Consider the following 144,179-nt stretch of genomic DNA (forward strand, 5'->3'; position numbering starts at 1 on the left):
ATGGTCACGGTGCTGCCTGCTCTGTGACCAAGAGCATGGCCATGTTCAGAAGGCCCCAATACCTTGGGGGGACCTGCAGTGTTGGCTCCAAAATGTAGCTGCTATGGACATGCCTGCTTCCTCTTTCTCCTTTCTGTAGATGTTTCGTCTGGTCTGAGAGATCACTAACAGGATACAAATAAGGGACTGGGAGCTCAGGTTGAATAATGGAAAAATTAATAACAAGCGTTAAGTTCCTAAACTTGCATTATTCACAGCCACACTGGACACAGCACTGGAAGATACAGCTGAAGAATGGATGGAGGCAAACTCTAATTTCTGATACTGAGCTGACAATGCCTTTATTGTGTATGATAAAATGTTTTTGGCTCTGAACTTGTGAAATAAGATAAAATGCGCTTATTTCCTCATCATATGCAAACCTATTAAAATATCCAAAGTATGGCTGTAGAGAATGGCAAACCCCTGCTCTGTGTATACTATCTGCTATAAACCCCTTTTCGTCTTTGGTGTATTTGAGCAAATCTCCCTGCTGGGTTTTCAGTGGGCAGATGCTCTGCAACACCTAAAAACAATATGCGAGGTGTAGGCTCACATGGTTATATTAACACCTGATTCTTCAGACCCTGTCCTTGATGCACTCTGATGTTGAGCTCGAACATGCATTTTCTCCAGTCTGACTTCTGTTATTTCCAGATCTTTGTCTCCTATCAGATGACGCCTTAAGGTCACGTTATCTCCCCCGTGGGCTGGGTCTAGAGTATGAGTCAGGAATGCAAACTGAGGTTTTATCAGTAGCAATTAAAGTAAAAGAATGGAAGAGCAGCGGCTGGACTTGAAATAACTTGGGAAACATTAGTCTCATCATTTTGCATAGCTTGAGCGTAGTTCACACTGTGACTGTGCTCATTAGGCTATCTATCTCGTGAACCATCTCCCCAAGAGCGCTGTGAAGTGATACCATGGGGCTTTTTGGCCCTGAACCCTAAAGACAGGAAATCTTTAAGTTTCTGTCAAGCTGGAGCCTAAAGGCTAAACAAGGTAGCAAACAAACAGGCAGCCTGAGATATAATCCCTCAGTTTTAATGAGTTGCCTTTTGAGGACCCGTAAAACCTGAGCTGGTGACAAGGCTGGGATTCTTCAATCATGGCTCATGATGGTGCCAGTTCATCTCACCTGTGGGTTTGTATGGGCCCAGAAGGGAGGGTTGAACTTTTCTTAATATATAGCACATTCCTACTCAAAAGACACCCCTCACTTAAAAAAACCCAACCAAGTAACTCTGTGTCTGTGCATGATATAATGCAATATATTACATAGCTTAATTCTATTTAGCAAGGAAGGAAGGAGAAAAAAGCATTCATATTTAGAAGCAATGACAGTACAAAAAAGGTAGGAGGATGAAATGGTGAAAGGAATGACTAATCCTCTGGCAATCAATTAATGTCTGTATTCTGTGGTATCTACTACAACATTATCTGTACTAATTAAGAGTTTCTACTAAAACAACTCAGTGAAAGGTGGTTGTACTGAGTTGTGGTTAAGACGCTATCTCAAGAGAGGAGAACCTGGGGTCAGTTTCTGGTTCAGCCAAAGACTTTTTGGACGCTACCCAGTATGTTTAAATTCAAGGTCTCAAACCTCTCATTTGTTGAAGAGCAAGTGCGTAGGTTATATTTCCCGAGTCCAGGACTATGGTGAGGATGATCCTAATTATGTTTGAGATCTCCAGTGGTGATATGGCCAATGGTAAAGGTTAGGGCAAAGACCAATTAAAGAGGGGTGAGGACAGGGGATGCCAGGTGCTTTGACAGATCAGCAATACTGGACAAAGAGAGCTGTAACAGATTTTGTAAGTAAAAATAAATTATTTGCAGGAGCACTCTGATGCCAACAGGAGCATTACACAGCTTACCTTCAGTAACACTCTCCTGTTGTAGAAAAGTCTAAGTCTCTGTACCTAGATTTAATTTAAAAATTAATTTGTCCTTTTAAAGGAAGGGCTAAGACTTGAAAATACATTTGCTGCAAGTAGGTCCACTAATAACAACAAAGACCAAACACAGATTTTTTTTTTGTATTTTTTTATTATTATCTTTTAGTATTTCTCTGACTAACATTCTTTGCTTTCTTTGGAGTCCTGCTGAAATGTTTCTGATTGCATACAAGTAGGAGATCAGTTGTAACAAGGTGGGTCATTGTTTCTCACCCCGGTTTATAGCTTTCAGTTGTTGCCAGGGCTGATCGTTTTCTTCGTAACTTCTGAACACCGCTTTGATTTTAAAGGGATACGTTCAACAGAAACAACCCAAAAAGTTTGCACCGCATTCTTAAGGACATCTTACTGGGAGTTAGATATAAGAAGTAGGGAATTTGAAAATGCTCAGCTTTGTTGGTGTTTTGTTTATTTTAAACAGCATGTGAGTTTCACAGAACTAAACCAATACTTGAGTATTTCTAAAAGCCCCCTTCCTGATCTTTAGACTGCAGTTCTTCATTCCTGTGCTACACTCTATTTAGGTTTACTCTTTGTATATTAATCTGGCCTACAACTACTTTTTGGGCAGTAAAAGTAGACTTGTCCAGATTTCCTGGTGTTTATTCACTCAAGGCACATGCAGTGCTACTTGGGTTAACAAGTTAGAAGAAAAAGCTAAATTTTAATTGTCTGTTTTCTATCATATTTTCAAAAAATTATAGAAACAATTTCCTCAACATGCGGCACTGTTATGTTCCCTTCCCCTGTGTTGTTTTTGGACCTGGAGTATTTTGAAAACAACCTCTTAACAAAACAATAGTATTTTTAAAACCTCTTACCGGAATGCATTTGATTTGAGTTATTCAAAGCAAATGTGGAGGACTAAAAGACCTCTGAAAATGATCTGTGATGGGAAAGCAGGGTTGTTTGCTTACCTCCCCAGGAGACGTTCCGTTCTGCGTGCACGTGAGGGACCTCCTGGGAACCCCACAAGAACTATGTGCACCTACCAGCAGAATTTAGCTCCCCAATACCCAGAAATATGTTTGGACACAGTGCAATGCCACAATCTGCTGGTTGTAAGTTTCTGATAGGAGCTATATCTTTAGCCAGGGGTGCTGGAATGAAGAGTCCTGACGATCTGCTCTGTGAGGTCCCTACTCGAAGGATTATGCATCCCTTTCTGGATAAGAAGAGCTGTAATAGCTCCTGTGCCAGCAGTTCAGCGTGGGGGTACAGGATGGGCTCCATTCATGCGGGAAGGCTTGACAATACATATGCCAAAGTCTTGGTTGCCATAAATGCAGCTTGGCTCCCCTGCTTTCAGAAGAGTAATGCCAGATCACGTCAGCTGATAATCCAATCCAGAGTTTTATATATTTATATATTGCTTTAATGGGCAATTTAACTACTGGTTTGTTGAGATAAATCTAGCTTACTAAAGGTATCAGACGGGGTTTTTTAGTGCTTCTTTTCCCTCCCTGAGGATCATAAAATGGGAACAGCCTTCCGCTGCTTAGGAATTTTTCTCCTCCTGTTACCTATTCCCACACGCACAGACACAGTCCGTCAGTTATCACATTGCATGCAGTTGCTGCAGGGAGGATGATGATTTCAAGTAAGAGAATATGAAGCAGGATCAGATGAATTCCTTAAGCAGCACAGAGCCTTATCTCTTGTGTGTGTGCATCCATTTCTTCAAAAATAAAAAGGCAAGCCTCTACTCGCTTTACTATATAGAGATTAACAACAGAATTGTTTTGAAAATGCAGTTTTCTTAAAATAATCACTGAATCACCAGCAACTAGTTCAGCCCAAAGTGTCTGAAACATATTGGTTCTAGTGAAAACCCTTTTCCTGGACACAGTTATAAATTCCAACAGCCATGTGAGGGAGGATGAGAGGACCAAGGCATGATGAGACTTACGTAAAATCAGTTTTGTTGCTGTTGCTCATGAAATCTCAAAGGAAAGAAGCTTAAGAACCAGTGAGCACATGAATACAAGCAATACAAAAATAATCATTTTAACTTCATTAGTGCTTTTATAATGCAGGTAGCGAACAGCTTTTTGTGTTTACTCACAGAGTCTGGAGATTCTTATTTAACGTGCAAGAAGAAACAAAAAGGTGAAAAATTACTGTGTCCTGAGCAGTGCACTTGCTGCTTACCCACTGTAGAAAACTATCCGTATAAAACAGTCTGAAAAGAACTTGCTGTCAATCAGCATTTCAAACCTCTCTGTATAAATGCCTGTTAGACAAAAGGCAGTCATCTGAAGCTCTGACTGGGGTAAACCTGGATGAAGCTTCACTTCAGATATCCTGAAGAATCCATCTTTGGTTATTCTTATATTGATATATACAGTGACAACAAGGTGATTAGGATTAAAAAACTCAAAACAGCTACCCTCTGGTCACTCAAGTCTTATATAAAATCAGCCTCTTTTTTTCTGAGATACTTCCTGGTTCGTGATGGCAGCACCAACCATGTGAAGATAGTTACGTTAACTGACAAAAGATCTCATTTGTCTTCAGTGGTGTTACGATCTGATTCATTCTTTTAGTGAATTATAGGCTTTTGTGGTCCGGGTGTTGATGAAATCAGCCTTCTTAAAGTCAGCCTTTGGAATGAAAGAAACAGAATAATTCGTTATTTTCAGCCTCCATTCTGCAAGGGAAGGATGGGTTCAGCTGTCTAAAAGCTAGGTATGGAGCCATGGTGGTACGGGTACCGGGAGAGTCCTCTACAGTAAACAGAGACAGAAGAGGCATCTCCCAGGAGTGACTCCATTCAGTCGAAGGTAGGGGAGGTGAATCATTGGAGTTGCTCAACTCTCTCCACCGACTGTACGGGGAGCCTTTTCTTCCAGCTCAGCTCCGCAGAATCCTAACCCTTAGGTGACTAACGTCAGCTGAGATCAACCCTATCTGAAGAAAGAGTACAGGGCACTGGCAAAATGACTCAGGATTTTATCAGTCTCCTTTGATCAAGTGATTTCTGTTGCTTATTAAACTGACTTTTCAAAAATGGGTAGGCATTAGGTAGCCTGCAGTTTTCAGTGCTGCACCCGGTATCTCTAGGGGACACGATTTGCACAGGAACAGCAAGTAATCAGCATTTTTTGAAACTCAGATCCAAGAAATGTATCTTATAGGCATACCCAAAGTACCAGTGATTTCAGAAAATTCACGCCATCAAGGATATTGCTGTACAATAAAGTCAGGAATGTAGTTGCAAAAAACCTAGAGTTTATATGGGTACAGCTCCCTTATTCTTGAAAGCAGATTTCTGGTTTGTGGGGCAGGATACTGCTGAGCGTGATGCAAGACTGTCAAAGGACACTATAGTAAGTAACTTTTTTTGAGTAAATTTCAAGAAAACCTCTACAAGAAGAAACAAGCTGACTAACAAATGCTAAAGGCTACAGCTTGAAAAAATGGCATAGTTTTAGGTTATAGGGAATTTTAGGTGACAGAAATTCTGAAAAACAAGACAACAAGGAATGAAGAGAGTTTGAAATGCAGGTCGAAGGTAGGTAGGTGTAAGTCAACCCAGCTGTATGTTGAAAAAGCAATCATAGAGCTTCAAAAGGAAAGAAACAAACTGGTTTGTTGGCTGATTCATGCTGGTCATTTTTTTTGTTTGATTTTGACTGTGTCGGTAAATGTTTGCCAACACCTTTCCCAGGTCCTACCTTTTTGCCTGAATATAACTAACACCTGGGCTTGCAGACCATACAAACAACACGGAGACCAAAACTGCTCTGGTTTTAAAGCAGGGAGCTGCCTCGCCCTGCCTTTGCTTTTGCTGGCACCTTATGGCCTCTGTGTCAGGTGGGTTCCAGTCAGTGGTGGACGGACACCTACTGTGCATCACCAGCAACATTTTTCATAAACTTTGCCGGCGCATATAAAAACCACAGAGGGAGAGAATCTGAACACAGATGAGCAAAAATTAAGAGTATGCCTTACGTTTGCAGGGTTTTGCGTAATAGGAACACCACATTCAGAGACAACTTGAAATCCTATCGTAGGATAGGATTCTGTTTCTTAACAGTGAAACGTCACTGTTTCTTAACAGCGCAGAAGTGCTAAGGGCCCCAGAGGACAAATGAGAGGGTTCTAGATCTGAAATGACAGATTAAATGGCATTGCTCTAACCCAGATCTTACCTTTTTGTAAGCGCTGTGGAGATCGGTATGTGACCACAAGGAGTAGAGGAGGACTGAGGCAGCCCTACTAGCTTTGCTGAACATGTTACTGCAATTTTGCAAAAAGAGTGATAGAACATGTTTAAATTCTCACTTCATAATCACAGTGCACGTGCAGACTTCAGCAAATGTAAACTTGTGGCATTGTTTCTGTCTCTCCCTCCTCCTAAATGCTGCTTTACCGCTCTTTAGGTATTCTAGCACATTTCAAGCTGTCCTGACCACTGAAACAAATGCAACATCCCTCCCTGCTTCACTCATTCTTCCAAATTAGAGAGAAATGAAGTACTCTATAGCCTTCATCTTAGAGCAGCTATCATACGATTCATATTCAGTTGAGGAAAACACACCTCAGCATAGCAAGCATTTGAAAGGATCTTTCCAGCAGGTAAAATCGCTGGTTAGGTAGATAGGATTTAAACTATTTGGAGCCTCACGAGGCCTCCTTTACTGAGATGAATTTCCTCTTTCATTTTGTAAAAAGAGCGGAAGGCAAACAGAATAATTATTCGTATTCACAGAGCATTAATTATTCTCTTTTGAGTAAACATTGGTTGCAGTGATTACATATCAAATAATGATTAAAGGAAATTCAACTTCTATTATCTAAAATGCCCCTTGATAAATAATTTTTAAGTACAGTTCTATCAGCTCTATTCTGCTAAAGCTTATCAGGGCTGTGTTATAAAGAACAGGAAATACAGAAAATTTTGGGGGACACATAAGGTCTGATGGTCAGCCACTATATATATTAGAATATAGATAATATTGTGCCGTCATCTTCTGAGGAACTATTTAAAATGCTGGAACTTGGCAAATTTAGCTGTGGATGGAACAGTTGTTGTAAGAGATTTTTCTGTGTTTCCCAATAAGTGCAATTCCATTTACATCCCAGTCACTTGTTTAAGCTGTCCTGTACCTTAGGGTGCAGTGTTTTTTCCCCTCAAGTGGTTGGCTTCTCCCCCATCTTACCTGTCATTCATGCTGATGGTAATAATCTTCGGTAGGCCATCAGCACTCAGGAGAAGCCGAGCATGGTGAGAACTGCTCTGTGTCAGATTGAACAAGGTGTAGCAGATGGACGCTGTGGTTTCACAGACAATATCAGACTCCGGGACAGACTCGGGAAGTATCGAGACCAAATCAGGCAAAACTTCTCTAGCTACAAGTTGGAAGAGAGACAAGCAACTCCATTACTAACAGGTGCAGATTTAACTAGGGGTCCTACAAGACCTTGGTGCTCCCTTTATCAGCTATCCAGGTGCTGTGTGCTCCCACAACAGTCATGCTTTCAAACCTGCATTACATCCCCTCGATTTAGGTTAAGCTGCATCTGTGCTCAATTGGACAGTATGCATTTTGCCTCTTATACACAATACATTAATACCTCGTGTACTGTAGTGAGGTCCCTAGGCATGTTCTAGCAGCAGGCTGCCACTTCCCGAGAAACCCTGTGTGTCCCACAGGTAACGATAGGTATACAGATACAAAGCAACCTGAGAAAGGGTGACTGCACCGCTATTTTTACTGCTGAACTTCTCAATGGTTGGCTACAAGGGGATGCACACACTCAACCTTCTGAGATGGTGTGTAAGCTATCTATTTAAGTAGAATGTCCTATTCTGAACTCTGTTCCTACTCAAGAAACACCACATCACTTTGACCACACTGGATGCGACCCTACCAGCCAACCAAGCAGCAAACGATAGCTCTGGACAGCAGCTGAGTCCTACGATATACTGTGAGATCTGTGCCATGTGGACCGGAGCTGATGGACAAAATTTAAGCAATAGGATGTAGCCAGCTGCTCCCACTATAAGAAGGACCACTGGGCAATAGTTTGGGGCATTTTGGGCCATTCTTCCCTCCGTAACCAGAGTTTCACTTGGACAGAGCACTTTGCTCTCCATAAGTTCTGTTCATTCCTCCTGGTGGGTGTGTGACAAGGTTCATATATATTTAGATCAAATTACATCCAATTTAGAAAAGGACCTTTAAAACTGGATGAACCACCTGCTATGCTAAGTATCAGTCAAAGCAATTATGTCAGACATGATAGCAGATTTTTTCTTCCATTGGTAAATCAAGGAAAGCAATTTTTAGAAAGTGTACATTTGTCAGTGTCTTGAAAACATCTGTTCAGAACAAATGTTATTTTTTCAAGTAAAATAGGAGATTTTATGACGTTTTTCAACCGTTTAACTTTTAGGGATTATTCTCGATTTCATATCAAAGGTTCATTTTGCTTGATAAATATAGACACTTTATTTAGGAAACAGTATGCCTTTCCAAATGTTTTCCTTTGGCCAAAATTATTTGGAGAATTTGACCTGAATTCACACGTGTTTTTAGTCAACCACAAAGAACGCCTTTTCACAGACAACACGTTCACCTGAAATCCCCCCAGTTCTTCCTACAACGGGTAAAGCAAAAGAATGACTGTGAACAGGCAAGATGCAGCACCTTTCACCAAAGCTTCATGCGATTCTGTCTTTCCCGCATTCTTTCATAAATTGTTTTTCCTGATGAAATCCCAACTTCTCAGGTTAATTCCTACTCCTTCCGGGGGATTCACCACTTGTCATTTTTAACACCGTATGGATTATCCCTTTGTAATCAGACCAACAACATATTATAATATTTTCATTAACAGGGAATGTTTTCTAAGGATTAAACAGTGCCCAGGAGACTGTTCTGCAGAATTCTGGAGGTTAATCTGCCCCACGAGGCAGCTGTGTGCCTGTAATTTTCCCTTCCCCTTTTGAGGGAACACAGAAAAGAACAACAAATCTGCAAATTCATTTTATCCCATCAGTAGGAAAAAATTTCAAATATACATTAAACTGAAATGAGAATGCTCACAATAGAAATAGCTTCTGATGTAAAAATAATGGTAACATTTTAGAAATAAGGTCCTCCAAAAAGACTCAACTATTTTCTCTATAGTATCTTCTAGTTTCCATTCTCAAAAAAACTTATGCAGGAAAACTGTGTGAGCTGCAAGTTTACAAAGCTTTGTGTCTAAAAGAAGAAAATACAATTTTCACCTGAAGAATTAGAGATGTTCGATGACTTGTCCCAAAGGATTACATAGCTGTGGCAGCACAGAACTCGGCACTCACCTTCCTTTACCATATTTTAAGCAGAAGAAAAACTCCCTCTCCAAATCTGTGTAGATTTTACTTCCATTATGTATTTTTTTGAAAGTAACATCAATGGAAGTATCTAATGAGGAATACACAATCTAAAGAAAACTTGAGGTTAGATTCTTTCTTAGGCAAAACTCTTAATTTCAGCCCTGTATAAAGACTGCAAGTATCTGGCCCAAAAAATCTACTAAACCCACATCAGTTTTTTGACTGTTTTTTTTTTTTAATTTAAAGAAGGACAGCTTAACACAAAGAGAACAGAGAAGGAAAGCCCAAGGGACAATGTTAGTCTTTGCTCACCTATATCACTTTGCAGAGAGGTGTTGCGAGACAAGTTCCTGAGCAGTGAGACTGCTGTCTTCTTTACTGTTGGGTGGCTTACATGCAGCATAGTTCGAATACTTGGAAGGCCATTTGCCTTCAGAACAACAGTCCGGGCCACCGCAAACGGCATCTGTTATAAGGCATGTGGCAATAGTGTGTCACTACCATGAATGTACAGCCTCATAAACAACCACAGCAGCTTCTCTGTATCAATTTAAGCACCTTTAAAATGGTTTAAATCCAGAGCTACATATGAGCTGCATCAGAAGAGGAAGGTGATAGAAAAGAAGTTTTGAGCCCTCTTTCTCCCGCGTGCTCTTGGCCCAGTTCCTCAGCCGAAACATGATGAAGGTCATTAGTTGATTCACCATGAAAGTGATCCGTGGTTGTGTCAGAGCCTTCCTCTCCCCACGGGACTGGTTCCACAAAACCACTTTTTTTTGTGTGCTTTTAACATCTATTTATCCCTCATTGTGCCCTCATTGGGCAAAATTCCACTTGTGGAGATGTACAGAGTGAGAAGAAGCAGTCCCCATATTTGCCAACCAAGAAATAGCCGCACCGCTAGTTATGATCTTCCCTTCAATGTTCTTCAATTTCCCTGATCAGGTCTGTGAGACAGTGAACCTGCCAGTGGTTACCTGGTCTCAGTGCTGTGGCTGTGTTGCTCTCCAGCCCTAAAACTCTACGCATTTACATTAAGAACTAAATGACAAGGAAAAGAAAAAAGCTTGACTCACTGGTCCAGTGCCAGCTGTGAGGTTCTGAAGAGCTCCCAGGGATGCCTCCTGGGTATAGTTTCTGGTACTCTTTGCTATTAAGGAGAGATATATCCTAATCAGTGTGGAATGCCAAAGCGATTCAACACCTCTGGGATTGCTCTTTTCCTCTGGTAGCGGGGTGTCCTGCTGCTTCTAAACATGTAAACAGATCAAGCCTTTAGAAACAGTGACCTTGTATGACGTACTGCATCACAAGCTAAACTAGCTATTTTGTAACTTTCTACGACCAGATTATTTTCAGATTATCCAGTTGTGAACTCAAATGGCAACGTGTAAAATTTCAATATTTAATTATACTGGTCATCAATCCTTTTCCTTTCCTTTCCCCCTCCCCTGATACCTGTTTTCTCTCCAACAGTTCCCGGTTGCCAGAATATTTATGGTCTGTACCATATGGCATCAAAAGAAGAGATCTTGAGATAGACCAAGACCCAGCAAGACACGGAAGTAGCAAGTCATCTTTTGCTCGTTTCAGTGGTGAAACCATCACAACGCCCACGCATTGGCAGGCGACTTGCACAATTGCTGTACATGGTACAGATACCACTTCGATCCATCAGAGGGAATGGAACTGAGGGGCGGTATTCCTCAATCAATGAAACACTGAATTGCTATGTCATTTTCACCATCAGCAGCTGGACAAGATAATGGGTGTTAGGAGAGACTATCAATAAATCTGCATTTTTGGGGCAAGTGTCACACTACCAGATATATCAATAACAGATTGTTAAGTAGATTACAGCCTTATTCTCCAAAAGTTGCTACAACCGATTAACAAAACAAGATGTAACTAAACATGTCCTTTACCTCTTTTACTTTTCTGCTCCGTGTCCCAAAACAGCCCGGTGTTTTATCATTGCTAGAAATATTTCTTCTTTGCATATATATGCTCTGGGCATAGCTCTCAGGGAGCTCTATCTCTAGCTGGTAGGAAAGATTGTGAAGAATGCACACACAGTTTTCTGTGGCCTAAAATAACAAAAGAATAGAAATCTTGAAAGATTTGGCATGTGTTGAAGGGACATGTATAGACTTGGGAAGACCTTTCATTTTTGGATCTTCAACAACTAACTGCAGAGCTTCTAATGGCTTACAGAAGAGCTAGTCTTCGTGCCGGTGATCCACAAGACTGCATTTACACTGATAAATTAAACATGCCCTGGGATGTTCCTGAACACTGAGGCCAACTGGCACACAGGGCTTGCATTCGCAGCGGGGTACAAGCCTGTTGGAAATGGTCCTGGGACATCATAATTCCTGAATTGTGCCTGGGGATTGTTAGGACGAGTGCTATTTGGCCTAAACCGTAAGTGTGCCAAGGAGTGTTTAAGAGCTTAAGAGTAAAGATGATCACGTACACATCTCGCTGTAGTGTCAGCAAAAGGAGAGCTTTGTATCTTTCCTAAGGAATCTTTCCTAAGGAGGAAGTACTTTTCTGTGGTAGAATGCTTTTTTAAATTAGATGTGCCTTTCTGAGCATGGCTAAGGTCAGGTCTACAACTTCTAAGTGATGAGTCTAGTGGCAAATAGCTTTATTACCAGTTCCTGCTTTTTTGACAGTAAAAAAGCAACCAGTGATTTTAAGACAAAATGCAGCAGGCAGCTATTGGCACAAGTGTAATGCGTTCCCTGAAGCTAATGGCACCGAATACAAGGAGATGGAGAAGCTCAAGTAACTAATCCTAGAATCGAGCTGTAAATGTGCAGTAATTACCACTACACAGCACAAGTTATAGCAGGCACAGTAGAAGTGCCTCACAGGCTACGGCTAAACTTCTCATAAATGACAGCTGGTCTCACTCAACTTCATCCAGCTAAAAGTCTAGTCTAAGCAATGTTCAGGATTTGTCTGCAGACAATGGTGGGAGGAAAAGAACGAGAGGAACTGGCTTCTGGAGGTGTCCATGTCCTTATAGTTACTAGCTTAGGCAGAATGTACAGCTTCTAAAAGCTTAGGAAAATCAATCTCATTCTAAAAGATGTAAGCTCTTTAATTACACCGCCACTCAAAGAGATTTAGGTTCTTCGTTTCCTAAGGGGTATATAGCACTAAATATCATAGAACCATAGAATCATAGGGTTGGAAGGGACCTCTGGAGATCATCTAGTCCAACCCCCCTGCCGGAGCAGGGTCACCTAGAGCAGGTTGCACAGGAATGCGTCCAGGTGGGTTTGGAATGTCTCCAGAGTTGGAGGCTCCACCACCTCTCTGGGCAGCCTGTTCCAGTGCTCTGCCACCCTCAGGGTAAAGAAGTTCCTCCTCATGTTTAGGTGGAACTTCCTATGCTCAAGTTTGTGCCCGTTACCTCTTGTCCTGTCCCTGGGCACCACTGAAAAGAGCCTGGCCCCATCCTCCTGACACTCACCCTTTAAGAATTTATAAGCATTGATAAGATCCCCCCTCAGCCGTCTTTTTTCCAGACTGAAGAGACCCAAATCCCTCAGTCTTTCTTCATAAAAAAGGTGTTCCAGTCCCCTAAACATCTTGGTAGCCCTTTGCTGCACCCTCTCCAGCAGTTCCCTGTCCTTCTTGAACCGGGGAGCCCAGAACTGGACACAGTACTCCAGGTGCAGCCTCACCAGGGCAGAGTAGAGGGGGAGGATGACCTCCCTCGACCTGCTGGCCACACTCTTCTTGATGCACCCCAGGATGACATTGGCCCTTTTGGCCACAAGGGCACATTGCTGGCTCATGGTCATCCTGTTGTCCACCGGGACTCCCCAGTCTCTTTCAGCTGAGCTGCTCTCCAGCAGGTCAGCCCCCAACCTGTACTGGTGCAGGGGGTTATTCCTCCCCAGGTGCAGCACCCTACACTTGTCCTTGTTGAATTTCACAAGGTTCCTCTCTGCCCAGCTCTCCAGCCTGTCCAGGTCTCTCTGTCTGGCGGCACAGCCTTCTGCTGTGTCGGCCACCCCCCCCCAGCTTTGTGTCATCAGCAAACTTGCTGAGGGTGCACTCTGTCCCTTCATCCAGGTCATTGATGAATATATTGAAGAGGACTGGACCCAGTACTGACCCCTGGGGAACACCACTCATCACTGACCTCCAACTAGACTCTGTGCCCCTAATCACTACCCTCTGAGCTCTGTCTTTCAACCAGTTATCTATCCATTCATCAAGCCCACTCTTACTAAGCTTCCCTATGAGGATGCTGTGGGAGACCGTGTCAAACGCCTTGCTTAAGGCAAGGTAGACCACGTCTACCGCCCTCCCCTCATCTATCCATCCAATCATGCCATCACAGAAGGCTATCAGATTAGTCAGACATGATTTCCCCTTGGTGAATCCATGTTGAGTACTTCTGATAGCTTTCTTTTCCTCCACATGCCTTGAGATGATGCCCAGAACGAGCTGTTCCATCATCTTTCCAGGGATGGAGGTGAGGCTGACAGGAAAGTAACCAGATTAATTTTTTAAGCTTCTAGCTAGCTCCCTGAGACAACGAAAAAGGTAATATCTGACTCTTTAAGTGTTTCAGTATCTCTGAAAGCTGTGACTTTCTCTCACATTTTTAAAAAAAAGACAGAAGTTTCTAGCTCTTTCTGGTAATTCTGAAAATGTTTTCCCAAAGCTAAGGTATGTTACTCTTTTAGATTGCAGGATAAAAAAAACACTTCAGAAAGCTTCTTACTGGACTTTCATCTTTGGTGACAGTTCTAAAAGCCCTGGAAATAAGTATAAGTTTGGCAGTTACATCACAACTGTTTCTGAACATTTGTTTCTAAACATAAAAAAAAAATTTCTCCTAGCAATTTCCCCTAGGAAAAGACCTTTCATCTCAAAGAATACCTTGTCATTAGGCTCGTGGTCTGCAATAGCTCCTTGAATATAATACACCAGAGAATCAATCAAGCCGTCGCATTCTCTCATCTTTTTCCTTCCTTCTGGGCCAGCAGAGCTCATGTTTCTGTGCAGGAAGGAATACGTTGGTGAGAAGAGATTTAGTTAAAGGTATTTCCTTGTGCTCCTCTGGCAAACTTTCCCAGCTAAATCTTAAAAGTACTGAAGTTAAGGTTGACTGCTTCCGTTCTGCAGAGCTGTAAGATAATCTGAGCCTCTGCTAAGCAAAACTTTTACTTCAGTGTACTCCCAGACAAACTCCAATACTCCAGAAAAACAAACTGTTGTGTTTGGATGCGTAAGGTAAGACCTGACTCAAATCTTCATCTCAAAGTTTAATTAATCCTTTTTAAACAGTCAAATAAACTAGACCTTTTTTCCCCATTATTCCATTTGTACTCATATTTCTACAATTTGGCCCAGTAGCTATGTCAAATATCAGAGGAAAGCTGCCTGTAAAAATTTCCATGCACACAAAGGTCCTTTAGCATTTACCTACGCCAAACCAGTTCTTGATCCAAGACGACCCATCAACAGACACACTTCTGAGAGTTTTAGCAACATTTGTACATTAACACGTAAATATAACTGATGTCATTTATGGGGCCAAATTCAGGTGTCAGTTCATGTGCTCATGGAAATGCTCTGAGGGGTGCTAGTGGGCAGGAGGGGACGTGAATGCAGCTGAGCCGGCAGGTCGGAGCGGCAGCCCGGCCCCAGAGCTGGGCAAGAGGCTGAGGGCATGAATCGCGACGTGGCTGCCACTGCCATCGCTGCCAGAGCAGCAGCGTGAGAATTATGAAATGTGCGGGGACAAGGAAGCGGAAAAAATACACCGTGCTCAGCTGATTCCCAGCTTCCCAGAGAAACTGCTGGCATCTAAGCAGAAGAAAGCTGAAGCCACCAGAAGCTGCTCAGTCAGAGAGGGGAATGCCAGATGCTTTCTGCTCTTCTACCACAGTGGCTCGGACACTGCTCCGCAGGCTTTCTGCTTCCTCCAGATGCGAAGGAAGCCACTGTTTGCCCGGCTTTCAAGTAACATTTTCTGGGCTTTGTGGTAACCCAAGTACAACTTGAAAATGAATTATGAAAGTGATTTAAAAACTCTTGAAAAGCCCAACACACACTTGCTGCTTGAAGTTTGGCTCTAAATAAGCTACTGATTTCCAGGGAAGTAACAGCTCTTACAATTTTAGGGTATAATTATTTTTACAACTGAACAAACTCTGAATTATGGAATGCTGGAATTATAAACCTAGGCCTCATTATTTTGGACTCCTGCAGCTCTGCTGGACAAAAGGCTACACACACTATCACATTCCAGCTTCTTTGTTTGAAATAACATTACACATAACCCAATCTTAGCATCCATCACAGAGAGGGACATATTCCTTTAGATAGTTTCAGGGTGTTTATTTTGCATGCTTACTTTACCCACTGGAAATTACAATGGTTTAAAATTTTATTATCAACAAAGCCAGTAAAGTACAGCTTTAAACTTTGCTGCGGCTTATGACTGTAAAACGAACATAGCGTTTTATATACTGTCAATGCGGCTCTTCTGTTTTTTTTTCCCCTGGGAAGTACATATTCAGATTAAATACTAATGCATTGTAATTATAGTTTTACTTTAGGTCATGCTGTTAATAATATCCCTATTTATGAGCTCATTTATTCTCTCATGGAATTATATATCACAGAGTCAATATTCAGATTCCTCAATATGGCCTACTATAGACATCACTTTGGAATTTAATTTTACCTATACATGTCACATTCGAGGCATGTCACCCTTTCATATGTTTATGGTTATGCTGACAGAAACGCACGTTACAGCCCTTCTAGTGCATAGCAAAAATAGTTTCTGAGGCACACAGACTAAAAATACTATTAAAAGATAAGCGTGGAATTTCCCTCGCCAAAGACACTTCATCAGATACAGTACTTTGTTTTGTCACAGTGCGTTATTCTACAAATCCCTGAACTTTTGACAACTACGATCATGCTGAATGGCTGTGCAAGGAGAGGCCATCACCCAGCCTTGCTGTCTAGCATGAGTATGGGGGCGCACGTGGCTTTATAGCTCAGGAGGCAGAGAAGAGTCTGAACCACAGGCACCGTCCTGTTCTGCAAAGGAAACGAATCACTCAACTCTGTTTCATTAAGAAGCTGATGCTCAACTGTTCATCCAGTCAGAGATACCAGTGTGTGTCTGTGTGTGTGTCCGTACACATATGGCCACTCCATTTTCCACCTTTCCCTGTTTCCTTATCACCTCAATGCGGACTGGGAAGGGAAGAGCTCCTGCTCTCCCGCTTGCCCAATCACAGTTGTAACCACCTTGCTCTGCATGGGGTCACAGTTGGTTTGAAGGCAGAGAAGAGTATTTCAGGCAAAACCTCAGTTGAAGATTTTTTGCTAATTAAAGCTTGAGAAAGCCCAGGAAATAAAAATATTATTAGATCGGAAAAACATAAATGTTTCTGAGAAGTGTCACAGAAACGTAAATTTAAAAAAAACAAAAACCAATTTTGAAACAATGGCAACATTTTGCCTAGAAAATTGCAAAACTGACTTTATCTTGGCTTCCCAAGATTTGAGGTTCCTGACAACTGGAATGCTTCTCTCTGAGCTCAGGAGTCGGACTCTCCTCTAGTGGAGCTCCTGGAGGCCTTGAAATACTCAGTGCTTGGGCGATTGCCATGGTTGGGCTGGCCCAGTATTGTGGCTTGTGGCAGCTCCCCTGGTGAGGCTTCAGGGTTATCTAGAAATCGTCAAATCTGCTGTGCACGTTTGTTTTACTAGCATTTCATCAGAAGTACACTGAGACAAACACATCCCTGGAAAAAAGGATCAGCTGGAGTCAAGATCAAGAGTCTTCTCATAGAAAAACTATTCTGCTACCCAATTCCTGATATCTCTACCCTACATCTGTATTGAAGGGTTGGGAGAATGCAGCATGGGGAGAATGCAGCCTTAGGGCAATTGCTGCTCGTAGGGATGCTCTCCTTTGAATGACTCAGAACTTATGTTTTGGGATCATCTAACTGTTAAAAATCTCTGACTCCTGGCATGCTTAAATATGTTAATCCCGGTGACATGCCCAAACTAAACCGCATGCTAATGTGGAGGCATTGTATCTATCTACGTGCCTCATTTATCTCATCCCGTATTTGCTGCTTCTGTTCTCTCTTGCACGCAGGCACGGTGTAACTACATCTGTAACCGAAATAGCCCTTTCCACGTGTTCCTGTGGCGTTTGTGGAGGATCAGCTAATTTCCTGTTGGGATATATTGTTTTGATTCAGAGATGTGAGGTAAATACAAAGAAATGTGACGTAGAAAAATCAAGTGTGATTTTGAAAGAAACAGAATGATAATATACGTTCAGTTAGATTGCAAATGGCACCAAATGAAAGAGATGCTCCCTTCAAGCCAGCAGTGAGTCACACACTGGCAGAGTATGTTGGAAAAGGTTTTTGCACTGCTGTGAATGATCTACACGACTGATAAGAAGAAAGCTTTTGCTCCTGGGACTCATTCTGCTAAAACTGGTAATTTGAATTTAACTCAATTACGTGATAACAGTTTCCTGAAGTAGTTTGGGAAATTCTATTCCCTTCATGACATACACAGTTCAAAAATGCCACAGGGAGGGAAAGGTATCCGGGGATCTACTTAGTAGCTACAGGCGCCAGGCTGCAAGCTGCTTGCTGGAAATAACAAAATTCCTTTCAGGAACGGGAGAGCAGATAAACTGAAGAGGAGGCAAGAGAAGATAAGAATGGATGGATATAAACTTAAAGGAATGGCAATGCTATGCAAGAGGCCTTGGTTCAAAGACTTGTTATCATCAGTCATTTGTTTTACGTTCTCTCTTAGAAGCTTCCACTATGAAATTGAGCTGCCATTATGCTTTTCAACACACAGTGAGAGCTTTGGCTTCACTTCTTTCCAGAGCAAATGGAAGTAGGTGCTTATGCAGCCTCCTGGTCTGAAGTGCAATTGATACTGCTTCCTCTGACTACAGCTTTCCACCATCCCTGTGGGTCACTGTGTAATTCATAAAGGGCTTAAAAGAGAGCTGGGACAGACAGAGGGTGAAAAATAATAATGAAAAAAGAAGCATTAATTCTATTTTACTACTAGGGAACCAGGAACAGAGAGGTTAGCCGACTTTTATGGAGACAGCTGCCAAGAAAGTTTTGAAGAATTAGAACACATAGGGCCACAGGATGCTCCAGTTAGAGAGCAATTAAAAAGGAGGACTCTGTAACGCAACGCAGTAGTTGCGATCACTTACTCCAACACTTAAATGAAATATTTTGCAGGAGGAAATGTGACCACTAAACATAAATTTTGGAAAGTTCAGCATTGCAGAACTTTTGGGAACAGGTATTTCAAGGTAAAAATGGAACAAGATCATTATCAGCTTTCAAGGTATAATACAGACAGCTTTCTACTAAGCCTTCCTTTTAATCAGAGGAAGAATCATGCCAGAAAATCACTTACGTATATAAATAATATTCAAGCCCATATATTCTGCATGCTGTTGGCACCTTACCCTTTCAGACTCAGAGGAGTATGGAAGAGGAGGCTAAGTATCTTGAAGATTTCTACCCATTTGTATAGGAACTGGAGACAAAACTATTACGTGTAGGACTTTCAGGCCAAAAAAAAGTGACTTTCTCTTTAAAATCCAACGAGACTTGTCTGCAAAAGTCTGCAATATTCCTCTAGATAGTTTAATACACCAGTTTCACTTGTTCAGCTTGTTGTCAGGCAACCAGCAAAGTCTTTTGATTTGGCTTATTCTGCCTGTTCAGGGCACAGTCCTTTTTATCGTATTTCAGGACTGAATAATACCATTATTTATTCTAACTGCTAATGCAGAATTGTGTGGTGCACACCTCTTCTTTTTATTATATTAAGTTTCATGATGCGTGAGTTCTTTAAAACTGTGTCAGAAGCAAAGCTTTAAGACAAATTACAGACCTAGAGAATGGGATTTAAGAAATCCTTTTAGCATCAGACTTCCTTATCAGTGACTGCAAAACACTGACACAGGCAGACGAAATTCAGGATTCCACAATACTTCTGGCAATAGCTGGCTAACAGAACAGGGAGGGTTCTAGTCTTTCACTCATTCCAGTGTTCGTATCTGCAATGCTATATATAGATGTGGTTTCACTTCTCCTCCTACAATTCTGTCAAAGAAGATGAAGGAAGCTTTAATTTATTAGTTGGTAACTGTGTGGCACAGTGCAGACACCCGTGCCAGATGAGAGTGTTAGATTTGGACTGTGGGTGTCCCTGTCAGTCAATAGGTGTATGTAAAGTTTTGAAAAGAAGTTTTGGCATTCTCCTATAACTAACTATGGTACTATGCATAATGCACTGCACTTCAAAGTACTATTTTTACCCTGTAATAGAAGCTGCAGGCTATAGACTTTATCAACATGCACAACAAACATGTTAGTATTACAAATGGGAAGACTAATTACAGATTTATATTCTGGCAAATATATATACTCTTTAAACATCTTCATTAGTAACATCATTTCCTCAGTGCACAGTTTTTCATTTTGTGGTGTGCTCTTTTAGTTTTCAGCAATTCTTTGTGCAGATGTTTTTTTTTTAAAATAATATATAAGGAAGGAAAACTTCTAGTGACCTAACTGGGGAGGTGCGTTAATTTCCAATAAAGAGAAGCAAGCTGATTCATCTTAAAAATGTTGGATATTTGGTCTGTACAAATACAGTAAGCCTTGTTAAAAACTATTCTCTGATAGAAAGTATGTCGGCAATCCTGCAGATCAACTTTACCTGTGAATTTTCAAGCCCTTTTTGTTCTCCTCTCAGTTATAATTTTTAGTGCTCAAGCTCTAAAAAGTGAGAAGTACTAGAATACGGACCTCATATTTTTAAAACAGGTATTTAATGTACAATGTATCCTTGGACATCTTGATAAGAGCAGTTTGAGAGACTTCCACTGACATTTTGTACAGAGTAAGGTATGTTCAGAATCTACTTTTATTTAATTTAAAACAACTCAGCTACTGTTACTCCTTATTTGTCTCATATCAAGTTGTGGCCAAGTTACCGCAACAAGCTCAGAAATAGTAATACCATGTTAAAACATGCTGGCCATCGGCTGGCACATAGGGAAGAGGTGGTTCCAGAGTCCAAACGCAGGAGAGGAGCAGGTCATGCCACCACAGAGTGGCACAACTAACAGCCAAACTGCTTTCTGTACACATGCAGCTTGGGCTAATTAATATGAAAAAAGACAACCTGCTTCATTTCATAGACACCACCACTAGCGTTAGCTGGAGAGATTTTAGTATGGGTAGTTAATGTTTCTCTCTATTTGCTTTTGAGCCATCAGAGTAAAGAGAAGTTAATTATTACTTAGAGATGAAGTTAATTAGTAGTTAGTGGGCTGGCAGGAGTTCCTGCAGAAAAAGGTGCTTTATTGTTGAGTATTTTGTATAGCGAACAATTCATTTATCTTCTGAAACCACCCACGAGTCAGAGCTGTTTACACAGTAAAAATTCATGCAATACAGACACAACTGCTCTGCTATAGGATGTGTTAGCAAAACAGATATGTGTCAGGCAAAACTGGGCAGCTCCCCAGCCTCTAAATTTCAAACTTAATTCCTTGTACTTTATTAAGAAGCCTTTAAAACTCAGGACATGCCTTTGCACTCATACGTTACTCATTAATTATTTCAAATTATGTCCTTTCCTGCATTTTTGCGTGTGCAAACAACAGACATGTATCTCTCATACTCATATTTGTATTTATTTAACATGCAATGACTTCAAACTCACAAAGGGCCACAGTTTTATGGACTGTTATTTTTAAAGGTGTTTTCATTAAAGGTGTGATTTTCATACTTCAGTCATTTAGAGGTGTGTTTACTGAGGCCTTTTGTGTTTCTCTGTAGTAGCTGCTACTGTGTTCATAAGGCTATTAGCTGATCGCAGTAGTAAATAGACAACTGTAAATCTATTCATCCACCCCATGGCTGCAGTCTGGCCTCAATTTAATTAAACTTGTGCAAAAAGTTGGACAGGGCTTACTTTGGTTTAAAAAATGGCTTCTTCCTAATTTAGGCTGAAGTCATTTTCTAATCAGTTTAGCTATAGGTACATCAAAGTAAGCATCTTTGGCAGCGTCTGAAAACTGAACGCTTCTCTGTGCTTGTATATACCATGCCCCCTTTCCAAGTCATCTATTTAGATGCAAAGTGATTATGGCTCAGGATTAGCTCTATGTATTTGTCCAAAGGGTCCTTGGAGATGCTACTGAACATAACTATTCGTTGTGGTTTATATGCCAAGTAGAAAGAAAGAGTGACTTGGCCCCAGCTAAGCTTATTGTGCTTACTACCCAAAGGACTGCTCCCTTGCCTGGTAATGCTGGTAGGACTCAGCAGGTATTACAGCATCTGAGCAGAACTTAACCAACGCAACAGCAGAAAACATTGTTGTCCCATTAATACCTAATGTTGCTGCAGATGAAGATGACTTGCTCAACCTTTGGAAAGAAAATTCCAAGTACGCGAACGCTTCAGGTGTCCCAGTGTCCCACCAATGACACCACAACTAATCCTTCACATGTGTTAGTGTTCTGGTAGCCCAAATGGCACTTACGGGGCTATAGAGCACTAAAGCGCAAAGAAAGGAAATTGTGAGAGAAAGCTGCCAACTTTGTTGTTCTTATGGGAAATGCAAACACTCCTGGGTGGCTGAACCAGAGACTGTGCTCAAAGGAACTGCCCCAAATGAGTTATCCACTGTAAACAGCATTACCAGGGCTTGAATAAAACATACATGACAGCAAATTTCTGTTGAGGCTACCCTGAAACAGTGATGTGTGAATATAGTGAGTTTTCTTTACTCTTCCTAGAAGGCTAGCTTCTTGTTTACATAGAATCAAACTCTCTAAATGGAGGCATGTGATGATAAAAATACTATTACTGCCTATAGCTGTGTTTTGCTCTAGCACAACTAAGAAACTGTGTTTCAGAGAAATACTGCTTTACCTGCTAAAGCCTAGGACTATTCACAATGTTTTACACGGTTACTTTTCAAGAAATGCAATCATAAATCTGTTCTGCCAGTCAGAAGTACAGACACATACTCAAGCTATCTATAAGAGTCTTAATCATTTTGAGTTTGTAGAGTAGGCATATTTTTATGTGACTCCAGAGGATAATCACTTCTTATGCTTCATAAATTTCAGAAATTAAAATGAAGCAGGAATTGTTTATGAAAAAGTTATTAACAAAGTTAGTAAATTACACGTACATGGATCAAAGAACTTCACATACTATGAATGTGTTGCTCTTGTATTTGTATCAGCAGATCATACAACTTTAGACCTAGGCTTTAAAGGTCAGCATGCTATACATCCACTAGAGCACTGGCCTCCCCAAGGGGTGCACAAGACAGTCCACTGGGGTGTGGGAAAGAAATATTTTTGTACCATTCATAAAAAAAAAAAGTGTTTATTTCATCTTTATATCATCCTTTTTAATTTCTGATTTTATGTATGTTTTATAATGTACATAATATATTAGTACAGTAGTACACGTATATAATTTATAAATAAATAAATATACATATACTGAGGGAGTGCTCTCAAAAGGTTTTTACTGATAGGGGTATATGATCAAAAACGTTTGGAGACCACTGCGTGGGAGTCTTAAAAGAACTTTAAAAAGCTCACACAGGTTTAAAGTTTCTTTTAAGTTACTGTTAGCTTTTCTCCAGTGCTAATTTGTAACACCACTCCTACAACCATTTAAAAAAGCTTTGGTTTTACTACTGTCATCATCAGCCAGGGGCTAATAGTAAACATCAGGCCAACAACTGTTATTCAGTGAAGAATCTCTCTGACTTCAATGCAACGATGCACTGCAACCAGGCCTCTGATTACTATTTCCTGTAATGCATATATTTACTCTGCGGGGTACCCATCAAATGAATATACAGGAGTTTATAAAGAAAGTTCTTTTCATTGTATCGAGCAGTAATTCTTCTGGTCTGATACACATGAGGCATTTCAAAATATGATCTGTATGCAAACTCTTCTTTTGGAGCCATCAAAATTCAAAACAAGAAAGAAAATAAGTGTGCAGGCTGTTGTTTTGGGTACCTCTAGGCTGATTGCTCACCTCAAGCATCCTGTGGCATTGTAGAAGATATCAGGATCAGGTAAAACACTTGACTTTGGGTAATCTCTATCTGGCCAGCCGGAGTAAGGAATGAGAACAGCTTCGGTCAGTGTCTGCAGGGCTTCTCTGATCAACAGGTGCTTCAGCTGGTCATTGGAGGACAAATTCCACAACAAACCTGCAATATCCAAAATAAAATTAGAGTGGCAGAAAGACTCTCCCACAGTTTGAAAGACCTAATCTCAAACTCCTTGAAGTTGAGTGAAGGAGCCTGCCTGGCACTTGATATCCTGAAGAGGAGCAGAAGGGGATGATAAGAGTTATCTGAGGACACGGAAATGGAGCAAAAAGAGGGGCAAAATTATCAATGTAATTAAAGTCAGATCCCTATATATATAGTCAGTCTAATGCCCAATTGAGAAGCGCAGTTTTCCATGGCTCTGCAAGTGCATTGCCCATCTGCAGCAATCATCTTTCCATTACCAAAGTAACACAAGTTAAACGGAGCTAACGCCACCAGAGAGGAATTCGTCCCTTCTGGAGGCCTGGCAGGACTAGTTGCACTTTTGTTGCAATTACCAAGTAAAGACCATTGAGCGGGAGAATAAACTTTCATGCAAAGAGGTACAGATGGTGAGTTTACAGCTCTTTGGAAATCTGCTGGAAGACAGAGCAAATTTGTCTAACGTTTGATGGCAAAATTCCTCATAGGAGGGAAAACTGTTAAATACCAGTTGGCTGTTACTGTCCAGACATTTGTCACTAAGGAAATCATTAAGTAATGCTATACACCTTGTCTGCTCACTGTCTCCAAACACCAAAACAAATCTCAAATACAGTCTTGTATAATTGATTAGCTTTGCTTATGTCCTATTCTAACAGATGACAATTCTTTTTAAAGTACTATTCCCCTGGAAAAAGACACGTATTTCTGGTTTTCACCACAAAGGCATTCATTGTTTCCCCAGCTTTCCACTCTAAGCTTCACAGTCCTCCTCCTCCAAACGCTGGCAGAATATTAGTGAATGTTCCTTTCATCAGTTCACAACAAAAAAAATGTTTCTTTTGTATCTCCTTACACTTTGAATTCAATTACAGCTATTGTGAGCAATAGTAAAATCAAAACAAAAGCCAGACAGAAGCAGCCCATTCCTTCTTCTGCGATCAGCTCTTCAACCTCTGAATTAGGGGATGAAAGGAAGAAGGTACTTTCCTGAAGGATAACTAAAGCTTATGGGAAATCAGACATGCCGTCCAAAGAGCACTGGTAAGGGAAGCAGGTTAAGACAGAATGGCACAAATGCAAGGGCACAAAACCAGAATATCATATTAAAAGGAACAAGTGCATTTTGAATTACAGACAGGTCTGAGATGTTGCTCACACTGTAAATTTTCCAAGAAAAATCCTATCTTTACCCACAGGCACTGTCTCACTGGGATTCAGAAGTGTTCTCTCAGTGGCATTCTGGGTGTGGAATAATTTGTTTACTTTAAAAAAATATCTTTAGGAGTGGGCTCTTTCCTTGCAGCTATGCTATAATGTATTCATAGGGGCATAGTTTTCCCTTAGGTGGTTATTTGGGAAAATGGGTGGGGTCTCCTTTTAAATTTATATTTCTTTTAATGACAGTTCTGTTTGTGCTGTAATCTTCCCTGCAGGAAAAAAAATTCTTTCATTTCTTAGATTTATGCTGCATGATAACAAGATCAAGAGGTTAGATATCACCTGGAGGCTCATCTGGCTTACCTTCAGAAGCTAATCTGTTTTGGTTTTTTCATGCCACAGCCATTTTTCTTTCTGTTCCTCAGTATGCTCTCCAAATACTACAAAATGCCATTTCTATCTTGGCTCCTGCATTGTCTCCAAGTGACATCCTCTCCTACTACGCAGGAGTAACCCCATTCCTTTCCTAAGAGATTTGCAAGCAGTTGTTTGTATGTCAAACGAAGGACAGAGCCTGTGGTTCCCTTTCTGTACTCCTATCAGTGATTGTATGAAGCTCGCAAATCCAGTCAATGTGACCTTGGGGAAGTTTCATTCCCCCTAAGAAGAGGTCATATAAGCACAGAAATTGCACAGAGAAACCAGGCAGCTATTTTCTGTGCATGGGCATTAGGTAAACTGGTCCACGGCAGCTTTCAAACCACTGTCATAAGCACAAAACCACTTTGGTGGGGGTACTGGTTTGGTGCTTTTAGTGCGTTCTCCTGGGATGCGCAGACTGAGAGGCAGGACACAGCACTTGCTATAACCCGTATTTATCTCCATACACTTTCACTGCTTTCAGTCTTTTCATTGGCTGATACAAGGCACACAGCGTGACCACGCTCCGACTTTATTCCTCAGCCTAGGACTTGGTCTGCATCTGCATTTCTCATGTGCCTGTGGAAGCATATAGAAAGGGATGAGCAGCCGCAGGTTCTTATGTGTGGGGAAATCAATACAAGGGAGTGACATTTTTGACGCTGGGAGATCTTTTCCTTACTTTCCTATTATTGGCTTTTTAGTTCCTCTCTGCACAGTGAGAGAGAAAGAAAGAGGAGGGAAGGCCAGTGCAACAGGTCAGAAGAAAATACAGGCCATCAAAATATTCTTTAAGAATATATGTTATGATATGACTTAATACAAGGCAAGCATTTGTTTGTATTAACACTGCTAGTACTAATAAGCCAATGACTTTAAAGATAAGCTTCTAAGGCTGAGATGTACTTATCTCATGTGCACAAGTATTAGATCGTATTTCTGACAGGTAATGAAGTGTGGTATGAGAAAAACGCTGTGCCTTGGAGTTTTAACTTCCTTCTGTCCAACACTTTCCTTATTTTTGTGTATTTTTTTGTCAGGTGAAGTGCTTTGGTACCATGCTTCCTACACAGCAGTAGCAATAAAAAGCTTTCCTCTGCTGAGCTTAGGCATCTTTATTAATGAGTATCACATGCTTTCGATCCTTGGCCAGGAGTCTTTCACCAGCATTCAGTGTGGTATTTTCAGGTACCAAGATTATTTTACTAATCTCTTACGGGTGAAGACATTCAGCTCATTATCATATCATGCATTTGGATGTCTCTAATTTACAGTCAAAGTAGGCAAGTAATAAGTATGCTGTGGAAAGACGGACGGGCTTCTCATGCTGATGAGGTGGACCCCAAAAGTTGTGCATTAACCTTTTCCTGGAGGTGTTACTACACTGCAGTGCGATTGCATGCATAGCTATGACATTCCACTAGTCCTGTAGGAAGTCAAAGGCAAAGCAAGAGGAGAAACAAAACTTGTAGGCGAGCCATCAATCAGACAGGGAAGCTGTTGCTCCGCAGGGTTTAAGCATTTTGGTAGAAAGGCTCTCAGAGGTTTGCGTTGTGCTTGGAAAAGCCTAATGTTGCAGCCCTTCTCGGGCTACAGAGTCAATCTGTACAGAACAGCAATTCCAGTGTTTCCTAGATATCGCTGTACGTGTCAAGATCATGTGGAAGCACTGACTTTAGTAAGCATACGCTTAACAGTGACCGTCTACCTCTTGTCTGCAGCCCACTCCTTGCCTGCCTTTAAGTTTGGTCTGGGAAAGAAAGTGGCTGGAAGCAAAGTTAATATTCTCATAGAAATTCATTCAAGCAGGCTGCCCTTTGCACTGTAGGCTCCTTGCAGCTTGCGAGGAAGCTGGAAGGATTGCTCAAATGATGGCAATGTGTATGCCCTAGTGCCATTTTCACCAAGGGACCCAGCGTACTTCCTCCTGACTGCACATTTGGTCTTGGACAAAGTGAGAAATACTTCTCTTTCGCTGTATTTTTAAAGCCATCCCTTACAACTGATAGGCTTGAAAGTATATCAGAATATTTTGCTTTATGTGAACTATAACATCCTGCTGCATATTGCTTAAATATTTTGTTCGTGCCTTGTATGTTTTGTAAGTAAATACTTACGTTCAACGACAGCAGTAATGGCAGAAAGAAGGTGCCCCTTCACCCATTTTCACACTGGTGAAGTGGAAGACAGTAATATTCACAGTATCTATACGAGTTATTGTGCACAGTCAAAGCTCTTGTCAGAAATTATGAAATTGCTAGCAAGTAAACTTTCTGAACACTGTGCCACCATTTTCACTGCTCCCCTCACCAGTGTGCAATAGCACTGTGCAATAGCACTGAGAGACAACACGCTACGCAATAAGTTACTAAGTGACCCAATTCTGCATCTGATGAATGTGAAAAACTTTAAAACATTTTAATGTTGCGGAGCTGTAGAACTGAGCCAAAAGAGCCAACAATACAAAGCTTTGTTCTCCAGCTTAGGGAGCACAGTATTTCAAATACTTAAAAGAATGCAGAATTATAGAAGGTCTCAACATGCCTTTGCTTCAAGGCAGGGCTGCTTGACACCTTCTGTATCTTTTCAAACACTGTTATTTTAATAGCTTGTGCTCCTGGTATCTTTAAAGATCACTTGAAATAAATGCCCATTCATTTATTCATAATGTTTTCTTCCATTTATAAAATATAAGCCTGGTCTTCCTTTGGCATCCTAACAAGAATGAACGTGGGCCACAAGCGGTTTGACTTCCTAGAGACACAATATGGTCAAACGTGAGTGCAGGGTTGAAGTGGTGGGCATTTCTTAGCTGGCTGCGGCAGAGCCAACAGGGCAGTACCCACAGGTTTCTTTAGAAGTTATGGCGGACATTTCCTTCTGTTACATTGATGTACAACAAGAGGTGTAATATGGGGTTTCTGACCCAATGGGCTCTTCCTTCAAAATTGCAATGGGCCTTACTCGTTTTTAACAGTTCTTCCTCAAGGACATTGGAAATAAAAGGATAAGAACATAAGCCTGGCAAAGACTGAATCCAGAATGCAAGTCACTCCACTGATGGTGCTGTATGATCTTTACAGTCAAATGGATGTCTTGCGGGGATTCTCTTCCCTGCACACGGAAAAGAAGCACGGTGTACCTGTGGCAGTGTTTTCTGCTTGTCACAGGTATGAGAAGACAGACTCTGGGGCGTAAAGAGCTAGGAGTGAGAGAGCTCAGAGCAGAAATTTGGGGCAGTAGGTTTTGTGGGGAGTATGACACCCACTTTCTATCCCCAGTGCCTGACAGTTCAGGGGACAGTCTTCAACAAGACTGCCAGTATGCGCTGGCAGCATAGTGTCGAAAAGCGAGGGCTGAGCTGCTTAGTAAGGAGTGGGCATTACTTACATTCCCACACACCTGTGAGACTGCTCCAATCACTGCTCACCAAGATGGTTCTAAAGAGATTGCTATTTGGAGACTCACTTTCTTTTCTGGTGTATCAAGGACTTTAAGCTTCCTGCAAACAGACTCATGTCATTTCTGAAGAAACTTTAGGAGGGGACGTTGCAGTTCCTAGTGTCCTCTTACTTTCTTAAGGACCGGTCTTGAGTAAGGACCTTGGAATTTCACCCTAAGGGAAGAGCTTAGAATAGGTGACATTTTTTGTCACCTATATATAGGTGACAAGGACAATAGGTGACAATACAAGACAAGGAGCTCTTGTATTTAGTCACTAAACGTTGGCCTAAGTAAACAATCAGGTACCTCACATGGAAAGCTTGTGCGCTACTTAAAGCACTCCATGCTTGACTGCACAGAAAACACTACCTGTTATTTGCTTTTTAGTCTCTACATCCCTGGTCTGTCGGAGTACTCGGAGCAAGAGTGGGATCCCTTTCTGCTCTGACACTTCCAGTTTGTTGTCGTTGTCCTCAAACACCAGGTTTCTCAGAGCACCACATGCTGCCCGCTGAATGTCCTCATTCTGAAGGTCAAGAAGCTGTAAAAGTTTGGGGATACCACCAAGGGAGAAAACCTGTGAGGAAAACAAGACATAGTTAGATACCGTAAATGACAAACTGTCCCCGCCTCAGCAAGCCTTTAAATAGTCATAGGGACTTTTTTCGTTTGCTCCTATTTGAAAGACTTTAAGCACAGCTCATTAATCATTTGGACATGACTCTTAATTTCTGGGGTTTCATATGAGTCATAGTTAAAATCCACAACTAAGAGAGGCATCATATTTTAATAATTAATGTAAGAGAATGAAACTAAATCTCTTCCAGCTTTGCTGCAGGTTTGTACTCTCTGACAGGACATTTAATTGCTCTGTATTTTAGCTTCCATGTTGGTGAAATGGATATTTGAGATTTAATTCTGGAACATTTATAAACTGCTTTGAGATTTCTGGATGTAAAATGTTCCTCATGTGGCAAGTTCGCTTTTTTCCCTCAGCAGTCGGCCTGATGGAAAGACAATATTTTTCTCTGTTAATTTCTGTGCATGTATTGAAAGTGTATTGAATAAGAATACATTTCACTTAGTACTTTTCGTCTGTGTCATACTGAGGAAAAAAACAGTAAACTAGTAAACTCCAAAATGTAGACCATTAAACACTGTAAGCTAGTTAACTACTGAACCACCCACATTTAACAAAGGCTAATCTTCAGTGTCTAATTCTTTAGAAAATGAGGTTTTGGCCCCAAATGAATGAAGAATTAAGAAGATGTTACTTTACAGCAGCTGTATGGAAACAAAGAGTTTCCAAGTTCTACATGTTGTGGCAAATGATGAATCCCATATGAGCTGTGATGTGGCACAAGCAAGCCTTGGCTCATTTAGGAATGAGTTTGCTATGGAAAATACCTTACATTCATCTACAATTCAGGACGGTTTCCTCCAGCATCTCAAAATGCCATATGGTTTTGTGGACAAACTCATCCTTGTGTAGAACCAACAGCATGTGAAAGACTTAGAAATCTGATACGACTGTTTTGAGTAGTCCAGAGTTTGATGACAAAAAGAACTCAATATGGCCGACAGGTGTTGGGCACACGAAGAAATGAAATGTAACAAAGCCTTTTGCCTGTCATGCCCTGGCACCCCTCACTGCCTGCCTGCCTTTCCTCTGATTCTGTTGTACAAAAGGCACAGTTTCTTGCTGCTGCGCTGCTGACCTGATTCCCCTGATTCAACAGTCAACTAGATGCTAACAGAATGAAACACGCAAATATATACATTGAGGTAAATGGAGCATAGAACATGCTGAAGGCGCATGGACCTATTTTATTACAGTGGATAAGCCCTTTTGACACCGATACCATAACTGGTTGGTTTCATGCAGACTTTCTGTTGGTAATTCTAAGTGATTTATAACTCTTGTAAAGGAAATGATGCTATTTTGACCTAATATGCAGAGGAGAATTTACAAAAACTATTGATTGGTCTGTCTAAATTTTCATTGGTAGACAAAATTCACCAAAATACTGTAAGACTACGAGTTCACAAGAAAAAGAAAAGTCACTAGACTTGCAGACTACCAGGTATTGGGGAACAAAGCATTGGGAGACAAAGAAAAGGAGTGTAGGTTGAAAGACTGAAAAGGGGAAACAAGAAGACAATGCCAACATGAACAAGTCTGATGGGTACCAAACAGAAAACATCCACTAGGATATGTGGGATAGACAGGAAAAGAGAAGGCGGCTTCAGGCTGACTGCTCCACTTTGAACTCTTTTACTCATCCACTTGTTTTTCAGGGAAGCTGCCTGAGAGAGGTTTGAATAATAAACCACCTCCAAACATTCAGTGCTAATTGTGCTGGTGTTTTTTTCCAAAACAGACTTTGATCTACTGCGAAGCAAGTTAAAACTACCAAAGGACTGAGTGATGTTTGGCTGTCACTGAACCGGACTGCATATACATGAGTATGGAGTTAAGGCTGAGATTACGTATGAATAATACCAAGCAAATTATGAAACAAAGCAGGTGTAAGTAATTTTTTTTAAAAGGCTGAAACAAAAAAAACAACCTTACGCATCAATGTACAGAACCGTTCAGCAAGAGAGCCATAATTGTGTTTGATAGTGAAACTTAAAGAGAAGGGGAAGAAAATGTTTTTAATATTCAAAAAACTTTCAAAAGACTTAACAAGTCTCTTGGAGGAGACTTACAAAATTTGGTTAATCCAAACAATGTATTAATGCATTTGTGCAGACCCAATAAGCCCTTACCAGTTTGGCTAATTCATACACTCTATTAGCGTTTCGTGCAGTCCTAGCAAACCCTGAAGCTTGGATAACTGTACTCCTAGAGTTTTCTTTTCTGGGATATTTCTGTACTATCAGTGTAAAAATGCCAGTCAAAAAAGAGAGACAGAGGCAATTACGTAGACAAAAAGTTCAGGCCCTATGACTTACTCATAAAGTATGAAAGAACTATGTTCGTTTAGCCTGGAAAAGAGTAGATTAAGTGGGTATACACTTAGCAGCCTTAAGACATAAGAAAAATCATTAAAGAGGGACAGAAAAAAAGATACCTTTCTCCATATCCATGAATCAACTCAGTTTGCAAAAGGGAGATTTAAGTTTTAGGAATAACTGGTAAGGCCAGTAAAGCACTTTGCCTGCCTGCAGGAGCTTGTGGGATCCTAATCAATGGGATTTTTTAAAAGTTGGTCATAAATATCTGTAATTACAGATGGTCTGGATGGATTCTTACCCTGTATTTCTATGTCTCCTATCACAAAATGCTAAAGACCAGATTTTTGCTTGCATAGACCAGTGCCATTCCATGGATTTAAAAGAATCTGCAGCAAAAAGCACCAGCATATTTCAGGGAAAATATTCAACAACAGCATCCTACAAGGTTTCTTGGAGTGTCTTTTTTTTTTTTTTTCATGTTGGCATACAGTATAGAAAGTAATTTGCCCTACCTGATTGTAACTGGCATAAAAATAATTACTTACTTTTCTTCTGGCATCTGCTTTCTGGAAGCACTCATGCTGTATGAAAGTCACTGCAGCGAGAATCCTAGGTGTGGACTGGGTATTTTCACTCCTCAGTATGCTCACTGCACGCTCCAGAGTCATCTCCCCTTCTGGGCTCCTTAAAAATATAGACAGAGGAAATATAGTGAAGCAAGACTGCAGAAAAATCATCGTTTAGCCTGTGAAATTTCTTTTAATATCAGGATTTGTGTACTTTTCAAGTAACTTTAGCTTTTATTAGAAAATTATTCCCTTTCCACTAACAGAAAATATTATAAAAGCTTTATACTTTTATATTAGATACCAATATTCTAGGCAAAGAGAAAATCATAAATGGAAGTGTTGCAACAATGAGAGGTTCTGGACAAAGCAAGCCACGCTTCAAGTTATCAAAACAAAATGAAAAGATAAGTGGATGAAAGATTAAGATCCAAAGAAGGCCATAACCAAATTAGAGTGTCTTTTACTTATCATGAAGATACCTTGATGTTTTTCTCAGTAATGTGATGATTGGTTTTTTATAATTGTTTTCATGCCTTTCTTTGGTTTCTCAGTCCCCAGACTACACACATGTAGGGGTCAGGACCTGCTTTTTTTCAAGCTTATAGAAGTTGATCTAGTTTGAAATAGATGGGTAAAGCCTTTTTTTCAGGTGGGACAAAATAAAAACACCACTCAGTAAACCAATTATGTCCATTGCCTGTGGTAGGACTAAAACTATGCGTGGCCATTTTGGTCCCAACTTCCAGGATGGTTGCTTGAATGATAATTGTGTGAGACAGCCATTTAAAAAATTGGAAAGAGAGGTCACTAGACCCATTTTTTCCTCAGTAAATGGAACATAAAACAATTCATAGCACAATCGGGTGCATTATCTCTGGGACAGGTAGTTATATTCCCCAGCCTTTTAATTCACTTTTTGTTTCAAATACTTTCCACCCAGGAAAAAAAAAGGATAAAACAAAACAGCAACAAAAAAGTGGACAAAATAATAAGAACTCTATGTTTTTTTAAAAACCAAATAATTTTGTAGAACCAGATTCCAGGTTGGCTAGACAGGGATAAGAGAGGAGTTCTGTGAACCACCGTGAAACAAGTAGTCATTGGCAATAAATCCTTGCCTCAGAGCTACCGGCATCAGAATGGCTTACTTGATAATCATCTCAGTATGTGCATCTAAAATCAAAAATTTTGACAGCTCTGAGACTGTCTCAATAATGGACTGGCAGGAGTGAAGAAGCCTGGAAGTCCACGTTTGCCCAGAACGGGCTGCAGAGGCAGACAAACCAGGCAGAAATCAGGCAGATTTCTCAAAGTTTTCCAATGTATTGAAATCGGACTCTTTTCCCCAAAATACTTATGATGAACTCATGAGTTCCGAGAAAAAAGTGGTTTTTGTTGGAATTTGTCCCGTCAGCTACACTGTAAATCAACATTTGCTGCTTGCTTTTGCTATGGCGAAAGACAATTAGTATGGCTGCAAGGACAGCAAAAAAATGAAGAACAATTTTGATGCACCTGTTGCAAATGAAATTATACTCCCGTACCCTGGGGTTTCCACCTGCCTTTATATTTCCCTTTGGTATAAATCATGTTATTTCTTGCCTTCTCCCCTCCTCTGAATTAGTGTTTTGAGCAAATATGCTGCATGTATAGATGCTGAGGCATGCTTGTGCAAGACAAAGATGAAATGACAGGGATGGCGTGTTGAGGATGTCAATGGAGAAGTTAAATCAAAGTGAAATTAGAACTATGGTTGATATCTCTAGCGCCCTGCGTTCTGTTCTGGCAATGCTTACAGCTCCCAGACTTTCAGAGTTTACTTCAGCCCAAATTTAAACAAAGTAGCTACTAAGTTACCCTAAGTTGCAAGTCTAAAGTACTGATCAGAAAACTATTTAAAGGTCTTGAACAATGAGTAATGGAAAAAAGACAGATCATATTTCTTCTTACTTTCTTCTAAGTCGAACAGCAAAACAGGCTTTTCAAGCTTGGGTTTTTGTCAGGTTTCTTAAATCAACAAGGATTTTTTGACCATGTTATGCATGTGTCCATGTGAGCATGCCTTGCTTGTTAGTCACTGCAATAACTTTGCAGCCCTTTAACCGAATTCACTCGCCTTCTATAAAGTGGTGGACATCTCCAATCTATGAAATTGGGAGTCATTTCAGTGACCAACAGCAGAGAAGGACTCTGTCCGTGCACTTTCCAAGGTCAAGATTGCTGCGTGAGCTGATCCCTCATGGGACACCAGAGAACCTACGTGGGAACCCAGCCTCAGGATGCTGAAGATGTCCCAGAGCAGTAAAGGTCCATCAGCAGCCGCTGCCAGGCTGAGATAAACGCATGTACCACCACAGGCCAAATTTCTAAATGCTGGGTGTGTAGATCCGCACTGAGACTGAGAGCAGCCTGCCATTCACCGGATTTGATGCAATGATTCCATCCTACCCTCAAAACATTTACAGGCAAACTTAATAGCCAGGTGGCTGATTAGCCTGTGTAATGACAACAAACAAACGGACATTCAGGCAATGGTGTTTAAGCAGAACAATGCTTTGACAGGTTCTGACTTCCCCTTAATTGCCAGAATATAACATTTTTGAGATATATACAGTATGTTGTCTAATCATTTTGTGACAGCTCTCAGCACATTTAGAGGTCAGATGCTGCAAGCAGCTGTTTCTCAGACAGCTTCAGGTTGAATCTCTTTCTCTCCTAAGCCCTTAATATAAGGATGATTTTAACTGCTTCACTTTACCAGAAGATACAGAGATAGCATCTCATACTCTGATTTTTCACCTTTGATTTCATAGCATGGGCTAATTCTTCTACAGGAAGTCTGAAAATGCTTTTATATACCTTTCAAATACCATACACAGTTAGTCCACTACTTCTCTTTAACATTACACAACTATTTTACACCCTCTTAATCAATCTTGGAAAGACCAAAATTATGATTTATATACAAAGGGACAGATGTCTGGAAAAACCAAATTACTCAGAAAACAGGTGTGTCTTTTCCCTTTGCAACAGGTAAGGGAGCAATGTATCAGATAATGCAAGCTTAAAAACAAAGAAAATGGGAAATAGCAAGAAATGTGGAAGTCTCTACTAACTTCTTAAACTGAGAAGTTTTGACAGAAGAAATTATTGAACAACTAGGGGAATGATCTGAAACATCTCTGATTTGACAGCAGTGTATAACCCAAAGCAAAATGCCATCTGTTACATTTCAAACACTACAGTAAATTGCAGTAGTGAGATATGGATGAACCAGAATGTAATACAACCGAAGCAGGACTTCTGCACCAAGCCCTTCCAGCGACAAGAATTACAAGGGGAGTTATTAAATCTGTATTTTAGATGTCTGAAAACAGTAATAATGTATATGGATATCATACACATCGTAGTACATAACCATATGTAACAAATAACTGACTTCAGTCTGCTAAAATGGCTATTGTTTCTTCCTCGTCATTTAAGACTCTAGTGGCGCACATCTCTTGTTGAATTGTATCTTACATGCTGCTTTTCACCACGCTCTTCACTAACATATTTTACAGAGACTTTTTTAAACTTTGGGTAGAACAGAGAGACCCTCACTCCTCTAAAAACCTAGCTATGAAACTAAAGTAGAACCTCGGATATTTGAAAATCCAAACAAGATATATACAAGTAAATTAAATAGCCAGAAGTACTGAGAAAAACAAAATCTGTACACATCTGCAAAAGGAACTTTAGAAGCTTTCACAGCACTTCCAATTGTTTTCCTCTGTAATTTCCAGCAAAAACTGAGCTTAAAAACTGGCATTTAAGGAATTAAGCTGTCAAAAAGATTTCCATTAGGTCACAAATCTTCCACCTGGAGTTCAGCATGGTCTCAAGCAAACCACTTGCACAATGACTGAACATAGATGTTTACATCTGCAGCTTTGAAAAACACTTTGGTTGATGTTTGTGCAGGCAGACAACCAGACTCTAGTGTCTGCACCTGCGAAAGAAGAACCAAAATTGCTCCTACACAAAATTAAATATCAAAATTGCTGGTTGTGGCTCAGAAACACACACAAGAATGTGCTTAAAGTAAATTATTAAGTCAATGGGACATATGCCTGTTTGGAAATTGTATTACTGGGAAACAAAGTCCTCCCAGGTACCTATTTTTAACACCACTATTCCAAATTCTTTAGCTTTTTGTGAGCTCTCAGATGTTTTTTTCTGGACTCACTTGCTGTAAAGACTGAATACTTAAGAGTCACATCATTCATACCAGATCTCTTAACCCCTGCATCACCCAGAGGTGAAAATTTCAATCCAGATCGGATGTGGGCACAAGACCGTATGTCTGTGTAAATCTAGTCCTACCGCAAAACATGTAGTTGACAACAGAAAATGCCTGACCTGTACGTAGCAGTGACATCAGATGATGCCTCATCTCACACAGCAGCAAATTTAGAAAAAGAAAGGTGGCCTTCAGAAAAATGAAATTAACGGCTACCCAGTTATGAAAAAGGAGACATTTCTTAATAACACTGTTATAAATTACACCATGATTAACTTACATAAGAAACCTCGGGATCCTATTTGGATTACGAAACAACACCACAAACCACAGTAAACAGTGCAAGTAACCATCTCCTGTTTACCAAGTGGTTTGTTCTGGAGCTCTGGAAACAATCAGAATTTTCTAAAATGAAAAAAATATTCACTCCTGAGGGGGATTTTAATACTGATAAATTTTCTCTTTTGAAAATGGGACCGATTTTAGACATTCTGAAATCTTCTCTGGAAGGGAATTTCAGGGGAAAAAGAAGCAATTTTGAAAAAAGAGCCCAAATGCTTCTAAGATGTTAAACAATTTTCCTGAAGTCTAGGGGTAGCTTTGGGAATTTCTGCCATGGAGCTAACAGGGCTTCAGATTAAGATAGCGTCCTCAGAGCATGTAGGATCTCACGGCAGTGAGAAGCACTGGGGTCCTGAGATTCAGAGCAGTTCATATTTGTTCTAGGGATGGATGGTGCTACAGAGCTAAGAGAAATTTCTGCCTGTGTTTTAACTGAAGTTTATAAAAGCTTTTTTCGTTTATAAAAACTAAAAACCACGAAGGATTTTTAACTGGAAACTGTCAATCTGCCAAAAGCTGCTTCACTGGTAGATTTCTGATCTATTCTTGTGAGAACTGGTGCTGAAATCATGCGGCCTCTTCTGAGCACAAAATTTGGCAACACATTACTGTGTATTGTGAATTAGGTTGTAAATTACTCAGTGACTAGTTCATGTCTCCTTATAGAATTCCTTAACTCCTGGCAAAAGGGTGTCCCAAGCCTGAGCAGGAGGTGTGGACCCTGCAGTGTGTACATTCATGTACATTTCTTCTCCCTTTTCTCTGTTGCTTTTTAAAAGCAAACCTACTTTCGGCATCCTCTGCACTGACACTTCATACACTGTGTTGGCTGCCGAACCATAAGCTGTTAGTTTAGTTTCTCTTTTTAAACAAAGAGGTTCCTTTCAGCTGTGACACCCCAGAACCAAAGCAGGTCCTGCATTGTCCTTACCCTAGCTGAGATCCATTGATGGTGACTTGTTCGCTCTGCAGGAAACAATTTCTCCCTGCTGCTGCCATAGCAGCTGTCAATGGCATCCTCTTCCCATCTGTTTCTGCAGCGACACTGGTTACTGAAGCTGGCTGGGAAGCTTCCCTCCTGGTCTGCGTGCTTCTGAAAGTAGTTTGGTACCAGTTGGACCTTAAAGATTGCCTGTTTTGAGACCCCAAACGAGAAGCAACTGGTGATCTCACTTGTCCCATCGCACTGCCCGAGGCCAGGTAGTTCTCTTTTTCCAAAAGGTTGGTCATACTGCGACTGTTGCCTGCTTGATGGTACAGAGGTACAGTTGGGCTGGGGTAGGCACCATCAAGGAGGGCATCATTAACAGTCTCCATGTGGGATTGTCTTTTAAAAGAGCGTCCCCTGTTCACTGAATCACGAAGAGTGTAACCAACAATCTCAGACCGAGCATATCTTGGTGGGACAGTCCCGCTGGGTCTCCTGCTATCTCCATGCCTCATGGAGAATCCAGTTGAAATCCCTCTGTCATAGTGAAAATCATTGGACACATACGCCAATCTTTCAGGACCTCGTTGGGGTGAAACCTCTAGTCTCTTCAGAGGTTGTCTTTGACCTCTCTCTTCTACTGTCTTGTAAGTAATCCTCGTCCCCCAGCCATTTGTATAAGAGGATGGTGAGGCGACCTGTTCCAGGTGCATGAAAGAACAGGAGTCACAGTAAGATCACAGCATTTAGGATTAATAGCAAAGAAACCAAACCAAAAAAGTAAAGATAAAAATTCTAAGGTCTGCTATCAGAATCAGAAAACAAAATGTGAACATCACCAAAATTGTGTATTAAATGGGATTCTGCAACATTTCTTTGTATCTGCCTAACGAAGGCAGGAAGAAATATGGTCTAAACGTTAGGAAACAAAGTCTAAGCCTCTAGTCTTCTGTCATAAACTCAAAATAGGTGCGTAAGTCAATTACGCCTGGTACTGAACAGTCTGCTTATTGACGGAGATTTTCGTTTCAGTTTGAAAATCCTTCGATATTAACACTCACATCTGCTACTAAAATTAAATTCAAGGCTGACCAATAGATAGAAGAAAATTAATATCAGACATAAAAATAATATACTAAAGTGTCTGCATATTAACCTTATTAATATAAGGTTATTTAGCCCTCCTGTTCATTTTGTGGTAGTGGTAAAAAGAGGGCTTTTTACTTTATCTAGTAAAAAGAGATAGCACCTTCCCTGTTTGCCTAACCTCTTAAAAATGAAGGAGATTACATGCCATTCCAAGGAAACTAAAATGACCATCTCACCATCTCAATGGTTTCCCTAATTCTACAGTTGCAATTTAAGATGACTTTTCTTTTCCTGTCCCTAACAGGCACAGAGAGTAATGGATCATCATCTCGTTTTATAATTTTCTCTTTTCTAAACTCAAACCCACTTCCTTCAACCTTTCTTTGTGTCTTCAAGATTCTTACTGTTTAGGTGCTATCTGGGGCCTCTCCAATTTTTCTACCTTTTTCTTAAGCTCTAAATTGCACATCATACTCTATTCAAGACCTTCCAGAACTAAATCAACCTGGGAAACTATCTGGCCTTGAAATAAAGGAGTCATGGCCCAATTTTTTTTTAAATCCGTAAATATAGTGGAATCCAGCCATAAATGAAAGCCCCTTATATTCTACTTCCATGTTGTATTAAAGTTTTGTAATATTAACGGCATTTTTTAAGGTAAACTGAGAATCTTATACAAGTTATTAACTGAAGGCACAGTGCTTAGCAGTGCCTTAGGCACTTAGGCACAGTGGACAGACTGAAATCCCTTAATTTCACTGTTGAGGAGTTACTGAGGGTGATAATCAACTCACAAACGGAGTAAAGGTCGCTGAATCTAGCAGGCTGAGGCAAAGATCATTGGATATAACTCTTTATTCTACAGAAGCTTTGCAAGGATATCTTTATCTTTTGTTTGGGCATAAGGAAATTCATGCTTTTGTGAAATACTAGATCTTGTGGCTTTTTCTGTCTTTCACACAGGACAAATAGTCTCTCTTGCCTTTTTTGTTTTTTTTTTTTTTTTTTTTTAAATAATATTTTTTTTTCTCCTGCCTGGAAAACTGCAGTATTTTCTTGTGGTTCCTATATCACCTCCAGTTTTCCTCTTGTTGCTCTCTTCTAGAAAGAGGAGATTCACATCAAATATTAAGGACTGGATAATAGGCGAGAACAGAGGACAGGAGGACAGAGAAGGAAACGTATTTAAGTAAATGGTTCTAACTCTACCCATACAGAGCCAGAGCTGCTTCATTAACTGGCCAGCAGCTGGGCTATTTCCTTTAATGAGAATAAGCCATTCTTGAGTAATCTAAAATTAAGAAAGATTTGTCCCCTACTTATACAGCTATCTATTAAATAAATATTTGTGTTCCCAAGCTGAATCAGCTTCACCTGGACTTCCTCTAGCAAACTCCAACTGTTCAGCTGGGTGAGTGTGGCATCTGACCACTTTGGGCTACCAATGTGCTGATGGACCAGCTGCCTGGTGGGATGGATAAAGATCTGACCTGTCACAGCCTTTGCCTTAGTGGAGTGTTAATACCGTTTTTCATTTTCTACCCTGATGGTAGAAAATGGTAGAAAACTGGTATTCAAAATCAACAGGATTGCAGAAAGCCTGTCTGTACAACTCGGTTTAATTTAGCCATTGGGCTCAGAAGACACCAGAAGAGGGAAAAACATTAACAAATCTCAGTTGTGAAAACCTCCTTTTCTAGAAATCAGGCTTTAAAAAGCAAACAAGGGAGTAAGCAAACTTTGAAACACCATCTATGTGCTACTATTTGTGTTAACAAAACGGATAAACTATGCATGTGATATAACATTGATTTTTATGCATTGTCGTCTTTTCCTCACCTGGTTTGACTGATAATAAGAGAAACCATAGGGGGTTCTTGGTACAAAATCATTTTCAGTAATTCCCATGTTATAGACACGCTCTGGAACGCTGGATGCACGGTGCAAACTCCCTGTAACGAAAGACTAATATTAGTAAGATTTTAACAAAACATGATATTGTTATAAAGGTTGATTTACAATACTAGGGAAATGCCACTAATATATATAAGCTGAAAATCAGATCGGTAAATGATGGAGAGAGGTTTGCATGCAGTGTATCACATTCAAAACATGGCGAAGCAAAGCTTTCTGAGGACAAAAGCCATTTTTTCAGTTTCCTATTTATTTTACTTAAGACATATTTTTAACTTTTAGGAGTCTTGTTGTTCATGTAGCTATTTAATGAAAAATGTTTTAAGATAGCAACCTGATATTTTAAGTATTCCAGATAATGACAGACTATTAAGTACTGAGAAAAGGTATCACCGAACAGCTGCTAACACTTATTTTCTACTGTAACCACTTTGAATATATATGTATGGTTTACATTAGAGGCTGACTATAACATGCACAGTATACAATAAATTAAAATATTGCAGCTGTAGATTGTAGATGAGAAACATGGGTTGATGCATATACCTCTGTTACTGTGCACCCTACAGATGGAATTTTCACAATGTAGCACCGTAAATAAATAGCCTACACTGAGTATAAACTGTTTATTTCATAGTTGCCTGCCTCAACTGCTGATGTTTCTTCTCCCTTAGGTGCTAGTTTAATGATAATATATTGGAGCAAGTAATGCTTCACTAACCTCAGTGCTTCACCCAAAGAGCATGAAAAGTCCACAAACAAATTCCACGGCTTATGGAGGCACGTGGCATATGATGCTGTAAAGTAGGGTTTTTTAATGACACTTCAAATCTGCGCCTGAAAGGTTCACTGATCTTACAAATAACGTAGATCTACACTGTATCTGCTCTGATTCTTTTTTTTCCATGACCCAGCTTTGAAAATAAAACAGTGCATTGTGATTTATTCTTTCATTATAACGGTATTCTTCTTTTAGTTAAAAACAAACCAACCAAAAACTTTAGTCTGTTTCTTTTTCACTGATACAATGCATTTTCAAAGACAAAGTGCTTCTATGAATAATTTTTTTTAAAGCAACAGTTACTGCTGAAATAATTATTCATGAGATTCCCATGTTGCTATCAGAATATGCATATAGGAATATAAATAACACAGGTTATAACACAGACAGGTTTAAGGAGGTGAAACAGAAGTTGAAAGCAAGATACATCTCAAATCAGTCATAAATGGGGCCAGTGCGTGCTGCAGAAGTTTAGGCTGAACAGATAACAGTGGTCACTAAAGAAGCTAACTGGCCGTGAATTTTCAAAATAGCAGGTATTACCTGAGATACTACATACAGAAAAGAAGTCTAAAGAACCAATCATTAACTTGGTCAAACTGACGAAGTCTCGATTTGTAAAAATCATAGGAGTCATATGCCCATGGGAATTCAGGTGCCCAAACCATCCAGGCAAGAGCCCGCTGGGATTTTTGAAGCAGCTGGTGTATGGGTGCTAAGCAGCTGAGGTTTTCAGTTGGTGCAGTTGGGGTCCAGGCTTCATTAGGGGCACGTGGGTACCTCTAGGAACTTCAGGACTCCTGTATCCTTGATCCTTAGTGTCTGTAGTTAGTAAAGGGCTTGGCAACAACGAAAATAAACAAGAGACTCATGTAACAAGAGAAAATTATGAATGATTCTCACTAGCACGTAGCTACCTGGATAAGTCCAAACTTGTGTATAGCACAATACAATACAATAGCAGACTGCAATAACTTGAGGCCCAGTTCAATCATACTTTGCAGATATTTTGCTTATTTAATCATACTTTCCAATTCTTTCATTTTGGCCACGCGAGACAGATTTAAACACATATCAGGTGATTTGTTAAGACACATTCACGGTAACATTGCATCATGAGAGCGGAATGATGCAGCTTGGTCAAACTCATGATTTGGATTGTAATAATTCCTTCGTGACATTACAAGGTTACCATAGCCCAAGGGTTAGCCAAGTACATGAGGATGCAGTAAAGGGAAACTGTTGTTTTATACTGCAAAAAAACCCTGCCAATGTACACCGACATCCAAAATCTACAAATCCATATAAATGTCTCGTTTGTGTGATATAATTCCCATATCAATGTACAATGTCAGGTGCCCAATAAGACTCCATCTTAGCCTATTGCCTGTGCCTGCTTTTTAAAGATTCACTTTATTCACTGCTGCTTATTAAAGTACTTTCATATAGTGGGGCTTTAAATATACATACATACACATTTCTGTTTCTCTATAGTTAGCATTTTTTGTACAGTTTACTTAGTGAGAAATTACTCTCAGTTATTTATCTACGTAGGGCATAAAGGTCCTTTGAGCAAGTAATATGTGCATGTTTTAGGTAACTCCCTGTCTTTACGAAAAAAAAAGAGGATAAATTAAAATAACAAGGCTGTCCATTAACTAGTTGGAGATAAACTACACATCTAACAGTTCTCTCTTTGCAAAAGCAAAATATAGTCAACCAGAAATTGCAACACTCAGTTATCTTCAAGTAGTCCTCTTTTTTTTAACCTTCAGTCTCCCTGTGAAACTATCCATCAGTAATTATTTTTCTCTTTCAGAGATAAACACAGTATATGTTAGGTTATGGAATTTCACTTTGCACTTACAGTATCTCTTGCTTGCTCTTACCACATAAGTAAATTATTTTGCTAGCATTTTACCTGTAGATCTATTAGGTTGACATAAAATTTATATTTATTTACTGTGTCCTGTTCATTTGTGCCAAAAAGCCAGTGTGCCAAAGGAAAAAGTGGTAACTAAAATGCTGTCTTTCCATCAGTTATGAGATGCAGAATAGGTGATCTGACCAAAACTCGCCTCTCTCAGTGAGGCTCCATTCAGTTTATTTTTATCTTACTACAAAAATCTACATGTTTTTCACACCTTTCAGATTTGCCCAGTATTACATTAAACAAAAATCATTATGCAGTTCTTACACACTCAGTGCACTGGTAAAAAAAAAAAAAGAAAAGAAGAAAGAAAGAAAGAAAGAAAGAAAGAAAGAAAGAAAGAAAGAAAGAAAGAAAGAAAGAAAGAAAGAAAGAAAGAAAGAAAGAAAGAAAGAAAGAAAGAAAGAAAGAAAGAAAGAAAGAAAGAAAGAAAGAAAGAAAGAAAGAAAGAAAGAAAGAAAGAAAGGAAGAAAGAAAGGAAGAAAGAAAGGAAGAAAGAAAGGAAGAAAGAAAGGAAGAAAGAAAGGAAGAAAGAAAGGAAGAAAGAAAGGAAGAAAGAAAGGAAGAAAGAAAGGAAGAAAGAAAGGAAGAAAGAAAGGAAGAAAGAAAGGAAGAAAGAAAGGAAGAAAGAAAGGAAGAAAGAAAGGAAGAAAGAAAGGAAGAAAGAAAGGAAGAAAGAAAGGAAGAAAGAAAGGAAGAAAGAAAGGAAGAAAGAAAGAAAGAAAGAAAGAAAGAAAGAAAGAAAGAAAGAAAGAAAGAAAGAAAGAAAGAAAGAAAGAAAGAAAGAAAGAAAGAAAGAAAGAAAGAAAGAAAGAAAGAAGAAAGAAAGAAAGAAAGAAAGAAAGAAAGAAAGAAAGAAAGAAAAGCCATTTTTTAAATTTTATTTTATTTTATATTATGGGTTCATTAACATTAGGATTAATATCTTCTAACTGTGAGACTTGGTGTTTTACGTCTCACAAAAACACTCTCTGCAGAAAATATGCACACGATTCAGTTACTCATCCACAGGGGACAAACGCTATTTGAGAGGCCACAGGATACCACACTTGATTTCCAGCAGCCAGTCAAGAAAAGGATGGGTTTCCTGCAGGCCCTGCATCATGTCTGTCAACCCATGAGGGTATTTTGGAAAACTCAGGCATCTCAGACAGCGGCAGACACCCATGTGTGGGCAATTGAGTGGAACCATTTATCACAGTCTCCCCTCTCCCCTGTCAGTACAAACTGAAGCAGCTCAGAAACGCTTTGGATGCCATCAGTGGAGGAGGAAAACTAAATCCCTTCGCTCTTCTCCATGCCTAAAATAAAAGCTGTACAAAAATCACCTCATATCGCAACAATCATGACAAAATTTTGAGATCTGACAAAATAATTACACTGTCAGGAGGGAGACGGTACAGATAACGGGAAAAAATCCCATCTGTCTTCATAGATGCTCCTCTTGAGCTGCCTTTGCTCCCCTGGACGTGACAGGTCCAACATCTCCAAAGGCCAGCAATCACTGCCCATGGCTGCAGAGAGATCAATCTCCTGTTTGCTTGGCTTTCAAAAATAATAATGACAAGAGGCATCTCTAAGACATATGATATATGAGAAAGACAATTACCCTCCATTAAGGAGTTAGGTGTATGGAATTCCCCTTAAACCACGTACAGTGTTAACTCTCAGTTGTGTCTTTGTCAACGCTTTTGTATTTGGTTGCCACCAAAGCCAAATTTTGGTTTAAACCCCCCACTGCAGGCATCAACGTAGCTGTTCTCTGTACGCAGAAGTCTATTAAGGACTGTGATATTTTCATGCACCCTGAGTGCCCACCTACTAAGTATTCATTGTCCACTCTTGCTCAGGGCAGGTGGGTGATTATATCCACAACAGAGACTCCTAAGTGTTCCTGGACTGTCATCTTTTAATCCTTTTTTATACTCCACCACTCCACCAGTCCACGATGGACTGAGATGCTGACATTTAAGAATGGCATATCAAAACCTTCACTGAATCACTTCATCTAGAGATCAAAGAGCCTTCTTTTTGATCATGCGCCTTCATCACTCTGCCAGTACATGCCTGGTCCCAAAGGAGTTTTTCTAATGTTTTTTACTTTGTACTGGTCAGTACATTTACCCAAGCGCTCAAATTTAAGAAAGTTTCTTCTGGCTCAGGAAGCAGAGGTGAAGAATTTAATGAAACCAAGAAAAAGTGGAACTCACTAACAAGGAATTTTTTTCTACTTCCCTTTCCCACCATGACATAAACAGAAAATCACTACGAAGCAGTTAAAATGGTTAGAATTCTGCAAAATAGAAGGCGGAGGATAGAAAACCCCCGCAAACCCCTAAAAGCAAGTTTAACAAAAAATACTACTAAGAATTTTGGAAATAAATAAATGTGAAGAATAAATAAGGCTCTGACTGTAACCGCCTTGTATCTGATGCTGTTGATTTGGAAATCACATAAGTTTTAATTCTGCTTTTTATGAACACATTGTGTTTATAAAACCCTGTGTTAGAGACACAGACAGAAGTTCATCAGGCCGTTCGCTTTTTTATGATATATTACTCAGTTCTGCCCTCTTTTTTTACAGGGGAACTGATAAGGATGTACAGGATGTAGTAGACTCTAGCCCAGGGATTATACTAAAGAAACAGAAAAACCACAAATGAATTTAAAAAGCCAATCAAAATCCAAACGGAACAAGATCAGAGGCAAGTGGACTCATAAACAGTATAAAGTTTAATAGACTCCTCATGTGTACATAAAATAATAAATACTGTTGCATCATATGCACGCTGAAAAACACCAGTCATTAAGGTATACGGTTCTGAATGCCGTTTTTCTTTGATAAGGGTGAACTATCTGCCATTTCATTTCCACCTTTAAATAGCATTCAGAAACCTGATATGGCTGCTTTATTTGTTCAAAATTTTTCAGGGCAGCGTAATCTTTAATTTATAAAGGTTCAGCAAAGGATGAACTGGAAAAGTTGCAGCTGTTGTTAAACTACTGCTTGAAAAACTGTTAAGAATGTTTGACAAACTCTTGAAAGGAGCTGGGGCAGTACATGACTTCAGTGATCCGGCAGCTGCTGTAATCCTCAAATCTGAGGATGGCCTGAATTTCTATTGTTAAAAAGAAGAAGAAATACACCCTCAAAAAAGAGGGGGGCAGGGGAAGGGAAGGGCATAAACCAACAAACAATATGGGGGTAGAAGGCAAAAATATGTTTTTCCATTTAAAGGTAATGTGGAAGGCTAAGCAACCACCTTTAATTTGAAACCTTAAGGAGAAATTTTGCTGCCTGCCAGAGTACTCCTTGCAGCTTCATAGCTTCCAGTTCCAGTGGAAAAACGGGCACGCACAGATGATACTGGGTAAGACCTTTGCTACCACTGATTTTTCATACCCGGTGGTTATGTGCTTGGCTAATTTTAGGCCTGTATGTGAATACTCTGGTTAGGTATGTGCTAAGTACCTTGCTGAACAGGGTCTGAAATAATCCTACAGATAGGACAATTATATCACAGGGGCGTGCTCCTGCTCCTTCTAAATCTTTGTATCATCTTCCCCGCAACAGCAACGATATGGGACCCTTGGTGAATGTACCTACAAAACTGTTATAATTCAGAGAAAGTGAGGTTTTTGCATGTAAAACAGTGCAATTTTTTTAAAAAGCACCCTACATAGAAGAATTCAAATGTTTCTCAAAGCATAGTCAAATTTTGAGCCAGTCTATGACGAAAGCACATTGGGATACACACGTATATATACATATATTTTGCCTGAAAGTCAACATGTTAAATACCTGATAGACATTTGATTCACATTATAGATATTTGAGAGCTAGATAGGCTGTCATGTGCAAATATTATACATGCATATATGACATATATATAAACACATGTATAAATATATGGAACACATTCCAGTTCCATTTATTTTTTTCTGAGTTTTGTAGTGGGACTAAAAAGTATAGGGTGAGTTAGGCACAAAAATACATTTGAAAGAAGAAAAGTTCATTTTATGCATGAACAATGCATGTAACAGACATGACATTTGCCACTCCTGACCCTGAAATTTTAAAGTTTTGGTGTCTCGGAAATCAAAAGGGCTCAAATACCTGACCTTTAGAAAAACAAAGCAAACCAAGACAACTGTCCCCAAATCCATCAGGTCTGTTTAATATATTCCAGAGAAGCTAAGATGAGTTAGAAGGACGGGAGCTTTGTCTTCACAGTGTTTTATGCATGGCATGAGAGACAAGATCTCAGGTTCATGACACCATCTCATTTATTAACTACTGCTTAAAAAGCTTTTCCCAGGCTCTCTACTGAGAGAAAAAGAAATCAAGTTGCTCAAAAAGTGTTTAGAAACATTATTAAAATGAGAGCTGCCAAGCTAAGGACTTGCATGTGTAGCTGCACAGCTGCGTATACCTGTTTATGCGATGTGTGTACTTAACTTTTTTGAGCAGAGTATGTCTGTGTCTGCATTGTATGCATTTTTGCCACGAGGTGTTTTTTAGATGGAAGCCAGATGAAATACAAGAAAACATTCCTCTGCCTGACAAGATAGACGAGTGCAGTACAATTATAACTTTGAAGACCTTTGGCTCACAGTTTTTTTGCAAACAAAAGGTGACAGCTTCTTTAAGGGCAGCCGAGCGACAGGGTATATACCCTGTAAGGCAGTCATATCTTCCTATTTAAAAACAGGATTGAAGTTTTCATGGTAAGGGTTGCTTTTTTTTTTAATTTACTTATTTACGAAACCCCTGGAGCAGCTTGCCTTTAGCCCTCAGCACCTCACAAAGTCACCCTTGTGGGTGCCTGCGGCTGCAGTCGGACCCACGTTGGGGCAAAAGGCACAACTGTGTGGACCTTCCTGATGGATCCGGCCTTCCGGCTGTACGGTCTCGGAAGCAAGGATTGACGGAGGTCAGTATGTACCACGCACGGCAAAGAACAGGGCAGAACGAACGGACAGCGGCCCCCACCACTCACCCAAGTTACGGCGCTTAGGAAGGAGAAACTTCTGATCCACTTGGGTGGGGAAAAGAGCACGGGAAGAGGCGACAGAGATACGATTTTCCGTCAAACCCGCTAAAAGCCAGTGACCCGAGCGGCCCCGCACCTCCCAGGGCCGGGGAAGCCGCGGCAGGCGGCTGCGGCCGCCCGGGGCCAGCTCGGGACTCACGCCGGGTGTCACCCCGGGGCCGCCGCCGCCCCGGGAGTCCCTTCCCGTGTTTCCGCCGCCGCCGAAACCGCCACCGTCAGCCGGGGATCGTGGCCGGGACACTCACCGTTGTGCAGCGAGCCCCGGCTCTTCCTGGCCAGCGTCTGCTGGACCTGCCGATGGATCCGCAGCGCCTTCTCCTCCCCGGCCCGGTCTCCCGAGAGCTTGAGCCTGGCCTCGGAGGGCAGCGCCAGGCTGGAGCTGTCCAGCTCCCCCAGGATCTGCTGGCCCAGCACGGTGCGGATGTAGCCCTGCTCGCCGGCGGGGCCGCGGCCGGCCATGGGCGCAGCCGAGCGCCGCTCCGCTCCGCGCACGGGAACCTGTTGCGCCGCCGCCGCCGCCGCCTCCCCCTCCCCAGCGCCGCGGCTCAGCCGCTGAGGGACGGCCCGGGACGGGCCGCGCCCAGCGCCGCCCGGGGCTCTGCCCCGCCCGCCGCGCAGGTGCCAGGCACGGCCCGCGCCCCCGCCCCGCTCCGCCCGCCCCGGCCTCCCGGGGCCGGGCGGGGCCGGGCCGGGCCGGGCCGACCCCTCCCCTCCCCGCTCTTCCCGTCCCCTCCTCTTCCTTCCCTTCCCGCCAGGATGAAGGGCCCGGCGCAGCAGCCCGGCCCGGCCCGGCCCGGCCCTTGCTAGTGGGGAGCGGCCGCCGCCTCAGGCAGCCGCCGCCCGACCCCGTCCTCCCCGGCGGCCCGCCGGGGCCTCCCGGGGCAGCAGGGGCTGGGCGGCCGGTGCGGGACCCCCGGAGGGGAGCTGTGCCGCTTTGTCCCGCAGCCGGCGGGAGAGCGGGTTCCTGTGGCACACGTACCCCCCCCGCGGGAACGAACACACGCACAGGCGTGTGAAACATGGCGGAGCACCTCTGGTGTGAGGGCAGGCGGAGAGAGTTGGGGTTGTTCAGCCTGGAGAAGAGAAGGCTCCAGGGAGAACTTACAGCAGCCTTCAAAAACCTAAAGGGGGCCCACAGGCAGGATGGGGAGGGACACTTTATCAGGGAGTGTCGCGACAGGACGAAGAGTAATGGTTTTAAACTGAAAGAGGGGAGATTTTTCACTCAGGGTGGTGGGACGCTGGCACAGGTTGCCCGGAGAAGTTGTGGATGCCCCATCCCCGGACGTGTTCAAGGCCAGGCTGGATGGGGCTGTGAGCAGCCTGGTCTAGTGGGAGGTGTCCCTGCCCATGGCAGGGGGGTTGGAACTAGGTGATCTTTATGGTCCTTTCCAACTGTAACCGTTCTGTGATTGTCCCTTATAGATCCTTTGCATTATGTTATAGATGTAAGATACTTCGTTATTTTACACGTGGCTGCATTTTGTGCACATGTAAGTAAGTCTCAACTAAAAAGATAAGATGTGAAACCACTTTAAATGTAGCCTTCCCCGCCTGTGAACATCAAATTTTCAGGTGGGATTGTGTTAGGGGGCTGTAGGGCTGCTGGTCTGGGAGGTTTTCCTGCTCTCTGGGATTTTTTCAGGCTGTCCTGAGGATTTGCAGAGGGATGAATTGAAGCCGCCTTCCCTCCCTTTGGTTGTGAAGAGCAAATTGCGCAACTAAAGGCTGGAAAAAAAATATCCCCGTCTGGCTCTGCCCCTGCAAAGGAAGGTCTGTGCCTGCCTGCGTGATCGTAAGTGGATTCTTAGACACTGAAGGACGGCTCAGGGCATGTGAGCTGGAGAAAGGCTGAAGTTCTCACGCTATCTCAGGACACAGCTTGGAGTTATTGTTTAAATAAACACTCTACTCACGGTGGGTTGAAAGAAGGAGGAAAAAAGGAACATGCAATGTCTTGGGGAGAGAAAGGTGCGGGCATTAGAAAAAGTAGACGTTCCAGGGTTCCATGATTTAAAAAAAAAAAAAAATCCACAGCAAATTAATTGTAAGTATTTTAATGGAAAAGCTAATGTTTTTTTAGAAGCAAATGAAAATTAATGTAGCTTTTAACTTCATGTGTTGCTATTTTAGAGGCAGTCTGGGACTCAAAATGAGCAATCTAACTTCTTTTTTACCAGAACTTCAGACAGCGGTGGGTGTACAGGGTGGCTGGAGAGAAACTGGCATTATTCTTGTTTTAGGGTATACCGCAACATAAGAAACTGGGGCACCTTCTTTATTCCCAGAAAACTCAGGGTGAGGGAACTGGCTCCACGCTGAGGAGTCCGGAATCCTTTTGCCCCTGCTTTACTCTTTGTCTCTTCCATTTCTTTCTTTAAGGGGGGAGGGAGCTCTGGCCTTTCTTGTCACTTGGTCTGGCTAATGTCATCCCCCTTTTGTTCTAACGTGGCATATCACAGGAGAGGCCACGTTAATGAGAATAGTTTCACTAGAGCGCCACACTCCTTCCTTATAAAGGAGGAAAGGTTATGTACGGGAGCAGAAAGGTTGGAGATAAGCTGTGGGGTACCGGCTGGGAAAGAGGAGCGGGAATCTGTGGAGAGGAGGAAGTTGGAGGTATGTGGCAGAACTACAATGGGCAGGGGGAAAATGTAACAGAAGAGTGGAGGGATAAAAAAAATGAAAGAATGGGCAGGATAAGGCAGGAAAAACAATGGGGGAGACACATCACCACTAGTAAGGAATGTAAACTCTGTTAGAAACTGTTAGACCCTTTTGCTGACATACAGACACAAAAGCGTTTTCAGTGAACAATAGATACTACATTCTCAGCACATATGAGTGAGGGCTACTGAGGAGATTAGAAAATAGTCTAAAAAATTTGAAACATTTCCTCCCCTCCTCCTTTTCCCTGCCCTCTTCTCTGTTCCCTAATTCCAGCACAAACATGAATTCCGGATAGTTTTTATAGTTGAAACCAATTTGGTTTCCTGCACAAAACACACCTGAAATGGATTCAGGATTTAGAAAATACTCTTACAGAGGGTGCCCTCAGATGTCACTGACATCACATATAGGTTTACAAGCTCTTGGCGCATTGGCATTGCCTCTGTTGAAAGAACTATTGAATTGTTATTAACTTTATTTTGCAAGTATGTACGTTTATTTGTGCTTGTGAGATCAGTGTGACAAAAGAAATGGCAGTTTGTTCTGGACTTGAAAATCTTTAATGAGCTTTCTGAGATAGACTTCTCTCCTTGTAACTAGGAATGCTGACTGGAAAGTTTGGGGGATAGGGTGGGTGAAGGGAGGGGACAGAGAAAGAATTTTGCCTGCACAGCAGTTCAGGCAATGCTTAGCCAAGATCTGAAATAGAAATGAATTTAGGCTTTTTCTTATCTGAAGAAAATAATAATAAAAAAAAAATCATGTAACTGTTTGCCCCGTTAATAGCAATTCCTTGAAGTTGACTTATGTTGGATTAACACCTCTTCTCAACTGACTTGCACAAAAAGAAACCCCGAGTCTTTTGAGAGGGAAAGACTTTACCAGTGCCATTTGCAGATGCAAAGCAACGTAGCTGGGATTACCCCTGAAAGGATCGCAACTTGTGACGGATGATTGCTCATTAGATTTTTGAAAAAGAGATTTAATGATGACGCATATAGTGACTAAGGGATGAGGAATCACATACGAAAACATTTGCTTTCTGTCCGGTGTCTCATGGAGTCAAGCAGGTCAGAAAACCAGATATTTCTTTATAAGACTTATTTCTTATTCTGACCAGATGTGCTTGGCCTAAACCATGCAGCCTTTCTCCATCAGAAGTTCCCCACAAATAATATTTATGTTAAAGTTTTGGTAGTTGGTCCTTTCACTCTTCTTTCCCTTCCCCCCACCACTCTCTCTGCGTTAGGATTTAGGGAACGAGCTGGGTTTGTACCCTGGAAACAGATTATTTTCGGCTGCAGGAGCCTTAGAGGAAACGGGTGCAAGTGTGAACATTGAGGTGTACAGTTTAAATGAGAAACAACTCGACAACAAGGGCTTCATCTTAAATACATGCAACATTATTCCTGGGTGCATCTCGAGGACCACGTGGAAAATGAAGTGCCGTTAGTTCAGTGGTGGTTTTTGTTTTTTTTTGTTTTTTTTTTTTTTTTAAATTTTCGATCCCATGGTTGAAGGTGTTATATCCAAGTGCCGGCTAGTCAGGAACAGCCGGACTGTTTGTACATCTGTCCTCTTCCTTCTGGTGTCGTTTGAGTCCCCCCGCCGGGGGAAAGGGAGCCGGTTCTCCCCCTGCCAGGAGCGAGGGGACACACTGCCACCGCGTGTTCCCTGCCTGGAACGGCACGACTCAGCCCGCTCCCCGCCGCTGCTCCTAAAAAGGTAAAACTTTTGGAAAACAGACTTGGAGACGACTCAGGCAGGAGTTAACTCCATGTTTAAAAAGCTGAGACCGGTGCTTTACTGCAATTTTATTTGTTGCAGGACATGGAACTGAAGTTCAATCTGTCTTTTGCACCAGGCACTTGTATCCTGTACTGTTTTACAGTAACATATCCGTATCTTTCATCCCGGCATCACTTTTGGAAGCAGAGAAACAGAAGATCATCTATTTTATTCTGTAGGATAATTTTAAGTAAAGATTATTTTCAGAGCCACCTAGGGGAAAAGTGCTACTTTTGCATTGGTAAAATGAGTGTGATAGCAGTTTTCTGCCTGAGAGGGATGTGGCAATAAAAGCAGTAGAAGCCACGATTGGGACTCTCTACCTGACCTAGACAGAGTTCAAGGGAGCGGCAGATTGTGTGTAGTTTCTTCCCTCAGGCAGACACACACACACACACACAATGGCAATAATCCTCATTGGAACATCACAAGCCTTCATTCACTTTGATGAGGTGAGCGAGCACTGCTGGTTTTGGAAATCCAGGCCATAGCCTAGAGCTGACTAAACGTCCTGACTTGAGAAATGTCATATCAAAACTGCCATATGGCTGTGAGCTTTCCTTTACATCTCAAGACAGCCAAAGGCTGTGGGAATTCAGGATGGTCCTGAAGCTGCAGACAACAGTGGCTCCTCAGGCATATAGATAGCTGTTTTGTTGTGTAGTAGGACAGGAATAACTTGCATCCTGACCTGGGTGATAAAGCAGTCTTCATCGGTCTTGCCTCAGTTTGTTTCTTTCTGCAGCTGGAGGTGTTGGTTATCTAGCCCACCTATAACAGGGTGGCAACTGATGTTGGCCAATGTTGTAGCCCTCACGTAAAATCTGCACAGACTGTTGAACAGTTTTACATGCTGTCACTGCCACACGGGGCTTGATCTGATGGGAGCGGGATGCTACTGCTAGAGACCTGTAGAAATCTACATTGGGATGCATTCAACCAGGGGATATTTTCGGATGCTATCACCAGCACAAGTTGTGGGGTTAGATCAAACTCTGGTACATGACGTAGATAGAGCAGTCTCCAAGAGAAATTGTCTGTGTGTGCGCCTGTCCTTGTGTACAATGGCATCGGTCCTGCTTTGTGATGCTGTTAAAAGGTTTTGACGCAGTGGAGGAGACAGCAGGAACAGAGAGAACTGAGATAAGGTTTTTAACAGGCCTGACTATGAATCACCTCCATGGAGATTCCCCAGTGGGGTCCAGGCCTGTTTTGCTTGTCAGTGGCCTCCTCTTTGCACTGCTAGTAGGGGAGAGCCTGGCTGCACGGCTCCATTGGGAAGGTATTTTTCAGGCCTTTACCACCTCCCTGCAGATCTTTTGTGTTTTTCAGGACCGGTGCCCACTGCGAACTGGTGGCAGGGGTCCAACAAATTCTGGGGGGAGGTGGTAAAAGCCCCTCTGTCCTAGCCAGTCAATATCTTGTGGATAACATTCCCTTGACTGCTCTCTTACACAGTTTATCACAGCTGGCTCAAGGCTTGCTAGCAAAGCAGGCAAAACCAAGCAGCAGGGAAGCACGGGCAAAGTTAGTAAAGCTGCATTTAAGCATTGATAAAGTAACAGCATGGCCTGTCCCTGTGTGGGACTGTTTGCTGCCCGAGTACCTGCTGCCCTGGGCAATTGCCTGTGCCTAAGGTTTGCTCTCTTATCCTCATTTATTTCCATTCCAGGTCCCTGTGCTCTGTTTTATCCTACCACTCCTAGTCTCTCTCTTTAGTAGTAAACTGTAATGTTTTAAAAGTGTGATTTCCCCCCCCCCCCCCCCCCTTTTTCTTCTTTTTAGGCTCAGAGATGCACATAACCAGTTTTTGGAACAAAGGTGGTGCTCAGCCTCTGTCAGCTCTTGAGTCATCTGGGCGCTGGGGAGACAGCCAGGAAAGATGTAGGAAGACATATTCGAACGGTCTTATCAGATGCTATGCTAAAAAGAGCAACGATGTAATGTGACTTGTTTGCAAGGCTTGGAATGAAAGGAATGAAGCCGAGCTAATTTCAGTAAGCTGCAATCAATGCTTTGAGTAGCACGCTTATTCAGTTGTCTCAGGCGGTGGTTGTTTTTCCATGCATTAGCATTTTGGTCACTGTAGTAAAAGAACATGTTGTATACATAGGTGGATGTGTGAATACTCTTAAACGCTTGACACAGGAGCAGAATGCCAGTTTTTATTGGGGTTGTCATTGCATGCAATATCATCTAGAGTGTCTGAATTTTATCAGGGCCCTCTTGTTAGGCACTGCACGTGAGAGATTTTTGTCTTCATCTTGTGGTACAAGCAAAGAATACATCCAAATGACTGATGCCTCATCTTCACATACAAGTCAGGGATGGAGGAATTAAATGCTGTTCCTGAAGAAATGTGGTAACCCAGAAATTGAAAACCATTTTTTATTTATTGGCATCTAATTTCAAGGTGTAGGAGATGTGGTTATTTAGGACATAGTAGAGCAATGTCTTAAAGCAATCTTTCTTCTAGTGTTAGTAGAAAGGCTTTTACTAGTTGTATTTCCTCCATCAAAGCATCTTTTGAGATAAAACTAAAATTTAGTGGATTTTTTTTTTTTAAAACAGAGCTATCAACACCTCTCCCCCCAGCAAAAATAAACTTATTATTATTTTTGTCAAATTATTTTTTTTCATATTTTATTTCGTGAAGTTGTAGAAAACAGATATGAAGGGACTTGAGGACATCTATTCCTTTTCTGCTGTAAAATAGGATTAACCATATCTAAAATATCACAGATATCTATCTAATTGACTTTTAAGATATTATTTAATGCACAATGGGAGGCTATTGCTATATGATACTGTCTTTCCACAACCTGAGGATGCACACATGAAAGATCAGTTATAATAGACTCTCATCCGCATAATGCCAGATCAATGCATCCAAACCAGTCACCACAAGAAAATGACAGAATACACTAAAACGTACAGGAGATTAAGTTGGAAGGAAACCAAAGTGTGTATGCGTATTCATTTTGGGTTGGATGCTTAACTCTTCTTTCGCAGCTTTGTGCACAAAGCAGTCACGAAGCTGGCTGGCCTTTTTTCTTGGGAAAGGAAAATCTCAGATAGGCTCCAGCTGCCAGAACAGTTTATAAGCAATCTGTGTGTGAGACCAGCAGGTCCAGCTGGATAGCAAGAACTGCTGTCAAGAGCTGCTCTATAAACACAATGATTTCCCAATGGCCTCTTTTTCACTGTTGTTCCCCCCCCGCCCCTTTTTTTGGTGTGTGTGGGGGTAAGTCAGACTGATTAACTTTTTATGGGTGCATTTTTGGTAGTAATTTGACATGGGTGAGCCAAGTAAGGTAAAGTACAGTCCAACCTGATCATGGCTCAAAATAAATGCAACCAGTTCTGCACTATAAACAGCTGCCTTGTTTCCTATACTTTTTGATTTTTATAACTCTCTCTTTTTTGGGGGTTTTGTTGTTAGCATAGACAATGCTAACATATTCTAGGCATTTCCAGCACAGGTTAGGGAGTGACATCAGAACAGAAAAATGTCTGTCCCGGGTCAGACCAACAATCTAGGTAGCTTACCAGTCTGTCATGGTGGCCAACAGTGGATACCTAGTATAAAAAAAGGTGTAATAGTACTCCCTTAACTACACTTCTGCAGCTTACAGCAATGTGCGGCTCAGGGGTATCTTTAGTCAGAGGCAGTACCTTTGTGTTTAATTGTCTTTAATGATTTTCCCCCATGAATTTGAATAATGTCTTTTTGCATCACTATTGCCCTTTTGTAATGGGTAATACAGCTAAATTATAGGGTATGAGAAGATATATTCCCTTTTGTGTTTTTTGAGTGTGCCAAATGATAATTTCACTTGATGTAATCTATTTTTGATATTATGAAAAAAAGGAATAGAAGTTTCCTCTCTGTGCTACTGATTATACAGTTCGCTATTATGTTCCTCTGCAATTGGTTTTCCAGGCTGAAAAGTCCTAACCTTTTAATCACTCTTTGCATGCAAATTGTTTCAGACTGTAGATCATCTTTATCGGCCTTCACTTTTCTAGCTCAGCTCTACCATTTTTCAGATGGGACACCAGAATCGCACACAGGATTTGGGGTGCTGAGACACCTTGGAATTATACAGTAATATATTCATTATTTCCCATTTTCTTCCTTATTCTGCACCTCATAATTCCTTTATGTTCAGTTAGCTTTTTTGACTGCTTCTAAGCTGATGTTTTGAAGTCAAACACTAGTGCAAAGGATTCTTTGTTTGGCCTTCACATTTCCTGCAAGGATATTGAACATAAAAAATTTTAGTTACTATTACAGAGTTAGTCCTTGATAAGAACATTGTGACACAAGCCAAAAATACCACTGGGACGAGAGTCAAAACTGGACTCTCCCCTTTGAGTTGCCTGACTGGCTTATCCATGAAACATTCATGTACAGTGTCTAAAAATACCCCAGTGTGACATTTAAATCTACATAAAAGTAATTAAATTCTCTTATTATTATGGTATTTCCAGTCCTGGCAGACTCTCTGAGCCTCATTTTTCCCTAGCTTGTCATTGTTAACTGTCCTTATCTTGACCTGATTGCTGGTGATGTATATACTTTGCCTTGAGAGCTGCTTTTAAATATTTTGCCTGACACTTTGGTATGAAAGCTGAGATTAGCAATTGGACATCCAACCACCGCTGTAGTTTTGATGGTCTCACAGGGTGTCCGTGGTGCTGTGGAATACACATTGGCTTTAACGAGGAAGGTTAAGTGTATAAACACACACACAAACTTGTAGTTTTAATTTGTGAAAAAGAGACACAGGTCAAAAGGAACTAAAACAAAATATTGAAGAGAAACATAGTCCTTACCTGTAGAGAGTAAACGATGGAAGAAATTCAAAGCTGAATTACTTGCTTTGTTCCAAAGACTGCAAAATGTTTTACAAGTATTCATGAACTAAACTCGACAACATCACCAAAACAGAATAATTGGCAACTAGTTCCCTACCTACAGCCATCTGCCAAATTAAATGAAACTTTGGGGATTTTTCTGCAAGCATGCTCTAGCTGTGGCTTGATCAATATACTCCAGCACTTTTATGTCCTCCCTATTCTTTGCTCCTTTGTTGCATAATAAATTCATGTATATTTATCAGTACCACAGCATCTGCCATCTGTTAATCCAGGTGCTAGATCTAAGCAGTAGACGTTTTCTGTGCCAGTGGACTGTTCCTTGCTACATCTCTGAAATTAAGTACCATTTTAATATTAACAGGAGATTTGGATGTTGTTCCTTCCTTTGCCAGTTTGTGGAATCTTTTAGATAAATTATAGAAATGTATGCAGTCCCGTTTTGGCCTCCGTAGTATCCTGTTTCATTTTTAGCTTAATGAAAATTGTAACTATAGGAATTTCCTTCTCTTGTACACTTTAGATTACTCATATACTGTGCCAGCAACCACTGGATTTCACTCCTCCTCGTCAGCTCCAGACAATAACTTCGAATGGAATATGGGAGCTTTGTAAAGCACTTCCTGAAAATCTGAAGTAATCCAGCCAAAAATCTCCCTGATGCGAAGCCACTGGCAGTAATGGAGACACAGCAAGAAGGAATATTGCCTTGGCGTCCACTAAATCTCTTTCATTTGGTTTTGGCAAGACACTTATGAATTATTTTTTTTAAAGGAATCAGTCAGTCTCTCCATAATCTGAATCCAAGTTGTCTATTCTTATTCAAACGGTACTTTTTCTGGCACTGATGACACTTAGTTGATCTTTAGACATGCTGTTGATAACTTATTTCTTGATGCTGCAAAAAGCCCATATCTCAATAGGCAATTCAAACTGGAATATTCAACTGAAGTCTAAGTAGACAAGAACATTTTTTGTCTAGGTCTTAGCTGGAAGAAGGGACGGCATAAAGTTAAGCAGAGCCTGCCAGTTTCTAGGAATGCAGTGGCCAGTAATTTAACCGGAAAGATCACTGTGAGCATCATCTGTTACTGACAGGCCTCCTTCCAGCCTCTCTAAAAACCCCACTTAAAATTTTCCTTACTAGACCTGGAATCACGTGCAGCCAAGGATTGGAATTTCTTCCCCCAACTCTTTTTTAACGTGAAAAGGCCATCAAAGGCTTCCAGTTATTAAATCACTGTTTTGTTTAGAATATAAAACAATAAGCCAGGGCATGGCATTTATTTAAGACATATTTATAGTTAAAAGAGATGAAATATAATAAGTCTCCCTTCTGCCCACTCTGATCCTTGCAGGTCTGGTTGTTTCCCCTTATGCAGCAGGTGTCATCGAACAAACGCATACAGCCTCTTCTGGGTTGCTAAGGAAGGGTCTGGCTCAGGGTACTGTTTCATGCCACCTCTCACATGGGTTGCCACTGAAATGGTAGTTCCCACTTCTTCCCTCGCACTTTCAATTAAAAGCTTCTGCTTTTTCCTTTGTGTGGGACGTAGCAGTAGTTTGGCCAGAGGGCAAGAAGGCTTACCTTGCTGCTGCTGAAAAACTAGCAATTCCTTTTTGGTTAGGGTAGTTTTCTGTGAGACTGGCAGATGAAAGAGCAGGATCAGATCTTCTGGCAGTAGCAGGCAGGTAACTTGAAACTGCGTGACTGTGGGTCTGCTCCCTCTTGCAGGCTGCCCCTCACCTGGGAGTCTCTCAGCTCCCGTTGCCACTTCATGCCTTTTTCTCCTTCCTCCGTCTCTCCAAAAAGTTCAGTGTAATTCAGGGTGCAGCAGCCCACATGCGACAGACCTTGCTCTCTTGCAAGATGCCAGACATAAGAGAATGCACGGTATTGAAAGCAAATTAAGTAATTTCATCAAAAATAGATACTTTTCTTTTTTTTTTTCACTTACATATATGTAAAATGCATACATGTAACTGCAGACAATTAGAAAACGTGCATGAGTTACTTTCCATTAGCTTTCCCTCTCACTACTGGGATCCATCACCAACAGCTTGTTTATTCCCTCCCACCCTGAGTAATTTATCTCACCTTTTCTCCATCATGGGGAGATATTTGAAAACAAACAAAACCCCGAAAGCTCTGTCTTCACAGGATATATGCTATATTCCGCAGCTCTGAAACAAGGTCTTTGCAATATTTCAGATCAAGGAAGTTGAATACTGTTTATATAGATCTCTGGTGCTGTATCAGCTTTCTAGGATTGTTTTTTTCCTCTGCTTCCTCTCCTACCCTATTGTGTGAGCTGCTCTGAGCTTTTTGAACTACTGTTCAGTGCTGGGCTGTGTTCTGCTGTGAGGTATGGCACTATGTTAGTAAGGGGTGATGTGACTCTTCTTTTCTGTGTATGAGCACACAGAGGTATGCACAGACAAGCACAGACTAATGCTCTCATTCTTCCATCCAGAGGAGCTTACTGGAGAGGAAGAAACTGGATTTCTTGTCTACTCGTAGCTACGGACTGCAAATAGTTTTCCAGAGACGTCAAGCTTTTAATCAGTTGCAATTCCACATGGACAAAAGACCAAAGAACAAATAATTTATGAGGCGAAGAGCATAGATTTATGCATTCATTGGTTTTATGTGAGACCAAGGAATGCATGTTTTATCCAAACCAGCATAGAAGTTTAACCCTTTTTTATTAATGTATTCCCCCAAACCATATATACCGTTATTATTAACATTTATTAACATATTCCCAAAACCCTTATATCTTTGCATGGATTGCCATTTGCACTGGGGGTGGGGGACAAAAATGTCTTGGGCTGCTGCCTGGTGTCCTGATCATTTGATAGGGAATTTGTCCATAGAATAACATGGCTGCACAGTATAACGTTTAGCTCTTTGTAGCCACACATCCTTCCTCTGAAAGCCAAGGTATGAGGAGGGGGTGTGTGAAAAGGTAGGGCTACTGTGTGTTGCATCCTTGTACGAGCTGGGGTTTGTCCAGAGCACAGTCTGTGTCCACCTCAGAAACACTCTGCAGTCCATCAGTTCAGAAACGGCCGCAATAAGTCAGTCCAGCAGACAGGGCAGTGAAAAGCTCTATGACAACTCTGAGCTTGCCAGTTAGAAGACAGAGAGAACAGAAATCTCTAGGAGATCTCCTACTTCACTTGGCCTAAAGACACATAGGTTTTGAATCCTGAGCTCCAGTCCAGGACTTCAACCCTTCTGACAGCAGTTAATTTGTTCTAATTATGAATTTCCGTGATTCTTTGAGCCATTTCTGTTGTATTTATCACATCAAATGGCTCCTTATCTTGTAGCAATAATGCTGTTCTATCCCTATTTTTAGCTCTTCCAGAAGGAGAAGTACCGGAGAAGATAAATAGTATCTTCTGTTTTGTAAAGGGTAACTGTATATATTATTACAGGCTTCAGTGTGAAATAAATGTGCTTAACAAAACCGAAAGAATCTATGCATCAAACACTGAGTATTTTGCTTAAACACAACTACAGTTGTCAAACAGAAGGTCTTGCCTGTGTTCTTTTTCAAAAAATGGTTTATAATTGCTGACATTATTTCTTGGTGATTACTGTACATGGAAGAAAAGTGTGACTGCACTTGTCAGCCACTTTTCCTACACAGTGATATTTCTTTTCAGAAATTATACAACCTTGTCGCCTACTGAGAAGTAAATTAAAAGGCACTGAGATTTATTCCCTGAATTGAATCTCCAATTAAAGTTACAATTGCTCAAAGTGTTGTTTATTTTCCTTTTACAAACTTAGAAAAAGACTACTTAGAATATGGCTAATGACATTTTTGATGGAGTTACAAGAAAATGTGCTTATATAATACTCGACTTCAAAATCACATGGAAACATTGCAGTTAAGTTCTGTGAGGCTCACTATACTCTTTAGTTCATTATATTTCTTTATATGCAGATTAGAGACCTTATTCTCCTTCCCCACTTATATGTAATTCCACTCAGGCATTTGGAGCTGCACTGCTGTAATACTGTTGTCAAAAGAAACAGCAGCAAAATGCGAGTGGAGACTGAATACCTGGTGAAATTTCTGCTGACGACAAAGCAGAATTCTGGAGGAACACCAGCAGAAACAATCATCAGACATGGCAGACGTGGCAGAAAGAGAAGAACTGACTCATGGTCAGCACTACATATTCTTTATATCAGCAGCAGCTGTCATGCTCTTGATGAGACAAAAGAGGACCAGACTGAGAAGAGCATAGTTGGGGGTTAAACGTCATCACCAAAAGATCAGTCATAGGAATTTATTGCTTTGTTGTGAGGAGTACGTTTCGTGATATCTGAAGTCCAGCTAAAGTAAATGTGTTATAGCGCTAGCAGAATAAAAGTAAGAGCCAAGATAAGCACAAAAGATAGCTTTCAAATTACTGGGTGGAATCCACACGGAAATAGCTGATTAGAACACAGAAAGGTTCTGTATATTTAGGGATATCTTAGGGGATGCCTACTGAGGATTAAAGACAAGAGCTTCACAGAAAGGAGGAAGAAAAATGTTAGCATCATTGGTGGTGGTGATCAGACTTCAGTCGATTTTGCAGTTCCATATTTCTGGAAGGGGACAGTTTTACTTTGATGTCCTCTTTTTAGCTGAGAAGAATGTTAGCTTCTTGACTTCAAACAGGTAGTGTTTGTTAGGCAGGACCAAAGACCAGGAGGTAAGGAGAAGAGGAGCTATGGTTTACCTTGAGCAAGGTGGAATCTGCTTCCAAAATACAGACAGGGAAAGGGTGACGTTTTCTGTTCTCATCAAGAGGAAAGAAGCTAGGAAAGAAAGAAGAAAGAATAACAAAAAGAGATGGAAGAGGAGTTAGCTTTTATCCACGATGAAAATAGAGCCTTCATATACTGTGTAACAATAGCAAGAAAATATTTGAACTTGGGCTTTGGTCAATCTGCTCCAAACTTAAATGAACTTTGAATTGTGCCTCTGTATTGTTTGTGCCTCTTTAATGGAAAAAAATAAAAGATTGGAAATAAAGGCGAGTTACATGTTACAATAAATGCATAGTAATGAGATTATAAATATACTAAATGGTTGTAATAAACATAAATCTGAAAATGTAAAATAAGTTTATGAAAGCAGAAATGTGTTGGGTTATCATAAAATGTCTCATTAAAAATTTGGATACTTTATTTTCAGATTTCCACTTCTATACTTTTTTAATGAGACAAATAATATAGAAAAACGACAATTTCTGGTTGGTCACACAGGCCAATAAAAGTTTTAAGGAAGTTATTTTATGTAAGAAAGAATGAAGGGTGGGTTAAAGCTATCACACTGTAAATTGAAATGGAGATTCATAAAGTACCAATGAATTTTAATGTTTCATATCCACTGCATTATATTCTTCAGAAACAGAAGGTTACATTGCGGGGTCCTCTCTCCTGCTGAGACCAAATTGATACAGACAAAATTTCCATAAGGAAGTGCATGTTCACCTGTTGATATGTGCTGTGGAGTTGAGGCCTGAAGAACATACAGATTGCAGTATCCTTTCAATATGACACGGAAGTAAAAAAAAAGACAATTATGCTCAGAGATATTATAAGCCATCCAAACACTTACAGCTCTAGAAAGGGATTTTTGCATAAACACAATACTTCAGGAGAAACAAGGATAAAATATGATGGCTATTAAGTAATGACTGGGTAGTGCGACCTTGAGGCCACTGAAGGTGGAAAGATTGCCACCTCATTTATTTTGAGCAGTAATGCCATCTTTTTTTTTTTTTTTTTTTTAACGCTGAAGTAGCAATGATAAGTCGTGGCTGAAATAAAGACATTTCTTGCATGTCAAACAAAATGATGGATTGAAAGACGTGAGCTTTAACCGTGACCATCAGGAGAGCTTTTAGCTTTAAATTTAGCCTCCATGAGATGCATCTGAGATGAGGTAATCATGGATGGTTTAAAAATCTCTCACAAAGGTAGATGGCTTCTACAGAGAAAAATGAAAGGGTCACTTTGGTCATCTATCAGAATGTTTCAGTTCACAGAAATAATCTGTACTGTGTCAGAGGCAAGCTAAATTGAGCTAAGTCAAGACTGAAAGGTACCATCTCGCTTGAAATATTGATGGGAAATATGGAAAACCCCAATTCAAATAATTTAATAAATCCTTAAAAATGATCCTCAAGTAGGCTTCTATTTGATGCAAGCACTAGATAGTAAAGAATATATAAAAATATTTAGAAATTAGCAATATTATCATTACCAATTAACTGCTTGTGTTACAGTGCTGGAAGGAAGCTGAAGCGATAGCAAGGTAGAGAGTGGGGGCCAGCCTTCATTCTTTTTTTAAATCAGCTTAGGTTAGGAGTCACTGAAGTAAAAATGAAACTATAGCCCTTGAAATGAGAGGAACCTCATTGTCAAGCACATTTAAGGAGAATCAGGCTAAACCGTTGCGTAGAGATTTCAAATCCTTGCTGGTAGTGTTACACACACAGTTCTTCCTCAGGACCACCTGGTCTGTTGCTCTTTGTTCTTCCTGTGCTGCCACACAGTACCTATGTGATTTTCCCCGCTCTATTGGATCTTTATGAAACGTGGGGTTTCTTCTCTGGGAGTTGTTGACTAGCTAGCTTTTATCAGGTTCTACCCCCCTCCAGTCTGTACAAAGTCTACAGCAGGATGGCATTCCCCTGAACTTCCCAGAAAGGTGACGCGGGAAAGCAAGTTCTTGCAGGCTGTTGAGCATTTCATGCTTGGCTTTGTGTGTACAATGCGGGTCACAAGACTATCGCATAGTTTGCATGTGACTCTCCCGTCTCTGCAGGTCTGTACTAAACCACAAGGCTAGGATGCAGTGATTTTGGTGGTTTTATTTTGTAAGATCCGGCAGGGATGAGAAGCTCCAAAGGGAGCAGCAGAGCGACTGAGGCTGTGAGGAACGGCTGGTTGGGCACATGTGTTAGTGTTTATTAGCCGTGCATATGCCATCTGCCGAAGGAGAAGAAGCAACAGGGGCCCAGTCACGCTGAGTGGAAAAGATGTGAGAGCAGCGCTACGGCTGGCCTCGATGGCTCAGCTGAAAGAGGGAGAGAGACAATCAGAGTGGAAGTGCAGAGGGAGAGGAGGAGGAGGAGGTGACCCAGCTCTGTTAACACAAAAATACTTGTCAGCTTCTGGTGTTTGTTTTTTTTTCTGACTTTGTTACTGAGGGCTAATTGCTGGAATAAAGCAAGAGTGCACACGCTATTAGGACTGGAAACAGTAGTCACTGGATTTTGCTTCTTCCCTTTCTTGATACTGCCAGAGGAAAGAGGTCCTGAAATCACTACATCTAATCACAGGAGACCGTTAACATCATTGAAAGGTCCTTTGCCTTGGGAATTAATACCTGGCATAAAAATTCTCAAATCAGTGACAGGCGATGTAAATTAGAGCTTGCAGCTTAAATTAAAAGGACTACAGGGAAAGAACACCAAGGTTATGAATACAAGGATTTTGAGTTAAGGAAATGTCAGAACTGAGACACACATAGAATGTGTACAGTGCTAGCCTGTCCAACACAAATCTGGTAATAAATAACTTAAAGGAAAATTTGCAACGGGAAGGGTGAGAGTAAACAATCAAGGGCAGAGGTGCTTTTCAGCTGTAAGAGGCAAGACAGCAAACAACGGCGGGAGGAACAGCACAGGCCAATGAATGGCTATTTCCAAAATATTGCAAAATGACTCATCAGTTGCTTAAATGCCTGTTGATATGATAAGAACTTAAGTACATACAGCTGAAGGAATCTTATATGAACCTGGCTGCATCAAACTGAATTTTCAAAATTACTCAAATGAAGGATTGTCCAATCTCAGCAGTAAGCTCCAGCTTCTTTAGGAAGTAAGACTTTAATGCTGTGACATTACTCTTGCAAGTATATTTTTATTCCCCAAATTAAACTGGAGAGAAGGAAAAGAAACTGCAATATGAAGGAACCGGAACTGAAGAATTAAAATGGCTTTGCCAAAAAATATTGAGTATGAATGGTCTGTGTGTATTTTCCATGTACCTGCAAGTAACTGAGTGCCCAAGGGGCTGTTCTCAATATCTGCCTTGGTCATCAACTGGAAAAGTATAAATCACAAAACTGATTTTATTCCTATGGATAATAATTGACCTGTAGTATTTCTCCGTAATCTCGCAATAATTTTTTGGAATGAAATATAAAATGGAGACACAATTCTGTATTCTTGCATGTGTGAAATCTTAAAGAATCTATTTCAAAACAGTATGCATAAAAATCTCAATATTGTATGTAGCATTTACTAGGAGCAGTGCTAAAAGGGGGTAATTTTACTACTTTCTTTCTGTCCCAACCTGTGCTAGCAGCATTCTTAAAACAACTCTTTCATTTTGCTGTTCTACATAGTTCTGCTTTGGCTGGATAGTAATATTAGCTGAAATAACACTTATCTCCATCCATCTTCTGTTGTCAGCTGTGCTTTTATGTTCTGATTTATAGTGCTTTAGACTGTCTTCTGCCTGATGCCCGTTTTAGCTGATTTTTCAGTAGTGTAACCCACAGTAATGTCAGGAGTGTTTGAACGAGCCTTAATACTTTTTGCAAATAAAGAGGGAGGGCAAGGTACGTTAATTACTTGGCGATAAAGAAGCCATCAGCATATTTAATTTCTAAAGATTCATAGGGCTTGAAACATTGATTACTTAGGACTTTCTTTTGACATCAAACGAATGATTGCTTGCTTGCTTTTCAAACAAGATGCCTTATCATTTTCAATAACTGTTGGATCCTATAGTTTTTTGAAGACAGCAAGAGAAATATGTTATCTCTTTCCAATTAATTTTGCTCGTAAAGGCATAAAAAGATGGCTCTTCATAGGGAATGAACTAAAAAATTAAGAGTCTGCCGCAGCCCACTTCTTTCTTTTCTTTTTTTTTTCTTTTTTTTTTAAACAGCTACTTTGAATGTGAACAGTGATGAATACTCTGTCAAGGCTTTTATGCTCATAAAATAGGGAAAGTTTTTTGTCCCAGTGCTGAGTCACATACCTAAGTGATAAGCATAAAGAAACTTGAGAAGGCAGAACAACAGATATCTCATAAAGTTAGGCTCTTCCTACCATATACTTTTTTTTTTTTTTTGTGGAATTAACTCTAAAACTCATTTCATAGGTTAAATTAGGTCTTTCTGAAGCCACCTTCGTATCACTTTTTGTTTTAGTTTCTTGTTCTAGGTGTTTCAAACCTACACAGGAAAATTTCTGTTGTGAAAACTAAATTGTGTTGTATTAAAAAACAAACCAAAACATGAGGCTTATTTAAACACCAATTTATTCTCATGCTCAGAGATTATTAAACTATCTTCTGACAATCACAGATATGCTAATTGCCGTGCAGTTGACAAATAAAAAGGCATTTTACAACTATCATGTGGGATGTACAAGCTAATATCAATTCATATGTTGCCTAGTTATAATTTTTAATTGTGTTCAGAATTATTTAATTAACTTCCTAATTGTCAAGTAAAAAGAAGTGAATTAACTTCCTAATTGTCAAGTAAAAGAAGTGAAGCATACAATCCAAAATCACACCAATGAAAAATCTCAATTGGCTGTGACAGAATTTGGCTCACACATGTACTGCTATGGTTGTCAACAAAACTGTGGTTTTAACAGTAGTTAAAAAAAAAAAAAAGATTAAAATTGGAAGCATCTCAAAGGAGGATCCTGGAGGAGCCTTTGGGGAGGGGGAGATGGTGTTAAGATTGCCAGGTGGGTAGCTGATGTCACTAAACTTGCAAATGCTTATGTCAAAAATATAATTCAACGTGTCATACAGAAGAAAAACCAATGTACTCAAAAGCAAAGGAAAACAGCTTTTCAGGTGAATGCTGGTCACGATCCCTCTGTACAGCCCTTTTTAGTCTTCTCTTTTTACGTTAAAGGTTTGGAATCAGTTAAATATTGCCATGTGCTATCCAAGGGTACTGGTGAAAAAAGATAAAACACAGTTAGGAAAGGTGACATAGGCATTGTTGAGGTTCAAAAATCAGTCACAGCTCTTCTACCACAGGCTTCCAGAGAAGAATACTACAGAAGTAGCATCTTATATCTGGGGCAAAACAAGGAGATGGCCAAGGCTGAAGAAATGCCTTTCACTTTTATTGTTACAGATGCTGACCCAGGAGTTAGAGATCTGTTCATTCATGTGTCCTCCAAGCTGTGGTGACTTTCATGAGGCAAGAGAAGGGGGAAAACAAAACTATCTAGGACTAACAATTTAAGGCATTTATAATGCCAGTTCAAATCCCAGTGCTGGCCTCTCAGGGACTGGAATTTATTGCTCTGTTGCACTAGGCTGTTTGTGTGAGATAAGATGAGGCCATGAGGCCAATTTTTAATTGACCAGGATAATTTTCACAAATCATTGTAAGTAACCTTTATTCTCAGCCTCAGCAGAGAAAAAAATGCAATGGACCATCACAGCTTTATTTACTGTCTTTTCTTTGGAACCAAAATCCTCTAAACCTTGGTTAAGGCAGATGATAAAATTTTAATGTTGGACTATCTTATGCTTCAGTTCCGTCTGCCACACCATTTCTGTGATAAAACAAGGGTTTTGATCTTAAAACCACCTAATTGTACCACTGTCATGAGCAATTAGAAAAATTGAAAATATAAAATTTCAAGGATGAAATAAATCCAGCTTTGTGTTGCCTCAGAGTATTAGCTAATACCAGGAGTGATGCATTTTCTCAAATGCACTTATCCTCGCCCGAGTAAGAAAAACAGAGCTGAACAAATCTCCCTGGAGTTCAAAAGTACAACTTGCAAACTGGCCTAGCACTCATTTGTAAGCAAATGAAGTATAGTCCAGACAGACATCTTCTCTTTCATTTTATCAAGCCTTCCTTTGCTGTGTGCCAAGCCAGTATGAATATGGTCTCTGGGATTATTCCTGAACTACTTCTGTTCTTCATTCACTATGGATTTTATGGTCCAAGAGTGACCTACTGTTAGAGCACAAGTAACCGTCTGCTCCATCGACAAGGTGCAGACTAATATAAAGCAAGGGAAAAAGTATCCCTGGGTTCGTCACCCTCACCCCACACTCCTCCAGTGGGGAGTATTGAGAGTGGGGCATCCTCACCCTGCACGCTTGGAAGTGCTGGTTTGAGATGTCCATGTGGCAGCAGAAATACCTGCTTCACTCCTTGACAGAAGGAAAATCCCTCAGCTGAGCGCATTGTAGTATTGGAAAGCGCTTCACAGGGGAATATGGCTTGCATGGGTGTGTTTATGTGACCGCCATGCTTCCACGTGTGGCCAGAGCTGAGGAGACTTTACAGTGACACCAGAGCTCAGGTTAGACAGCAACGTAGCAAAGGCATGTAGGTGTTGCACATTTCACCAAAACAGGAATGGGGCATGGGGGCCAGAATAGCTTTGCACAATGAAGGTTGCCATATACAGCTGGGAGGGACTTCACTTTGGTGTCCTTTCTCAACTGGGCAGCAAGGAGTGGGAAATGTCTGTGTGGCACACACCCTGCCTTGAGCACAGCTGAGGGTCTGGAAGCCAAGATGCACGGGCAAAGAGCAACTCCGCTGCTCCAGCCCCAAATGCAGTGAAGTCCTCCCCACCCACTCTGGATGAGTGGGGAAAAGGTGGCCTCACAGATCCTGTTGGCTTTCATTGAGCCTGTACCAAGAGTCTCTGATACAGGCTGTGATGCTGCTACTTTTATCACTCAGTGGTATCTCAGTGGTATCCAGTGAAAGAATATTGTGAGGGTGATCGTTCACTGGAACAGGTTGCCCGGAGATGTTGTGGGGCTCCCATCCTTGGACATGTGTAACACCTGTGTCAATACGGCCCTGAGCAACCTGCTCTGGTTGACCTTGCTCTGAGCGGTGGGTTGGACTAGGTGATCTCCTGAGGTCCCTTCCAACCTCAACTATTTTGTGAGTCTGTGATTCTGACAGTCCAGGTATCTGCGTGCCCAAATCGAATTCCAAAATGTAATTGAAATAATATTGGCTAATCTCAAGATATAATTTGCCTGCAATTTAATTTCTGACCCACCTGTTCAAGGCATGGGGAAATGCACATAGTAATTTTAATGGAAAAAATTTATGTCTATGTCATAAACGTTCTTATTCTTGCAGAAAGTCGATTAAATACACACACATATTTTAAGAGACAATAGATGAATGTAAATACCTAATAGCAGAAAAGAAAGTGTAATCAGGTGATTTTGATGCAATGGCATTCTTGATTAAGTTTATTAAGATTTGTTTACTAAACTGGTCTACGTATTTTCATCTCACCTAATTAAAATTAATTACAAGAGGAGTAATTATGCTTGCAGTCAGACCTGCTACACTGAGCAGATTATTTACTTGAGCTCTAATTTTACAGCTGCATCTGATTTTGCAGTATTGGATTTTAATATGTGGATGCTCATCTTCCTTCTTGTATAGTTTCTAAAATGAAATTACTTATGTTGTATGTAATTACTGAGACTTTTGAGAGCCATTTTGATCAAGATAGAGATAATTTGCCACTTTACCATGGGAAGATGGAATTTAAGCTGAGGAGCTAGCTGTGTTGTGAATACACATTTAGCTTATGCCACTGTCCTTTCTTTGAATAGTATTAGGATAATCATTTTATAAACACATATATGTACCACTGCCTTATGCTGTGCACATCAGAAATATTTGTTCAGTTGAGAAATTTATCATTTGAACAGGGTTTGAGCATATTGAAATCAACGGGCATAGGTTCAGTATCTTTCATGTAAGGAAGCTGTTCTCTCATACTAATAGAACTGTTTGTTTATACCTATTTATAAATGCATATTATATATTTAATTAAAAATGCAAACTTTTTAAAAAATGTGGTTTGGTTTGCCTAAATGGAACAGGTTCAGCACTTTATCTGGAAAATAAAAATAAGTGTTTCTATCTCAGTAAAATATAGGGTTTTTTTTCATCTTACAATCAGAGGTGACATATAGAAATTAAAAGCTTCAAAGAATTATAAAAAAATCTGCTAATACACCCATCATCCTCAACCTGCAATAAGAGACTGACATCAAAGTTGATGTCTAAGTGGATGGAGCTGTGTTTTTAAAAATTGTTCTGGGGAGAAGGAAAAGAACAATGTAAGTGTTGGATCAGCTGATCCGGGACTAGCAGCACAGCAATGCTCAGGGGAAGAACAGAGCTGAGGCGACCCTTCTCTCCACATACGTTTCTCATTCATTCTAGTTAAGAGACAAAACGTACACTATGATTACTTTATTAAGAAGTAATACAATAATTTAAAGAACAAATTGGCCAGTGTCTACTATGCACCAGTGATGAAATTAATGGAACATAGCCACTGAGAACAGAAACCGAACTTTATCTTTATTATCCAGGGGAGTGTTGGCTCTGTAAACCAATAACCTCTGAATAGGACTAACCCATTCAGAAACATCAATTGGCCTGACAATGAAAGCAAATAATCAACTTTCAAAAGTGAGATCCTGCATAATATATTTATTTCAAGTTGCTAAACCAATTCTTTACAGGAGTTCTGTAACTGAAATGCCTATTGTCTATAATTATTTATAAATTATATTCCTGCAAGCCTAATAGATATCCATGCTAAAATTAAAGAAGTGTTTTGCTTATCCTCATTGTGGTAGCTCCTATATATCTTGGATAAAATGCACAGGAATTTGCTCATGTAAGCTGAAATAGGTTGTTAAAAATTTAAACAGTATAATGGATGTAACATATTGGTTTTTTGTATATTTTAATATCTAGGTAATGTTGCTATGCAACACAAAAAAATCTAATGAGACTAATCAAAAACTCAGACAAATATTTCTCCTTGATTGAATTTTCTGATTATCTTATACAACCAGAACACACTAGGCTCTTTAAAAATGTGATGCACGGCAAGAAATGGAGCATTGGAAATGTAGCAATGATATTGCATACATACCATTCATTAAAAAGGACCCAAAAGCAAAATGTAATTAAAAATGCAGCATAGTTTTAACATTTCTTTAATGGTATTAAATCAACACTATTTTATTTCCTTCAATGAATGTCCTACTGCCCTACGAATGCGTCAAGCATTTTTAAAGCCTGTGAGGATAAAAGGAAAAAATTAATCCTGAGATGATGTTGAATATGCATTTTGATCTATAGAATTTTGATAACAAGGTAAAAAGTATTTAATATCATCTTTTAGATATATACCTAAGAACTACTACTTATTTGATATTTAAGCAAGAGGCTTGTATTCCTTTCCCTGAGAAGAAATGGGAAAATATTAACTAAAGTGAACATCATTCATTTTTGTTTAATGATAAGAAACATTTTTTGCAGATCTCCAAATACACAAAGTCTAGTTGCATTTTTTTTAAACAGGAAAGATGAACAAAGAGAGGAAGCCATCAGGGGAGCTTTCTGATTTATTCTTGAGCTATTTGGCTTCATAATTGTTGAATGGTGTCCTTCTTAAATGGGAAATATTCTGAACTGGGAATTCTCGCATCACTCTCTTTTTCATGAGTTTCTTCAAATATGCTTGACATTCTCTTAGAAAATTTGAAAGCAGCATCCTTTAGTAAGGTTTCTTGACCAGTCTTTTCAAATAAAGGGAGAAATTTAAGCTCCATGGAACAAAATTCAGCAAGGGATTCTGTTGAAATTTCACTGAAAGTATAATGCCCAGATTTTTAATCTCAAGGATTTTGATAATAGCTTTTTGTCTGGCTATCCTACTTTCTTGATTGCCTCAAAAATGTAACTAATTTATAACTAAATAAAGCATGGCTTACTTTCATAGGGAATTTTTAATGTGTAAGTGAAAAGTCATGGAAACCTCACATTCCACAGGAGGGAGCCTTTCTCCCACTGAGCTTGAAGCAGGATTTTAGATTAGGATCTTTTTCTCTTTTGAAATCTGTATAAAAAGACAGTGCCCTGTACAGAAAGTTCAGACATGTCGGAGTAACTTCTACCAAAAAAGGGAGGGAAAACTCCCCTTTTTAGTTATAAATCAAACTTTGTGATAAAGAAAACATGCCAGTGAAATATTTGAGATATTTATAACAAAACACTGAAGTAATTTTCAATGAAGTAATTTTCAAAGATACCATCAAAATTTTGATCTTCTTGTCAATTTTGCACTGAAAACTTTTTTTTAAAAATAATAAACTAATAGTTTTGATAACAAAGTTGAAATTAGTTTAAAATATACATTTTCAGAGACAAGAAGCTGTTCTGGAATTGCGCAAAATGGAAGGGACTTAGAAATTCTTCATGTGTGGCTTTTATAGAATAATTTTAAAATTCATTAACCAGCCTTGCTGAAAAGAGTAGATTTTTAGCTGTATACATTAAAGTAGTGCTATCCAAGTTAAGCATCATACAAGCAAACGGGATGTGTTTATTTTACTGGTGGAGATTGTGGCAGCCCTGGAAAGCTCACATGCATTTGGAAGGATGAACCTAAATGGACTTCTTGTCCTGCAGGCTGCTCTGAAGCAGGAAATTAAACTTACAAAGGAGGGAGCTTAACCAGCTAGGGCACTCAGGAAACAGGGAGAAGATTAAATTAAAACTTAATAAAGACGGGTGGCATCAGCCTCCCCGCCAAACTCCAAGCTGTGCTCAGTTCTTCCCACAGGAGAGGACACTAGGCTTCAGCTGGCTCATTCTGGCAACCCCGACTCAGGCACATTTCCAGTGCAGGGGCATTGATTTGAACATTCTGCAATGCTTTGCATTTCCTTCACCAACAAAACTCTAGAGAGGTTTGAATGCAGGAAACATGGTTTGGATTACCCCTTGGGGGTGCTTCAGAACTCTGACAGACCTGTGGGTTTTTAGGAGCAAATTGAACTGCTGTTGTCCCCAGTTGTTTTCCCCTTCCCTTTTACATATTGCAGCTCCTGGGACCTGCTATCTGGTTGCAGGTGATCTCAGCACAGCCACCCGTGCAGCGTGGTAAATAGGATTCATATGCCCACCTGGTACCCACCTGAATGAGTCCTTGGCTGTGTAAGAAGGTATGTGTGAAAGAAAGAGCAATATCCCATTGTGCAAGTTTTTGCTGATCACAAATGCAAGTTCATGAACACCCATCACTGACCACAGTGGCCAAATGGATGATGCCCACATCTTCTGCAATGCTAGACAGTTTAAACACAGCCAACAAACATTTTTCCTCCAGCTGACAGGAACATAAGTGTCATCAACCTAATCCAAATAATGGGGGATGCTATATATTCCCTGCTGTCCCAAATCACATATTTTATCAGAGTAATTATGGATTACTAGGTGACCTAGCTGGATACTCTGTTTCTGGCAGGCAGTGGTGGCACAATGTGATGTTGAGCTAACGGCAAAATGTTCTCCCTTAAGGGATTGACTCGATATCAGTATTTCAAATGCAGTCTGGATAATCACAGCTTGCTGAAACTTCCTTGAAATTCCAAGGACCCATCAGGGAGCTGATCCACCTTGACCAGGTGTAACAGTATGGAGATCAACAAGGCCATGCTTTTGTAACCTGAGACAGACACAGACCATGGGCTCGGCTCAAGTGAAGAAAGAGTGGTCTGGAAGGCACCTGCTTCTGTAAAACATGAGGGCTGTGTCTGTTCTATCAATACACCTAAATACTTGTGCCGGTATGGCCACAAACATCTTAATGTCATAAAGTACTGCCTTGCCTGACACATTTCTTAGTATTCTGGTCTGCTCCTCTGTCTTCTGGGACTTTAACTGATAGCACCACCAAAACAGACTGAGACCGATGCCAAAACCATTCCCAAAGGAGTCCTTTTCTAGCTGCTTTTCACATAGTTATGGCCAGTATCTCTGTGGCATGGCTTGTCTTAACCTGAGATCCTATTCTTGCCAGAACTATCTTCCTCAAGAAATTCTTCCCAGTCCCTGGTGCAATGCTGCGCAACTCTGTTCCCACCAGGAGCACTGGAGGACTCTATGTCTCCTGAGGCGTTCCTACAGAAAGAAAAGGGAAACTTTTTCAGGGCTTCTTGGCACATGCAGAAGCTATGCAATGCAAAAGAATTCTGTGTGACTAAAGAAAGACATCTGCATCTCAAGGTCTCAAGCTGCTTTGATTTCAATGCCTTGTCATCTAGAATTTTTGTACATATACTGTATGTGCAATCTTCCAGAAGGGTAATGAAATCTGCTCACTTTTTGCATTATCTGGGTATGTACTAAGTGAGTCCTCACAGTAGCAGAAGTGTTAGCCAAAATGCAAAGGGTTGCTTTTTTCAAATGATGGGGCAACAAAAAACATGTGGGAGGGTAAGTCCTTGTTATTGCTATTGTTACTACGACAACAACGACGACGACGACAACGACTACTACTACTACTACTATTAATATTAATAATATTATCATTACAGCAACAATTATTATTGTAATAAAAACCATAACAAAAACAATAATAAGACTTTGGAAAATATTTGTTTCTTATTTCCTTTGAAAGGATATTTCCCAGGAAAAGAATGAATTGAAAAGGAAATGTCTCTCAGAATCTATGAACAGGCAGAAAATTACTTTTTGTGATGATAAACCCGTCATAAATTTAACTCTTGCAGACTCAAAACACTTACTCTTTTATATTATGCACACAAATACCATCTATAGAGGTATAATACTTAGGAAATTTTACACACTTACAGACATCTGTGGACTTTAGTGGGGTCACCTTTCCTGTTGAAATGCACTAACACAAAATAATCCTTAAAGGGATTACTTAAAATACCTCACCAGAGCAGGAAGCCCTAAGGGAGAAAATCTAATACCTGATAAAGGATAAGAGAAATGTCACATTATTTTATGGTCATTTTTAAAGAATTCTGTTTAAATTCCAGTAAGCTTTGGGATACATAATCCATTTAGGGCAAACCAGTAAACAAGCACCAGATCCAAAATGATCTAAATTGTTCCAAATGTTTTGTCTGGATGGTGTGGTGGACTGTGGAGAGCCTGTTCTGTGTGGCAGTACACAACACCTCAAAACGGAAGCTGTGGGACAGAGACAAGGGTGGAGCCATCGCAGGGCAAAACCTGGAGAATCTGAAGATGCTTATGAGTTATCTTTAGAAAGGTCCCAGTTAATACATAAATACAGACCTATGTCCACTGCTGTACTAATGAAGGCAACACAAGCACTCCAAGAGCTAGCTTGGACATCCTCATCTCTAAGCATGAAAGAAACAGGAGCACCACAGCTTGCCTCTGCCTCACTCTGACATGGTTATCTCATTTTTATGGAATTCTGTGCTGTGGGTTTGAGCCAAAATATCTGTCATGTAAAAGCCTGTGAGTTGCTGTGGAGTTCCCAGCTACTTCACTGCATTCCCTACAGACTAAGGAGTGGATGGCTTTGGTCCCCAGAGCACTCAGATTTCCCCAAGAATGAAGCACATCTCCACCTTAAGAAGGAACAATCTGGTAAACACTCTGTCTGAGAACCTTTCTTCTCTGGATTTTATGGTATTTTATCTCTGCATCAGGGATGGGGAGAAAGTAGTTCAAAGAAGTTAAGTGCCCTGGCAGAGATTATAAGGCAGATCGGTGCTGGAATGTGGCTGATCACGCACATTCCTGTAAGCTGTTTCAGCCGAAGTCGCTATCTCACAAATCTTTTAAAGATTTAATAAGGTCTTTCAGAAGCCGTCTAAATATTGAAAGTGAAAGAGATGCTGCTGCATATTTTATGAGATATTTTTCAAGTACAGCGATAAAATTTTAAATGCTACTTCATCTTTTTTTTTTTTTCTCTAGAACCACTGCCATAATAATTGTTTTACAACAATCTTAGACTCAGGATCCATTTAATAACATGGGAAAGAGAATATAACATACAAGGGAGGCAGCAACCGAATAGTTTGTTTCTTGCTGGAAATTTCCCAGAAGAGCCATGTGTAGAGGAAAGGGTTTGACCCTTTTTATTTTTGCATGTTAACTACAGTCAGAAATTCAATGGTATATGCTTAAAACATATATATTAGACAATAATATCTGACCGCACACTAAACCTGTTATTTTTACCATTCCATTGTTTCCTGTTCATTCTATAAAGATTGGATCAAACCAAAATATTTTAGCAAAGTGCTCCTACCTTCCTCGGTTGAAAGTAATGGTGAGAGATACACCAAAATAGCAGTTCTTTTTTTTTCAGGGGAAAACCTAATGGAAAGAGTTTTGGAGAATACAAATACCTCTGATTAAGTAATCTCTTTTTCTAACTCCTTTTAATATCAATTATTCCTGCTCTCTTCTTACTTCTTCAGTTTCATTCTGCAAAATAACCTCCCACACTTCCTTAATAGTAAAGACTGAACAAATTGTTTCCATATCCCTTTGTTCTTACTTAGTTTATAACAAACTAAGGATTTGAATGAGACTGTTTGACAGTCTTACATTTGCTATCAACAGGCCTGTGCCATATATTATCCCTTTATTTGTTTTCTAACATTTTCCATAACATAGGAGAGATCCTAAAATGAGTTAATAAGTCAGGGGACCAATCAGCAGTGCTCCTAAAAGGGACAGATTTATTGCAAACAGCAACCGGGTCTGCTTGAAATAGAAATACTTAAGGGCTCAATTTATATTTCAAAACCAAACAATTTCCATTTTATTTTTTACAGATCATTAGGAAAACAGATGTTATGCTTTTAAAAATGAAAGAGAGTGACTGCTATTGAAACAGAAATCATTATGTCCTGGTTTCAACTGAAATAAATTATTTTATTAACAGATTCATGGGCTGGTTGCATTCATCAGTCAGATGAATTGACAACATGAGCTTCTTCTATAATATATAGGTAGTTTTGAAAGTGTGAATGGCCAATGTGAGAAAAAAACACATGGTTAGAGATCTGAAACAAATTTTATTAGTAACTGTGTAAAGAACAACACAGTGAAGTCAGCTAACATAAACTCTTCTTTCTGTTTCCTTGTCAATTTGATTTTTTTAACACAGAAATGTGTTCATAACTGTATAGATCATCTAAATTAGTCTAATTGCAACATAATGGGTTCCAAAATAATAACAGAACCAAAGCAAAAGCACTTCCCTCACACTTCACATTTTATTTAATGGAATCATATTTTGCTTACTGATTAGCCTGATAATATTACTAGTCTTAGTTTTGAACTAAATGTGTTCGCTTGCCAAGGTGTTCATAAAGCAGAGGCTTAGGCACACACAGGTTCTGATTTTGCATCCTATTTTATAACAACAACCGTAACTGAAATTTCAGTTTTTCTGCATGTACTATATAGCCAACCGTAAGCAAAATTCAGTCCCTATATTGTCATCAAATCTGTCTCTCAACAGCTGGATGCACATGGAATGGTTAAAATAAACTCAAAATCTAACACAAATCAGGAGTTATCAAAGGGACCTAAACTTGCTGCTCTGAAGTGCAAACCTATCTCTGCTTAACAACATTTTAGTTATTGCTGAGCAGCGCTTACGCAGCATCAAGGCCTTTTCTGCTCCTCACGCTGCCCCGCCAGTGAGTAGGCACAAGAACTGAGTGATACTGAGCTGTCTACTGGGATTAAACCATGACAGAGAGCACTGATTTAACTACATTGAAATACAGGGGATGTTCTAGAGGTTTTTGAAGCTGATGCCAAAATCTAAAAGCAGTAAAGGGGATAAGTGGCTCATTATAGTCAATTTGATATAGTGTCATTGAAAAGTAATGGAACCGTCTCATAACAAATTTAAGCAAAAGTAGTGCAATTAAGGTCAATTGATATGAATTTATGAACAACTGATCTCATGTGACTCAATTAACTTTGTATCTTTTGTGATGACTAATTTTATAGAAATAATTGTGTCCTATACTTGAGTTTCTGCAGGGTTGTTTGACCTGATTAAATCAAGGAATACGAATAATACAAAACCAGTATAGCACATGTCAAGGGATTGCCCAAGTCAGAGATACCAACCTGTAATAGTAAAAGGAGAATTTTCTCTCATGGTCAGCTCCAGTGAGTCCTTGGAATTATAAGTTTTTGAAGGAAATCTGAAAATATTGTTGCTTTATTCTTTGGCAATTAAAAATTCCAGGGAGTCTTTTAATAATAAAGCAGGCAAGTCTCCAATACAAAGCAATTTCAGCCACTTCGTAATTTGCGTCCATTCAAACAACAGTCATACGTAAAGCCACGTGTACTGATATTAAGACAATAAGTGACATTTACAGAAGAAATATTAAAGGCTAAAATACTATCTAGATGCCCAATTCCTTTGGCCAGGACCCCTTTTATAGAGGAACACTGCTGATCTGTTCAATCCAAAAAAATTTGGTTTTCTTCCTAGTTTGGCTATGATGAGTACCGTCAGTGACGAGGTACTTTGCAGTGCTACCTGGGGACCCAGACCTTTCTAGTGTCATGTTATGAGCACTATGTGAACAGAACGGAGATTTGTGCTCTAATAACAATTTCCAAAAACAGACTTCTTGGCTCTGTCCCATTATTTATCTGTCAGTGGGAGAAAGCATTTTGGGATCTCAGATTCTTATTTCAGCTTAAATAGAAATAAAATACATGTGGGTGGATGTGAAGAATCCGTGATGTGTGAACTGCTTACTAGGAATACACTGATTTATGAGGAAGGGAATACTTTAGTAGCTGTGATTTATTTCCCATTTTAGGTATTTATATGTCTGGTGCAGAAGTTAACTGGATGTACTCATTAAAACCTTTGTTTCAAAAGGGCAGCAGCCTAGGGCTGTGTACCTAGTATTTATGGATCCAGTGACTGCACACACAAATCATGTATCTCTGCTGAATCTAGATTTAATCTGTTTAACATTTTTGTAACTTGCTTGCTCACTCGGATTCAATCCATGCAAAGGACTCTATGCAGAATGTACTGAAGCCTTCTGGATTCATGGTTGCAGAAACTTGTTCACCTATAGCCAAATGTAGGGATGTGTACTATGTGGCAACATCCATGGTAAAACGGTGGGGTTTCTGGATAGTTCAAGGTACCTAAGCCTCCTAAAAGGTTTGGGTATCTTCTGAACTTGGACATTTGTGGGTGCCTGCATTTCTGTTTATGTCTCTCCTGATATGCCAGCTTCTTTGGCCAGACCGGTCATGATGGGAATCTTAGTATCTACCATATGAACTCATCCCCAAAACTGACTTTATGATCACCGGAAAGAAATAGAAACTTCCACTCATTCTCAGGTGCATGTCTAAAATCAAGCACTTGGGTCATTGTTTAGACATTCCCGTTTCTCTCTGCTAACTCTAAGGGACATCGATAAAAATGAAGAGATAAGCCTTGTAGATGGCTGAAGTTAGCAAGGCGAAACCTACACTGGGTGATGATTTCCTAGCAAAGCACAGCCAGCATCCAGATACACTGGAGAGCCACACTCAAAACCCCTGAAGACCCAGGCTGCCTGGTATGTTAAAATATTGGCCTCTTACAGAATGTGATTGTAGCTGCTGAGAAAACAGTAACAGCAAGAAAAGCGTAACTACGGCGTCTGTGACAGCTAAGGAGGACCTGCTGCACTGAAAGAGCTCATGGCGTGCTCAGTTTTAAACAGATGAATAATTAGATTCTTCTTCAGCAATGCACCGAACCACACATTTAGCAGTAACATCTGCATTGGCCAATACACTTTAAGACGATTTGCATGAAGTTAGGTAAGTGGCTTAAGTACTTTGCTTAATCGCGGACACAGGGCAAAGAGACAATTCCCACTTTACATACTGTGCTCCTAATAGCTTTTCTGGTCTCTCTAATGGAGTTCTAATGGCACAAAAGAATTAAATTAAAAAAAAATAATAATAACAAAGCACTTAGGGCTGTAGTATTATATCTTCCCATGATGGAATTCCTGTAAAAGGGCAGCTAATCAGTTTATCTACTTCCAGGAAAAAAAGATCTTTTCAGAACAAAAACAAAACTCAACCCCACAAAAAAAGCAGATGACAATTTTGTCTGGTCACTATGCAGAAGTACGCAAGTAGCTTGCAATTGGACAAAGTAAAGCACTGCCACACCCACTTTTTAAATGGTGGTATGGTGATAGAAGAGATTTTATTAAAAGGCAAGTGAAGCATAAGGAGCTAGTTAAATAGATGACCCTCCTTTGTCTCTTGTCCCGTTACCACTAGGTTAACAATTCGTCATAAGGTGAAGAAGATACATTGACCTTGATGAAGCCCATGGGCAGATTGCCATTGATTGCAACAGTAACTCAGCATAAAGTTGTATCTCATAAATATTTCTAAGCAAAAAATGACAAGAGGATTAATGACAAACTCTATTAGAGACTGAGTAGATTTCTCTCTATCTTACTTATTCCACCTAAATACTAATTTCTGCGATGTATTATTTGTTAGAAAAGAAGGATAACTTTTAACTAACTGAAAAGGTATATTACTATGTTGATTTTATTATAAAGCTGTTATTTTTAACCCTCTTAATATTACCATTGGTATTGACATTGAAGGGGTACCATAAATATTAATTTGTAAGTGAGGTCATAAAAGGTGTGCATGAGCTAAACTGGGTTTTCTCTCAGTGTAAGGAACAGTGAACACTATTAAAACAAGGCAATGACAACACAAATAAAACAAAAACATTGCTCTATATGTGGTACACTCCAACAAGCGTGTGTAAAATAATTTAAAACAAGCCTGAGGACGTTTGTTGAAGTGTAAAGGTGGCTGTGTTCTTCCCGGTTCTTGCCTTAAACATCCAGTTTCAAATTACTTTCAGTGCTGGATCAGTTTTTTCCAGTGACACAGTAAAGCTGGGCAGCAGCCTCCGTACCTCCAGCAGCTCGTCCTCCCGGGCAGCCAGGTCAGCTGCCGGTCAGTGAAGCTTTTCTTATCTTTCCTTTTCCTGCAGTCCCCTGTGCCTGGGCCTGCTGCAGATACTGAGCAGAACTTTGGCCTCATGCCACTACCAGTGAAAGGAAAATACACACGGTATGCTAGTGAGAGGTTAAATAACGGCCAAAGCAAAATCCAGACCCAGGCATTTATTTTTCAAGGCTTTTCATTAGGGCTTATTTTCATGTTCACCATCCAGAAAATAAATCTTTGGAATAACCAAACCACTGTTTCGCTGCTGTAACCCGCCCAGATGTGAGAAGATGTGCGTTTGTTCTTCATTTCTCTTTGATCCAACTTGCTCTTCCCTTTAAAAGCCCACCTTAAGTAACATTAAGTAACTTAAGTAAATTACGTTAAGTAACATGAATGGTTTGTTAACCCTTTTGTGATTGGGCCTCTCATTTGTCACTGCTGCTAGTATTGTATGACGGTGTCCCGTTACAGTTTAACTAGCCTGTATATGGATAGTTTCATTATCAGTGAGGAATATAAAATCGGTGATCCCAGAAGCTGGTTATATTATTGCGCCATGTGTTCACTACCTAATGTATGTTTTTCAGCAAAGCTTTTTTTTTTACCAGTACTATCAATCATCTTCATGGCAAAGACATCTTTGTTGTTGGTCCCCCTGTTATAGTTGCACAGGCACCATAGAGTGTGAAATAGGTTTTTGAGGTGTTTGGGAGCTCCCCGAAGGAGCTATTCTTTCTGTAGTCACTTTATGTCACATCTTAAAACTGTTCAAACTAGAAGCTCCAGTGCTCTGTGTCTCAATGTGAAGCTAACTCATCCCCTTTTATAGTAGCGTAAAGATCTTTCCAGCCTTAAAGAATCTGGTTTGGGTACACAAGAACTAAACGATACTCAGTCCCATGCCTCAAACGAACATTTGTTTTAGAAAGTTTATCTGGAGGTTAGGGGTTGTTTTGAGGCAGTTTCTAAAAGCTGTTCAGGGGTTTCAGTGCTAGAAATAGTCCAGGTGAAGCTGGATTAATGGGCTGAGTGCAGGTGAGACATTCAAAGTGTCAGTGTACCAAAAATCATCATCAGAGCTTTGGTTGTGCATAGAGCAATATGTCTGTACAGGTAATCTGGCTTTCAAGTCTTTTAGATTTAATCTTCAATTCTGGTTTATATTTAAAACATTAACTGAATTTTACTGGTATGCTGGAGGCATTTAATCTTACTCTTTTATCACTGAGAACACATTGCTGGTGATTTAGGGCTTCATTAGCTCCCAAGAATTGCCTTATGTTGATGATGATTATTGGCCATATTCAGACAGCCTAAATTCCACCTTAGCCTCTAAGTCTAGTGTTTCTGACAGCTCCTAATTCAATGCCTTTCATGCCGTGAATTGCTTTGTCAGCCTATGTAGGTGCAATGTAGGCCTTCAAAATATCCCTTTCTTCTTTCAAACCAGAAAGAGAGAGAGAAAAACGTGGTCTGTATAAATACCTGTTTCTCATAATCTGTGCATCCACCGTCAATAATTGTGGCCCTGTAGTGGTACAAAGGATTCACTTGTAGATCTTCAAAGAAGTTTCTCCAAGGGGACCGAGAGGGCTAAGATAGATGAAAGCAGAAGTGAAAAAAAAGGCTTTCTGTTCCAGACCTACAGATTTTACCAAGAAAAAGTGATCAGTTAAATTCTCAGAATCTGTTATGGGGTGGAATGAGTTTCTGCTAATACAGCTCTCCTAAAGCAAAGTTTCTAGGGAATTGTGGCCCATCGTAGCTGAGCAGCAATGTAGAATTGGTTTAGAAGTTGCTACTCAGGGAAGTTTGTGTGCATGATGGGGACAAAGGCAGTATCAGCTACACTGGATGGCTTTTAGTGTGGTGTGGCTCACAGAGATGTTGTCCGTTCCTGGAAACAGAAACAGAATTTCACAGTGATACCAAGATAGGTGGAAATTAAAAGATTTCAATTATGTTAGGCAGCATGATACAGGCAGGATTTCAGTTTCCCGGATCATTTGAATAGCACTATGTAAAGTAAATTCAGTTGCAAACAAAATTTATTAGCAGTACTGAAAATCACAGGGCAGCCCCTTATTCATAATTTTCTAAGATTTTTTTAGATGAGCTTGTGTTAGTAGTGAGTGAGTTAGTGAGTGAGTGAGTGAGTTAGTTAGTTAGTTAGTGGGTTTTTGTTTGGTGGGTGTTTTTTTTAAAGAAAATTTCATCTTGCCCAGATAAGTTTGGAAAAAACCACAAGGAGGCAGGCTGCTAGATGTCAAATGAAGAGAAGCAGAAGGTATCTGAGTCATCTACCAGAGTTTGTCCTTAGATAACCTCCAAAATGCCTCTAGTTTGCTAAGGAAAGGACCAAGAAGATGTGATTGCTCAGGCAGCAGAAGGTATTTTAAATCCCAAACAAAATATTCGTAACTTCTATGAAAAAGTCTGAAAAATGAAAATAGGATATTTTAATTGAAAAATGGCTTTGTTCATTTATGATCTGGTTGTAAAATTAGATATACACTGTCAAAACTTCACTCAAGGGAAGAACATCACCAGCTTCATTACAAGAGCTCTTCCACCACTCTTTTTTCCCTTAATTTCTTAGTAGGAAATAAAACCCCTAGAAATATATGAACTGTCACATCAAGTTGCAGTATGGGGTAGGGGCAGCAAGTTGTGCTGTGTAGGAGACTCATGTTCAGAAATGACACTGAAAGCTTCAGAACTTTGCTTTGAAGGACATAGCATGGCATATGCAGTGGACCATAGACTTGGACCTTCCCTGGGTGTGTGCTTGACCATCCTTCCACCTTCTTCCCATGACCTGGTTTAATTGCCAAGGGAAACCAGGTGGAACTGGAGCTACATAACTTCTTGGGGCTTCCTTCTTTCTCAAGCCAGCTAGGGTACACTGTAGGAAGAAGGGCAGCAAATTATGTTCCTCTTACTTCATGGGAAATAGTCTAGGTGAATTTGTGCTAGAAGGAACGCTTCCGGCTAATCTCTTGTAGACTATGGAAGATGATAGAAAAGACAGGATTTTGACTCAAGAACATGCCAGATCACCGAGAAAATACAATTTAGCAGGTACCTGGAAAGAAATAAGGATTTTATGGTAAATGTTTCTTGTTTCTGCTTCTTTTTTGTGGCCAGATTACAGAACTTCGTTTTCTGCTAACTACATTCAGTATAAGTGCCTAATTGAAGACCTGGCACTGTAACAAATCTGAGAAATTGAGAAGAATGCACATTTCTTTCTTTTACATCTAGTGAAGGAAGAAACAAAAAGGCAAAGACGAAAGTGTAAAAAATGTGGGGGAACATAAAACAAGTTTTAAATAAAAGTAGATTCTGACTTCTAAATCTATGAAGGGAGAAGAATTTCATTCAACAGGTACCTCTGTATGTCCAACTTTATTATACCAGCATGTTTTAAACCAAAACTAATTGATCCAGAAATGAAAGTTTCCAGAGTAAAATATCACTTTTAAAAGGATTTTAATTTGTCCAGTAAGCAGAAGTAATGACTAGTTTAGAGCCTGGGAGCCATGTCCGTTGCCAAAGCACTGTGGATAGGACTTGCATGTAAAAGGTATTTTTCATAGGTACTATTTCCACTGTCGGCAAACTCCTTTCTCTTTGAATTCCCCTGTTTGACACTGATCAAACAAAGTGTAATTCAGAAGTCAACGTGTACAGTAAAAAGGGATCTAATTAATGAAGAGATGGCAAAAGGAACTACTGGGGCTGTACATGCTTAAATAAGTAACTTCTAGTGTACACTTAATGCTGAGTGTGTACCAAAGGATTCTTAATGCCTGCTTCTGTCCAAGTATGAGTAATTTCAACCACAGTATGTCAAGGGCCCACTCTTTTCCTGTGAATTACAGGGTGTAATATAGCATGCTATTCCCTCTTGCTGTCTGCTTGCAATTACCTTTAATTGTTTGGGATCACTGAAGTAATAAATTTAATGTGAATCACAGTTGCTCATTTGTTATACTGCAGTGGGATAAACTAGCCCAAATGAAGACCTCTTTTTTTCTGGACAGGCAAGGAAAGCACAGACTTAAAATCCACTGAGGTTGGAGGGAGGCTGTCCATTGATTCCAGCATGTGCTGAATTAAAAAAACCTGTGGAAGTTATGCACTCAACTTGGGAGCTTTTGCAAATCTCACTAGGCATCTGCCTGCACCTTTAAATGTCAGGTACTGTTCTAAATGTGGTCGTCAGTGAACTCCCCAAGATAACATCAGGAAGAAAGACATAGGGTACCAAATCTCAGCTCCCTTGTATTGCAGGCTAGCGCTTTAACAACCTCTTCTCCTTTAATACATACAGATTTGCAGTACGTGTGTAGTGACATGGCCATGAATTTAAGATATTTTTAAAAAAACCTGATTTAAGCAGTCCTCACTGTTGCTGGACGTGAGGTATGTTAGAGTTTTTTGGTGATCAAAGAGTCATGATATCATGTAATTTTTCAGACACAGAAGGTTTGCATTGCCTTGGTAACAGGTAGCTCTAGATAGCTTTCAGCCAATTAAATGAATTCTTAATTTACAGTTGGTTTCCATTGTTAGGTTGCTGCCAATAGCATGATTTAAAATCTGCTTTGTGACTACACAGCTGAATTTGAAAATAGTTGATATCACTTAAAATAAGTCTGCAAAAGGACACCCTATGTATGCCTCTGATTAAATAATTTGAGATGATTTTCCCTTTGGTTTTAATCAGCACAGTACGAAATCTTTTGCTGGGTGGTGAGAAGGAAAGAGATGCTGCTGAATATTCCATAGAAAAGCTATATGTGCTATGCCTGGAATGCAAGTTTCTTTGGGGATATATTAGGAGGGATCTTGCTAATGTTTTCTTTTTGAATTTCAGCAGTAAAAGAAAATGCCATACCTGCTAGATCTGCATAACTCCGTAGGAAAGAAGAAATAGCCAGCAGCTAACATGCAACAAAAGAGCAAACACGAGGCTGGCTAGTTTGTCCCCAGTCGGCTTTGCGCTGTCGAAATGATCCTGAGCATCCAGGCAACACACATACCCAGAAGCCTTCGGTAATAGATAAGGGAACAAACAAGCTGTGCGCTCAGCTCTGGAGATTAATGAACTGATATAGTGGCTGCTCTGCTGTGAACAGGAGATGTTTGCTCCATGTACAGGTGCGGGGCTGTGGAAGTTGAGCTGTTGTAAACCAACCTTGGCTAGCTAATTTAGTTAAATTAGTTTCCCTACTGTCATACTCTTATCAGTGGGGTGCTGTATGTCAATCCCATTGAGCACCTTTCTACCCAAAATGATCTGCTGCGGGGAGCCCTGGAAGTGTTCGAGGCCAGGCTGGATGGGGCTTTGAGCAGCCTGGTCTCATGGGAAGTGTCCCTGCCCATGGCAGGGGGTTTGGAACTAGATGATCTTTAAGGTCCCTTCCAACCCAAACCATTCTGTGATTCTAAATGTGCGCAGCCCCTCGTGGTAAGATGTCGTGGGTAACCAGGGGTGCTAGGAAAGCAGTGGGTGTACAAACCATGCATAGGAATGCAATGCTCCACACTGCCTGTTCTGGGAGGATGGTTGCCCCAAAGTTGGTAATGCTGAGAAGAAAGCAACAACGATGAAGTTTGCCTAAAATGACCATTTGCAGGATTAAACAGGACACCTGGGACATTTTTGAGAAAAGGAGGCAGGCTGCATTGCGACAGAAACATGAACATTTGTAACAAGGGGGTCAGACCTCGCTGTGAGAGGCGGTACCAAATCACCAGTCAAATCGAAATCAGGTTTGGCATTGCCATAAGTCACCCCAGCAGCACCGTGACTTGTGTCTGCACCTGATGGAGCACTCCCCGTGTCAGAGGCTGTGAGTGTCCTGCACCCAGCTACCGGACTGATGGTTTGGGGTGCAGCAGGTAGAGACCCGCACTTAGAGTATGCATATGTGGCCTTGTGGGATGTTTTCTTGATTGAGTGAGGATAAGTGGGTTGCAGGGAGCAACTTGGGCACGTATAATGCTTGAGCACCCATGCTCACAGAAAAGGGCATGGGTACCCATAACCACGTCTTGTGAGGGATGGTGGGGACTGCCAAGGGTGCTTAACTCTGTGCATACATGTGAGGGGGGGACATGAGGTTTTATAAGTTTCTGAGATTAATTCTAGGAGGTTGTTTAGAAAATTTAAGGTGTTTACTGACATTATTGAAGCGTTCAGTGTTGTGGTTTATCTGTTGTACTGCTGATACTGATCTTGAATGTATAGATTACTCACTGCTGATTATTTTTGTGTTATCAATAAGTAAAAATTGTTTCATCAAATCATGTGAGTGGAACAGGTTTTTCCCTATGACAACTCACCTTCTAAATATGAGGATTCACAAATAAAATATAAATAAAAATAGAAAATAGAAATTGGTAAGATACATACAAGCTGAATTCCATGGAAAACACCACTAACACCATGCAGTTAACAAAATTGCACAAGAACAAGGGAAAAAAACCAAGGAGGAAACCAGGGCATTCTGTAAAACAATGATAGAAAATCACAATCTTATTTCATATTTATGACAAACATAAATGGGTAATACATTAAAGTCCAGTCCTAAACTTGGAACACAGATCTCTCTCCCATGCTCACAAAAATATCTGAACTATTAACTAGTGAAAAAAGATAAACCAGAACGGATTCCTAGCTTTAAATGAGTAATTTCTGTGTGAATAAGACTATAGACCCCATACTATAAACGTTGTACAATCTGGTTTGCACAACTTTACAACTTATGTGTATCTTCAAAATATTTTCTTGGCATTCAAAGAACTTTCTCAGATTTGTTTTAAAAATAATTCTGGTTCCTCTCTGATAAAGTAATTAGGGAAAACTTAAATTTTGTTAGATCTACCTCAGATTAAATTATCACAGCTCCTTACTAAATTAATTATTTATGTACTGTACCTTGTAAATGTATTAAATTAGAAGGCAGTGTATGAGAGAACCTATTACATTTTTTTCTGAAATGTGATTTTGGATATGCTGTAACTATTTTATTGTGTTAATTACAATAAAATATACATTGTTTTCTTTAAAAAATGCTTTGTGAGCTGAAGCACTTGAAATGGTCATAAAACACGAAGGATTAAGAGCAGTTCTACCTTTGTTCATGTGAGATCTTATTTCCTAGCACAGAGATACACCTTATATCACCCATATTGCTTAAATATTGGCCTTAGGAAGCTCTATTGCTCTTTATGATTTAGAATTAATTGCCTTAGATCCAGGGGCCAGACTTTGAGAGATATTTAGGTACTAGAGTTGGTTTCACATCCAGTGGGGTTCATAAAGTGCTTAATTGTTTTATTTTCCTAAGTTTTCTGTGTATTCTTTAAAAGTCCTAATGGATACTTCTCTGCAGCCTTAATGATGTAGGTATTAATAAGTATATTAGAAAGTTTAAGTACTTTTTCTGCAATGTATATCCACGGTTTAACTTCATTTGGCCCTATTCAACTATGTATGCTATAGACTTCTACAAAACAATAAAGGAAGAAATATTTTGGATAACTGAAGTCCTAGAATAGGAAGGAATAAGTAACTACTTATGTTATCTTAAAATAGACAAATCCATAACATGACAATCACATTTTTGTTTTTTAATTTATACACTTCTGCGCACAACTCAGAAATATGTACATGCTGCTGTCCCAATTTGGCAAAGCACTTCAGCACATGTTTAACCTTCAGGGCGCTCTTTGAGAGCTAAGTGCATGCATTAATAATTGGATTAGAGGATAATGCCTTTAGAAGTAAACTTAAAGCATAATCAGCTGAATCAGGAATTAAAGCCAGACCAACTTTTAATGATTAGATAGCAGCTCTACTCTCCTAAATCTTTCCCAAGGGCTGCCCCTGTAAAGTTGCTCAGGACAAAAGCACTTAATCAACATCTCTGTGGTGGGCCACTGAAATGCTTCCAAGGGACTTTGAGCATATCTACATCAAAGTTGGGATGGCACATCCTTGGCTTTGTCATTTACCTCTTATGACATACCTGTCAAAGTGCTTATAGCTTGTGTCTTCCCTTCAACTTGTCGTCAGTACTCAGACAAATGACCCAGCCTGGGACACTGCCTGAGATACACTATGTTTAGACTGATAAGAAAGGCTTGAGCGAAGGAAAGATAAGGCTAGGGGACCTCGGTGTTCCCTAGAGGCTGTTTTATCATCAAATCTGGCAAGCCACAGGCACTATCTACTTCTTTGGAGTGTATGACAGAGGAAGAGTCTCCTTACTCCTCAAGGAGACTGCCAGACCTGGGCTTACTGGCAATTCCTGCCATCATCTCCCTGCTGAGCAACCTCTTTCTTAGAGGACTTACAAGTAGGTCAGGCCTGGAATAAATACTGCTCAAAAGCGCTCAGTACCAGCTGGCTAGAAATGAGTTCCTTGGGGCTTTTGTGTCCTTTTGTGTCCTTTTGTGTTTGAAGAGGAGTAAAGCGATGGACCTCACAAGGACTTTCCCCAAGGCACTGAAAGAGGGGACAAGGCAAGTGCCACACATATTACCCATATCATTTGGCCAGCTGCGTGGGAATAAGGTGCCAAGCGAGAGAGCAAGGGCAAAGCCAATGGATCCCAAGGGAGATCAAGCTTGTGAGTGAGGCACCGGGGCTGAATCAGATGCTTTTCTAGCACACTGGGCTTGCTCCTGAGGCAGGACAGAAAGCGAGAGGTGACTTGAGGGCATTGCTGGAGAAGCCGTGAGAGCCTAGACCACTTACAGCCATCCTGCATTTCATCTCATCTAATTTTCCATGTGTGTTTATGGTAACAAATTACTAAAGAACCTGCACGGACAAGACCTGCTGGAAGGGACTACACTTCTGGGACGCGACTTGCCGGGACTGATGTTTTGTCATCAGTATTAAGATGACACCTGGAGAGTGCAGCACCTCAGAAGTGTTCCTTTGCTTTTCACAGATGAATAGGAAAAATTTACAGACTTTCAGTCCTTACACACTAATTCATTTAGCATTCATTGACATTGTCGCTTTAGACCTGTTGTCAGCCACAAGTTGTGGTCTGTAGGGATTAATTCTGTATAGAAGAGGGAGCGTCTGGAGAAGTATTGCGTGCAGCTCTGCAGTTTTACAGAGGAGACATGCAGTTCTGCATCCTGCTGTGTTCAGACAAAACAAAACTGTTTACATGCTTACACTTTCAAGGCTTTGCCGACAATTTGGTTCAAAAGCTTTCCCTCTCTTATTTTGCTTGTTGTGAGTGCAGCCCAGGCTTTCTTTTTGCCTCGCTGCTGTCTCCGTTAGCCCTCGCACTGACTGGTGCATACAGGGAAATCTCTCTACTCATAAATACCCTTCATGGGTCTCTAGATTGGATTTTGGCTGTTATTGTGTCAGCTCGCTAGAGCAGGTTCAGCCCCCTGTGAAAAGTTTTATGGTAGGAGCAAAGTGGATTTCAAAAGGAGGAAAGCAAGCAGGTGGGTTAGGAGAAGGAAGGGGATGGTCTGACACCTACAGCCACCCTACACTGATGCTTATTTGTCCTGTTTTGAACTGCCCCTGAAGCTGCTTGGTTCCAGAAAAGGAACTTTTTTTTTTTTTTGCTTGTAACAGTCAAAAGTAAAATTGGCTGTTACGCTTACCGCTTACAGTGCTGTTTATCTCAAACTGTAAAGCTACCTCATATTCTATAAACACATTTCTTCATCTTTGTTTTTTCTTTTCCTCTCATTTCTGTTAATCAACCGCTCCTTATGTAACACAGGCTGTAATGAAAATACATGACACAGGCTGCTGTGAGCAACAGATCATGAACCCTTTGGACCACTCATCTTGCACTTGCCAGCCAAGAAGCATTTTGCTTGAATAATGCGCATTGTGTTCGTTCTCCCTTCAATTAGAGTAACCAGGTAAGGTAATTGGGCACCTAGCAAATGTGGCAGCTGCAGGCAGTAATCATAGCTCCAGCACCTGCTCCCATGGCAACGGATGTGTTTACATTCACAAAAGTACACAACATTTTCTTCCTTCTACACAGTAGAGAAAAGAAAGGTTTTAGAGCTACAATGAAATAGAGGGATTTACAAGGATAAATGTTTAAGCAAGTGGTTGGGAGAAACAGTGTTTGTTCTTCAGAGTGAAAACTTAGAGGATAATGGGTTGTTATCAGACAACAATTAAGCATCTTCACCTCCTGAACGCAGCGTGCAGTAGGCAGCCCCCAGAAGCAGATCTCATCCCCTTTAAACTAAACTGACCAAGAGAAAGAGGAGGCAGGAGGGATTCCAGAAGTTAGTGATCCAACACTGTTTCTGCAGATGTGGCACCAGTGCGGCTTCAGAGGCACCATGTTTATAGAATGTATTGCAATGGGTGTTTTTTTTAGATGTTACAAAGTATTCCTTCAAAGATACCCCAGAAAAAATGTCATCACTACCAGCTTTCCCTGAGGGGTTGTATTGGGGTTGAGATATGTCTGCTGCATCTACTCATGCATCGGCAGGTGGCAGAGAGAGGGATGGGTGGAAGTTTAGGGCCTGAGCTCTGTGTGTACAGGGAAATTACAGGACCTTTTGCCTTTCCTTGACTTTCCAAGAACTCGGCATCCACTGCTTGTCCTGGGGTAGATCCAAGGCAGCTTTTTCCTACCCACACAAACTCTAAATTTAAACACAAGAGTGACCTGACCATGCTGGGAACTTAGGGCAAAGGTATATCTGATCATGTGGGTGGGTTAGGAAAAACAAGTACAAAACACGCACGGCTGAAATTGCAGGAAAACAGCTTAAATGTAGCAGAGTTGACCTTGCTGAAATTCTCAGGTGGAAAACGTGGGCATAAGAAAGCCTTAAGCTCAAGAGAGAGTTCTGTTGCTCTGAATGAGCGTCATGAAAACATAAATAAGCATTAAGGAATAGCACTCCTGTATTTATCAGACTTCTCTTCATTCTGGGAGATGTTGATCCTAATGAATGCTTGTTCCTCTGGACTGTGGCTCTTGGTTGACTCAGAACAGATTCCACTCATTAGAGCAGCACACCTTGAACAAATAATTTATAAACACTTCCTCATCCACAAACGTCTGGCCTGATGAAATAAGCAGTTAAGACACTTCCGACGTTCTGTAACGAGCTGTGAATCCTCAAAGGAAAAATTGAAGCAGTGCAGCTTAAGTTGAATACATCTTCTCCTCATTACCATGCACTGCTCAAGCTTGGAGAATTATGCATTTGACAGTTGGACTAAATTTGGCAGTTCTGAAGCAGGACAGGTGACTGAACTAAAGCTCATGGTCTGTTTATGGCTCTGGGTTACCCCAAAGCCATAAAAGATGCAGACCTTTTAGGATTTCAAAATTCGGCATCCTCACCTGATAAAGGAGGAAGAAATTATATGCCCTCTCCATCTGTCTACCTGGTAGCAGGATTATGAGGGAAGATGCTAAAATATTTCAGTTTAAGACTGTGATTTATGATATAAGCCCTGCTATTGCAATGAGATCCTCTCTATGCGTATGCAAATTCACTTACGCCAGTGAATCTGTGTGGGGGCATTGGGCTCTGTCTGCAGAGATTTCATTGCCAGACTGTTTTAAATTTTCTGATGTGTTTCTTCAGATAAGAAGTTTCATTATGACCAAACAGATGGAGTACTTCAGTAGGATTAAGCACATCAGGGTTTTACCCTACAGAAATTACCCCTGGTTCTGCCACTGGTCTTCTAGGTGACCTAGTGCAACCTTTTTTGCTTCTCTGCCTCTTTCTCAGTTTCCCCATGTGTGAAACACTACCAGCCTAGTTAGTAGTGTTTAAGAAAACCATGTGCACTGTAAGTGTGTTTGACTTTTTGCCCAAATCATCTGTAATTTTGAGATTATCATGATAAAAATTGAGCTCATTTTTAGATTTCATTTAAGCTATCAAAGGTGCTTTGCTGCAACCCTTTAGAAGAGCTGTGACAGCCTTGGCTTAGTGATTGCTCATAAAACGTCAGTTAAATAGAAGCAACATTAAATGAAAATTTTAGGTGTGCTACCCCATGTAAAGGTAATAGAAGATGTTAATATCTCTATCAAAAGATTTCCTTTATGTTTTAATCACTCTGTAAAAAGATTATTCTGGTGCAGTTTTTTTAAAAGGAACATTCACTGTGAGCAGACTCAGTTATTTCTGCTACCCTATTTCAGTGCAGTCTCAGTGGGAATAATGTCACTGCACAAAAAGGTACGAAAGTGTTTTATGATATTAAGGGGGTCCGAATCTGTTGCCTTACTTAGGCAAAGACAAGATGGGCCAAAAACATTTTCTTATTATTCCCTGATACATGGTGGACATTAGAGTAATCTGAAAAAAGGCCCTGGAAACTACATGCTAACAGAATATTTTGCTCCATCGAAATGTAAATATTTTGCAGATGGTATGGCTTTACCAGTTTCATTTTGGAAGAGAAAAATTGTGATAATTTTAAAAAGTCTTCCAACGTTTTCTAGATAGAATTTCTGTATAATTTCCTTATAAGTTATTTTCCAAAGAAAAGTATTCTAAAGAAAATAATCAAAGTTTAAAAAGCTCAACAATGGAACAAGTTGCTTGACAATGCATTTTCTTGTTTTGTATTTTGGTTTTGAATCAGTAGTGTGTCACATTTTAAAATGTTCTCTGAAAAAAAATCTTCTGCCCAAATGATTTATGGCTTATTCTTCAATTTGTTGGCCACTTAAGTAGTGTAATACAGATTGCAGAAAGAAAGGATAGTGGCTTTTTGGTATCCATTTAGAGAAGATTTTTACATAAACTACCAAAATCTGAAAGAAGTTTTTTGGAAGCAATCAGTCCTGTAAGTGGTTTGAGAAGATGATCTTTGTGTACCTGTATTTGAAGAAACAGTCTCTGTCAGACTGTTGTGCAAGTTACTGCTGAAACACACTGAACAACACACACTGAAGCTTCCACAAGACGATCAAATGAAGCATGAAGCAGATCAGCGAAAAAATTTTTTCTAGTGCAGCTCTTCTGTCGGAACTTACTTCATTCATTGAAATTCACACTGGATTTTTGTGACTTTTCAGGATCTCCTTTTTCATGATATGTATAATTTGTAAATCTGTGTCAACATAGAGCACCACTGTGGGAGGGGAACCCCAGAAGAAAAATCAAAAGTATAAACCCAGTAACACTTGCACAAGCGTCTTGCCAACTGTATGAACCCGGTCTTTTTCCTTCCAGCCTGAGTTCATTTGCTCTAACCATATTGAATCAAACAGGGCATTTGTGTCATTCATGAGTCAGATTACCAGTACAGACTGCTCTGTGATTGATGTATACCTAATCATGTCGTAATTGAATCATGCATCAATACCCTGTGATACCAGCGCTCAGGATAATCCCAGTCAACATCATTCTAATCATTTAAGTGACAGAAGTTTAGCTACTAAGAAAGCAATACAATTCCACTATTGTGATGCTGTTCAGTGTTCTCATGGACAAGTTTGTGCTTTAAATAGAGCAGGGAAGGGGCAGAAGCTCTGACCCTGGCCGGCACTTGGGTAAGGGCACTGGCCTGAAGCCCCGGCCTGGCCATGGGGCCAGTAGCTGGGGAAGGTGGTGGGACCAGCTGAACCCTCCTTCCTGCAGAGAGCACCCTTGGATGCAGAAATCCCCTCCTGGCCCCGAAGTGCTAAGGAAGGTGAAAGGATGGGTTTATTTAAGGTAAAGAGGAAAAAAAAATAAAAATAATTCTTTCCCCTTCCTGCAGAAGCTACAGCCTGAGCATTTATTTATGCTTGTGTGAGATTCAAAGGTCTTATCAATAGTTTAGCAATATTACTGTAGGCAGGCTAATGGGATCCAAGTTTAATTAAGGACTGTATTTAATTTGGTTTATTTATTGCCACTTCAAAAAAAACCAGAACAAAACACCTAAACCAGCCATCCATCAAACATGTGCCTATTGAAAGTGGCATTTGCCCTATGTCTGGAAAAGACCAAGGACTTTGCAATCCCGAACTGTGGCTTTCTGAGTTACTGCTAGAAATGACCTTTCCGAAGCCTTGTATCTCTGTTGCATCCTGAAGTTTGCTTCCTTTTCTTGAAAGGTTGTTCCACCTCAGGATAAATCAGTGTACATCTCCGTTATGGTCATAAACCTGTGGGCCTATTTCATAGCTCCCCTTTTGAACTTTTCCTATAAGGTTGCACTGGAACTGTGTACGGTAAGACCTCCATAGGGCTCAGGAGACCAGAAGTAAGCAGAAGATGTTTAGAGAAACAGGGAGAGGCGGACAGGGGATAGCAGCTGTATTGGGTGGCTTCGTCTCTGTTGAAGGACCTCAGCAGACCCCAGGATGCAGCTGGTTGCTCTGCCATAGCCCCCATCTACACTGCCTGAGGACCTCCAGCAGCAACAACCTCTCAGGGCACTGCTAGTAAAGTGTTTTTGTCACTCATCCAGCTACTGGGGATTTGTTACTGGGAATCTACTCTTTGTCATGGCTCCGAACCATGAGGTAAGGCAGTATTGTCACAGCTCATAACTTTCCCAGTAAGTGTTCCAAACTGGTGGGTGGAGGAGAAGAAGGAGGGATGACTGCACAGCCACCGAGGGGTGATTGTGCTTGGTAGCAGCTGAGTGACAGGACACACAAGTGCACTGTGAGCATCCAGCTTTGAGGAGCTCCATCACTCAGCAGATTTGGGCATGGAGTCAGGCTGCTGGCTCCTGAGGGCTAGGACACAAAGCTGCATATTTTCCTGCCTTTTACTGTGCAGGGGGCTCAGACAGCTTCTTGCTTATCAACACGTAGCTTGGCCTCTGGTTATGATCGTGCATGTAGCAAGGGTGCAGCATGAGTACCCTTTCTGATGGGGTAGTTAGGTCAAAGAAGCTGGGCGTGCTCTACTGACGAGTTCCTGAAGAGTCTTGTCATATACTGGGCTGCAGAATGTTGGAATAAGGGTTTGAGGTGCACCTTCCATTACATTGCTTTATGGAGTATCTGCTAGTGGAGCTGGGTGACTGATACTCACCCCAGCGAGGACATGACCCCCTCTGGAGCCATCAGGGGCACGCTGGATCAAGGTAGTAATGGTTCCAGGAGGTGTTGGTGTTGCTGTAGGTGGAGCAGGTAGTATTAGCTTACTTTCAGCTGTTTTAGAGAAAAGTTGCGAATGTATGTACACCCTTTCTTGGCATCTGCAGCAGGTTAAGTGCGCATTATCTGCGAGGGGAGTTCAAACTGCTGTCTCCATAAAGAATCAACAAATGGTTTCTGCAGAGAAGTCCTATTCACAGTCCCATATACAATATTCCTAAACTCATGGGTCTCCTCTGCAGCTCAGTTAATATCTGGAACCTGCATTCTGAGGGAAAGTCACTCCACGGGGTAGAGTCAATGTCATTGTCATGCACAGGGGGACCAGTAAGAGCAATTGAGGTTAATTAAGCACCCCAGCACTATAGTCTCTACTTCAGACCGCATGGTAGAAATATTAGAAAGAGACTGAGATAGTGTCTTGAGCACAGAAAGGGAATGACTCAGCTTTCCAGAGGAGCTAAAAATCTCCAGAAATGTGGCAAAAGATCTGTAGGCCATAGGTGCTAGGATGAAGTTTCATTTCTAACAACATGGTAGTGAATGACTTTCAGTCAACTTGGATCAGCGGAGGACAGAATGTTTAATACAGGCATTTGAGGAATTCTGAACCTTCTACTAAAAAGGAATGTGTATAAGGTACAGAAAAGAGAGTGGGGCTGAGTAAGAATTTCTGATTGATCTAAGGCAGAAAATGTCTGATGGAGTTAACTTAACTGACATCAAAACCAAAACCACCCAGGCTTTCAGGAAACCCTATACTAACCCCTAACAAAGGAAAATCAGAGTCCAGAAAAAACAGCAGGCAGAACAACAACCGGTGCAGCACAAATGTAAGAAGAAAACCGACAGAAATCATCTTCATGTGGAAAAGCAGAAACAACTTAATCACCTTCAAGAGTATGCAAATGCCATCATGCAGTGTTCAGTGTCAAGATGATCATTTTTCTTGAAGTTACAGCCCCCCATGTTCTTAAGGGACCTCTCCAGGAAACACCATTTCCTTTAGTATTTCTTATATATTTATCTTAAATGTATCATTTTATTACCCTCAATGTACAATTCAGTTATAAAGCACCAATTTACTTCACTATATATTTCTTTAAATAAAATTGTTCATAAAATCTTTATTGTGTGCAATCGTAATAAATTTTAATTTAAAATTCTGCCTAAAGAGCACCAGTATTTACGGAGTTTCTGCAACGTAGCCGAGTCTATTACATTACAAACAATATTCTTTCAACTGCTGTTGTTGAGCTGGGATCAGACATAACCAAAGTCACACTTTTTAAGAAATTGAAAGAATCAGGATTTTAAGATAGCATGAGACTATTTCCTAATACACAGTTCACCTGACACTATATATTCTTGCTCATACAAACAGTCCACATCCAGCTTTTTGTCTCATTTCAACCTTTTAATCATGCATTTCTGAATAATCAACATATCTTTTGAGACACTGGAAGTTAAGTATTTAATGAAATTTCAGGTTAAAGGGTTTTCACATGTTCAAATCAAAATATTAGATCATTTAAGAGGTAATGTGTACTAGATAATTAAGGGTTTTTTTTCTGCTTAGACCGCTGTGTGTTTTGTGTAAAAATTAGATTTTTGATCAGACAGCAGCCCTTTTGTGAATGCATTGTCATAAGCCTCAGCACACACAAAATGTTTGTTTTCATTTTCTAGCTACTTAAATATATCTTAATAGATTCCAATGTGTTTGGTTGCTCAAAATATTTTTGCCTTCATCATCATCACTGTCCTTAAAGAATCTCAAAATTACAGCTGAAGAATCCTCACCGTATGAATAAAAGTAACTTCTAGCAACTAGAGAGCACTTTAAAATACTTACAATGTTAGGGAAAAGAGATAAACCACTTGTAAGGATGTGTCTCCATGTTCCACATATTCATGCTGACAGAAAACAATATTTCTGGTCATTCTGAACTTCTTGTAGCAAATGAGGAAAAATGATTGCAAATTTCTAAATACAGTCTTCAAGATACAGTGGAAATTCAGCTACGGTTCACTTTGCTTATGTAGCATATCAGACTGGCAATTAACAGGAAGAAACTATTAATTTCCCTTTTTCTTTAAATCACATGGGTGTTTTTTGAAGTTAAAATTTACATTATTAGCTGTAAGTGATGCTAGATTGTTGATTTTCAAACCATTCGCAGTTTTTTCACTTTCAGACAGCCCTAATGCAGATTAACCCTCATTTTACAGGTAATCAAGCAGATAATGGATTTTTCTACTTTCAAATGTATAGTTACAAAAAAAATAATTCTTTGGAACATTTTGAAATTTTTATGCTTTGAATCTTTGAATCATTAGAAGGCACAGGAAAGGCTTTTCCTACCCAAGCTTTTTTTTTTTTTTTTTTTTTTTTTTTTTTTTAATCGTAACAAGACCTTGCGTATTATTGGAAAAACATGAAGGTTTTATCTTACTGGAATGTATCATCTCAGCTGAGAGTGAATTTCAGAAAACAGAACAATTTAATTTGCTATCAAAGTGTCCTATATGAAGGACTATAAACTTTTTTTTTTTTGCTTTTATAGAAGCCAATGTATTTTCCATATTTTGAGTTTTTTGCAAAAGAAAGTCTTAAGACTTTTATTCCTAGAAGTAATGTTAACACTATTTTATGAGATGCTCTGCTTGCAACCTAACATTTGACAAGCCACAAGGACTGCAAAATTTTCTCTGAATACAATATAATCTTATGATAAAACTAATGCTAACTTTGGTGCTGTGGCCAAAATCACTTCACCATTTACTCCAGAATGCTTTGATTTTTAGGAAAGGCTTGACTTCCTGACTAAATGTTAACATCGTGATTACTTTCATATTCATTATCCATATAATAAAGTGTAACTAGTACACTAGGGCCTGCCTGGGGGAATAACAGGAACTACCCAAAATTCTGCTTGGAGGGCACTGGGAACAAATTTAATTATGAAGGTGGTTCAGAATTCAGTCAATCACCTACTTTTAAGTTGGTCCATTGCCACCAAGTTCATTGTCTCATCTATGCAGGTGACTATTTGGGAGTTCCTAGACCACCCAGGGAAAAATGAAATGCGTGCCCTGGACATACACAGACGTGACACCTGGCGACACCACAATTATACAAACAGGGCAGACCTGACTGTCGTAACTGTAGCTCATTTCTCACTGGAGTCACATAGCTCTTGCCACAAAGTCACTGCTAGACTCCTGCCTAGGGGAGGAAAAGAAATTTCCAAAGCCTGTTCTTTTCTTGAAGTGTATGCTAACTCCTGCTGGCATTAGTGGGAGGTCGTAGAAAACACATCTGCCTAAAGATGTCTTTACTCAAGTCATGGGGATAGCTCACACTGTCAAGAAGGGGACTGTGCCCTGCCTGAGGTCAGGATGGCTGTGGAAGCAAAGATCTCCAGCAGGTTAGTTCCCCTTTGAGTCAAGTGGCGCCCACTTGCTTAATGCCAGCATTTTAGAGACAGTTCCAGACAGATAAAAATGACCAAGCTCATGTCCTGCAGGCAGCGCTTTATTTGAACTTTCATCTCTTAATCTGTATAACATGCTTTAAATCTCACTACAGGCTATTAGTAGACATGGAAATGTCACTTAAACTTGAGTAAACCAAAACTGGGTGGTGTAAGGAAGCGGTTGCTTTTGTAGAGAAGGCAGGGACTGATTGGCTTTGGCACTGATCACCTTCCCTGTCATTGAAGATAATCCCTAAAAGGAAGGGCACACGAATGTGGGAAATGTAGGACCCTATCTTGCGTTTGCTGCTACTGTATCTATCAAAAAGATGCAGAAAATTATCGGCCAGCCATCCTGAATTTACTTATTATTAGAAAGGTAAAACTGAGAAGAAACATCACTGTTTCTCAAACAATAGCAGAATATTTGTACTCTTCCATGAGCTAAATAAGAATGGGTGAGAGACCTTCATGATGATTTGAACTAGTCGCTGTTAACCTTGTGCTTTCTCAGCAGTTTACTGTCCCTTTTTCTCCAGGCTCTTCTTTGTAGACTGGACTTTCATGGACAGGAATTGGCTTTGATGTGTTAAGTTTTCAGTCTCGTGAGGCCTAAGCAGGGCTGTAAGTACGGACGACAAACACAGACAATAAAAAAAGTATACTGAAAAGTGCCCCATCTCTGAACTGTCTTAATAGTTCACCAGTTCTCCAAATGAATACAGAGCAAACATAAAATGAACACATTTAAAAAGAAGGTCAGGAGCTCCCCAATGCCCACGAGGTGTTAGTGAGAAGACCGGGCCAGGCTCCTTGTGGGGATGCACAATGGGAGAAGAGAGGAAGCAGGGGGGGCTCTGACTAGATATAAGGTAAATTTTTTCTCTATGACAATAGTTAACCACAGGAACAAGTTGTCAAGGGAGCTTGTGGCATCCCTGTCCTTGGAGGCTTTCAAGACACCACTGCACAACTGTAGTTGATGGGTATGCTCTAAACTGAATGCTGCTTTCTGCTGAAAATCGTTTGTACTTTAACTTTTTTTTGCCGTTCCTCTCCACTTTTTGTGTTCTTGTTCCAGTTTTTGGTTGGAAACCCCAGCCTGGTTGCATTGCTGTTACAGAGCTGGATTTTGTCTTGTGTTTATAAGAAAACTCTATGATATATGCACAATCACAACCAGATTTATCAGAAATATGAACAAATCTGTCACGAAATTTACACTTTCCTGGATTCTTTTTTCATGCCTTGAGAAATACTTTCTATTGTAACAAGATGAAAGCACTATGTGAAGGATTGTGTCTTCATGTGCAATCCCAGTGAAAAGGCTACAAGACTTCTTGTGATTGTCAGAGTGGAAGCACTGGGGCTGTCCAGAGCTCGTACAACATTTAAAAATCCTATTGTTGCTCTACTTCACATCAGAAAAATGTCCCTGTTACTGGTGCCATGAACAAGATGGGGCATAAAAGTGGCCATTTGGCACTGACTGTGTAGGAAGGCCATCTCAGACTTGCTTTTCCTAGCTCAGAAAGACACTTCTGACTCTAAGTTGCTCATATTAAGCACAGCTACTTTCCAGTTGGTCCCCTGGCTTTTATTATCCATTATTTCAGCCCTAATAGTTCTTGCCTTCCTTTTATTTTGAGAGACTGCACTGCTTGGATACTAATACTGTATTTCTTTTGAATTTAATCTGCCAAAATGGAACAAAGCTGATTTCTTGAGTACGATTCTTTCTCAGGCCAAGGACATTAAGCCTTTACAACAAGCTGTAGAGGTTACAAACATTTTAGAGATTGTAACTTTGTTATGGGGAAGGGACATAAAACAGTCAGGTTTGAAATATTTACAGCTGAAGGGAGTGCAGAATGGGTAATCAGCTTTCTGCCAGTGTTGGGTATAAAATCAAATTATAGAGATGTTAATGGGACCCTTTATGGTGCTAGGAAATTTCCTGCCTCTTTCTGAAGCAGGACTTTGCCTTCCTTCATGGCAGACTTCTTCCATCTTTGCATTCTTTCACATTTCCAAAGTGTAAATGACTTATGGATGGCCAAAAAAATTCTGTGTTAAGTTATATCCAGTGCTACACTGAGGCATATTACTAAGTGCTTTCTGTCACCTTTGAATTTATAGCAATTTTCTCTAACCATTTGGGGGCTGAAACTTTCTGTTCTTGGCATGTTTCTTAGAGGTTTTCTGGACAGTTTGATCCAAAAAAATTGTTTGCTTTTAAGAATGAAAAGTAAAAGTAAGTTCTTTTTCCCAATTATTTTGAACAGCAGTGGTGCTTCAAGTACTAAGATAAGAAATGTGAAGTTTAACAGGGTCAAGTTAAGCAGCTGCTTTCATTCTCACTATGCAAATCCATCCAAAGCTGCTGATAATCACCATTTGCAGAGATACAACACAACTGTGTTATATGTATTTCTCGTTCTTGCTTAGTCTATTGAACCATCTCTTAATTCTCTCATCTGAATAATGGCAAAATGGATCTTCCTTTTACAGTAAATGTTTTTCCTTATCAGAGTAATTTTTACCCTAGGGAAGGAGCACTGTGTGGAAGACAAGGAGAAAATGTATTATTCTCACATCATGAATATAACATCTGTATCTGTGATATTTAAATTAAGTCAAAATTTTGTAGAATAGGTGTACCTATCCTTACACTTATAGTTGGGCTTCAGGTTGAAATATATTATTTGCTAAAATGTTTCTGGAAACTAAACATATAGATAAAGCAGACTAGGTAGAACTAGTCCTTGAAAACCATATAGACATCAATTCTCTATGATAAGCAAAGTTATTGCAATCATCTATCATTGTTATTGTTGCTAAAGAAACACCCAGATATCATTAAGTCTTCAAAGTAGTCATTTACTGTAATATTCTATAGCATTTCACTATTACAAAACTGTTCAGACCTTCTGATGCTACTGGTGGATAATCAGTAAATATTAGACCAAGAGGAAGATGGTAAATGTTTCGCTTTGGTTTGTTTTTCTGAATTAATTAATGAATCAAGTTGGATTTTGCATGGACAAATAAGTGGCCTAGGCCAATAAAACCCATTTAATATCTCTGTCCCTTCTATATGTGCCACCTATCTGGCATTGATTTATAAGTAAAGCTTGCAGAGAGCTGTTGCTAGGGGACAGAGCTTTTGTAGGTACCCATCAAAGCTATATTCCTGAAGAAGAAAAGTAATTTACATATTTCAAGTGCTGCCTGCAAAAAATATTTAATCAAGCCCCAAAAAGTTATAAAAAGGAACAAACATAATCATCTGTATAAATGACTACCCCTAAGCCGCAGAGAAAAAAAGGGGCACAGGTCGGACTCTCTGGTCTAGAAGCTACTCCTTTGTACCCTGGCAGATAACCTGAGCGATTTTTTTTTTATTTCATTAAGGTCCTCCCAATATATATCCCATAACCAAGATCAGAATACTTGGAATGACCTAACATATACATTCATCTACCCTCATTTAACAGAATAACTTTGATGTTAACCAAACTGCCTAATCTCCAGGGTAAAAGCCATAGGAGGGAAGAAAACTGTCAAGACCACCTCTTCTAATTCCCCAAGTAGTTAAATGCTTTCTGAGTTGTTGCCCTGGAGAAAAGTCCTCCCTGCTGAGAATAAGAATCCCTGTGATGGGACTGTCCTTTTATAGCTGTTTAGGTCCCTTAGCTCTTTAGTTCCTCTCCTTTTTTTTTTTTCTTTTAAACTGTTTCATGTATATAAATGTGTCTGAAACCTTCCTTTTGTATAGCTTTCTAGTATATCAATTTCAATAAAAGTGTGGATAGATGACTGTGAAAACTCCTCAAATTCTCTTCCCTCCCCATTTCTAAAACCTTATTTTTGCAGGACTTAAAGTTTCATTACTTTCTTTCTTAAAACATACATTTCATTGATGAGACTGTTTTTCCACGAATGTTGCTCAGAATTTATAGCTTTTGCCAGAATTAGCTCTGCATTGAGAACAACCTGTTCTCCTTGGCTAGATGACCGTCAAATTGATGTGAAAATGCTCCCCCTTGATGGGATGAATGCATATCACCACATAAATCATTCCCTGTTTTCTTTAGTGGTTTGAATGAGTATGTGACCAACATTTGTTATGATTCTTCCTCTCTTATTTTGGTATATAATCAGGACAGATTAGATTAAGCCAGCTCCGGGAAGCCGTATTTTCAGCTAATGGTTGGACAAAGCAATGCTAGTGACTCCAGGCAGCTCAATGTGGCATTCAAACCCCAGAAGAATAAAAAACTACTGGCAGAGGCAGCGATGAAGTCTGCATTGCATTTATAATACATAACAAAATCTGCCTCAGCAAAGGTTTTGTAGAGGGCATGTGAAATTTATCATGGATTATTTGTTGTGTGATACTGCAAGAATAAGTAAAGGCCCCAGATGGTTTGAGGATCCTTTTTCCTTAGGCTGCCTTGCTATGCACACGCACAGGCAGTTTCCTCCCTGCACAGTCTTAACTATAAAGGAAAACCAAAAGATACAAATGGGAAAGTGATTTCTAATAAAACCTACAAAGCAGACCTTTAGCAGAGCTAAAAATTGGACCTAAACTTCCTACGTCTTAGTTCAATGCCTTAACTATCATCTCCAGAAGAGTGAATGTGCACAACTAATTATTGCTAATTTATTTTTGGTGTGCCGTCTGGCTGCACTATACAGACACACCCTGCTGGAATCTACTCTGAAGCATAAAATGTGTCTGTTCTGCTTGTGGAGAAAAGGAAATACTGAAAATGAACCTTAATTCTTGATTTCATCTTTATCTTCGCAGGGCCATTTTTTGTCTGACTTTTCCCCCCCAAAATTCTAAATTATAGGTTTAAAAGACATGTGTTTTTTGTTGTTTTTTTTTTTTTTTTCCATGCAGTCATCTTTGTAACAGCTTTGTAGGTTAAAGTAATGTACAGAAGCTAAAAGAAAAATAAAAATTAAAAAATGTTTTTTGGAAAAGTTTATACAGACATCAGTTAAAGACTTCATGTTACTTTTCCGAAGGAGCTGAGTATAACTCTACATTTCTCTAGTGATCATGATGTTGTGCATTGTGCATGATTGCTGCCATTTTCCATCAGTACCTCTCAATGTCTAATGCAAATCTTTTCATAACACTTTCAGAAATTGCTTGCAGGAAAAATGGTCTAGTATAAACCCATATTTTCAATTTATGAATCAGTGGATTTAGATAGTTAAAACCATAGTAGAAGGAGGCAGTGGGCTCAGAATTACGCTCTGGAAAAGAGGAGGAGAGTGGGTTTCTCCCACTGCAGAACAGACACCAAGCTATTCATCTGAATCAAAATCAACACTTCCATATTTTGTAGATACCGCAAGTACTATTCAAAAATAAAACTAAATTACATGAGTAATATTTCACATCTGACATGTATGTGGCACCTGCCTTCCTTCCCCTACTGCCTGAAGGCCCGTTGCCCCTTTACAATCTGAGGTCAAAAAGAAGTGTCCACTGGGGACAACGGGAAGATGTCAGGGTTGATTTCTGTGACGAGGTGATTCCTGCAATAGCCCGAATGCCACTGCCATGGGAAAACCTTTGTGGAGACGAAGGAAATGGGAGGTGGATGGGCAAGGAGAGAAGACAAAAACTCAAAAATCACTACTGAAGTTTTCAGGGGGCATGTAGCGGGTGCACAATAGCTTAAAAGCAAGGAACAAGTAAAACCTATGCGTTGGGCCCCTGGTTTCTATTTCCACCATTTCCACCACGCTGGCAGGGTGCCCTCTGCAGCCCACCTTGCTCCGTGAGGCTCTCAGGACATGGAGAAGCACAGGCTCTGCAAATAGCTGTTCAGAGTAAGAGGTTACTTATTCATGGACTTTTTACCAGCTGCTCTGTTACCTCATCATCAGCAGCGATGCTCTGCCCAGTCCTGTTCATGGAGCTGTTCGAATAAGCTTTCCTAGCCAGCTGGGTAAGGAAATGCCTGCTATTTAAATTAATAAAGCCAAGCTGGTTCATAAATAGGGATGAATACAAAGGAATTACACAAGCATATAAGGATAAAATAAAACTTAAACACTAAATGAGTTCCAAGTAGCAAGGGACACGACAAGTAACAAAAGCTTCAGTGAGTACATTAGAAATAAGAGGGAAAATGAGAAGAGAGATTGAACAAGAGGTTCTACAGAGAAAACAGAATTGTTTGCTTTCATCAGAAAGCAGAATTGTTTGATTTCTTCTTCATGGGAAATGTAGATTGTTCTGGATACTTTAACAAGTTAATTTTAACAAGGTGTTTGGAATGCAGGCTGGAGTAGAGAAGAGAACAGTTCGAAGAATATTTGTGTAAGATTGGTACATTCAAGTTCTCGGGGTTTGGTGAAATTCACTCTGAGAAATGAGGCAAAGTAATCTCTGAATGATCAGTGATTATCTCTGGGAAGCTGCAGACGGGAGACATCCTAGGGCACTACAGAAAAACAAACAACAAACTTTTTTTTTTTTTTTTAAGAGGAGCTGAGGAATTATAGATCAATCAGTTTTGGTTTCATCTCCTGGAAACAATATAGAACAAACTATTAAAGTAATTGGAACTACCTACAAAATGTAAAGGTTGTAAAAAAAGCCAGCAAGGAACTGTCAACAATAGATCAGATCAAATTAATCTGATTACCTTCTTTGAGAAGGGTGGCAGCCTAGTGTAGAAAGGAAAAACAGTAGATATAGATACAAATTAACTCTTATAAAGTTTTTAGACATTTTTCTGACATTAGAACCTCATAAGTTGAGGAAATATGGCATGCATGTAGTTGTTTTGGAAGGTCTATTGTTTCTATTCTGGGAACTGCATTTTTAAGGTGAAGACAAAGTGAAGAGAATCCAGCAGTTGAACGATGAAGGATTTAGAAAGCATGACCTATGAGGAAACTGGCTTGCTAAGAGGTGGTTAAGGGTGACTTGATATGTAGTTACAGGATCAGTGCTCACCAATTGTTTTCCAAGGTCAGGAGAAACCAATTTGATTTTCACCATAGACAATTTTGTGTGAATAAGCTTACAAAACTTGGGTAGGATGATGGAGCACAGACTGGGTAACCTGAAGATACTGAGAAACTGCTTTCACCAGAGATATTTAAGATCGGGCTACAGTAAGATCTGTGAGGGATGGCCGAGACTTGAATAAACTTATTTTAGTGGGTGAGATTACCAAAGATGATCTCTGGGGTAGTCTTTGAGTCTAACAACAACATAACAATGTCTGAAAAGAAGTTAGGGAGGATTCATTGGTGCTCATCTGGTAGAACCAATACTGGAGGAAACGGAAATAAAAGGTCAATCTGAGTACGAGAAATGGGCTTTTGAGGTGTGGACTCAGACTGTTTTACAAAAGAGCACACTGATCCATTTTTAGTGTAAAACATGGCAGCATTCAGAACTTATTGGTTCTTCCTGTCACAGATTTTGTAATCTTTAAAAAGTGTTACACAACTAGCGGATATTATGCTTTTATCTTGATTTTTTAAAAGTAAGAATATTTTGGGTACTCCATTAAAAAGGCCTGAAGACAATCCATTTTAGACTTTTATTATGATCTTCCACATTAGACTCTGATAATTTTCTGGATGTTGGAATAATTAAATTGATTTCGAGCAGTAAGAATTCAGGTTCAGAGGAACTGGGTGATGCAGAAGACAGGGGAAGACAATCTAACCTATATTAGATCCCCAAATCATAAACTACTGTTTTGTCTGGTCGCAAACAAAAAGAAGTAATGAACTGAATGTATTAATTTGATTTATATGACTGAATAATCTTTGGCTGTCAAGTTATACGCTTTGTGAAAGTCTGAATGTGGACTGTCAAATTCTCCAGCCATGAAGAAAAAAGCCTTTTACTTACAATGGGCTAATGATCAGTTGACAATTTAATTACACATCAGGGAAATTTTGAAGGGGAAATGGGGTAGAGAAGCAAGTCGGCTTCTCCATGCTGAAGTTTACTGCTTTGAATTAAATCTGAAGACACAGTATATGCACACAGATCAGGTGTCTCGCTTCACATGTTCTAAATATCTTGTTGGATGGATACAGAGAGGGAGACACTGTTAAAATTTGGTCTTAAATTGAATAGAACTTTACTTCTGTCACTTGACTCTATAAATCTTTGGACCCATGTTGTCCGTTTTGATTCTTTTAAAAAAACAATGGCTTTTATTTGCTTTAACATTTTTTTTCTCCTTTGGCTGTGTTTATTTTAACTTAACTGGTTAACATCCCACCATTTCATCTGTATGGCATCTCATTTTTAAAGTAGGGACCTGGACCAGGCTTTCAGAGGCTGGAACCTTGCGTGTTTCTCTAGGGCATCTGAAGAGTAAGAGGCATCTTCCACTGATCCTCAGGATAGCTCAGGAGATGACAACACAAGATGTAAGGAAGAATTAAGGTGATCAGCATTGCCTAGGAAAGCTTGGCCTTAAACAGTAGCGTAGAGGAAAGACAACCTGCATCCTCGGAGTCCCAAGAGAATGTGGAACAATGACATTATGGCCTGGGGAAAAGAAGTAAATCACTTTAAATAGGCCACTTAAAATTGTTGTTAGTATTTCTCTCATAGAATGGGAATAAATCATCTCTTCTGTCCTAGTATGATTATGAATCACAAATTGAATAAACGCTAGCTAGAATATATGGAGTTTTCTTTCTGAATACAAAGGCATCTGAGGAAAAGAAAAAGGATACGGTGAGGCAAATCCATTTTGCTTCTCAGTAAAGCCACCTGGTATATTTGCCAGTCACAGAGAAAATACTTGTTGATAGCTGCTTCCACAGCTCTTCTCACATCCAGGATCAGCCTTCTTGTTTCCAAATCATTCAGGTATTTTCTCCAACTGCCCAAGGCAAACAGTAGTGTCCTTATACCATCTCCAGATCATAAAGACATCCTTATTTGGGATACCACCTAATTGCTTTGTGAAGTGCATTTCAAAACTGGAATCTGAGTTCTAACTTGGATGTGGCTCTCCGTGCTCAAATTCCCCATGCACATCAAGTTCAACTTCTGCTTATTCCCTAAAATACCCCAATACCCCAGCAGCCCATTGCCTAGAGTTCATGGCTGTGCCACCCAGGCATACCACAAGAGCTGTTCCTCTCCCTGTCCCAAGGGGTTTGAGGCAGGAAGCATGCTCGGCGTGCACTTGCTAAGTTGTGCCCAAACCAAAACCAGAGTAAGATGTGTCTGTTTTATGCAGTTAATATGTTAACAGTCCTTACAACAAGGACCAGGAATTTTCTTCTTAAAAGTGAAAATAACTGGAAAATTATTCATCAAACTAATCACTTCAAAGATCCTCTTGTTTTGTTTTTTTTTTTTTTGCTTCACTGATGAGACTTGTGAAGTGGTGATTGCAATGGAAGCTTTTTTTTCAACAGGGGATATCACATTCTCTGTGGCTCTGAGCTCAGCTCGACTCAGTTCGTGAAGGTTGCTAAACAATTATCAGACTTTAAATTCTGCTTTACACTAACTTGAACGGAGTTTAAGCTAGTGACCTACAGAGGAAAGGCTTGCTAAGCTGCTGTTACCTTTCCTTTTAGGGTTTTGTTCCTTCACAAAGAGCTCGGAGCTGAAAATGTTTCAAATCAAACATTTAACTCGAATATCCTTAGACACAAACACATGCCATTGCCTTTAAAATGTACACACGGCTTTTTGCATGAAGCTCTTCCTTTGCTTTACAGTTTGGACAAGGAACATAGAGACACACTGAACATTAAACCTTCGTCCAGAACACAATGTTTTTTGGTCATAAATGACAATGCAGAGACTGAAATCCACCTCTGTTAAAAACAGGCACATCTCCACATGTCTTGTTAGCACTAATAATTTCTAGATGGCACTACCGACTCTCATAGTTTGGCTAGCTGTGCCTGGGAATCCATAGCACAAGCTGAAGAAACTGTCTATTAGCACCTGTGATACAGTTGAGAAAGGTGCTGGGAACGTCAGGAAAAAGGATCAGTTCTACACCATATTCCTTTGATTGAGATTTGTGGTTTTGGCATAGCGCTTCAGATCGTATCCAAGCACCTTAATTTATTGTCAAAACACTAAAGCCTTCTTTAAATCGATTTGGCTAACATGCATAATAATACTGTAATAAAAATAGAAAAAATGCCCAGTGCTACTGTCTGATCTGAAAAGCCAGGATCTTTGTTTAAACTTTTTAATTAGATTGTTTCTTCAAATAAAATAACCATCAAGAAGATATGTATCACCAACTGAAAAGTCAAATTTTGCATAGAATGCCATCATTGGATTCCATGCTGTCTATTCTCTTTGGATTTCTTCACAAGATTTATTAGATTAATATTTGTATTGCCTTTGACATCATACTGTTCTTACTGATTGTACCCATATTGTAGATATTATTAGCATTAGAAAAAAATTGCATTCTTCCTTTAGATACAGAAGAAGAAATTTGTTTCATAGAACTTCTGAAAACTATTTATATAATTTGTTTCCGTATGATTTGGTCCAGAAAGCTGATATGAGGAAATCTCACTTGAAAACTAAATCAAAATTCCACATTTCACAGTTGGTTTTAGTGAGCTGGCACATCCGCCTAGCTCTTTCCTTTGAACATATCGTACTTTTTGAAGATGAAAAGTTTTGAGTGTTTTATACTTTAATGCCTCAGGCCTTATTATTAGTTACAGCCTGAAGAAGAGTGTACCACTTACCCGGGAAAGAAATTTTGCCAGCTGAACGGAGTGGCCTACAACTGTGTGAAGCTGCTGTTAGCAAAGGGACAAGTAATGCCACTGGAAAGGTTACAGAGATGGTCAGCAGTAATTACTAGGTAAGCCTTGGGAAAATATATCCATGCTTTAAATAGTATTTCAGGCACTGAAGAGATCTGAGCACAAAGAAGCTCAATTTAGAAGAATTTTTAAGAGCAATTGAAGTGTTGCTTCCTCCAGGGTAGTCATGTATTAATGAACAGAATGAAGGCAGACTTAAAAGTGAAAAGGTGGTTGGGATTTTTCTCTGCAATTAGGATATGAGTTCCTAATGGGGAAGAATTAAGTTAGGATCCAAGGAGCTCGTTATCCACTATCCTTCCTGCCTACCTTGCCACTGGCAATAGAAAGAGACCTCTGCAACGTTAGTCCACTGAAAAAGGGAATGTCTCAGATGGCTCAGATGGCTCACACCCCTCCATTACCACTGTGGAGAGGGGATAGTTGATAACTGGGCATCAGACTCACCCTTGGCTTGAGGCCATGTTAGCATCAAAGGATAATCTGTAGAATGGAGCCTATGCAGTAGAAGCAGCACCAAAAGCAATCTGCCTTTCTTGTCCTTGTCCAAACAGGTGCTACATGCAGTACCTAAAAATCTATCCAACCTCCATTTGATTCTTGCATCATTTTGTAACCAATGGGTTTACCTTGCAGTTTAAGCAAGAGCATCAAGTATTTACATGATAGTTCCTGCAGTCCCTAACATTACACTTGATTGCACATATGCACTTTGGCTGCATTCAAATACGGGGCGTGAAAGTCCAGATTCCAGCAAATACTGGAGTAAGTCAATGGGTAGATGTCAAGTTTTGAAATGATGTCTGAGAGACAAAAATATTCTTTAAAACATTAATTCCTGTTGAAAGCACTCTGCAACTTGGCCAAAATAACTCTCATGAAAATGAAGAGCTTTTGACTTACAATGTATATTCTTAGCCTCTCCGTCACCTGTTTTACATTGCGAGAATGCTTAGGTGTGTGACTGAATCACAGCAATTCTCTCACTTAGTAAGCACAAGCTTTCTCCAACTTTGGGCTGGCTTTTGGCTTTTGGTTTGTGGTCTTTACTGGCTACCTGCAGAGTTATACACTGTTGTTATTTACATTGGATATTGGTATGAAGAATGCCTTCAGTAGAGCAGTGACTTCTGTGCGTTCTAAGACCCAGCCTTCTAACACAATGGAACAGAAGACAGGAAACATTTCTCACACTGAAAAAGAAGATAAAACAGTTCCCTGAGTATTCTGTCCTCTAGTTTGCTCTCCTTGGGTGAGATCAGGTTGATATCAGCTGGGGGAGTTGCCCAGGATCAGCCTTCATCAAAGGGTATTCCTGCTGGACTTGCTACTGAAAAAAGCAAGAAACTGAAGAGCCAGTATGAATGTGTCCTCAGTTTTGTATGTTACATTGTGTGCCTATATCCAAGTAAATTATCCTTCTAGTTTTAAGTTCTTTGGAATCCCTTTTGATCTGGAAAAATAGTTTTTGCAAGGAGGCAGTAAGTATGAGCAAGTCATTTTAATTAATTATGTTTCTTGATTCTGGGTGAGTAATTCTCAGTAAGAGTAACCTATAATTTGTGAGAGCAACTCTGAGTGCAGTTGCTTTAGTGACCAATGAAGATCCTCACTGTTTTATATATTTTCCAAGTTCGAATCCTTAGTATATGCCAGAAATAATCCTTATTATGTTCTTGCTGAGCCTAGCAAATTGAATTTTATCTGCAAAATGTAAATTTTCCAGTAACTTCAGGATAGATACCCATGCATTTGAATCAAAAGCTTTTCCAGTTGCAGTATTTCAGTCATTTTGTTATGAGAGGCTGGATTTCCAAGGTACCTGTGGTGCCATGTATAAATGCAGTAAAGATATAATATGTTTATATATTAAAATATTAGACAGAACCAACTCACCTGCATGATTCCAAACTTGATCAACTGGTCAGATTTGCAAGAAGCCTGAGAAATATCAAAGAAACAATATTTTTAATAATCATCATGCAAGTAAAATGGTGAACAGATTTAAAAAATATATTTAAATGAAGCAATGTCCTGTGAGACATTATTAATTCTCTTCCTTTTCCTGCTGTACCCATGTGTATCAGCATGCTGTATATCAACATTCTCCAGCCTTTGTGCAGGTTTTTCTCCAGATATTCTCTCTTAAGTCTCCAATGGGACTGCACTTCTTTGAATGACTTGTAAAGTTCCTTAGAATCAGTTCCCCACTTTTCACTAAATCACAGAAGGACTGAGGATGGAAGCGACCTCTGGAGGTCATCTTCTCCAAACCCCTGCTCCATCAGGACCACCTAGAGCAGTGCCAAGGACACTGACCAGATGGCTTTTGCTTATCTCCAAGGATGGAGACTCTACAACCTCTCTGGGCAACTTCTGCCAGTGCTCGGCCACTCTTACAGTAAAAAATGGTTTCCTGATGTTCACTAGGAACCTCCTGTGTTTCAGTTTGTGCCCATTGCCTCTTGTCCTGCCACTGGATACCACTGAAAAGAGCCTGTCTCTTTCTTTTTTGCACCCGCCCTTCAGGTATTTACATAAATAGATAAGATCCCCCTGAGCCTTCTGTGCTCCAGGCTGAACAGTCCCAGTTCTGTCTGCCTTTCCTCATAGCAGAGAGGAAATTGTCATCTTCATGGTCTGTCATTGGACTCTCATCAATATCTCCATGTCTCTCTTGTGCTGGGGAGCCCAGGACTGGACACAGTACTCAGCACCATCTGTGCTGCGTAGAGGGGAAGGATCACCTTCCTTGATCTGCTGGCAACACTCCTTCTAATGAATCTCAGGATGCTGCTAGCCTTCTTTGCCACAAGTACATTGTGGCACAATGTGGTACATTACTGGCTCATATTCAACTTGGTGTCCACCAGGACCCCAGGTCCTCTACTGCCAATCTGCTTTTCAGCTGGTCAGCCCCTAGCATGTGTTGGTACATGCCACTACGGGTGCAGGACTTTGCACTCCTCTTGCTGAACTTCATGAGGCTCCTGTCAGCCCATTTCTCCAGTCTGTTGAGGACCCTCTCAATGGCCACACTACCGTCTGGTGTATTGGCCACTTCTCCCAGTTTTGTGTGATCAGCAAATTTGCTGAGGGTACACTCTGCACCATTATCCAGATGATAATTAGTGATGTTAAACAGGATGTGTTTACTAATAAAGCAAATAAAAATGAGTTTTTCTTAATCGAGTGGTACCTAGGCATGAAAAAGTTATATATAACCAGGTTATAAGTGTACTACTATAAGCCTGCTAGAAAAAGCAGTGGTAACTCTTGTGTATTTCTTTTGGGATTCATGAGATGTAATGATGGAGTGGATAAGACAATTCATTTTTAATTGAACCCTCCTTTCTCCCAAACCAATTTCAAGTCTTGTTCAGCATCACACAGAAGATTTGTTGCTATATACAGACAAAGCTTGGGAAAATTTGTGAATCAAAGATATTCTGAAATAAAGCCAATTATATAATTCTTTTTGATGAGTTCTTTTAGTGAAGAATTAGTGTCCCTTGGGCTAGATGGCAGGCATTATGTCTTGAGATAGACCTTGTTCATGGGTTTCATGAATGGACATGGACATTCACCTTGCTGGACATAGAATGGTGAAAACTCTGATCCATTATAAAGCATGTTTTTTCTGGAAATTCATAGCTCTAGTCTTTGTACAAGCAGGAATTAATTAAAAAATTAATTTACCATATTAACTTCAATGATTTTAGAATGGATCAGTTTTATTCTAGTAAAAAAGTGCAAACTTTGACTACACTGTATTGAAACAAATAGACACAATGTTTAAGGAACAAATTTATTTCTTTTTTCTGCAACTGCCAGCTCCAAGATGAGAATCTAATGTTGCTTCCTAAAGAAAAAGTTAAAAGCTAGTTTGCTCAATTTTCTTTCAACAGGAAAAAAGACAATATATCTAAACATGCACACTTGTCTTCAGATAACTACCTAAGCACGTTCATATCCCTTTTCATGGGTTAGACACAATTTCATTGAAAAGATCTTTCTGTCATTCAATGTTTCAGTTTAAGATTTAAAAAAAAAAGAAAAACATTTTAATGAAAACACAGAAAATAAGAAAATCCATTGTAAAGGCATAGTATATTTTTTTATTGCATAAGTTCAGTTCCACAAGATCAAAGCTTCTATATTGTGTCAGAATTCTGTTTTGAAATCTTTTTAAAGATACTTTTTTTTTTGACAGTTTCTAGTTTAGAACCAGTTTGTTGGGGTTCTTTTGACAGCTTCTTGTAAATAACCAGTTTCTAATTTTGAAGAATTTCTATAAAAATATTCTGCTTTATATCCAGGGATTTATGGAATTTATTCCCATTATGAACAGAATGAAACCAGTAAAAAACAGTAAAAACAATGATTCTTTCTAAATTGATCTGATTTCTTTTTGGTTGGTGAGCAGTCCAGTCAAAAAAGAATTAGGTAAACTAGTAGCATGCGCAGTACAGCACTTACGTGACATTATCTAGGCCAACAATTCTGAAGTTAAACTGTTTACTCAAATGGTCTGAATTTGTCAACATAAACTACTAAACTTGTAGCAGCATTTTAACAGCAAAAGTCCAGAACAGGAAATTCATGATATATTGTCAAAATATTAGACAGGTCACACAAATAAACTTGTGAAATTAGTATTTTATAGCCTTGATAAAAAAAGAATTTATCCTCCATTAAATGTTTAATTTACTCATCAATTTTTTCTCATGCTTATTCTGTCTTGATTAATGAAAATATTTATCTCTGAAGACCCAACTGTAAACAATCCCAACTCATATTAGAATGGGAAATTTTGTTTTTACCAAAGAGAATTAGATTTTAATCTTATTTTATTAGGGAAAGTTTATAAAGTGAACTTAAACAATCAGCCCTCTGCATTATGAGGCCCTTTAGCATATGAGTGTGGCATGAGGTGGCAGATTTGGCAGCAAGCAATATTAAGCCAGTTATTAAAGAAGGTAGTGGGCCAGATTCTCAGAAAAAGTAAACTGGGACAGTAAAACTTGTGTACTAAAATAGAAAAATACTTTCAAGGTTGAATATAATGTTGTGGACAGTTGCTGTTTGTAAACACAAGTGTCCTCTTTCTAACCACCGTGCAAGCAGAATAAGAAAATAGCAAAGACAACCTCAGCCATACAGAAAAATGCAGAGACAATTGAAAAAGTAAGTGATTACACAGGGCAAGGGCTAGAAATAAATAATTGACCAGGAAATATAGTTTGATAGTTAATTGCTCTTACAGAAACAAATGGATAGCAAGAATATATGTACAATTTACAAATGAAGCTTATGAACTGTAGTTGGATTAGACCAAACTACATGAGTGATTTAGCAGGGTCACCTAAAGGGCTTCCTGGAATTATTGTCTCTTCCTTCCATGATATAGGGAATAAAGAAGGATATTTTTGACAAAAATCTTTATTGGCAAGTTCCTACAGTACCCCTTTCTTTTCCTAGACACATTCTTAGGATTTCACTTCTCTTCTTGTCCCTCCTATTGTACTTCAGCACAGGCAATTCTGATGTTGCTGTGTTCTTTGAGTGGTGAGAGAAATCATCTGAGTTGAAATCAGTGTGCTTCACAGTTTGATCAATGCCATATAATTTGCAACTGTAAATGACATTCCGAAGTATTTTCTGCAGCATTTTATCATAGCATTATGTGAAATACATTAAAAAAAATTCCTGAAGCATCTCTACCTGATAAAATTTCAGCATTTCACTGAAAAGTACACTTTTTTTTTGACATAATACAGCAAGAAATTGCAAATGTCCATGACTTAATTAGCAAAGGAAATAGAAGGTAGATCTAGAATTGAAGACTCACAGGAAATATAAAGCGTCTCTAAAGTCTGCATTAATGGCCATGGAAGGAAGCTATCTTTTCCCATTAAATAAGAGAGTTGTGAAACTCGCCAGATCTGCTCCGCGAGAACTTACCACAATACACAGCCCCATCTTGGACTACGAACCACCTTCTACTTAACTCAGAGCGTTGGTAGAAACAGCAGTGATTAAGGCTGTGCAATCCACAACTTCCCTTGGTAACACTGGAAAAATAATGGGTCCAAAGCCATATCAACAAGCCTTGTACTCCACACTAACAATAGCTTACTGGTTAGCCTTTACAGCATCCCCAGATTGTTCACATCACAGGTGGTTAGCTGTTTACCAATAGCAAACGTATCTGATAAACTCTTGTTTGTACCATACTTTTCATTGATTAAAATGGACTTAAAATTAAATAAAATATATTATTAATTAAAACAGCCTGTAGATCCCATGCTGTCACTGCAGCTCAGATGAGCTCTGTGCAGGTGGTCCATACAGAGTATTTTTTTTCATTCAGAACTTGTGTTGCTGTAGTTAGTCATTCCAGGGCTGGGGTGCATTATATTTTGTTTGCACCTCTTGCACCATTTGCACAGGGATTCATGCCACGTGAAGTGCAGTAGATCCAGAGCAGATTACAGAGCAACTGATCAGGAGTCACCACACTGCTGCTTTACTCACCTCTTCTTCCTGCTGTATCCGGCATGACAACAGATACCGAGCCTGCTCAAACAGCAGCTCTGTAGCACCACAGCTGACTGGCAAAGCAGAAGCCCTCTGGACTAAAGAAACTTCTTATGTGCTAACATCAAGTGGCATAGAACAGCTACAGAGTGGTGTATTAGCTGGGACTTATATGTACATATCAAAAGAAGAATCATAAGTTGGGAAGAGGCAACCAAAGGGAATTTGTGAATTCAACTTGTTTCCCAGAATCTGAGGTGTGTCTGATGGGCTGGTATTGCCCATCACACCGTGCACCAGAGGAACGCACACAATCAAGTAGGCTGCCTTGGAGTATCAAGCCGAGTGGCTTGATCTTCCAAAATACCAAATGCTTAACGTGGGGAGAAAGATACCATGGTGTTAAAATAATAATTTGGATTGCTGTAGGATACAGCCAGTCTATAGAGACAATGCAATCATGAATTGTTAAATCTGCAATCCTTAGTTCATCCAAACACAGTGAAAAGTAAATCTGCTCTGTAAGCAAGAGACCCATCAACCTCTATTTTTCCATCTAACAAAATAAAAGTGAAGTATGTTGAAGGTCTTCTAGATTTTACCAGAATAGTGTATCTGCTGGCAAACATCTGGTAAACTCCTAGTATGTGACATGTTGTGTCAGGAGTTTTATTTGTGCATTTTATTTTGTAAGTTATGCTATCACAACAGTTTCAAAGCACAGAGCTGATCTGCCAGTTCCAAAAGGTTGCTTGCTAGTAAAATTCTGCTTGTGTATTAAAATTTTAATATGGTTCTCAAAAGTTTACTCCTTCATTTATGCTACTGTAATAGATATTTAGCATCTGGCTGTTGTGTGAGTTAATGACACAAAAAATAGGTGTTGACATTTAAGTAGCCATAATATGCTCTTATTACCATGCAGAGAGCCCGAAATGTTTATGTTTTGGAGCTTCATGGAAAATTTTTAAAAGACTAATCTCCCTTTAGAAAGGTTCTATAATATTTCATAGTTTATACAGTAGTTTTACAGATGTGCTCTTTCTAACAGTGAAAAAACAAGCTGTTATGAGACACATTTAAAAATAATAATGCACTTAAGTGGACAGCTTGACATTACCAGACGCTGAAACAATACGCTGCAGTTTTGTTGGTACCACCATCAACACAGAACTGTAGAACTACATGTAGTTTCTTTTCCTCATTCTACTGATTAATGAGACTGAACTTACAGTACATGATCATGCAAAACATTTGACTGAGAACAAAAACACTTGTGTTTCTTGATGCCTCAAATCTTCATTTATTTGTTGTTTGACCAGATACACTCAAACTCTGGAAAGATTGGTTTGTAATATTATCATGTCTTGAAAATACACCAGTCCGTTACAGAAGAGACCACTGTCAGGCAATATAGAAATTTGACTCCTCTACTAATCCTGCCATCCCATTTCTCCTTTCTCCTCCTTATCATTCTTGTCCATTTTAAAAGCAATGAATAACTGAATTATTGCATACTCTTGGGCTACATTCCTCTACAACACTCCATAAACTCCTGGTCTGCTATGCATCAATCTCTTTCTACTTGCCTTCATCTCATCCTCTGATGTCAGAAGTTTTGTGTGTTTAACGTTCCCCCCTCTCACTGAGCTGTTGCTCCCTTCTGGGACACTCATTTTCCCCATGGTGGATTGGCCTCTAAATTCAATACAACTCTGAGAAGAGTTGTTCACTCAGGTTTTCTCCTGTGTAATGCCCTCACTACCTGTGTCCAGACCTGCCCGTGTGTCTTCACTCTCCCAATCCCGTCATAAAGTACTCCTTTTCCATTCTGTGTAGTTAATTGAAGTTGTTTGCGATGGCCGTAGTTTTAATAGGAAGTGATGATGGACTGAGCAGGCACAAGAGTCCTGCTTTACCCGAGAAGTTCATGAACCACACTCGACTATTTCTTTGGTCAGAAATTAGAGAGGAGGGTGAAACCAGTGTTTTTTTTCATTGCTTTGCTTCGCTTCCCCTATTTATGTCTGTAAAATGGGCAACTGTCACAAAACAGTCACAGAGTTCTACTTGGTGATGCCATGAAAATACTATGAAATTTCAGAATGGGTCAGCTGCAGCATTCAGCATTTATCATGGTACAAAGAAATGCCAGACAGTTGAATGTGAAACATTACCCCAGTCAGCCAAAAGGATGGACATTGCTTTGTCCTCTGAAAGTCTTCCATTAAGGTAATTTGTCTTTGGCTAGCCTTACTCTAGGGGAATATTAAAAACATACTTTATGTCTGCAAAGACTGAGTGCTTTGTATGTAGATGGTTTAGGCTGGGCTGGCCACTAAAAGAACAACACATATATATTTGTGAAAAATCTAGAGTCACCTTCCCCATAACGTTTATAGTTCTGCTAAATTAATGTAACTTAATTTCAAAAGATATGACAAATGATAACAAACTGCAAGTCATGTGTTGATAAAGGTTGCACCCAGTTTGACCTATGTTTGCTAAAACTGTAATTCAAACAAACATTCCAAATTTGTTTTATCTATTTGTTAAATAGATTAGAGGATAGATGATGGAGTGTGAGGTAAATGAGGCTTAAAGATTTAACAGATTTATCAAATCTCTTTATTCTAAACCCTAGCTAGAGGAGTTTGTGTAGGTTACTAAAATGACATCTACTTATTTAATGTAATACCTGTCACAAATAACTTCCTTACAGTTAGCTTTGACAGTGCACTGTGTACATGAAGAGGACCTTTTTTTTTGTTGGGAAATTGAAAAGTTACAAGAAGAAACAAAAAATATTCAAACTTTCTATTTCCCCAAATAGTTGTAACACAACCTTTTAATGTCAATCTTTGAGTATCAACAATTTTTTCTGTTTCTCTATTAATGATACATTACTGATCATAAAAAAGTGTGGTCAAGGGAAGGTAGAATAAACAATTTCATTGCAGTAGCTGTGAAAAATAAATGCAGTACTAATGAGCTGAAAACAGTTTAATTTGCTAAAGCAAGTGTTAGATTTTGTTTACAACAGCTGAAAAATTGTCTTCATACCTCAAAAAACAGGAGGCCATGTACTAGGTTAGCTGAACTATTAAAGATTACTGGTTCAACACTTTTTCACTTTTTCATTTTTGTCTTGAATTGCCTTTTAGTTTTGTGAATTTTTCTGAAATTTGCTTAGTTCTTCCATAATAAAAATATGTAGTGGAAACATGTCCTGTATACACTTTTTTCTAGGACTATAACATCCATTTTCCCGTGCTTCATCACACTTCTGTCAATAGATTTTGAAGTTTATTCAGATTTTCCACAACTTGGCTAAATTTGTTACATTTTATTAAACGTTTAGTGAAGACAATTTAAAAAGTACTAACTGCTGGACAATACTAAGAAGTAGAGTATTTTTAACATTATATTAACAGTCTACATAGGGTTATATTCGTTTTGAATAAAATAAAATGTTTGGCTAAAATATTTGCTTCATAATAGAATTTTTATTCCCAAATTTACCATTTCTTTTGCCAAAAGAAATTTAACAAAAATAAATTCTTGTGGTTTTGTTAATATCTAGTAACTTTCTCATGATTAACCCTTTCTAGCAATTTCTGTTCAATACTAGACGATATCGGTTACCTTTAAGCTACTTTTAATAATTCAAACACTTTTATTTACTTATTGGAATTATGTTAGAGCGGGATACTTCTTAACATGGACGACATGCATTCTTCTAAAATTTCCCAAGAAATTACAAAACATCTTTAATAAAAAGTCTTAGCCAATATTCAGCTGAGCCATGCCAACCTAGCAAGTTATTATTGGGAAGTTACGTAACAGCAAAGAGAAAGCTGGAATGGCAGTGATTTTATTTCCAGCTGTTTCCAAAAGGGTAATATATCAGTACTCTATTTCAGGCTGAACTTAATATACCAAATTATACCAAATATACTAATATACCAAAACACCACACCGTTGGCTGGTTACTTTATCAATAGCATCAGAGGGATTACTCATATGTGACCCGGTGACAGCAAGAAGTCTGTAACACCATCTTTAGGTACTAGAAACTGATGGGGTATTAATTTTTTTCTGAATTTGTTGTGTGGAATACACAAGATGATAGGTTTCAGGTGGGCTGTGCAGTTACATCAAGGCTGCTTTTAGGCACCCTCTGCTAGAAGTGAATAGTTACCTGAGCCCGCTGAGTATCACTCAATATTTGAAACCTGTCTGATGTGTAAGGTTTTCCTCCTGCAATTTTATAACCTCATCTACTAAAGCAACAGCAAAATCTCACTTGGATCAATACAGCACTACATCCAGATAATATCATCCATATATTTGATTTGTTTAACTTCAAAATAAGTATCTTTCTAACAGCTGTTGGCATGCTGCCTTGTTACATGTCCCTCGTGGCTTGGAAGTTACTAGCAAGATGCAAAGCCTTTCTATTGCTTTTCCTCATTTCAGAAAATCAGGCTGACAGTACTAAGGGGTGAGAGTAATTATTTACCTGCTTTGATTCTAGTGCATTTCTCACTAAGTTTAGCCATTAAAATGTAGCCTGTGTCTCAGTATTTTGAAGAGCTAAGGAGCTCTTATTATATAAAGAGCTATTTCTACCCAGAATCTCTTCTGGCTATGTACAAGGGAAGTTCTAGGGAGGAGTTACAAATTTTAATTCCTTTTGCTAAGGGCTATTAAATAATTACAAAGCACCCCTTTCAGTATTTGAACTAGTGGAGAATCCATTTGCATTTATATTTTGGAGCCCATTTATTTGGTTCTATTTATCATTCAGGCTGACCCAGTGGCACAGCAACATGCTAAGTTTTTCCCCCCAGTTGATTGGTGTTTATACCAGTGCTTGGAAAAGGACAGGACAAAAATAGCTCAGTTTGCTAGTACTGTTTTTATTCATCCAAGTTTCTTAATTCTGTTGTTTATGTATCTTTGCCATTGATAATTTAAGACCTTATTTGTGTGTCCCAGTATTTTTATGCCAAGAAAAGGTTTTGAAACAGAGGATTCTGTTTTGCAACAGAACAGGATTTCAATTTACTTGCTTACATTTAGCAGGTTTTCTTATGGAAAGGTTGTTGCTGTGAATCTTGGAGATTGTTTATAAACCTGGTTTCAATTATATATATTTTTATATATATATATATAATAAAGAAAAGGTTCTGGGGAGAATTTATTGTGGCCTTTTAATATATAAAGGGGGCTTATAAGATTTTTTGTCAATGCCTGTAGTAATAGGTCAAGGGGCAATAATAATACCCTCTTAAACTGAAAGAGGGTAGGTTTAGATTGGACACAGGGAAGAACTTTTTTACAACGAGGGTGGTTGCTCAGAGAAGTTGTGCATGCCCCATCCCTGGAAGTGTTCAAGGTCAGCTTGAATGAGGCTTTGAGCAACCTGGTCTAGCGGAATATGTCCCTGCCCATGGCAGGGAGGTTGGACTAAAAGACATCATCAGCATGCAGTCCTTAGATTCCTTGTAGAAACTAGTTTCCTTGTTACATATTAAGGACTAAATTGTGTTTTTTCTTCAAGCTGTGAACAGGGAGCAGCATGTGGCTTGTCTGTTCCAAGAATAAACCCAGAAACTGGACTATGTTTTGGGGTTCCTACTTTTTCTCTGTTTGTATTTCAAATTAATGTTCAGAGACTACCTTAGCTTCATATCTTGTAGAAGTGGGAGTATCTTTCTTGCGGTGGTATAGTAAATGAGGCTGGAAGGAGAGCAGATTTTCTATTGTCTCTGTAACCCTAAATCCTCCAAAATGGATCCAATCCTACCCTGGAGGTGTATCCAGCTTCTCTAGGGAGGGCAGGAGTCCAAAGGATAAACAAATTCCTTTCTTACAGGGCTTTTGGAGTGACACAATTAGCGGGACAAGTGTTTTGTTGTATGCAAGGCAGTTCTTCTCTCTAAAATAATTTGTATTGGATTAGTCACAAGAATCATGACATCTCAAAGGCTGTTTAGAGGAGTATTTTAGTCTTATATTAGTCTTGTTTTAGTGGTAGTCTATCTCTTCCTATCAGAAGCTGTAAGTTGACTCTCTTAGACGTCTTTGCCGGGTTTAACTCCTGTCCAGATTTGATTTGCTTATTTTCCTATTTTGAACAGACACAAAACAAACTCAAGACTTTAACAAAGGCTTTAAAGCCTATTTTCAGATTGACTGTCAATGAGCACCAAGGCAAAAATATTGGAATATTTTTTATAAAGATTTTGATTTGGTGGATACTTCTAGGGTGCAAAATTAGATGTATGTAACAGATGCTAATGCTGAAAGGAAAATCAGATAGAATACGATTAGTGCAAGTTAAAAAGCAGAAAAATTGAAATTTATGTGGAAACCCCTCCTTTTTCAACAAGTGTAGAGAAAAAGTCTTTTTAAAGAAACTGTAGATATCTTCATAGGGAATGCCTCACTTTCCAAAAGTTTATGCTTTCAGTTTGTTTCAATGTGTTGTGACCTATAGGAGGAAAACAGTAAGAGAGAATAATTTTGTCACTTCTGACATACAGTTGTTACAACAAAGAGCAGAAGAGGTCCAGTTCTCCTTCAGTGTAACTAGACAAAAACAACCCTGACAAAGAAGGTTGCATTAAGATAGGATAGGGTATGAAAACATAAAAGAAAGTGGTGTGAGTAAAATAATTATAATGTATCTAAACTACACATTTTTAAAGTTTCATTTTAATTTCCGTTACAGTTGGAGCTGTTTACATCCTGCACATTTTTCCTCCTTCTTTTCTAGAAAAATGGGATTTTAAAAAACATACACATACTTAAATCTCAGATTGAAAGTGAAGAACGAAAAGAGTGCTGATGCGATTTTTAAATCCTTTCTCCTGGAAATAGCTTGATGTATCCATTAGATTTTAAAGCAAGCGTAACCCCTCACCTAACCTTTAACAAAATTTTTCCTATGTACATAATTTCTATGCTTACCTACGCGTTAAAGTCTTGTTTTCTTTTCTTCTTCTGCCCTTCCCTTGTCTTTCTGAAATGAGCACATACTTTTAAATTCTCTCTCATCCTTTATAATTCTTTCATTTGATTTAACTGAATTTTCTTTCTCTTCTTTATTAGATTGCTTCTACCTTTCTCCTCCAGTGATTCCCTTCCTCTGCATCAATTCTGTATATAAAGATAATTTTTCTAGGCAAAGTTAAATAACATTAATGAAGGCGTGACAGGACATTATATGGCCAATAGTTCCGCTCACTAACTATTTGCTTTTGGAGAACTGAAGTTGGAAAAATGGTGGAAAATAGTGGTATATAATATATATAAAAAGTTGCGTATTAGAAAGGTACAAATAACATAGCAAAGTCAAGTTTGAGGGCATGTCATAATTATAGAGTTATTAAAGTGACTCTCCTTTGGGTCTAAGGCCATTGTTTCAAACGTTGCCATAGGAAGGAGGGCATGTTTCCACTGTTAGAACATCTCTTGAACACTTTCTCTATTGCTTTACCAATTGGAAGGAGAAGTCACAAGAGAGATGTGGAAACACTAAGACACATTGAGATTAAAAAATAATGCCAAAATTGCCTCTAACTTGGACTGCCAAAGGAATAACTGGTCCCATTATCTCACTGCCTAGTAAGGGGTAGGTAGTGCTGGAAAGATGAAACAAAGCTGGCAGCTGGACCTGAATTTGGTTGTAACAGCCAGAGAGAAAGGAAGTACTCTGAAGGAAATTTATTGTAGCAAAATATGAATCATGGGGCAAAGGTAAGATCACAGCTTTTGTTAGTTTGTCCAGATACATATTTGGAATAGTTCAAGCAGCTGGAAATGAGATGAGGAAGCAATACCAAAAAAAAAAAGGAGTCGTCTTTTCTTTTAACAGTGTCAAAAGCAGCGTCTTCTAAAAAGCAAAAATTAGATACTATGGAAAAGGTACAGTGGATAATCAACAACCGGTAAGGGTTGAAGATTGCTAACTGAATTGGTGCATCATGTTGGCAGATGGGGCGCTGCATCTTTGATCACAGAAGTGAAATGCATGCAGGAGCCAGTGTAATCAAGAATTAAAGCATCTCTTCAGAAACAGTATTGGAAGCTCTTTTGGATACTCTGGACTCAGATGCAGAATGCTAGTGTTAGGATCTCAGTTATCAGCTGCCATACATCAGAACAAGAGGAAAGAAGCCAATCCTAAATTCAGAGGTTAAATGCAAGGAGACTGCTCCCTATCTAAAGAGGTAGATTAGGAATTAGAGAATTCCCTTAATTATACTTGCATTAATATGTTATAGTAACACAATTCTGTTTAAAAAGAAAGGACATTTTGTCTGTGGGGATTAAGCCAGCAGTGCATTTTGGTTTTGCAGGCCTGGATGGCTTCTTTTTGCTAAACATCGAGAACAAGATGGTAAGAGAAGGTCCTATTCATTGAGTTTCTAATCTAAATAGATGTGTGGATGAGACAATGACAAGACTATTATCCTTCTTTAGCAGATGGGACAAACTGATCAGCTGGCTAGTCCACAATTAATAGGCAGTCTGTGTCAGAGCTTTAGCACAAATTGTTTTTCTTCTCTGAGTATCAAGGGAGTAAGTTTGTAAAGAAACTCCAGGCAAGTGTGGCTACCCTGTGTGGGAGAACAATTTGTTGTGGAAAAAGAGAATTCATAGGCATAAGCATACAACCCCAAGCAACGCTCACAACAATCCCAAGCAACGCTACAGGCTTGGGGAAGAGTGGCTGGAAAGCTGCCCAGCAGAAAAGGACCTGGGGGTGCTGGTGGACGGCCAGCTTAACATGAGCCAACAGTGTGCCCAGGTGGCCAAGAAGGCCAACGGCATTCTGGCTTGTATCAGGAATAGCGTGGCCAGCAGGAGCAGGGAAGTGATGGTGCCTCTGTACTCGGCACTGGTGAGGCCTCACCTCGAGTGCTGTGTTCAGTTCTGGGCCCCTCTGTACAAGAGGGACATTGAGGTGCTGGAGCGTGTCCAGAGGAGAGCTACCAGCCTGGTGAGGGGTCTGGAGACCAGGTCATATGAGGGGAGGCTGAGGGAGCTGGGCATGTTTAGCTTGGAGAAGAGGAGGCTGAGGGGAGACCTCATTGCCCTCTACAACTACCTGAAAGGAGGTTGTAGAGAGGTGGGTGTTGGCCTCTTCTCCCGGGTGAATAATGACAGGACCAGAGGAAATGGTCTGAAGCTGTGGCAGGGGAGGTTTAGATTAGATATTAGGAAGAATTACTTTACTGAAAGAGTGGTCGGGCACTGGAACAGCCTGCCCAGGGAGGTGGTTGAGTCACCATCCCTAGAGGTGTTTAAGAAACATCTAGATGTGGCACTTCAGGGCATGCTCTGAAGGGCAGAGATTGTAGGTTGTTTGGTTGGACTCGATGATCTCAAAGGTCCTTTTCAACCACGAAGATTCTATGATTCTATAATAAAGCATTGTATAGAAAATGTATTTACATTTTCTTTTTAGAGCAAACCCAATATCAGCCCTTGATTAAATGCAGCGATTAACCACAATGTGTATTCACAGAGGAACATTCCAAGCAGTGTGGTTCCAGACAGTCTACCTGGGAAGAAATGTTGAATACATGTCCTTTGAAGTGCAGAAAAGTGGAAAAGTGATGATAAATGCAAATATATTTATCAGGATGGAAGGGCCTAAATGCAGAGGTCTTAAAGGCAGTGGATTTTGACCTTACAGTGACAACAGGGAAAGAAGAAATAAAAAAGAATTAAATCTGGAGCAGATATCAGCTTGTTATGAACTGCGCTTAAAAGGGAAGATAGAACAACATGAAAGAAACTTGGAGTTTAGGATACGAGGAATTAAAATCTTGAAAGAATTTTCCTAAGTGAGATGGCATGGGAACAGTAAGTGAGAGAACAAAAGTAAGAAATATAGAATACTGGTCGGCAGAAAAAGATCATGAAGGTGATTGCGGTGGTCACTTTGAGACTTTTTATAAATGTACTATGACAAGAATACAAGGTCTTTTTATGCAGGAGCACAGCATGTGGAAGAAAACATATTGCCTGTCTTTGCAGGTTTGTGGAGAATTTGAGCAGGAATAGTGTTATTCTTAGTACTTCGAATAACAAAGATGTATGAAGTCTGAGGAAAAGACCAAAAGCTATTAACATGATAGCAGGATGGATAACCAAGTAACTGCAATTTTGTTTGGCTAAGTGACTATCATGATGCCTATAACATTATAATTGTTCAAAGATATTGTGAAGGCTGAAACCCTAAAAAAAAGGAGGAGTTGCAGAAGATTTTACAGCCTGGTACCAGGCTGTAAGAGAAAGTAATGGGAAAATCATAGGGCATGCTTAGACTGAGTTTCCAAGTGAAAGATATTAGGCCAAGCAATGGATTCTCAGAGCAAAGGAAATAAAAAAGAAAAATTGCAAATAGACTTAATGGAACAGATTCTGGCTTTACCAGGCAGGAGCGGGGGGGCGGGAGGCACTCAATTTTTATGTCTCCTCTGGCTTAATTTTAGTTATGTGCAAAGATTCAGGAAAGGTAAATCCTAATAAATACCAGCCTACGTTATATTTTAATATATTCGCCTTCTTTCGTTCACACAAGCTACAGACTGATCTATATTTCCAGCCAGATTCTTGGTATTTCAAAGCTTTCCCAAGAATACACACATCAGCTAATGTTTCATGATCTGTTTTTTTGCATACATTAGCATACATCTGTACTTCGTGCATAGCATTCTGCTTCTGCATATTATCTCTCGTCCTGTCACACATTCAAAACCAATTCAAGTGTTTCCAGTTCGTTCAACACACTCCTGCATCTACAAGTAGATGTTTGTCAACAGCCGTTTTGTGGTAAGAAAGCTTTCTGCAATTTCAGTCGGCCGGTTGTACTGTGATTTTGTACATCTTCTGTCAGTGGTGAGTTTTCTGTCATATTTGCGATTACTTTTGTAATCCCTGATTGTGCAATCCCAACAAACTCTTTCCATTTACCTATGGCATCTAGTGATGCACAGTTAGCTTTCACTCAAGACAAGCTTAAGTCTTCTGTAGATTTAGTATTCTCAAACAGAAGTTGCCAATTGTCTAAATGCAAATATAATTGATTGCAATATTTTCCCGTTGGCCCGACTTTTGGAATTCACGAGGTCCTACAGTGTATTACTCCAGACACTAGAACTAGACTTTATTCTCTCCATACTGGTCCTGTTTCTGCTTCATTGGCTGGATTCTGAGAGTGGCTGAACACTATCTGGTGCCAGACTAGATTAACTCTCCTATAGGACTGATTCTGGAGATGAAAGGAACTCTCTGTATTTTTGTCAAATTAATTATTTTTGATACAATAAATTTATTTTCAACTAGAAAAGTGAAACACAAGCCGTCCACTCAGATAAGCTCACCGTGCCAGGTAGACTGGCCAGTTATTCCTGTAGGTTGTTAGCAGCATGGGTGCAAGTTCAGTAAGCCATTTTGTCGGCTTTGCGATTACTGCAGATTGTTCCATAGCCAGGTGAAAACGCTCAGCATTATGACAGAGATTTTGTCACCCCTACCATTTGTTGATATTTTATTATATAGTACGGTTTTGGCGAGAAGCCCGCAGTAATTCAAGATGTCATGGGTTGCTGACAGACCTGCAAACTCAGAGTCATAGCAGGCATGTTTATGCCATAGTTCCTGTTAGAGTCTGTATGCCCTGCTAAACATCTACCATAACAAAATCTGCCAACAAACAAAATTAAGCTATTGCTTGTTCGGGATATGGAAAGTACATGCTGTTGCTCTTACATAAGCATAAAAAGTAGCATATTTTAAATAATTGAGATTGTGAATTGTGAAATTTTACAAATGAAGAAACAAATTTGCTTTGTAAGCTATAACCATATATTGCACTTTTGTAGAATGAGAAGACGCTGCCTTGGGATGCACTAAGTAGTTAATCATTGCTTCCAATCAATCTTCATAACATTTCTCTAATGCCTTGAACCTCAGATCTTATCTTCCTTTTGCATGCTCTGCATGCCAAGATGCTGGTGAATTATAAACAAATACAGCTCCTTTGAATGTGAAGTCAATAGAAGATCACTCCCTAATTGCGCTACTATCGCAGTACAGAAAGCCAGATTTAGTGCCTTAGAATAAACTGTTGCTAGAAAAATCCAGTGCTGCTTGTAATGCCAGACACAGCCATAACAGAGTTGGAGCTAGAGATATGAACATTGATCTTTTGGAAGATTTGCAGAACTGTTCTGCCCTTGTTTTAACTTTATGTATACTCTACTGTGCTGGACTGAGAAATTCAGTGCCAACTAAGATAGTTCTTTCCTCTTGGTACCTGTGGAATGAAAACAACGGGACTCACAGGGAGATTTGGATGCCTGCTCTACAATAAACAGACATTCTGGGCTAGTTGGCCACAGGACTGATTGGCAGGGCAAAAAAAAATGAGAAAACAAGAAGCTGTCCTCTTCATCCCTGTGTTTCTGTTGTCCAGAGCACTGAAGGGAGAGAGTTTGAGCTCTGCACTGGAGAAAAGGTCCAAAAAGTAGTCTGACTTGCTCATACATATGAATATGCTCCGCGTAACATGGAGGCATCAACCACAGAGTCCGCACGGCAGTTCTCTCGTGGAGTATATCTATTGACCATAATGATTATCTCTGATAACATTAATGAAATCTTATGGACCAGGGTGTAAGATTTCTAAGTGAATTCCTGCCTTGCCAAAGAGAAGGAGTGCAAGCCTGCAGTGGCTATAAGCATGTGAATTCCGCGAAGGAAACATCTGGATGGCAAAGAACACTTGACTCAGTCCTTCTGATGAGACTTGGGGAAAAACCATCCATATTCATTTTCTTATTGCTGACAAGTCAGCATGAGCTTCAGTAATGCCGCCTTAGGAACTAATATAGCTTCCTTATGCATTTGGATACTGTCATCTATCAAGATACTCCCTTCACAGTTTACTTTCTGAAACACTGCTGAAGGAAAAAAATTCTGGAAGCCTTATCAAAATGGGAGTAGATAATGAATTAAGAAGATTTTTGGAACAGTTTAGCTTTCACTTCAAATAACTGGGAATATTTTTTCATGCTACAACAAATTAAAATGCAGATCCGGGTTTTGAGATGGCAAGATTGAGCAGCATATTTTCAAACCCTTGAGATACAGTGTGGGAGAAAAATGAAATTTGGATTCAAACTTGCATAAGTTTATGATTTTGCAAAAATAACACCTAACTAATGAGATGCTGCATAGCTTAAATCAAAAGCTATCTGATTGTAATTTTGGCTCAATCAAGAATCATGACTGCCATGTATATATTCTGTCACCTTGGACAATTTAGCTTTTTGATGCTTAATTTCTTTTCTTTTCTAGTTAGAGGAAAAGACCAGCATACTACTATTTTTTTTTTCAAAATTTTGAAGGAGAAATGCAGCATCGATTAATTCTCTCTATATATGGATTTTGTAAAATGCATATTGTGAAATGAGCTATACAATTGCCATCCAGAAAGTGTAACGAAGTGGAAGATCACACTGAGTTCACCCTTAGATTAGAATTCAAATAACATAATTGACATACCTACCTTTAAGTACTCTAAATTCCTGCTTGTTAACAAAAATTTAATTCAGACTTGGTTAAAAATAAACCTCCTTTTTTTTTTTTTTTTCCTAATCCTATAATCTGAGTTATATTCAGAACACATAAATAATTGATTTTTATGCAAGAACTAAAGTTTGCTTTTGTGAAACCCAGTAGCAAAAAGGTTTTGAATTGGAAACATTTCCTGCTATCATTTTAACACTAATAAGGAAGTAGCAAGACCCCCATTAATACACATTGTTATAGAGAAATTACAAATAGGTTATGTGTGAGGGTGAATTTCAATCAACAGTTTCATCAATGTGATGGATATTCTATTAAAAGTCTCATTTTCATCTCACTAGTTTTCCAACAGGAAGAATTTACTGACCCTGCATGCACTTGGTTGTAATGAGGCTTCATTTATATTTTCACCACCAAAATACCAGCATGATTACCTTTTAAAATGAAAGAGGAATCAGGTATTTTTCTATCAGTAAAGAAAACCTCTAAAAAGAAATCATTCGATCCAATAAAAGAGACTACAAATCTCTCTCTCTCTCTTTTCTTTTTCTTTCTTTCTTTCTCTTTCTCCCTTTCTCCCTTTCTCTTCTCTTTTCCTTCCTTTTCTTTTCTTTTCCTTCCTTCCTTTCCTTTTTTTCCCCCTTTCTATCTTTCCTTTCTATCTTTCTTTTCTTTCTTTTCTTGCTTTTCTCACTTTTCTTTCTTTTCAGGCTTGATGTTACTTGTGCTAATGACCTTTGCTTCTTAACCATTATTTAAATGAAGGTAATATAGTTGGAACAAGCATATTTTTTAAATTTTTGTTGTTGTTGTTCAGTAAGAAAACCAGTCCAACCTTCACTACTGATGGGAGTGACAACAGCTAGGAGTTTTGCAGTGAGTATATTAGAAATAGAATGAGGTAAACAGGCACAACATTAAAATGGTACAGAATTCATATGAAATAAGACTTAAATGCAAATTAGTCTATGCAACTGAAAATGCAGTCATCTCTTTAAACCTCCAATGCAATGCTGTCCGAAACAAGAAATTAAATACTAAAGCAATATGAAAAGTGTTTTGGGGATAATCATTTATTTTTCTGTATAAAATCCAGTCTGGCCAGTTCTAATGTTTCTGTCCAACTTTTTCTAGACAGCTGAACAAATTTGCATTAGTGAAGTGTAAACTGCAAGCTTATAAAGAGAAGAGGTCGATTTTGTTTTATGGTAGAAGGCTCACTAACAGCAAACATGTCTAGCGTGGAAAATGGGGCTTGACATACTTGATTTTATTATATGTGTTTGTAGGTAGACATAATCATTGACAACAGTGGTTTATCACATTTAATTTGCGTTACGTTCCAGTGTAGCCTTCAACATTAATAACATGCAATAACATGTGCATACATATATTATAGGAAGACAACCCCACCCATGCATGTGAGTGACAGCATCGTGATTTAGTCCGCTTAGGCAAGGTGGCAATTTGCCACAAAGGGGTTAAAGTTTCTAGGAAATAGGTCTATTACAAAACTATGTGAACTCAAAGACAGACAGAAGAAATGATCTGCTAACTGTTGACGATGCTAGTGCTCTGTGTGTATATTGTGCACACAGAGATGTCTTTTGGATTAACCGTGGTCCCTTGAAGTGAGATTCTCATTAGTTTTACGACCTATTTACAAAACCATGGGATTGTTTTTGCAATTCTTGGAGGCATTCAGGGCAGATGGACACAGGACAGAAAACACACAGAACATAGAAAAAGCAATAGACTTAGGGAGAAGGAGGAGTGAGCAAAAGTTACTTCCTGGAGGTTTCCCCAAATAGAATACATCTTTTTAAGTTTTCCTCAAACATCGTGCTGCCTGGCAGAACTTTGTAATGAGGTGGCATGTTCAGCACATTTATTTGATTATTTTCTTTTCTATTGCATGGAGCATAGCTGAACTCCGGGGATGCTTCCAAATACGGAAATAAGCAATTACATTTTCAAAGTGCTGCCTCCATAGGATATCCAGGCAACCATAGACCTAAGGGTAAAACGAAGTTGGAAAATAATATTTAAGACATAGGAAATAATGCTGACGCTACCCAGAAGCTGGTTTAAAGTTACCTTGATCAACTCCAATTGTACTCCTTTTATTTGCATACAGAGGGTCTTCTTTTGATAATGCTTATTTTTGATTGTAAATATATGAATATATTTATAGAAATATATAGAAATATGTAATTTTTACACATGTATAAAAATGTATATAATGTATAAAAATATGTTTCTATTAAATCATATACTTATAGTAATATAATGTGATATAATTATAGAAATATGAATATATTCCTTTATTTAAAAATGGTAACATAATATTTACAAACAGTAACATGAGTTTAATTTGTACCAGCTGGTCTATCAGATGGTAAAACATAATGCCCGATATAACCCACTTAAACATTTCGTATTTGTGATATGGTCACATAAATCACAGTTTGATATGATACATTTAGCAAGCAACCTAATCATAGAATCATAGAATTGTTGAGGTTGGAAGGGACCTTTAAGATCATCGAGTCCAACCTTTAGCCTACCCTGACAAGAGCCACTTCTAAACCTTTGTTTTATTGTGTAATTATGGTGGATGCATATATTAATGACTTTTTGTCCATTCACTTGTTTCTTTCTTGGCTGTTAACACTTCAAAAGCAGTGGTGGACAGTGATACAGACATTACCATGATTTGAATAGATCCAAGTGAAACATTAACAACGACATACCTTAAAATTCTAGGCTTTTTTCCTAATTTTAGTCTATTTCTTGGTGGATTAAAATTGCTATCTCTTTGTCCCGCAGTTTGCATTTTGACAAAGGGATATGTGTCTGTTCCTCAGGTATGTTGTTTCACAGCCTGGTGCACTAATACAAACATTGTCATGGACAGCTCGTTTTGCAACAATTGATACTAGATCATTAACTTCCAGCAAAAGGTAGGAGACATAAGTGGAGGATGTGACAACTTAAATTGCCCAAGCAAGATTTAGGAGATGATATTTGTCAGCTTTACATAACTTTTACCCCTATTTACTATTTCAGAAGAACAAATGTCCTACAGCTATTTTTCCCACACCCTAATTGGTTGAAAGTTAAACTCAAGAAGGAGGAAAAAAAAGATTTAAAGATGGGTGAGTGAATATTTTTAGCACAAGCCTTTATAGAAAAATGCTTTTCCAAAATTTAAAAGAAGGAGTGGACTTGATAGAAGTCCACTTGAATAAGATAAGTTTGTACCGGCTAAAATGTGAGTAAACCAGCATCACGCTGAAGATCTAGTTCTTTTGTTGTGAAAACAGCTAACTTTTCTACTTGCAAAAATGACTGTTTCAAAACCTTAATTCAGAAAGAAGATGCTCAAAAAAATTGCATTTCCCCCATTTCCCCTAGTGGAGAGTACTTTTCTCCATTGGTTTCAGTAAGAATATTAGATGTGATGTCTGATTTTCAGTCTCCAGGGTTTAGCATTTTAGTTCTGGAAGTCCAAATGAAATATCCATTAGCTCCGTCTCTAGCTAGGGTGTTGGATTTTGCCAAACTGATGCTGGCTGATGCAGAGTGATTAAGCTGTTGTGGCTCAAACCTTCCCCCTACAATACCAGTTGGTGGCAGACCATGATCCAGAAGACAGGCATCTCAGATCACCTCATGGAACTACCCTGATTTTTCCATAATATTTTGTGTCCAGGAATAACCTTACTCTCTGACTTGCCTGCAAGACTTGCCTATGGAAGAGAGTTTTTCTTTTAGTTTGTACTGACTTCTGCTTCATTTTGTTAGGGACTGCAGGAAGCATGGACTTTTGTGGATCCAGACAGAGGTTTCCATCTGCAAGGCATAACTCCATGTACAAGAGCAGAATCTGAGTGCAAAGTCATGTTATGCACTTAGCAGGCATCTAGGGAGTCTGCTGCCCAGACTCTTCTATGTCAGAGCAGAATTTGATTACAAAATGTTCTCTTTGTAAATAATATGATTATTTAAAGTGTTAGTAACAACTTCTTCAGTGCCTTTGGATAAAAGGAAAGCTAAAAGTTCGTTTTCTCTGTAGCAAAATTGCTGGCATATAACTACTGTCAAAGCAAAACATGGTGTGAAGTCATGCATCTTGTCATAATAAATCATCCCCTGCATATCTCTAGTTTTCTATTTGCCTCGACTGAGGTCAAAGCACGTGGCTGAGTGAGGGGGAAGAAGGGGCATGATGAGCAGTAAAAATAGCTGCAAGACACAACATGTCCTTGCTGTCTGCAGCAGGGAAGGTTTGACCTGCAAACAAACACCTCCGAATGAATGTTAATTGGCCTTCATAGGATTCCACGTGCCATTTTGGGTTCATAAAAAGTCTGCAGGCTACGGTCTTTCTTCTGATGCGTACTTCAACATTTATGTCCTTTTCCTTGAACCTTTCAATCTGCTTATAAAAAGAATATAAACTACTCTACTTTCTTTACGTCTATGGTAATACTGTGTCTGGGCTCTCACATCTGCCAGGTTTGCCAGCCGTGTACAGATAACTTGGATACTCAAGGATGACTCCAGTGACACTTTGTTTAGGCAACTGAATGCAGCCCTAGGATTATTCATGAGTGTATTCAAACTAACATTAAACAGAAACATATATCCAAAAATGCCTGGAAAACAAGTAATGCCAAATCAAAACTTTAGGGAAGATTTGACACTCTCTTGATGATGGAGGACGTTTCATGCCACATCAGAAAAAAGTTGTTGCCAAGTACTGGGAAAACAAAGACAGCTTTGTTTTAAGTAACCAGAAAAGAAAACCATAGTCTATATGTCACAGTAGAGAAAGAAAAGCAGAGAATTAGGAAACTTGTGCTTGTCAACTAGACAAAATCCTCATTAAAGAAATGGAAGAAGCCAACACCAGGACAGAGAAGTTATTTGTGCCTGAGATCAAACATTTGCAGGCAACTGATGGCATTACTGTGAGGATTTGTACAACCTCTGTCTGTGTGATGGTCCTTAAGAACAGAGAGTGAACAGAGGAAGATTAACTCATGCCAAGTAGCAGTTGAAAACTTACTAAAAAAACTGAAATCCGTAAAAGTAGCAAGAAGAAACAATGCACTGGTAGACTGCAGAAAAAAAAAAAAAAAAAAGAAAAGAAAAGGTAGCTATCTACATGCTTCATAAAAACACCAGGCTTTTCTAACAGTGTCTGCCAGCAATTGGGAAGGTCACCAAGTCTTTGTGCTCAATCTTCTAAAAATCCCAATGCCTAAAAAAATGCACATTTTGTATTGGAAAAGGTATCACATCATCAAACTAATTAATAACCTAATTAATCACACACTGCTAAATGAGCTGAAGTCTCAAATAGAGTCATTACTTGCAGAAGTGCAAGCAGGATTGGATGAAGCACAAGTGACAGAGCTGAAAACTGAAGCAGTAAGTGAAAAGCATATAAAACAGTAAACAGTCTATAAAGACTTTGGGTTTACACAGTGACTAATGTACATGGCCAAGGTATCACCTTGCCTAGCTGAAAGTGAACTGAAGCCTTATGGACAATTTCACTTACTTGAAATTCTGCCATAGACAAAAGATACCTATTTAGGAGTCTGGACAGTTTGTGATAAACAAAACAAGACCTGGCTAGGTTTTCCTCTCTTTTAGTTTCTTATCCAGCAGGAGCTTGCACTGTTTGCAGCTTGCCTCTTTCTCTCTCCCCACTGATTGCAGTCACATCTTTCCAGAGAATCACTCCAGGCAACCCTCTCTACAGACTTCTTAGCCACTCAGTTAGCAACCTTACCAGCCACGACTTTAAATGAGGAGGTATGCTGAGAAGCTCCTGCACAGCTTTGTAGAAAAACAGGCTTTAACCTCTGCGTCCCTTCTTAAGACTGCACATCCAAGACAGAAAGATGCTATCTCTTATATCAATGACAGTGTGAAGGATAACGCTCCTTATTCATCAGTTTTGTCCCTTTTCTAGAAAATCAACTTGTGAAGAACCTTTTCTCTCTTTCAGAGAAAAGTAGCCTCACCGTTGCTCCTGTGCTAGTCTGTACTGCTTGGGGCTCCACTCTCACAGAATCACAGAATCATAGGGTTGGAAGGGACCTCTGGAGACAACCTGGTCCAACCCTCCTGCCAGAGCAGGGTCATCTCTCCTTCTTGTTCTGCCTGGTAAATCCCTCAGCATCAGCCAACATCAGAGATTCCTAGCAAAAATCCCCAACCTCCTTCCTGATATCCCATTTCATTTTTCTTATGCTCAGTTTCTTACCAGGGAACTGAAATAACAGGAACAGCAAAGCTGAAAGGGATTTGTTAGAGCAGATACAGGTGTGAAGAGGACCCAGCTGAGACAGGGCAATTTGGGATGTGCATTGATAACAGCAGTTCAGGTGACACTGGGACCTGATGACCCCAAGTGTGAACAAGGTGATACTGAAAAGACGCGAACGAGCCAGCCTGTATATCCAGACTTCGTTGCATCTATGTTGCAGAAGGGTTATGATTTGGCAACTTGCCAGAGATGACTACTGAGTTAGTAACAAACACTTGTGTGTATTAAGCAGAATTGAATTGGCAAAATTTATTTTGTATCACATGATGCACTTTCTATTAGTGAACAGGTATCAGACAACGTTTATAGGTCCCAAGAAATGTTTCTTGATAACAGGAACAAATGAAGGCTGTGAGGGCTCTCCAGAAACCACCTTACAATCCACTCTAAAATGTCAGGATGAGTGCTGACTCTTGAATTCATATCTAGGGGGAAGGGTAATGACTATTACAGTAGTGTGAGAGATACAGGGAAATGTGAAACTTTTGCAAGTCCCCTGTGAGGTGATAGTAGGAGGTAGTATGTGTGGAAACAGGCTAGGTCAGAAAGTCTGCCTACCAGACTTTGCCCCAGCTACCAGCTTTCTGAAGAACATATCCAGTTTCATGGCAAAGGAGGGAAGAACCAAGAGGAACATGCTGGGGACAGAATCATCCACCTATACTTTGTGCACTACAGCATGTTTAGACCTGTGTACAAAAGCTTTGAACCAGGTAACAGAAGTGGAAACATGGCCCCATTGTGAGCTCTTTACTTGTAAGGTTTTATGGGTTTTCTCTTTGAGAGGTAATAAATTTTCTGGGGGAAGAGCTACCTGAACACTGGGTAAAGGGTGCTGCTTGCTTAGAGTCTGTCAGATGTCAGAAAGCAGAAAAGCAAAGATGTCAATAGAAGCGCTAGGTTTTCAGATAGCCTCAGATACCCAGCTTAAATACCATTTATACTTTTAAATCAATTAACTCTGAGGTTAGTGCAAGTGCAAGGACATTGTATTCTGTAGTAAGGTGAGTGCGGAGGATGTGTTCAACACATTTCACTGTACAAAACAGAAGAGCTACATTACTCATCAGCATCATCTCCTGAGGAGTGTTATGGCAAAGTTGAGAGACACTTTTATCCCCTACAGCACTGTTGTGAAGATGACATTCTCCACCTAGAACCAACAATGGGAAATGATTGTGTCCCCCTCCTCCTGCCACCTCCAGTAGTTACAGTAACCAAGAGGAGGCAATGCCATGCGGTCCCTGGAGAAGTCTATAAATGACTTCATTAAAAAAGGTGAGGAACTGTTCAGTCCTTTGACCTTCTTTAAAGAAAGAACTTATTCAATAGGCTGGGAAAGTCCCTGTAAACTGTTGGACAACAAAGTATTGCTTGCTGGAGCCAGTGGGTTGTCTGAACTTCAGTCTGTCTTGAAATCCTAAGCATGACTGTGTTTAGCCAAAACTCTAACTGGAGAAGAAAAACTGTAAGTTAGCAAGTGAGAAGGAAAGAACTCATGCAGCCCTCGTGAAGTGTGACTGCGGGAATATTATCGATTAACTTTCTCTGGTGTTAGTCATGACCATACGCATTTTAAAATAAATACTTTTATCTGGACTATTGCAAGGATTAAGAAACAAGACTGCATTCTACTGGCAAGTACAAAAAATCCTTAATGGAGAAGAAACATGAAATTAGAGAAGGGATACCTTCCCTAAATATAAAATAAAAAAGGGAAATAAATTCAGAAATTCTTTCTGACTGATTCTTTATGGCCCTGCAGAATTAGAATGAATTCTCTCCCCTATTGTCATTCAGGTCCACAAGAGTTTTATCCTTTTAAGCACAATCCTCATTCCCTACTCACCCCTAGCTTCATGTTTTATGTTGAGAAGAAGACACCCTGAGTTCTCCTGAGGTGAAGAACACAATGAAACATCGAAAAGATGAAGTCCTCACAGAGTGAAGGTAGTCCAAAAACATTGAGCTATCCCTAACTACGGGAATGAATTTTGAAGAAATTAGTTTCCTCTGCACCTGCTAGTGAAATGGAGCTTGGAGTTTTTTAAAATGTTTCAGTCAAACTTTTTGTCCTAACTTTGCTGAAATTGCTCAGCCTTTCTCTATCCCAGAGCAGCAGACCAAGTCAAACAGTATACAAACTTGTAGCAGTTGCATCAGATTCTGAGAAAAGAGAGTCAGTGGAACTTACAACGAGTCACAATCCAGGGGCAGAACTTCTTGTTGGACTCACAGGAACTACGTGGTGTTGAATAATCAGTTATGCAGGAAGAAGAATGAAGTGGGCTGGAGAAAGGAATGAGAAAGGAGGCAGCTATTTATTGAAGCATCTGACCTTACCCTAGGCTAGATGCTTTTCTCAGAGAATGTCCTGGATTGATCTTGATGTTGCCAAGGTAACAGCTTCTGAGGTGATAGAAAAAATAGAGTCTCATGCTCAGAGATCTGGCAACAAGAATGGGCAGTGCTGTATCACAGAATGAAGGGCAGTGCAGGAAAAAAGAAGGTAATGATATCATACATAATCAGCCACAGCTGAACAAGCGATCTCATTCAGATACCTCAGAATGACCACCAGAACAGGTGGAAAATCTGTAGCAGGAGTCACAATGAGAATTGCCCTCATGACTTCCACATTTGCAAAAAATGACAGGCTTTGGAGAGATAAGCAGGCCTTGTGACACAAGAAGAAATTATTTCAATAAGTACTGCTTTTACCGTGAAATAATTTGTGGAATAGGAAAGAAACATAAATATTGCAGTTTTATAAAACACTCAGTGCCCTCAGATTATTCATTTTATGAATTTTATGGCTGATATTTAATCCTTCAAAAATCTGGACTTGTTAACACATTGAGAAAATTTGTATATATTATTCTTAATAAATTCAGATAGTTATCCTACAAAGTGAAAGTCAAAGCAACATACTTCTGAATAAACTTCTTAATAAACTACATGTTTTCCTTGAGTAGCTGATTCTATCAATATTGTCATGAACAAGATCAGAGAAAAAACAAGATGTTTATTCATAAATTGAATTATACATGTCATAAATCAAAAACTAGCTCTGATGCTCTTTTGCAGTATTTAGGTCATAATATACTTGTAAAACAGGACTAAAATGGCAGGAAAACAACATTACAATAAAACAGGGCTGAAAACAAGTGTCAGGAAATACACTTTATGTTTGACTGAATCTGAAACTAGGAGACGTATGTATGACATCTAATCTGCATGAAACAATTTGGTTTACGGTATGATTTAGGTACTAAAGGATTTTTCACTACTATTAGAATACAGTAGCAGAAAAGTAGAAAAAAGGTTTTTGCTTTGTAGATCTCCCAGTATAATTAATGTTAAGCACTCTGTTTGTTAAATGTAATTACTACAGAGTGGAGTTTCATACAATAGTAAATGGTAATATAATTACAGATGCAAGCTGTCTCCTAACACAGAATTAAGTCAAATTTCCTATGCAGAAGAGCTTGTATTATGGTTGATACATATTCATAAGCAGGCACACTTTATGTCATCTCTCTCCTAAAAACTAACGAAAAGCTAACTGTGCATATCCTTTACAATTACTTAAACTTGCCATGAACTCAAATTGCATATTTGTACTCTTTTTTCCTGACTAACTGTTTCCCCTTTAATTCTGCGATTTAAAACAGACATCTCTCCATTTTTATGTGATTTAAGGTTGTTATACATTACAACATAGCGAAGTTTAAAAGATTTTTTTTTTATGAAGAACGTTACAAGCGGAGATCCATTAAGAGAGAGACTGGATAAACACTTGGAAGATCCATAGCAGGGTAAACTAAATAGACACACTGCATCAGGGTCAAGAAGTCCCTGGAGCTGTTACTTAATGGCTGGGTGAGTATTAGGACCAGTATCAAATATGTTTGCCCTGTTCTCCAGGTGTTGGGTGATGCCTGCAGTTCCCACTAGTTCTGTCCCTGCTGTCTGTTACTAACAAAAAAAAAGGCACTCTCATTCTGCCTCAGTTTCTTCTCCTAAAAGAAAGGGAACAAAGAAGAAAACATGTCAGTTAAGAGATAACTGATGAAAAAAGGGAGAAGTGTAAGAGGCTAATGAATAATAATAATAAATGAATACTAATAATAAATAATAAAAATAATAATAATAATAATAATAATAATAATAATAATAATAATAATAATAGTAATAATAGTAATAATAATAATAATAATGGACTGAGAACTGGAGGGGGAGATAGTGACTGTATTCACTGTTCCCTGAAGGTATCCAAGCAGCCTGCGGATGTTGCTCACTGTGCCCCTGCCTGGTAGTGTAACAAAGGAACACAAATATGACCCATATCTCCAGGACTTTCCCCAGTATTCACGAGACTACCTACTGGTAGTCTGGTGACTACCACCTACTGGTGGTATTGAAGACTACCTTGGGCAGGCAAAGGGGAGTTTGACAGAAGAGGTACCATGACCCAGTGAGACCTTGGCTGGGAATGGTAAGTGAAAATGGAAGGATGAGGAGAAGAGTGCAGACAGAACCTCAAGAAGAGGATCTAGAGGGCCTAAAGGAGAAGCAGCCTGGTAGTCCCAGTGCCTGAGCTTGCAAAGGTCTCCTCGTCACAAAAGAGTCACAAGCCCTGTGAAGCATTCTGTGCAAATATGTATGCCACAGCCCTGTGAGTGCCTTTATTAGAGGTAGGTTACTGGGCTCAGTGGTTCCTTGGTTTGAACCAGTGTGCCTGCTCCTGTAGATGGAAAATCCTTTGCCTTGAGATGGGTAGGGATGAAAGGTCACATATGGGAGGATAATCACAGATTTTTCTAGCAGTCTAGCAGTTTTTAGAACATTACACAAACATATTATGAGGGCTGGTTCAAGGGATTGTGTAATTGAGAGAGCATGGTGCAACTAGGAGCTACCTTGGCTCTGTTGATAAATTTATCCTTGGGCTTTCGAAGTACATACACAGTCAATGTGTATGACTGATGGGAGACAGATATATCTGTGTTACAGTAGGAACAGATGGAAACCTAGGTTGTACAGATGACTAAAAAAAAATTCTTCTCAAGTGGACAAATCCAATATACCGTGTCCTTTTGTAGTTTGGGAAATCTAACCCTGAAAACAGCAGCTTGGAAGCAGCCAATTTTCTACATTTTAATTCATGCAACACTTGAAAAATAATGGCAATGCTTAGATTTATAGGACTCCTTTCCTCATGCTCCGAACTGACCTTGGCAAGACTCATTTTATTCTGTGGGCATTTGAGAGGCTGAACTCCACTACAGCACATATTTGAAGACTTCTGACTTCAAACCAGAACAGGTGAAGCAATAACAGGCATTGGATTTACATCTGTTAGGCTATCCAGACCAAAAATGCTTCTGTAATCACCCTGGTAAAGAAGAAAAGCATTATCAGAAGACATACCTGCCAATGACCATTATTCAGTACTGAGTGAGATCTGTCAACCTCTGGATCAGATCCGGAAACTTTATTCTTTGAATTGTTTTACTTTAGACTATGGATAGTCTCATTACACCAATGACTTTGATTGTATGTGATCCATATTGCAGGCTGATTTATAGGCTATTTCAAGGAGAGGTGAGTAATACATTGGTCAGTGAATCTAAGCCCAAGAGCAGGTTCTCAGGCTAGGACAGATATGGAGATCCTTTTCAAAAACAATTTTTTTTTAATTAGTGAAATCTTGGTAGGTAAAATTTAGAAGCAAAATGAAACTTCAGAGAAGATACCCTAAAACCAATAAAAGACTTAAAAACAGTATTAAAAGGGATTTTCACAGATCTCACATAAAAGGTTGTGAACATACAGGCACAAAAAGAAGTAAAAGCAAACACAAGTAACTGAGTTTAGTAAAGTTAGTACCAATAACATTGTCACAAGCTTTAAAATGGGATCTTCTGTTCTTTCTTCAATATTTCTGTTCTGTCAAACGTAGCTGTTTCAGCACGTGCTCAGTTCCCTACCTGTGCACCAGCAGCTCTGCTTTTTGGACAGATGCTTCATGGTTACACCACCAGCATTACAGCTCAGCACTGCGTGGCTTGATGTACACCCTGCTTGTGACCCACACTGCCGAGTCTTTTAGCTGGCACCTGGCACACATACAGCACATAAGGTTATAAGAGCCCCAAGAGCTCCTGTGACCTCCTCAAACCTTGCTCTAGAGAGCTGAATGTCAATGTGTTACTTCTCATCAGCTGTGTGAGCACAAGCCTGTAGGACAGCTTTAATTAAAGGTACATCAGAAACATGTTGTTTCAAACTGGATAAAATTTAAGTCCAAATTAATCCGGCTTTCTACTTATAGATATCATGAGCTAAAGTAACATTGTTTCAGGTCAATGCTCAGCTACAATTTCTGCAGAGCACTGCACCTGCCTGCTGGTATAGGTGCA

At 39.6% G+C, this 144,179-nt stretch overlaps 1 protein-coding gene and 1 long non-coding RNA gene across 3 annotated transcripts; one reads left to right on the forward strand and one right to left on the reverse strand.

The window, feature by feature from the left end:
- Window positions 1–2,071: 2,071 nt before the first annotated feature.
- Window positions 2,072–49,148, reverse strand: PKP2 (plakophilin 2). The gene is made up of 13 exons (XM_063319540.1): window positions 48,818–49,148; window positions 40,733–40,845; window positions 37,808–38,502; window positions 32,229–32,367; window positions 29,092–29,299; window positions 23,475–23,652; window positions 14,236–14,353; window positions 11,253–11,414; window positions 10,404–10,577; window positions 9,640–9,793; window positions 7,163–7,352; window positions 6,152–6,239; window positions 2,072–4,600 (listed from the first exon to the last, which is right to left on the reverse strand). The coding sequence occupies exons 1-13, from the start codon at window positions 49,029–49,031 to the stop codon at window positions 4,532–4,534; spliced, it is 2,502 nt and encodes an 833-aa protein (XP_063175610.1). The 5' UTR covers window positions 49,032–49,148; the 3' UTR covers window positions 2,072–4,531.
- Window positions 49,149–51,111: 1,963 nt separating this feature from the next.
- On the forward strand, window positions 51,112–88,854 carry LOC134508246 (uncharacterized). 2 transcript variants are annotated; one of them, XR_010069021.1, is made up of 4 exons: window positions 51,122–51,191; window positions 80,452–80,671; window positions 85,891–86,047; window positions 86,727–88,854. It is a non-coding gene; the product is annotated as an uncharacterized LOC134508246 (long non-coding RNA). The 2 variants fall into 2 exon arrangements; XR_010069022.1 differs by lacking the exon at window positions 80,452–80,671 and having other exon boundaries at window positions 51,112–51,191.
- The last annotated feature ends 55,325 nt before the right edge of the window (window positions 88,855–144,179 follow it).

The sequence above is a fragment of the Chroicocephalus ridibundus genome, chromosome 1 (genome assembly GCF_963924245.1).
Source record: "Chroicocephalus ridibundus chromosome 1, bChrRid1.1, whole genome shotgun sequence".
Classification (NCBI taxonomy): Eukaryota; Metazoa; Chordata; class Aves; order Charadriiformes; family Laridae; genus Chroicocephalus; species Chroicocephalus ridibundus.

Bases quoted from the DNA above. Each gene is read 5' to 3' on its own strand.
- PKP2 (XM_063319540.1), bottom strand. From the start codon at position 49,031: ATGGCCGGCCGCGGCCCCGCCGGCGAGCAGGGCTACATCCGCACCGTG. The intron at 29,300-32,228 runs GTAAGTAATTAT...TTTTCCTCACAG, and splicing joins AAGCAGATGCCAGAAGAAAA to GTTTTCTCCCTTGGTGGTAT. The intron at 6,240-7,162 runs GTAAGATGGGGG...GCAAAATTGCAG, and splicing joins ACCATCAGCATGAATGACAG to TAACATGTTCAGCAAAGCTA.